The sequence below is a fragment of the Theropithecus gelada genome, chromosome 5, assembly GCF_003255815.1.
Source record: "Theropithecus gelada isolate Dixy chromosome 5, Tgel_1.0, whole genome shotgun sequence".
NCBI lineage: Eukaryota > Metazoa > Chordata > Mammalia > Primates > Cercopithecidae > Theropithecus > Theropithecus gelada.
In genome coordinates, this window is record NC_037672.1 from 23,849,805 (window position 1) to 23,977,237 (window position 127,433).

Below are 127,433 nucleotides of genomic sequence, written 5' to 3' on the forward strand. Positions count from 1 at the left end.
GCTTGGCTCAGTGCATAACATATAGCTTTGCACCACCACGTCCAGCTAATTTTTGTATTTTTAGTAGAGATGGGGTTTCACCACGTTGACCAGGATAGTCTCTATCTCTTGACCTCGTGATCCACCTGCCTTGGCCTCCCAAAGTACTGGGATTACAGATGTAAGTGCAGGAAAGTGCAGGTATAGCAATGAATACAGAGTCTGCCATAAACTCAACCTTTGTGTCACCTTCACAAGGTGCACAGCTCTCACTTTACCATTTCTACTGTGTAGAAAACAAGAGCTCCAAGGGGAGATGGAGGTGTTGAAATGGGCTAGCCCATCCCCGTTCAAGAAGCCACAGCCTCACAGGTCTCCTAGCTGTGCTTCTGTAAATCACAAGGTCATGGGCTTTTACCATCTTGATTACTTGAGACTCAGATGGTTCAAGCTGCAGATTCCAAAGTGGTACCATGTTCATCATCTTCCACTGTGAAAATAAAGCACACACAGGAAAGTGCTAGCTCTCCCTCCCTTAGGCAAGACACATCGTCTCTGGGCCTCCGCTTCCTACCTAGAACACAAGGAGGTTGAAGGGAGAGGCTCCAAAGGATTTCAGGCCCCCTGAACTATTCCCAGACTCAGGCCTGCCCTCTCCCCCGCCGCCCCCACCATGTTCTAAGCTCCAGAGAGGGTGGCTGGCTGGTGGCACACAAGAGGGCTCCACATCAGTGACTACTGGCTACTCATGGGTGACTGGGTGGTCAGCAGAAAAGGCTGGGCTTAGAGCCGGGCGCAGTGGCTCACACCCATAAACCCAGCACTTTGGGGGGCTGAGGCAGGTGGATTCCCTGAGGTCAGGAGTTTGAGACCAGTCTGGCCAACATAGTGAAACCCTATCTCTACTGGAAAAAAAAAAAAAAGCTGGGTGTGGTGGCGGGCACCTGTAGTCCTAGCTACTAGGGAGGCTGAGGCAGGAGAATCGCTTGAACTCAGGAGGCAGAGATTGCAGTGAACCAAGATCGTGCCATTGCACTCCAGCCTGGGCAACAAGAGCGAAACTCTGTCGCAAAAAAATAAAAAAAATAAAAAAGAAAGAAAAAAGAAAGAAATGAAAAGAAAAAGAAAAGGCTGGGCTTAGAGAGCCCTTCGTGAAGAATGGCCTATCCAGCTTCTCATACGACCCACGCAGCCAAATAGACCCCCTCACCCTTCTTGTGTTCCCTCACCCCTCACCCTACTGCCACATCTACATGCTCGCCTTAGAATGGGATTACAGAACAAAACATGGGCTCTGGAGTCAAACATATCTAGATCAGCACTTGGCACTTACAACGCTGAGGCTTTTTGCATATTTATGGATTAAAAATGGAGAGTAGCCCAATGGATAAGGGTACACCCTCTGGTGCCAGAGTGTCCTGGGTTTAAACCCAAGCTCCTCTTCTTGCTGGCTGTGTGACTCCAGACAAGTTCCTTAACTTCTCTGTGCCTCTGTTGATTCAGTTGTAAAATGGGGATAATGATTGGACCTGCCTCACAGAATTTGTGGGGACCAACTGAGATTATAGCTATAAAGCCTTTAGAATAGCACCTGGCACTGGGCTAGGGCTACGGAATTAGATATGATCATTGTTTTCTCCGTTTCAGGTCTTATTAGCTGTGCAAACTTGAGGGAGTTGCCTAACCACTCTGGGTCCTGTTTTCCTGGCTTTGCCACTCTTCAGCTGTGTGACCCGGGGAAGCTCTCAACCTCTCTGTGCCTCCATTTCCACATCTGTAAAATGGGGATATGACAGTGGCTGCTTTGTGAAGAGTCGTGAGAATAAATCAGTTAATGTATGTAACACTCTGCCGGGTGCCTGGCACTCTGCAAATGTCAACCAATCATTTAATCAGCATCCTTTTAGAAAATATTAATTGAGGCACACTTTGGGGCTAGGCGTGTTGGGAAAAGAGTGGTGACCCCCACAGACACAGCCTCTGGAATGAGAGCTTCCTCCTGCCTTGCCTCTCACCTTAATCCATGACTTTGATGGTCATAGAAAATTTCATGTTAATTTCACATTTTTAATTTTCTAATAGCTCAGCTAGCATTTGTTTGAAATCACTTATTTTTCCTTTACAAAATTTTTTCCATTCTCTGGGCCAGCATGACTATAAATCATTGTCTATGATTCCATGCTTAGAAAGAGCCAGGCTAGAACCTACCATTGGAGGGTTTTACTAGGTTATTTATTGCGACAGAAAATGCAAATGCATTGGCAGTAAACATAAGGAAGAAAAAGCTACTTCAGCAGTATGTGCAGAACGTAAATGCAGATGGAAATGGGGGGTGGAGTGTCATTTTTAGTAAGTAGAGCAGATACTCCACTTTGCTGAAAATATGAAATACCAGAAAATTCTCCTGACTTTCTATGTTAATGAAAGAAATGTAAAGTTGACCTGCTTCCTTTTTCAGGACCCCGGAATGACATTATATTTCACTATAGTTTGTGCTATCCAATGTGAAAAACTGATAAAATAGCAAATAAAAAACCTAAAAGGAAGTGTGCAGAGAGCAGAGCTTTGCTGAATGACATCAAGTCCTTTCTCATCACCTGCACTGCAGAAAGATCCTCCCTTGTGTTGCCAAATTTCCTTTCTCTGGTCTGTTTCATACCAGAAACATCTTTTCTAAGTGGTTAAAAATATATTCTCCTGGTCTCTGTGCATAACTTGCAAACAGAGTTGGGCACCAGGGAGCCCGAGCTCCCCAGATCCACTCAAGGATAAGAAGCATTGCCTTGTCCTGAGTAGTTGACATTAGAGAAAAGGCTTGATTCCTACTCCTCATGCTTCCTTCCCCATGGAGGGAGCCCAGGAGCACAGTACTCCTGGCACAAGTCTGCGGGCATCACTCTCCAGCACCAACGAGATGCAATAGGTGCAACGAGGTGAATTAGGACCAGCAACTGAACGCACTAAAACCAATCTCACCCTCTCCCTCTGGTCTGCCTGTCAAGCGCAAATGTTCATCCGCTCCTCCACACTACAAAGATGTGACCAGGTATGTCAAAATGTGTGTTTCAGAGGTCAGTGTAAGGAAACCCATCTACATGCAGATAACAAGCTGTGGTCTCCAATGTAACCCTTATCAGTCATAAAGGGCACTATTCTGGCATGTTCCCTACTTCCTAAGGGCTGCAGTACTCAGACAGTGAATTGGGGCTTGTGACAGGGCCATCCCAAACCCCAGGAGGTGACAGAGATGTCTCTGAGGTATCATGGATAGTCTTCAGAGCATCGTCATCTTCCTCGGGGTCAGCCACAACCCACCAAACGCAGCCTAGGAGACTTTATTGTCACTAAGAAGTCTTCTTGGCCATGGTTAAGGAAGTTAAGTGACTGCATTCCTCTTCAACATTCAATTCCCAGTCAAGACTCTGCTGAAATGCCTTCAAGAAATCTCCCTTGACTTTTTAGCTAAATGGATCATTTCCTCTTTTTAATTTCAATACAACTGTTTACTCACCTGGGTGCACAAATTATTTGTGAAAATGACTTCTCTCCCTTAAACAGTATGTGTTTTGTGGAAATGACATCTCTCTCTTAAACAGTGTTTGTGTGTGTGTGTGTGTGTGTGTGTGTGTGTGTGGTGACATATAGTGTGGTATGTGGATGTGTTGGTTCCTTCTCACATTAATAGACCCATTTGGCAGCAACCTCATTCCTATAAGCTAATAATGGTGATGTGTTAGTTACTCATTACTGCAAAACAAATTACTCCAAAACACAGCATCTTAAAATAAGCGCTTAGCATCTCACATAGTTTCTATGGATCAGGAATCCAGGTTTCTCAGGAAGTTGTAGTCAAGACATTGACCAGGTCTGCAATCATATGAAGGCTTGACTGGGGCCGACAGATCCACCTCCAAGTCGGTTCACTCCCATGGTGCAGACTGTTGGCAGAAGAACTCAATGCCTCCCACGTGGGCCTCTCAACAGGCTGCTTGAGTATGTTCACAGCATAGTGGCTGGCTTCCCTCCGAGTGAGCAGTCCAAGACCTATTCTGGGACGTCATACGCCAACACTTTTGCCACATTCTACTCCTTAGAAGCAAGTCCCTAAGCAAAGCTCACACTCCAGGGGAGGGAAACCAGGCTCCACCTCTTGAAGGGAGGGGCACCAAATAATTTGCAAGTATATTTCAAAACCACTGCAGGTCACATGGCGCAGAAAGAGAGAAGCAGAGCAGAAGAATATTAAAACCTATTGAATTCATAATAGCAAGAATAATACATGAATGTTGGAACATTTGGAACTCCTTTCTCTCTATTGTCTGCCCAGGAAAACTGATGTGGATAAATGTGGAAGAGAGCAGGCCAGTGGATGAAATGGTGATGTAAAGGTGAGCTTTGTGGAAGAGTGGAGAAAGAGATTGGCACTGAAGTGGGCAGTGAAAGAGCAAGAGGCTTGTGGGAGACTTGATTTCAGAGGCAGCGTTTGGATGGTTATGAACAGCCTTTCCTCTTCTTTCAGGGGCACCGTAAAGATCAGGATTAATAGTATGACTATTTGGTTTGGAGGCTGTTTCATTAAGTGTTACACTGTGGAGAGACTGGATCACATGGGTCATATTATTTATTCAGGTTACATTCATTCACACGCCCTGTGAATTCCCACCCTATGCAAACTGGCAAGAAAGCGCTATTTTAAAAGATTCTTGAACGCTTTTGTATCTTTCTTAAGACCTTTGTATACAGCACTGTTCACATAGTAGGTAGTCAAAATTAATGGGAAAGACTCAAGCAAAAAGTGTATTTGGATTTCCATATGATTTATAAGCCAAGATGCTATAATCCAAAGAGGCAGGAAAATGATGTAAACCAGAAATAAAAATATTTGTAAGTGACAATGTGTCCAGAATTCTTTGACAGTTTAAGAGAAACAAAAGCAGGAGACGAGGAGAGAGTTACACTACGGTGAGCAGAGAGTTAAGCCGGGGCCTGGGACAAGCATCGAGAGTGTCACTTCCTCTGAGGTCCCAACCCTACTTCCATAGGCTCTGCAGCCCACACTACCCTTGAAAGCAAACAGGGAGATGGCAGAACTGATGGGCTGGCAGCACCACCTCAAATCTCTTAGCTCCAAAACTGGAGGTATTCATCAGGGCCCTGCATCATTTCTGCAGGTGATGGATGGTGTGAGGTAAGGCACACAGATCTAGACTTGTTTCTCCTTCGGTAACAATTGTTTCTTGGAAGAGGAAGAAAACTTAGCTGGATTTTCTCTCTTTGTGTGGATTTCCAGGGTAGACACTTGGAGGTGTGTGCAGGAGCATGCTCTTTGGGGCCCACAGAGAGATTCCAGCAGGTGCTGGAGATTCTGGGGTAGCCTTTCCATGACTGCCGGCCTCTTTTCCCCTGTGTTGCTTTGGTTTGCTGTCTGGCTAAAGGCAGGAGTGGGAGAAACTCACATTTCGCAAGAGGCTGCCCAGAACAGAGGTCAAGAGGGTAAGGTTTGTCCAAGGCCTTCCCTCTCAGCTTTGCTACCAATTTGTCAGGAAAAAAAAAAATCGTTTGTGCCAATTAGACCCTGGTTAGGAAAGTGTTGTCCTGTTTGGGAGGCGGGTACAGAAGCCAATTGCAAGGACAGGAGATCAATGAAAGTGACACATTACTATGCCTCCAATTCTTCTCAGCCCTCAATTTACTCTCTGAGACACAGAGAAAATAAGTGTACTTGCCTTGCTAATGGGTACATGGTTGGCTCTCGGCAATTTATATAGAGCACTTTAGTTCCAAGATGAAATGCACTGGGATATTAGGATTAGTCTCTGCTTTAGTTAGTTTCTGACTTGCAGATTTGAAAAAATTTAGTTCTTTTCTGTACTTCTCCACAAACACAAAACAATGATTTAATGGTAAAACAGCAATGAAAAGAAACCAGGCCATTCTCTCCAACATAGTTAAAAGGGCACTTCTCTTGATCTGACATAACTGTTCCTCATATGAATTTATTATCTGTATTCACACTCATATTCCACCTGAATGCCTTGGGTCCAGGTGGGTGGTTGCTTATGGTTCATGTGTATTCTGAGCAGGTAGGCCTTCATACTGTTTGTTGACGCCTGTGGTGGACACACCTTAAAGTGACTTCTCACACCCCTGAGTCATATTCTTGTATAATCTCTTCTCTTTGAGGACACAAATTGTGACCTGCTTCAAACCAGTAGAATAGAGACAAGGTGATGAGATCTTTGGTGATTGCATCTAACTGCTTCATTTATTGCACAATTAGTCACACACTATTTTGTGATGCACAACATTTTTTTTTTAAGAGATAGGAGTCTCACTCTGTCACCCAGGTTGGAGTGCAGTGACTCAGAGTCACTCAGAGTGACTCAGAGCTCACTGCAGCCTCAAACTCCTGGGCTTAAGGGATCCTCCTGCCTCAGCCTCCCAAGTAGCTGGGACTAGAGGTGCATGCCACCACACCCAGTTCTTTTTTATTTTTTGTAGAGACGGAATATCACTTCGTGGCCCAAGCTGGTCTCCAACTCCTGGGCTCAAGCAATCCTACCATCTTGGCTTCTCAAATTGCTGGGATCACAAGTGTGAGCCACCGTGCCTGGACTGTGATGCAAAATTTTATCTAAACCTTTATTGTTGACTGTAGCATCATGCACTTATTATTTTCCCTCTTAACTAGATTTTAAGTCTCTTGAGGGCAAGAACTCTGTTCTTGAAGATTTTCAAAAGTCCCATAGCAATTGGAAGTACAGTAAGTACACAGTCATATGTAATTTGGGTTTCTGAGCCTTCATTTGTCCAACTAAACCAGATGGATCTTAGATGAAGATATACATGGCAAACACTGCATGCCTACTGTGGGCCAGGTTAGATCCCAGACATGCAGAGAACAAGACAAAAACTCTGTCCTCAGGGGTTCATGGTGGTTCAACTTAACCAATGAAGTCTTGCAATCTCACTTCCTCCTTACCTTGTAGAATCGGAAGATATCCAAAGATTCCTAGAGTTCTTTGTCAAGCTGTCAGAATTATAATTCCACAGATCAGGCATAGTGTAACCATGAAGCTCTTCAGTGAATTTTTAGTGACTTTTGGGTGATTTTTTAGTTTCCAAGTAGAAGAAGCAAAAGACCCTTGTGGTGGTTACCTTCCATCTAAACAGAGTGAGCTGCAAAGATACTGCTGTCCCTCGGTGGCCCATGGGTGTCCCCGCAAATTTGTGACTCAAGTGGCCATATTGATATTAAGCAGACCAGATATCAAGACCATATTAGGCATGAACCACTTTTTATTAATAGGCTTACTGAATATATTAAGAAGCATATAGTTTGTACGCCCTATTTACCAAAAAGAACTAAATATGTATACAGCCTAAAATACATCCACTGTAGTCTGCATACTGTAAAACTTGCTTCTTTACACATAGCAACTATTCTTATTTTACCTAGGTTATGCATTTAAAATACATACAAATGGTACCAAATAGCATATTGGCCTATTTTATCACAATTCTTATACGTTCCTGATAATCAAAGGGATTGATAGCGAATGCATAGTTTCCTACTAGAAAAAAAAGTAGATTTTGATACAAGCAATGGAATATAGTAAGGATAATAATGACTTGGTTTAGATCTCAGTAGCTTTACAATATACTTCTTATTTGAATGAGCATTATAGTTGGTTCTCTTCATTACTAATTGAGACGTTGTTAATTTTCCTGGTCATTCTATGCTCTGCTTGCCTGGCTGAGGCAAAGGAAGTCCTTATCCTTTTTTCTTTTCTTCCAGTTTGTTTTTACTTTCCCAAGTTTCCTCCGGAGCCATCTGCCCTACTTTGCCATTCCCCTTGCACTGCCACCCAAATCTGGACCACTTTCTCATTGCGTCATTGCATACAACTAGATTATTGTATTCCACTCCAGGAAGCTGTTGAACAGAATCTTTGGCCACTGCCTAATTAAAGAACTTCCTTCCGCAGCTGCAAAGGAGAGGCTGATACCTCTGCGGAAGAAGCGGGAAGCCAGCTTAAGAGATTTTCTTTAGGTGGCATGCAAATAGACTGCCGTCCTGCAGATCTTCATCTCCCCTTCATTATACCCCAGGCCGGAGAAATTTCCATCATGAGCACTCCTGGCCGCCAAACCTCCGGCATCCCACGCTGATTTCTTTCCTAAAAATACACAGACTCTCACTCCATGGGGAAGAAAAATGCAACTCTGCCATTTCCAGTGTGCTCCCTGAAGGCTGCTGATGGCCGAGAGCAATTCATCACCACTCGTGCGTTCAGGCTTTGAATTTTTCCTTCACAGATCGCTTCTTGTTTATCTGGTGGACAATGTGACAAGAACCAGATGTGTCTCAACCTCAACATCCCTCCCATAGCTATGCAGGGGGAGAAACAACCAGACCAGCTAGATATCCTCCTTAGAACGGCAGAAAACTATCCGAAATTTCTGAACCACTTTCAAGAGTGGGGCCTTGCATGTAAAAAGAGTAGGGCATGTAATTGCATGTTCATTGTTAAATGGATTAGTTGATTGAATCGTGTCTATTCAGTATGATTTTTCTTCTGGCTATGCATATTTTGTTGCACTTTTTACTTTATCTCAAGGTGCTGCCAAATTCAAAATCATGCTAGAAATGAAGGTCTTTCTTTGGGAGAGTATAGCAGGGTGTCTTAGAAAGAAAATACAATGTCTGCTGATCAGAGGGAGAGTTCTTGCTTTGCCAGTCCCCATTGGATAACCACGGCAGGCAATTTATATAGTTTTCATGTCTATTTCCTTCTCTCTGGAATTAGAATAATACCTACCCTGCAATAAACTTCAGAACTATTTATGAACAAATGAGGTGAATACTAATATGCATTGGAAAAATATAAAGCCTTGCTAAATGTAAGGTGGCCTTATCATCCACTGTCCAGTAACACAGTGCTCTTCATATCTAAGATTTATTTTTAGAGTCTTGGTAACAGACTCATTCCCGATCCTATGGAGTATGGGGACAAGTCCCCCTTTAAGGAAAGGCCTTAAAGCCACATGGCTGCACAGAGGGATCAGTCCAGGAGCCTAGCCACAGAGCTCATCAAGAAGAAACAAGCTGAGCAGACGACCACCCAATGGGTGATGGGAGGGAAAGTAGAAGAAAGATCTGCCCCCCGCTTCAAGCTGATCTCCACTGGGGACAGTCCACATATGTCTCTGCTTTGCATTTTTGCTGTTGCTTGGTTGGTTTTGTGTTTTACATTATTACTGGAAGAATGCTTCTTGCAGGAATTGTTTAAAACTTCAGGGATTCTTGGGATGAAGCAGTAAGATTAATGAAGCAAAGCGTTCGCCACCCTGTGCCAAGAACATCTATGCTCCTTTAGTAAGTTGGCCAGAATAAATATCTCCGTCCACAGCATAGGCGCTCTGTAGATTGCAGGCTTTAGTCTTGTATAAAATAAAATTATAAAAAAGGAAAACCCAATTGCAGTTGAGTGGGTCACCCACTTCTCACACCCCATCCATCACCTGTTTAGATCATTCTTTCACCCCCTAATTCCCCATCCGGACTCAACAGCTCTCCCCATCCTAAACCCGGCGTCCTGTGTTTCCTGGTTTCCCAGAATCTGGCAATGTGATCAGAATAGTGAGTGCAGGGGGCTCAGTCGCTAATTCACCCTCAGAGGTACAGCTGGGAACGTGATACCTCTCTGCAGTGGCAACACTGTGAAAAGATGCCACCTTGCCATCCCTACAGGTGGCTGGAATTGGGAACATTACTTTGATCTGGCATAGATGCTGGGACTGTCTAAATATCTCCTACAGTTTGCCAAATACCCATTTTTCTGCTCAGTTTGTCTGAGGGGTTCCATGCAACAGAAAGAATAGCTTGCCATCTTTAGGGCTGCAGGAACGGCAGAGCTCTTCCCCTTTCAGCCTCTAATGGGGGAACCTGGGCATTTGTAGCCTGTTCAAATAAACCAAGAAGGCAAAAAAAAAAAAAAAAAAAAAAAAAATGCAGAAGAAAAGTAATTTGCACTTGAAAATGAAAACAAACCACTTTTTTCCCGTTCGCTTGGTATTTGTAGAAGTTTCAAGTGACAACACTACTATGTGTGGGTGAGTTCGTTCACTAAAATCCGTGGTTTCTGAGGCTGGAAGCCTCAGCCTACAGTCCCAGAATGTTATCCAAGAGTGCTGATGTAACATCAATGCTTCATTCTCTGAGTGCTATTTATTGTCTCAGTCTTCATTGCTTAAAGTCAGGAAACAACAAACACATTCATATTTGTGGCAAAACATCTACCTACTCATGACATGGCAAATAATCATTTTACAATAACAATACAGTACAATATGATCGTGCTACTTTCATGGCTAGGAATGAAGTTGTTGGATTTCTCTCTCAGAGCTACCCCTAAAGGCATTCACTTTATATTCTCTGAAGAGAACCAGCTAACCAGGTGGAACATCCACTAAGAATCTTCCACATAACCGAACCCCAGGAGCTTCCCTATTGCCCATACCAGAGAGGCCCATTTGGAAATACACCATCTGGTTTCTTGAGCACAGACCTGGAGTGTGGGATTCAGCTTGGCTGGCTCCAAAGCTGGCCCCTACTGATCAGCCTGAGATCCCCAGCCTGCACAGGCTGATTCCACGGCCAACACGTGGGCCCTGTGAGCATGTGCGTCCCAGGGCGGGGCGGGAGGCGGGGTTCCTTTGGGAAAGTACTGGGAGAGGGAGTCTTCCTATCTGAGTATCTTGGGTTGTGATTTGGTGTGAGCTTCACTGGCAGCTGCAATAGCAGCAACTCAACAAAACGGGACTGTTACACAAGCGGGGCGGAAGGCAGGTGGGCCGGCAGGGAAGTTGGTATTCGATTACTTGAAATATTCAGTTGTCCAGAGGGCAAGGACACGCACCAATCAAAGGACCACCTCTAGGTTTCAAAGCACGTCAAGATCTGTGTAAAGTCCTCTTTGCCTTCGTAAAATCTCACTTCAAAAATTCTACCAAATGCTCATCAGACGGAAATAACTGTTTCATCCCTCTAAAGGACGAAATGAAAAGCACCATTCAGTGTTTGGCCTGTCTGCTGGTTACCCACAAACTCAACGGGTGGGTTCCGAGAAGCAGATGAGCCATGAAGAGCATCAAACAAGCATTACTGCTCTGGCCACCACAGGGTCAGCTTTGAACCATAAGAAAGAGGGAGAAACTCCTTTGAGTCGCTGCTGGGCCTGCCGCCTGTGCTGGGTCTAGACATGTGTCACCGGAATATTGTCTTTGTGGCAGAGGAAGCAATGTCAAACATTAAATTGCTAACGTATCCATGACAAGCATTCATATGAGCCAACAAAATCACCAAGGTTCTGCTATTAAGGAGGATTCAGGAAGACTGGGCATTACTTTTAGGAAACTGGGATGACTCAAAATAGCACTGCTGAGTGTTACAAGATTTTTAAACTAATAATCAGCAAATCTTTTCAGCTGACTTTTGGCTTTAAGAGTTCTTACCAAAAAGATTGCTAAAGTGGAATGAGAGGGGCTCAAAGTTTGTTTTTTTATTTCATTATAAGAGCTGTCCCATCTTATCCAATTTTCTTCTTCCTCATTAAAAAGGGGAAAAAAAAGGCATATTACATTTCTAGATGGTAAGAGTAAATGCTGTACTCTTTTCTCAGAAATTACAGGCTTTAAGATGCTCTTTAAAATGGTAGAAGGGGCATGTCATGCAGTTAGCCAATAAATGCAATCCCTGATTAAAATGTGAGTTCTAAAAGTTTGAAAACGTCTAACTATGTCAGTGCTTTTTAATTTCAGGGCTCTGAGCCTGGCTTTGATTTGTGTGTTGATTTTTCTTGGTCCTCTCTTGTGAGAGCTAATGCTACACATCTTTTGATTTCACCCACCACACCTTCACAAACTTAAGTCAACAATGATATGTTCAAAAATCTTTGTTTTCCCTTTGAAACTGGATGCAAAGAAGAAATCTCTCCTGTCGGTGGAGACAGCTGTGAAGGAACGAGGCGCCTGCACATAAATCTCCTTAAACTTTTTGAATAGCTGCTTCTCTTTATCCCACTGGTATATCTGAGAGAATGTATAGTCACTCCCCAGGGCCAGGTAGTGATTATCTTTAAAAGAAAAGGGCTGCAGGGTCATGGCCCCCCGGGATGGAAGAGCTTGGATCTCCACGAACTGCTTACTGTTCCACCTCATGACCCGGGAGTCCCCGATGAAGCGGGTGAGGGAAAGGTACAGGGTATTGTGCATTCGGAAGCTCTTCACAGCCAGTACGTCCTCCATGTTGGGGATGTCACCATGGGGGACAAACTTCTTAGAGCTTTTATTCCACTGGAGGATGATGGGGACCTGGGAGCGGCTGGACAGGATGAGATGCGATTTTCCATCGATATCAACAAACTCTGCATCCGTGTCTCTGAACCACTCATGCAGTGACTGGTAAGAATAGAATCCTTTGCTGTTCCATTTGTAAACTGTGGACAGACCAGCCTTCGAGCTGTCGGCGATGACAAAGAACGTCTCGTCGTCGATCTGAAACAGCTCGATGTCGTTGGGCTTGGAAATGCGAGAGACCTCTATGTCTTGGAATTTGACAAATTTGGTCCAGCTCTCGTCGTATTTGTAAATGTGAGAGCCGCCGAAGAGCTGGGCTACCACCACAAAGACCTGATCATCGATGAGAATGGCCTTACAGCCCACGATGGACTGACCTGTGCTCCAAAATAAAGGAGAGGAGATTAGTGCAACTACAGCTAAAAACACATCTCCACTTGTACTCTTGTACACTGCTGATGGGAGTGTGAAATGGCACAGTCACTATGGAAAACAGTAAACATGGACTTAACCTACGAGCCAGCAATTCCACTTCTTGGTATAAACCCAAAATAATTGAAAGCAGTGACTCAAAGAGATATCTGTACACCTAATGCTATAGACCAAATGTTTGTGCTCTCTCCAAATGCATATGATGAAACCTCACCTCCAATGTGATGGTATTTGGTGGTGGGGGCTTTGGGAGGTGATTAGTTCATGGGAACAGAGTCCTCAGGAATGGGGTTAGTGCCCTTCCAACTCCCTCTGCCCTTCCACCACATAAAGACACAGCAAAGAGGTGGTCAGCTATGCAGTGGGTTCTTGCCACATACCAAATCTGCCAGTGTCTTGATCTTGGACTTCCCAGCCCCAGAACTACGAGAAATAAATTTCTGTTGCTTATAAGCCACTCAGTCTATGGTATTCTGTTGCAGCAGCCCAAACAGACTAAGACACCTATAACATCATCCTTCACAATAGCCAAAAGGTGGAAGTAACTCAGGTTGCTTCAACGGATGAATAGACCAAGTGTGGCATATACATAAAATGGAATATTATTCAGCCTTAAAAAGGAAGAAAATTCTGACATATGCTACAACATGGATGGACTTTGAGGGCATTAAGCTAAGTGAAATAGCCAGTCACAAAAAGATAAATACTATATGATTCCAGTTATATGAGGTACCTAGAGCAGTCAGATGTATAGGGACAGAAAGGAAAGGAGTGGTTTTCAGGGGCTGTGGGATGGGGGAAATGAGGAGTTGTCATTTAATGGCAGAGTTTCAGTTTTTCAAGATGAAAAGCGTTTGGAGGTTAGTTATACAACAATGTGAATGTATCTAACACTACTGACCAGTATATTAAAACATGGTTAAGATAGTACATTTTGTGCTTTGTGTATTTTGCCGCAATTAAAACAATTTTTAAAAATTATCTAAAAATGTGCTTCCATAGAAATGGTCAAGTGAGGTCATCAGGGCCTCTGGAGTCCTCAGAGGCAGGCATACAATTCAGGAAACTCACTAATGCACCAAAGGAATTATCGTCATGCTTTTTAATAAAGCTACATTAAATAGCTTGATTTAGCCATTCCACAATCTATACATATTTCAAAACTACATTTTATACACAAACAAATAGACACAATTTTAATTTGTCAGTTAAAAAATGTGTATCCATGGAAGAAAAATAAAAAGTATTTCCTGACTCCATATGGCAGAAGTAGGCAGTTAAACAGGCTTCTCCTGGCGGTGGGGTTGGGTAAGGGATGGTAAAAAGGCAGGACTGAGGTCTCAGAGGCAGGAGAAAAAGATTTCTGAGTGTTCTTGAAGACATTTGGGCTCTTTTGATTTCCAGAGCCAAAGGAAGTCAAGTCGAGGCAGAAAGAGTAGGGTTAAACCTCATGACACAGACCAGAGGCCTAGGGTTCAAAGCCTAGCCCTGCACCTTGTAAGCTTTCTGACCCTGTGCCAGTTAACCCAACTCTGTGCTCAAGTTCTTCATTCATAAAATGAGATTGAAGATGCTGCCAGCACTGATCTTACAAGTGACTGTAAGGATGAAATGAGATCATTCATGGCAAGCGTTTCTAGCATGGAGCACTGGCACCTAGGGGGTGATTGATCATTAGTGGCTATCATTATTGGACAATTGAAGCAATTGTCACAGTAATCACAAGACCTTGCCCCTTAGTGCTTGCCCATAGGGGGCATGCATAAATATCTAAAGAAGGAGCGATAGTCTGAATGATCTCGTTCAGGCGTCATAAAACTAAGACTTTGCAGAGACAGGGGACCATTTTCCATGGTGACTCTCCTCTCTGGCTCACCTCCCACCATCCCTTCTCATCCTGCACCCAGATGCCCCCCAGACCTCCCCATTCCAGAAGACCAACCACTAAGCAAAGGACCACCCACAAGACCACTGATCCTCCATCTAGATCATTTGATTAAGGGTTTTTTCTTTCCTTTAATTTTCTATGTAATTTGGACCAAAGCGAAATTGGCCAGAATCCCAAATTCTAAGGATGATTCCATTTCTATCCTAAGGACTGGCTTTGGGGGCTGACACTGGGTGGTTTTCAGAGTGGCATTTACTTTTCTCTTTCACCATTCTGGCCTTCCTGCAAGGACCTAATCCCTTTTCCTTGTTTAAAACTAATTATTGCATTTTTTTTCCTGAGGATATGTGTGCTAAATGTTTACCAGAGCAAATTTTGAAAATACTAAGAGGTAAAACGTAAAAAGTGTGTAGGTGGGCCGGGCACGGTGGCTTATGCCTGTAATCCCAGCACTTTGGGAGGTCGAGGTGGGCGGATCACAAGGTCAGGAGATCAAGACCATCCTGGCTAACACGGTGAAACCCCGTCTCTACTAAAAATACAAAAAAAATTAGCCGGGCGTGGTGGTGGGCGCCTGTAGTCCCGGCTACTCGGGAGGCTGAGGCAGGAGAATGGCATGAACCCGGGAGGCGGAGGTTGCAGTGAGCCGAGATCGAGCCACTGCACTCCAGCCTGGGCGACAGAGCAAGACTCCATCTCAAAAAAAAATAAAAATAAAAAAATGTGTAGCTATGACCAGGCACTATTCTAAGTACTCTACATGCATTTACTTATTTAATCCTTATAACAACTGTATGAGGCATATACTATTCTTAGCAGCAGCATCATCCATTTTACAAAGGGTAAAACTGAGGCACAGAGAAGTTAAGTAATTTAGTAAAAGTCACACAGCTAGTATGTGGTAGAGACTGAGATTTAAATTCAGATAGTTTGGCCTCAGTCTACACTCTGCTACCAAAGAACCAAAAAGCACAAAGAAGAAAATACAAACCAGTTGTACTATAGATGTGAAATAACACCTAATATCTTGATTATATTATTTAATGTTTAATCTATGCACATATTCAAATATTCTTTTTTCAAAAACTGGTGTTTATATTATCCATAGATATTTTATAATCTACCTTTTTTCCACTTGGCGCCCATGCTGTGAACATTTCCTCATGCTGATGATTCTTCAACAACTTGATATTGTTTGACACTACACAGAATCTCATTGCATGGATGCACCATCTTGTATTTAATTAATGCTCTACTGTTGGACACTGCAGTTATTTCTAGGTTTTCCTTATTGTAAAATAACGTTTCCTTTGAAATATTGTTAAATAACATGTTTTGATACCATCTGGCAGTGTTCTCAAGTGTAAGAATTGCTGGGGCAAATGTTGTGCACATTTTTAAGCTTTTGGGTTTTAACTGCCAAACTGCTCTTCAAAAGTGGCATTGACTTCCACCCTGCCAACACTAATTGAGAGTGCAGGCTCCTCATCTCTTCTTGAGCACCTGGCTACGGAGGCCACCGCCCCCCAGAAGCATCCTAGAGGTCTGCCTGTCACAGCCAAAGGACCGCGTGAAACAGAAGGAATTCCTTTCCTGGAGATGCTCTGGAACACACTCTGTCCAGGTTAGCCGTGGAGTTGTCAGTAGCAGACAGATCATTGTGTGCGTGTGTGTGGCGCGTGGGGGTGGTGAATGTAGGAAGAGGGATTACAGGTCGGAACATACTTAGCCTGCAGAAATCAAAAGGCAAACAAAATAAACCAAAATTGAGAAAGCCGAGATGAGGTGTAGAGAGAACGAGGGGAAGCGAACCTCACGGTGAACATAACCATGGGTTTCTGTCTCTCCCCTGGGGGCACATGGACAGCTGGAGCCGTCCCTTTGGCAACATGGTCACCAGGCCGGCAAAGGAGGAAGTGCATGGATTGAGAAAATCCTGCCCCGCCCTTGTCAACTTGGTGACGACCCCACAGCCAAACAAGATGTCAAATGAGGTATGCACAGCACAGGGAGGGAGAATGATCCATTTACCTCCTTCTTCTTCTAGGCAAGCAGCACCCAGGGCAGCGTCCTTGCCTATCCACGTGTGCTGTAGGGCTTTCCCTCATGCCAGGCTCAATGCCAGCTACCGAGAGACAGCTCCACTCCTCCCTCCATGGAGCGATCCCCCTTCCTTCTGTAGCACCACCTTCTACCTCCCTCAGGGAAGTCTGCTGCTCTCTGCATTCCCAACGCTCATGCAAGTTGTGGAGCAGTTTTAATGGGAATCATAAAGGTAGAGCCTGTGGGGGGAAAAGGAGGGTTGCTCCTATTTTACCCCCATTAAATCCTTACAGTATTGGCCAGGCACGTTGTCTCATACCTGTAATCCTAACACTTTGGGAGGCGAAGGCAGGTAAATCACCTGAGGTCAGGAGTTCGAGAACAGCCTAGCCAACATGGTGAAACCCCGTCTCTACTAAAAATACAAAAATTATCCAGGCATGGTGGTGTGTGCCTGTAATCCCAGATACTCGCGAGGCTGAGGCCAGAAAATCGCTTGAATCTGGGAGGTGGAGGTTGTAGTTAGCCGAGATCACACCACTGCACTCCAGCCTGTGTGACAAGAATGAGACTCTATCTAAAAAAAAAAAAAAAAAAAAATTCCTTATAGTGTTTCCCTGAGTCCAATACTATGCTGATCTCATTTTACAGATAAAGTGGAAATTCCTAAAATCTCCACTTTACAGATGAAAGGGGCTCGTGCACATTAAACCACTTGGCCACGGCCACCAACCAGTAAGGGCTGGAGCCAGGATGATCAAAAGCCAGTCTGATGTTAGAACTCATTTCTCGGGCTTGGTGGTGAAAAGAGGAGCCAGATGGGCTTCATGTCATGGTCGCCGAGCTGTGGGATGATTCAGACTTGGAGACTGAGGGGCTGAGGAATCCTTGGAAACTAACAAGGTCCAGCAGGGCTTTGACCCCAGCCATACCCACTCGGATCACACTGACTTCCTCCCTACCAGCTCTGTGGCCTCCGTTCGGTCCAGGCCATGCTTGCTTGCCTGGGTTCCAGATTCTTTTCACAGCCTCTTAGCTGGCCACTGTGCTTCCACCTTTGTGCCCTCACTCCAAAAGTCTATATTGGACCTGGTAGCTGGACACAATCCAACCTCTTAGCTAGGTACCTGCATCCTCCTGCCTCTGCACAAAACCCTCCGTGGCTTTGCAGGACATTCAGAAGAAAAGCCAAGTCCTTCCTAGGATCTGTGAGACTCCATGATGAGCCTTTCTGACTTCGGACTCATCAACTGCAACTCCGCGCTGGCTCATTTTGCTCATGCCAAACCATCCCCCCGGATGTTCTTCAAACAGGAAAGATGCTCTCCTGCCTCCACCTATGCACTTGCTGCTCCCTTTGCCTGGAATGCTCTTCCCCCATCTCCATGGGAACCAATCCCACCGATCCCACAGGTCTTATTCAAGTAGCACCTTCTTGATGAGGCCTCTCCTGGACACTCTACCCAAGTCTTCAAATCCTCCCACACACAGTACTCCACATCTTCCTTCTTCACTTTATTTCCCCTCCTTAGCACATTTCTGTCTGATGTGTTTTTTGTTAATACTACAATTATTTTTACGATAATTATTACAATACGAATATTCTTTCTTACTGTCTCTTTCTCTCATTAGAATGGAAACTCCTGAGGGCAAAGGTTTTTACGTTTTGTTTTGTTTTTTTGAGATGGAGTCTTGCTCTGTCACCCAGGCTGGAGTGCAGCAGCATGATCTTGGCTCACTGTAACCTCTGCCTCCCGGGTTCAAGCAATTCTTCTGCCTGAGCCTCCCAAGTAGCTGGGATTACAGGCGCCCACCACCACGCCTGGCTAATTTTTGTATTTTTAGTAGAGACAAGGTTTCACCATATTGGCCAGGCTGGTCTCAAACTCCTGACCTCATGATCCACCCGCCTTGGCCTCCCAAAGTGCTGGGATTACAGGCATGAGCCATTATGCCCAGCCAGAATTTTATCTGGTTTATTCACTGCTGTGTCCCCAGCACCAAGAACATGCCTGGCTCAGAGTAAATGTTCAAGAAATCTTTGGAACAAATGAATAAATTTAAGAATGCCACCAGCTGCCGTATATCAGAAGGGCAGGAGTTTGAGATCAGCCTGGCCAACATAGCGAAACCCCATCTCTACTAAAAATAAAAAACATTAGCCGGGTGTGGTGGTGGGTGCCTACAGTCCCAGCTACTCAGAGGGCTGAGGCAGGAGAATCGCTTGAACCCAGGAGGTGGAGGTTGCGGTGAGCTGAGACTGTGCCACTGCACTCCAGCACGACGACAGAGTGAGACTCCATCTAAAATAGTAATAATAATAATAATAATAAAAAGAAAAAAGAAAGACAGGGCTGTCCTACCAAGGTCAACCTGGGAGAGAAATCCAGTGGGGTACAACCATGAGAAACCCCAGGCTCGGCCCTGAATAAACAGTGGGTGACTGGACACGCCTGAGCCTGGACCTCATCATTTATAAGGCTGTGAAAAGGATGGCGGCTTTGAGAAGTGCCTGCTCCGTGCACTCAGTCCTCACAGCATCCACATGAGGCACATCCACTCCCCATTTCCCAGATGAGAAAACCACGCCTCAAAGGCACAGGTACTTCCTAGTCCACGGCAGAGTTGGGAGTACAATCCGTGTGCATCAGTTTTCAAAAGCTGAGCTCTTTCTAGTATGTATGCCTCCTCTCTCTAAAGAAGAGAGCTTTTGTCCTCCAACCTATGGACAGATGTAACTCCAAGGACTGTTATGAGCTTCCAATGGGATAAACTAGGCCCTGGTGCCTCACAGGCTCACAGCCAAACATCGGCACTGGAACTTGTTCAAGAGCAAAGCTCAGCCAGGCACGGTGGCTCAAGCCTACAATCCCAGCACTTTGGGAGGCCAAGGCAGGAGGATCCCTTGAGCTCAAGAGTTTGAGACCAGCCTGGGCATCATAGTGAGACCCTGTCTCTACAAAAAATAAAAAATTAGCTGGGTGCAGTGGTGTGTGCTTGTAGTCCCAGCTACTCAGGAGGCTGGGGCAGGAGGATCCCTTGAGCTCAGGAGTTCCAAGTTGCAATGAGGCAAGATTGCATCACTGCACTCCAGCCTGGGTGACAGAGTAAGAGCCTGTCTCAAAACAAAAACAAAAACAAAAAACCCACAAAAAAACAAAGAACAAAAAACAGCAAAGCTTCATTCTGCTCCCATCTCCTACCCTAGAGATGGAGAGAAAAGGCAGAGAGGCCAGCTCATCCTCCCCTCCCCTATCTTCCATGTCAGGACGAAGAGGGAAGAACAAAACCACGTGGGTATGGACTCGCTTCCTCATATCCCTTGTTCTTGGCTTCCACAGCAGGTTCACCTGTGCCACTCTGTGCTGAGTCTGCACTTCCAAGAGCGCTGCTCTCCGGAAGGTGAGCTCAGCACTGGGAGGCCAGATGGCCCGACGGTGGCCAGCTCATCTGAAATGGCATCTTCGGAGCATCCGATGTACATCTCACACCGAGATACACTGTGAGATAAGGCTCATTAGCAGCTCTCCCCGCCTCCCCCCATCCCCGTACCTGCTGCGAAGCCACTTGGTGCTTGGGAGACTCTTAGGAGCCTCCCAATCTAGAAATTCTACCTGAATATGCTTCTTGCTGCAACAGTAAAACGCTGCTCTAAGGCCACATCAGGAGCCTCTAAGGGAAACCCTCTCCTGGGGTGATAATTAGACCTTTGTGGCACTGTTTACACAGTATTGTTATCAGATTGCACGTTGATAAATGAGAAGTCTTTCAAAGGTTATTTCAAAAGCAAGTAGACAGTCCACACTTAGTAAGGCTAAGGCACTGGGATCCCATGACAGCACTGAAAGAAGCGTTAACTAATTCATATCCCAAATGCCTAATTTAGGGATCTATTTATTCTTATTTTGTATGTACTTACTAAAAGAAAGCAGTGATCACTAGGACTTAGCAAAGGGCACTAGAAACAAGCTATAGGGTATGTGTGTGTGTTTGTTAGCATATTAGTTAACAACCAGCTTAACGCAAGTCAAAGCATAATTTAGTTGCTACAAAGTTGGTACAGACCTGGGTTCCGATACTGCTCAGAACAAGGGATTCTCAGTGTGACTTCTCACCCCTACTAAAAAATGCCTCCCACCACGTGCAACCTGCTAATGGTCATCAATAGTAAGCAGGATCACTACCTGAGGTTTCCACTCTCCCAGTAACGGACCACACCAAGACAAAAACTGGAGAGACCCAGAGGGTAGGCTGCGACGTACGTGCTCCCCAGCTCTAACCAGGTTAGACGGCCAAGCTCTCCCTCAATACAGAGGGCGTTCCTTCTCCCATGGGCTTGAGGAATGCTGAAATTAGTTCAACACATCTGATCAAAGCCACAACACACCTGTAATGTTGTCATAGCTCCGGAAATTCATTTCGATGTGGTCCCACTCCAGCACCATGCAGTTCTCCATGCTGGGCTGCGCGATGGCCACGTACACATCGTTCTTGGAGTTGAACGTATCCACTGAAACCGACTGGTAGGGTAAAGTCTGATGAACAACAAAATCTGGGAACGGGTGTTTAAAAAGAAAAGCGTTCATAAAACCTCCTGCAGGAATTGTCAACCACCATCACCTTTCCATCATCACATCAGCTCTGAAAAGGACTGGGGAGGAGGAGGAGGACAGGAGAGAAGCAACACAAACATCACAGCGTATTTTGCTCTGGGACATTCCAGAAAGAGTCCTGGCTTGTGCAGGACTATCAGACAGAATGCACAGCTTCTACTACAGCTTCCTGTGGAGAAACGGCTTCCCGAGTTTGACTAAAGGATCTGAGTTTTAAGCATATTTGGTGAGAATTGACTTTCAAAGTGCTAAGACAGACAGGACGTTGCACAGCAACATTCTCAAAACTGCCGTGCAAATCACGCTGTGACAAGGTGGGGGCTGCGGTCCAGTGAGTTTGGAAAATGCTGTACTTCCAGCTCTCTCAGAACAGCCCTTGTAGGGAAGAAGTCTGCTTTGTTTTGTTTGATGTGGTGCTTCTCAAACTTACCTGACCCTTTATCTCCAGTTATAACCCCTAGCTTGGGATTACCTGTCAGCAGACAACCCCACTGCACGTTCAGAATGAATAGTACACTCCCCAAATGGCACACTGAACACTGGAAACCAAACCAAACCCTCTGCTACAGTCTCAGGGGTATTATGGTTCCTACCCACTTAGCCTAGCACAAAGTGAGTGCTCAATACATGTTACCTTTTAGAGGTGCCCCTCCCTTCATTCTGGGGGCAGAGTAGGTGCTTACTGAATACTTGTTGGCTAAACCAGTGTGAGGGGACTGGCTTTGCTTCTCAGCCCACTCTAAAGACTACAGGGAAGGAGATGGAGGCTGAGTGGTACACGAAGATGTGGGTAGGAGGAGGAGAAAAGAAGAGGCTGCCTCTGCAGCCCAACAGGTAGGAGGTGACTGAGGGAGAGTGTGGACAAGTGGCTCCAGTGGACAGGGTACCTTCCCATCCCCAAGTTGAGAGCAGAACATTCTGGTGAAGGGCTGGGGCTCGAAGGTAAGACAAACTGGGCTTCCAATTCTTGCCCTGCCAATTTTAGCTGCCTGACCTTTGGCAAGACAATTGACCCTCAGGTTCTTTCTTCATCTGTAAAATGAGGGTGATGTCTATTTCATAAGGTTACTGTAAGACTAAATCCAAGAGTACATGTAAGTATATACTGCAGTGCTCTGGTGATCACTTAGTAGTTGATATACGCAACAATGATAGTATTCAGTTGCCTGCTTGAAGGCTTAGGGAAGAGTCATGGCTCCCCCTCATCCCGCCCCCCACCAAAATAATAATTGCTTGGTCAAAGATAAAAAAACAAACAAACAACAACAAAAAAGAAAAAAAACAGAAAAAAGTGAACCTCTGTTCACTCCTGTTGAGCACTGGCAGAATGAGTGTAGAAGCCAGAAAGCGCGTGTTGACTGCACAAGGCTTTGCTGGTTTCTGTGTTCACACGTAGACAGAGAAAGGGGAAATGGCAGCAGTCATCATATGCCCCCTTTTCTGGGGATATAAAAGGACTTGGAGAATACAGCTGCTTTCTTTTAATTACAACCAAGATGGCTATAAACTCCTCTCCTACATCTCTGGTTGCATTCGACTAATCCGAGTCTGCCAAAGGTTCTAGGCACTCCCGAGATGCCCGCCACTCACTCATCTCCTCCCTCCCATTAGCCTCCCTACTGCACTCTGAACTCACAGAAACATAAGTATTCGCTTTAAAAGGCAGGCTGTTTAAAGTGTAGACTAGAAAGTTTCTGGTTTTATTGAAGAATCCCAGGATGAAAAGGAGCTGTCACAGTGCAGAGCATTTTACAAATCTAGCCTTTCGTGGCCCTGTTTTAATCTATTTTCCCCACATAGTGGTTTCACAATATTTTCTATATACTATCTGGCATAACACAGATTGTTAAATCATTTGAATTACAAATCTAACTCTTGATAGAAGACACCCCCCCCCAAAAAAAAGGGAGGAGAAGGAGGAAGAAGAGGAAGAGAAGGAAAAAAGAAGAATGGGGCCAGGCAAGATACACAAGATGGCTTGTGCCTGTAATCCCGGCAGCTTGGGAGGCCAAGGCAGGTGGACTGCTTGAGGCCAGGAGTTTGAGACCAGCCTAGCTAACATAGCAAGACCTTCTCTTTACTGAAAATTTAAAAAATTAGGCCGGGCGCGGTGGCTCAAGCCTGTAATCCCAGCACTTTGGGCGGCCGAGATGGGCGGATCACGGGGTCAGGAGATCGAGACCATCCTGGCTAACACGGTGAAACCCCATCTCTACTAAAAAATACAAAAAAACTAGCCAGGCGTGGTGGCGGGTGCCTGTAGTCCCAGCTACTTGGGAAGCTGAGGCAGGAGAATGGTGTAAACCCGGGAGGCGGAGCTTGCAGTGAGCTGAGATCCGGTCACTGCACTCCAGCCTGGGCGACAGAGCGAGACTCCATCTCAAAAAAAAAAAAAAAAAAAAATTAGCCAGCGGTCATGGTGCATGCCTGTAGTCCCAGCCGCTCTGGAAGCTGAGGTGGAAGGATCAATTGAGCACAGGAGTCTGAGGTTGCAGTAAGCTATGATTGTGCCACTGCACTTTAGCCTGGATGATAGAGCAAGACCTTGCCTCAAAAAAAAAAAAGAGAGAGAATGAAAAGCAAATGGTTGATGCATATATGTTTGTGGATATCAGAGAGAGGACCAGAGGAATTTAAATATCTTCTCCCACCCCCAATTAAATTTACTTCTCACAAACAGCAAAAGCACATTCTTGTGGAAAGATCTTAGAAATACACATATTGATGTGACATCAATTTACTAGTGTTAAAATATTAATGGCACTCTGCAAAAAGAGCTGCCACTTCCATTCACACTGGATTAAGTTCATGATGTCAGTGGGACTCTTACAATTTAGGCCTTTCTCCCAGTGGAATCAACAGATTTTTACATGGCTATTTATAGCACTTGCAGAAAATAAATTATACATGACGCCGATCCTGCTGGGAGAGAAACTGCACATTAATGCATTATTTCTCTTTGCATTTTCATCAGCCCCGAAAAGGGGAAGCTAACAGGACAATTAGGATGCAAAATTCACTTCCTCTAAGGAATTTAGTGAATTACCCATCTAACACAGGGAATCATTGGTAGGTAACAGGGACTTTTGAGGTGGTTAAAAATAGACTTGAAGGGAAGGGTTCAAGAGCTGATTAAAGATCTGAAACAGCCCAATGTTGGCTTTGTGGTATGAGTTACACCCGTTGGCCAAGGAACAGAATGGGGACAGTACCTTCCTCTCTCTGGGAAAAAACAGTGAGACAGGAGAAAACTCACCCCTTTTCTGAAAATCTGAGTTGAAAAGGAAAACAACCGTACTTAGAAAATATGCTTCTTTCCAAACCTTTGGCAAGAATACGATCACTGTACCATGAACTCTCGAATTTGGCTTTGCATTTTCCATCCATCCTCATTTGCTGCCCCCACCCCACGCCCCTACTGCCCATCTAGCTTTTAGTGAAGCAACAGAGGCTGAGGTTTGATCTGAACGGAAGATAATGAACCCCGAACACTCACAATTTGTTGACCTAGTTCTTACACATCAGGGCCTATATTTGGGGGTGGGTCACAACTTGATTGCACCATTTTTTTCCCGATGGAAGAAACTGTCAGCAAGAGCCTCATCTCTGTTTGTGAGTCTTAAAGGGATAAAACCATAGCAAAGCCAGAATTATCATCTCCCTCTCACCAGAAAGCCTAGCGCTGACTTTTTAAAGTTTAGGAGGAAGCTTGTTCATGAAGACAAACACTGCATAAGACAGAGAAGCCTCTAAAATGTGTTAAGGCCTCTTGCTGCTCCATGTTGGGATGAGGACAGGTTACCTCAGTTCCAAGCTACCACCATTCCAATAACAATTCTCAGAGCCTGGGTCACTTTTACAACCATCCCCAGGGCCCCAAGTTCAGAAAATATGTTTTCTTATAGAAATTATTTCCTATTCCCACGGCCCTCCAGCCCATTACTTCCATCAGAGGTTAGCAGAGTCTCTCCACGCTATGGCCAGGTGTGAAGAGAACAATGGAAAATCTGCAAATTTCACCTTAGCATTTCGAGAACTCTCCAGAGAAAATGGAGAAAAGGTAGAGAGAAGTTCTCAGTGAGCTTTGGTTTAGCTTTGGCTTAATTTAATTTAGCATATAATGCCAAATAGTCTTGAATGCCACCTTTTGGTGCAAATGTTATCAACTACGACCGGTGATTTATTGCTCTGGCCCTAAAATACAATAAATTAACCTCCTAATGGCCTCAGCTGACTATGGAGCACCTGCCAATTACACAGCTGAAGAAGCCCCTATTCGATGATGAAAGAAAAAGTCATTTTTGTGAGATTTCAGGTTGTCTATCAGACAAGAATAGAACTTGCAGGGGTCCCTTATTTACCAACAAAGATACCTGGAAATGATTTTTACTTCGTGGGTTTTTGTTTATTTGTTGGACGGTGGTAGCAGGGACTGGCCTAAATGTGATATTTTGTTCTTGGAGTTTTGGTGTCTTTTGAGTTTCTGTAACTATTTTCTGTTTCTCATTCCTGCTGCTTCTCCTGACATGACTTGAGACTTTGTAGATAGCAGCTCTCAGCCTGAATGTTTATTTTTATAAATCAGGTAAGCAGGTTTTCATACAGTGGCCTGATCCTCTCTCTGACTTTAGAAGCTGTAGAAACCCCATGTAAGCCTTTCCAATGGAGATACTCACCAGTACCTTTGGCCTCATGTTGTGACAGTGGAAGCAGTTAGTATATATGTAAGTATAGTTTAATTTTATCTTATAACCTGAAAAATGTATAAACTGAAAGCTTGTGGCAGGCCCTGGAAAACAAAATCAAACTTTCTTTACATTTTTCCGTTAACATGAGTTGTTTCCTTTTGATAACTAGTCATTAACTCTTATTTTCTATTTTGCCATTGGTTATAATTTACCTAGTTATCTCTTCTTACATGGGACTCTGAAAGTCATCTGTGGGTTTAAAGCTCTGGTGTTTGGGCCAGGCACAGTGGCTCACACCTGTAATCCCAGCACTTTGGGAGGCCGAGGCGGGCGGATGATGAGGTCAGGAGATCCAGACCATCCTGGCCAACATGGTGAAACCCCGTCTCTACTAAAAGTACAAAAATTAGCTGGGTGTGGTGGTGCACACCTGTAATCTCAGCTGCTTAGGAGGCTGAGGCAGGAGAATCGCTTGAACTCAGGAGGTGGAGGTTGCAGTGAGTTGAGATCACACTGTTGCACTCCAGCCTGGGTGACAGAGTGAGACTCCACCTCAAAAAAAAAAAAAAGTCTGGTGTTTGTTAGTTAAATGTCCAGTGAACTTCATCTTCCTAAAGCAAGAGAACAGTCTCAACTGAGTAATTTAGGCCTCCCTGCACTGACCTTCTATGAAACCTAGACTGATGTGAAAACATTCTCTTGCCAAACCCACAAGTTTATACTTTGACTTAAGAAAATGAAACCCTTAGAGAAATTTGAATTTTGCAAAGAAGCAAAATTAAAGCCAGGGCAGTTAACAAAAATTCTCCCAAACTTTCGAGATGTTTTCCTTACCACATCAATTCATTTCTTTAGAATGTTTAAAATTTCTCTAGAACAATTTTGATAAACAGTTCTATATTCACCTTTCCCCACTCTCTGTTGACAGTCTAAAAGAAAGACAAAGAGATTATTCTAGATATCCATGTCTGATGAGATAGGCTCTGAATACCTGTAGTTGTGCATTCATAGTCAAAGCTGGTCACATCATTCAGCTTCTTTTCCTGATACTCTGGTGGACCACTACACAGCACGTCGGAAACAGTGGAATTTGTCATCTTCAACCACAGGTATAGCCACTTGGCTTTGCAGTCACATTCAAATTTATTACCCCTTAAATCTCTAAAAATCAAAATAAAGCACAAACACATAGACGTGTCTGACATGTTTTGGTAGTAACACGAAACTCCAGAATTATTAACATCCTGATATATTTAAAATCCCTTAAAATGGAGTTCAAAAAATTTTGTATATAATGCCTCCTGTTTCTTGTATCTATCACTGACTTTATTTAATACTCCTCAGCACCCGGGAATTTAATTGCATAACTATATAACGTCCAGAGAGCTCTCAGCGAGGACATATCATCTCTCTAGATGCTCTTGTCTCCACGGCATGCTGGAAATGGGAGACGTGTGATAGAAGAGCAGCCCCCAACAGAGGTTCTCATCAACATAAAGAGGATATTGTAGGAAGATAGTTTTCACAAACACAATTGAAACTTCAAGCTCTTGTTAAAACTACGTCCAGTAGGTTGGGCACGGTGGCTCATGCTTGTAATCATAGCACTTTGGGAAGCCAAGGTGGGCAGATCACCTGAGGTTAGGAGTTCGAGACTAGCCTGGCCAACATGGTAAAACCCTGTCTTTACTAAAAACAAAAATTAGCTGGGGGCAGTGGCATGTGCCTGTAGTCCCAGCTACTCAGGAGGCTGAGGCAGGAGAATCGCTTGAACCCGAGAGGCAGAGGTTGCAGTGAGCCGAGATCATGCCGCTTCACTCCAGCCTGGGCAACAGAGCGAGACTCCATCTAAAAAACAAAAACAAAACTATATCCAATAAGAAGCAATGCTAAAAGATAAAGCAGGTGAACGCGCCATCTCAAGGAGGGGACCTCCCACCCAGCAAGTGCATTTTACCATTGGCCTCATGGTGCTAAGTATAAAATGGCAAAATCCAACACAACACAAACTGTATGCTATTTCCCAGGATGCACTACTTTCTTATAGATTTTTAGGCACAGCATAAAAGAAATGCATAAAAGAAAGGTAAGAGGGGATTGAAAGACATGATTAACTGGGGCACAATGACAAGAACACATAAACTAAATTTCATTACTTACAGTTCAATCAGAGAGTCTAAATCACTGAAGACATCCCTTGGTAGTGCTTTTATGTGGTTATTGGCCAAAGAACTAGAACAAGAAAGTCACATTGCAATGCAGTTATTATCTCATACCCTGTCACTCTCAATTCCCTTCAGATAAAGCTATTGTCTTACAGCACAGCTTTGGTCATCAATACTGAGATAGAGCTTAGTTATGCAAAGATAACATAAGATATGCTGGATTATAATATAAATTTTCTTTTTTTTTTTTTTTTTTTTTACAAAAAGCACTTTTTAAGCTCTTTATGTATATTTGCTCAACCTCAGATGGCTTCCCATGCTTCTTAGAATCAAAGCCAAAGTTCCTTCGGTGGCATGCAAGACCCTTTATTGCCTGGCTACCTCCACTCTTGCTTACCTAGGAGACCCCATGTCATCGGTCTCCAACTACTCAATGGATCTCTGATCCAGCCACACTGGCCTCCTTGCTATGCCTCCAACAGGTGAGGCATGCTCCTACCCTCCAGGCCTCTGAACTTGGTCATCTGCCTGGAATGTTCTTTCCCCAGCTATCCATTTGGTATTCCATTGCCTCCTTTGGGTCTGTCCTCAAGTATCACCACCTTCTCAGGCCTCTGCCACCTCCCTTCCCTGCACCGCCATCATTTGGCACACTGCATATTTTAATTATCTATTTGTTTACTGGCTGTGTATTCTCCCTCTACATAAGCCACATGAGGAAAGAGATTATTATCTGTCTGTCCACTGCTGTATCCCCAGTTCCTAGAACAGTGCCTGGCACACAGCAGGTACTCAGTATATCCTTGCTGAATTAATGTATTAAGCACCAAAGTGAGAGTGATAAAAGAAGATTTACAGTCTTGTCCCAAGAAGTTCCCTAATGGTCAATCTGAGTGAATTCTATTACTTGTGACTCTAAGAAAGGACTCAGTAAATACTCCTTTACATAAAGACACTCAGCTCTAACCTTTAAGAATAAAGGTTAGAGCTGTAGGGAATGATTGACTATGATCAATTTCATTTTCACATTAATAAAGGTTGACCCAAAACCATTTTGCATTTGCTCGTGGGGTTAAAGATCATTCTAAGACGTCTTAGTCCACACCCCACCCCCAGGAAATAGACTAGAATGCACAGCATCAACTCTTTCTCCGATGATTCAGGATTTTGCAGTGCCCTGTCATCATCCTGTGAAGATGAATGTCCACGGTGCAGGGCTGTTGATGTAGAAAGATGCGGAGTGTTGAAATGATGTACACTGAGTTTGTGATTTCCCCAGGCACTGCACTCTAATGTGAGTCAGCCAAGAAACTGATGCCTACTTTTGTTTTCTTTTACACATATGAATGCAAACAGCCAAACATATAAATGACAAACATGTAAGCAATTCAGCCCCAACCTATTTAAGATATCTACGAAATGCATCTTCTGTATCATCATAATGACCCATCCCAGAAAGATGAATTAAAGAAATGAGTCTTCCCACCTAGAGTCGGTTAGCTGGGCACAGTAGAAAGCTTGGAGCCCAAACATTCTTGCTTCAAGGCACCAACTGAATATAGGGAGACCCATAGCTTCTGAATTATGCCCCTTTCCATCTGGGTAGCCACAAATGGATTTAAATAAAGTTTCATGTACTCTTTTGCCTTTCTTTTCTAAATGATGTATTTGTACATTTTTAACTGTGTTGGAAAATAGGCTGAATATGTAAACAGACTGAAGCTACTCTGAAAGAGCTTTTGGAAATTTTTAAAAGGGGGGGTGTTCATTTTGATTTTTTTTTTCTTGGTCGATGGTCACTTTTTCTGGAAAGTAAAGTACAACAATGTTTTAGCTAATTAACATTATTAGCTAAAAACTTCAACTAATTGAAAGTTATTGTATCGATATGATAAGTATACACAGAATGGTCAAAGCCAAAAAAAAAAAAAAAAAAAGCAGAGTGTTTAGCAACGTTCCAAATGTTCAATTTAGATTTCAGAAAGCACAATTATTTAGATGGGCTATTCACCCCACTCACACTAAGTGCTTAACACCTGCCTTTCCACTTCATTTTGCCTACAAATCATGGCACTTACTTTATTTCTAAAACTACTTAACAGCTCCCTGTCCCTTGGGCTTCATGGGACTGCTGGAAACAAATGTTCTAGATTTTAGTTACAGATTGGCACAGCTCCTTCAATGCTTTGAAACCTGATCTATGTCTCTTTTCCTATGCATGTGAGTCTGTAAGCATTGGAAAAGTTCATAAAAGATAAAAATCAGCTGCTTAACTTCAACAAGCAAATTCCAAATAGGAACTTCCATAAGCACGGGGGTGAACTTTAGAGACTTGGTATCTTCTCTTTGCTTAGAGGTTTTTAAAAGGGGAGGGAGGTGAATTGATTCATTCTTTAAACAATATATTAAATTATTGAATTACTAAATACATCTCCAGCCTAGAGGAGTCAACGTTAAAAGTCGCCTGGTCGGGCACGGTGGCTCACACCTGTAATCCTAGCACTTTGGGAGGCCGAGGCAGGCAGATCATGACGTCAGGAGATCGAGACCATCCCGCTAACATGGTGAAACTCCGTCTCTACTAAAAATATAAAAAATTAGCCGGGCGTGGTGACACGTGCCTCTAGTCCCAGCTACTTGGGAGGCTGAGGCAGGAGAATCGCTTGAACTCGGGAGGCAGAGGTTGCAGTGAGCTGAGATCACGCCACTGCACTCCAGCCCGGGTGACAGAGTGAGACTCCATCTCAAAAAAAAAAAAAAAAGAAAGCAATTCACCTGACTTGTCCAGAAGCAGAGCACATATGGGAAATCCAATTCCATTAAGAAGCCATCCATCGGCCGGACACGGTGGCTCAAGCCTGTAATCCCACCACTTTGGGAGGCCGAGACGGGTGGATCACGAGGTCAGGAGATCGAGACCATCGTGGCTAACACGGTGAAACCCCGTCTCTACTAAAAAAATACAAAAAAACTAGCCGGGCGAGATGGTGGGCACCTGTAGTCCCAGCTACTCGGGAGGCTGAGGCAGGAGAATGGCGTGAACACGGGAGGCGGAGCTTGCAGTGAGCTGAGATCCGGTCACTGCACTCCAGCCTGGGCGACAGAGTGAGACTCCGTCTCAAAAAAAAAAAAAAAAAAAAAAGAAGCCATCCATCAATTAGCAAATCAGAAAGTACGTCCTGCTGGGTTAGCCCCGCGCTAGACACTGGGGGAAGAACAGAGCTAAGGGCAGATCACTAAAAGTCCTGCCCTCCAGGAGCTTCCAATGTGCTGGGAGATAAAACGAACACCCAGGCAACAGCACCAACCAGTATGGTCATTGTAGACAGTAAAGTACCGGCTGCATGAAGCCAATGACAGGAGTGAAGAGGAAGATGGAGAATGGCTTAACTGGGGAGATAGAACTTAATTTGGACTTCGAATGAAAAGGCAGATGCCAAGAGACCAAGGGCGGAAGAAACAGCATCCCAGGCAAGGGAGAGGATATGAGGAAAAGCAGTGGGATGAGGTGGGGGAGCACTGAGAGCTTGATGTTCTGAAGACACTCAGAGAAATAAGGTTAGAGAGCTGAAGAGGGGCTTGACTTGTAGGCTTGACAGCAGGGTGGTCCTACTCACTGGGATGAGCTGGTTCTTCTCTAATGCATTCTGTGCTCTCTGGACCCAAGTGCAGGACTCCCTCGCTCCCTCTGTGTTTGTGTTCTCTGTACATACCACAGAAAAGGAGGTGCCTCTTGCACACATGTATGCATGATAACACATGAAACAAACGCATAAGCATGCACAGACGAACACAGTTATGTACACTCATGTATATAAGTCCATGCATCCAAGGATACTTTGTACACCTGCACAAAGATATGCAAATACCCGTGCATGATACCTGCTTGTTCACACCCTCCTGCTTATGGCCATCTGAGCAAATGAAAGTTGCCATCTGGACTAACTCAGCCCGTCACATGGGCTTTGGGTTTATAATCTGCCCAGAGCTTTTGCTCAAATACAAAGCCCTAATTCCTGACTTCTGGGAACCAGGCTCATCTGGCCACAGCTGTTCCTCTTCAGACACCCACAGCTGTCTCCTTAGCAGACTCTGTCTGGCCACCCAAACTGCCAAGGATACTTGAGGGGTCATGGAGGAAATTGGGACTTCTTAATGCGTGGAGGGAAGGAATGATGATGATGATGATGATGATGATGATGATGATGCCAACTATGCCTTGAGCATTTACCATGGGTAATGGGCTAGATGCTTTGCAAGCAAGCATTAACCCTTTATGTACAGCGATCCTATGAAATCAGTATAGTTATCCCTATTTTATGGAGGAGGAAATTGATCTCAGAAAGTTAAGCAATATTAATAAATCATGGCCTTGAGATTTAAACTCAAGCCTATATGACTCCAAGCCCACAACTGTAGCCTCTACAGGAATCTGGGGATTTCACACTTAGGTTGAATCTGAAAAACAATAAAGGCTTTTATAGGAAGAAATGAAGACCTAGGACATTCTCCAGTACCAACTATGCTGACACAGAAGTTTGGGCTTCCCACGTCTGCACCCTCATCTCCTTACCCCATAGGCTTTAACTTAAGCAGAGCCTCTACTTGTGGGCGTTCCATAATCAAGTGCTTGCTAGGCCTATTGACAAACCCCTTGGCCAATATCGGGGCTTGATGTGAATGGTTTCCTCATTAGATGACTATGTCCACACTGTACCAGTCAGGGTTACACACGCTGAAGGTACTACCATCCCTGCCCAACACTTCCAGTCAAAACCCTCCAGTTTTCCCGACTGTCTTTATGGCAGGCAGGCTGACTACAGAGATGAGACATGTTATCTTACTCAAACTCAAAATACCTATCATGCAAATGGGACCTGGTTCCTGGCTAACGAATTGCTCCTACCAAGACAACGAGTATTTTTACATTTTCATAAACACAGCCACTATTTTTTCTAGTTTTACAAATTTTATACATTTGCTAAGTGTGTGTACTTGCTTCATTTTCGTATGCCAATTTCAAATCAATTTCTTTAATTTTATCTCTAGAAAGCTCTTAAAGAACCAGAGAGCTTAGTTGAAACCACAGATTAATCCAACATAAAAGAAAAAGTGATTTGCATTCAAATGAGAGGAACCATGAAAATGTCTCTATTCCACTTTATCCTAATTCTGATTCAACATTCCACCTAGTCATCTAAGACTTGGTTCCAAAATCTGTAAAATGGGGACTCACAGATTATTATGAAAGATGAAGAAGAGAAGGCTCACTAAGCACCCAGCCCTGTGCCTGGTGCCAAGCAAGTATAAGACTCACAATAATTTCCTTCCCGGCTGGGCGCAGTGGCTCACGCCTGTAATCCCAGCACTCTGGGAGGCCTTGGCAGGTGGATCACTTGAGATCAGGAGTTCGAGACCAGCCTGGCCAACATAGCGAGGCCCGGTCTCTACTAAAAATACAAAAATTAGTCAGGTGTGGTGGTGTGTACCTGTAATCCCAGCTACTCGGGAGGCTGGGGCATGAGAATGGCTTGAACCCAGGAGGCGGAGGCTGCAGTGAGCTGAGATCACGCCACTGCACTCCAGCCTGGGCGACAGAGTGAGACTCTGCCTAAAAAAAAAAGAAATTTCTTCCCATCTCCTCCATCAAGCAACACAAGTCCCTCACACCCCAGGTTGCTCCTTAATTCCCACACAGTCTTGTGGTCTATAACTGCAATTCAGGTTGATAGAGATGATAATAAGACAAGTATGTGAGTACTCACAACGAGCCAGTATCTGACTGACAACATAGAAACCTCTTAAGTAATCTAGAAATTCGTTTCCTTCGGGGACTCTTACAGCCAAGAAACAGAGAGGCTCCAGGAAACGAATCTTACGCCACATATTAGAGGATTTACAATACTTTCCATAGGACTTACAGGTGAGTCAGGTCACGGAGGCCCCGAAAGGCATTTCTTGAAATGGTTTCTATTTTGTTCCCTTCGATGAACCTAAGAGGAAAATTGTATAATTAAAATGAATTTTCTCTCCTTAGTATCTCTAAAAAAACTATGTTGGTAAGATTTCAGAATAAAATCTGAAAGCATTCCTGAATTATAAGAATTGATCTCTGAAGACTAGGTCAGCTACACCAAATTACATGTGGTAGCAGTATGTATGCAAAAACACACGCATGTGAGTGTGTGGTCTGCACTCCTTCCAGAAGCGGCATGGAAGTCTTCGAAGAATTCTGAGCTGGCAGCATGGGTAAAAACATCTTGGGGAGAAATAAAGAAGAAAGCACTATACAAAGGCAAGAAATTCTCATATCTCTATAAGACTGGAGCACTTCCAGACATTTTCCCTACTCAATCCCACATTTCATGGTGCCTGGCCATTCATACTTCTGTTAATGTCACTGTCCCTTGAGGGGGTTCCCTTGTTTTACATCTCCATACTAAAGTTTTTTGCTGGGGGAGAATTCCGTCAAGCTTGGTTTTCAGCAACCTTGAGTCTATCGTGTCCTACACCATCTAATCACCAAGCAAATGGGTGACAAGGCAGGAAAAGCTCAAGCTCTCTAAGCCACTAGGAAGTAGGAAGTACAATGAAGTTGAGTAGGGACCAAACTTCTTTCTCTGTACCAAAACCCCACAGGGTTTTCTCATGGGATCTTGTAATATGACCACTGGCCATGCTTTAAGGTCTTTGTGGGAAAGAATTGATGTGAATTCACTATGACTATTCTCTAGGCCCAGGGAGAACTAAATTTTAGTTTATAGCATCATATTAAGTCAAATGTAAGAAGGTCTTTGATGAGATGCTCCACGGGTGGCGCTTTGTAACACAACATCATCAGTGAATTAGTTCTTGATTCTTGCACTGAAAACTCACTGATGGTTTTTAAAAGTGAGGTGTTTTTTCAGTAATACACTTCAGCATAAACTGATGAGCTGAGCCAACTTCCTCTCCAATAACCTTGATCATAAGATGAACTACCGTAAGAGAAAACTCATAGCTTTACAACTGCTACCTCCATTGGGTATGTATGTGCTTTGATAGACCCTAGTCAGATTTAGCATTGCAGTCCTGCTACACTTTCCATACTATGCATATGATGATATCAGAGTATTATGCGAATACACATATTATGTATACTCTGGAGAAAGAATTCCTCCAGGGACATCTTTCCTCAAGACACAAAGTCAGCAGAGAGATTTCTTATATCTGGGATGTGTCTAGAATTCCAATACCTACCTGTTGAACTCAGACAAGATAATGAGACAAGGCTTTAAAAATCCCTCTGAATGCTAAGTGAGGAAATCCCATCTGATAGCAGGATTAACATTATTACAAAGTTACCAAAGACAAGGATGAAAGAACTTAAAGGGGAAAAAAGACATGAAAGGAAGAAAAGGCAGAAATCAGAACAAGAGGAAAGCTCATTGTGAGGGGAAAAACCTGCACATCAAAAAAGGGGAAAAGGACCTTTTTTTAAGGAAAAAAATAAAATGAAATTAGACCCTCAGTAGCAATTCATAGGAGATACTGCAAAAGAGATGTAGGACAGTGAATGAACAACATGAAGTTGTACCCCCCAAATAGGGAGGCTTTCTTAAAAGTAAGTAACCCTCAGAACCCTGCAGCTCTATTTCTGGCTATCAGCAAATCCATGCTGATTTGCTCATTACTTATAAGAAGTAAAAATACCCAGTGCAACTTCCAATTGTGCTTCCTACATGACAAATTAAATGTCAGCAGAGAATGAATATCTCTCCTTCTTTGTTTTGTCGCTCCCTCTTTGTCTCCAGCCTCCTCCTTCCCCAGCATGTTTGTAAGCAAGTAAACTACAGAAGGTCAGTGCTGAAAAGAGAATGGGGTGTTCTCCATTTTCTCCACCCCTAAACCCTCACAGAGATGCTGTTCCAGCACAGAAACCAATCCAGAAATTCTACCAAGATACCAAATGTTCAGCACATAGACAAAGCACAAAACTTACAGGTATTCGAGATGGAAAAGTCCAGCGAAAGCGTCATCCCGGATGATCGTGAATGAGTTAGAATTCAGCAATCTGAAAGTAAGAGACAGATTCCAATGCAGAGATGTAAAACTCGAGTCACATAGTGAAGCCATTTCTATTTCCTTTGCTACATTTTGATCTGTGGGCAAACATGAGCTCTTCTTAGTCTAAGGAGAATCCATTTGGTTGTAAGAAACCTGATTTTCACAGCCTGCTCTTAGAGACGATGGCAAGTAGATTCCTTTTGACCAGATTTTCTTGTCATCTCCAGAACTCTACTCCTTTCGTCCCTGTGTCTCAGTAAATACGGACCTGATAGCTATTACTTTAAAACATTATAATGCTCAGCACGACTAAACAGTCAGTGAATGCTTTATGGTACACAAGCAATCCTAAAATTAGAGATCTAAAAAGATCTAATCCAAATCTATTTTTAGGAAAATATAAGCCCAGAGAAGCTAAGTGATTTGACCAAAGTCACACAGCTGGGACCAAGAAAAAACAAAAATCAAAAAAACTTTTTCTACTGTATTATACACTCCCATAAAAATAGTTTTTTAAAAAAAAAGTTTGCTTAAGAAACTTTCAGAAGACTGTCACTACGTAGTTTTCTATTTGAGTCATCACCCAAGTCTACTGGTAAAAGAATACCTAAAATTGTATTTCTATTATATGAAAAGTATATTTTAATAGCACTGCCATTTCTAAGAGGCCTCAGATTTTAAAATGTTAAGTATAATGTTAAAAGTAGGCATATAACATTTCAAGAACAAAAGTATCAAGAGTATGTTTATTTAGGATGAATTGTGATCTCCTATATTCCATTTACCCAAATTTTTCTAGATTGAAAAACAAGCACATTGCTTGTTTTAATTTCAATCTCATCTCAAATTTAAGAAACCAACATAGATCAAGAGAATGAGGTGTGTACTCATACTTTGCCTGTCACTGGTTTGCTGTTGAAAACTGCTTTTTGGACATTTCTTTTCATCAGCAAACATTACCCAGCCTGCGTTACAGGGCACAACACGAGCATCACCACAGTGACTTGAACATCGCTCACAGAGAGGAGCTGGGATGAGGAATAGTTACGAGTGTGGGCTTTTGGCCCTGGACTAGAATCCTGGCTGTGATTTGGGGCAAGTTAGTTAACTTCCCTGAGCCTCAGTTTCCTTATCTATCAAATGGGATCATAAGCATGCCTTCATCCTACGGATGATGTGATGATGAAATAAAATTATGCAGATAAGTTCACAGGATGCTGCCTGACTGGTTTAAGTTCTCAGCAAACTAAAAACACTCCTATTTCCAGAGTAACAGTAAGATTTTAAAATGAAGTTTTCTTTTAAACTGAGGTGTTTGGGAAACAGTGCATTTAGGTGACGCAGGTCATGAGTCAATGCAATTACCTCCCCATTTACTAGATGTGGGTGTTGGGATCTACAATAAAGTCTTTGAAGAAAACAAGTATCCAACTAAGGAAAGAAAGCTGAGCAGAGAGCCTCAGTGCTTTGCTGGGGACATCACAGGGTGAATTAACACCATGAGGCAGCCATGGTCTCTTCCCAGAGCTGGGGTACTTTAGGAAGGGCTGATACCAAAGGGGCAGAGGCAGCAGTTCAAGGATGGCACCGCAGAGCCCCCACTGTGCAGAGGGAACTTCCCATACTCACAGCAGCTGCAGGGAAGGCAGATGAGAAAACATTCGGTCCTTGATTTCTGAAAACGTCCCATTTACCAGGCTCCTATGGGCAAAAGATGAACAAAAGTAGGCCTAGGTTTCTTTCAGGAAGTGCCAGGCAGGGTGGGGGATCGACCTCTGCCTCCGCCTGTACTTCAAACCCTGACTATCAGGAGTGAGGCGTAGCACAGTTGCCCAGGATCTTCCCCGGGGTAGGAACGAGGAGACAAGCCACTTCCCAATGAATCAGATCAATATGAAAACTGGTCTGAATAACAGAAACCTTTCCCATCAGCTCCTTCCACAGACATTATCTCGGGCAGTTTAAATCAATCCCTTCACTTCCTTTTCTTAACTACAGGAGGCCCTTGCCTGAAAATGGATAATCGCTTCACCTCTGCCCATGATTCTGTTTGTGTAGACACAGCCTTACTGTTGGCCTACGAAACGCTGGGGTAGGATTAAGCATTCCTCTTGGGAGCCCATCTCTGAAGGACAGTCAGAGCACTTCTGATTAAATGCACCACGAAAGCCCTGGGGAAAAACTCACAGACACCTGAACTCCCCTGTGTGGGGAGAGACAGCGCCATCTGCCAAATAAAACGGTCAACCAGGGGGCAAGATGCTTGGCTTTATTTCTGCCCCCAGGCCCCCTATCCTTTCTGGCCACAGCAGGATCTGAATATATTATTTCAGAATTCCTTTCAGTTCGCATGCAGGTCAATTAAGCAGCTGCTGGTCTGAAGGATTTAATAAGGGGAACTCTAATTTCTGGAATCCTCCATGTCACCCGACTTGGCAATATTAAGAATCAAAAATGTCCTCTGTTCCCACCAGCCAAACTCTTCTGACTTTCTATAAGTGCAAACGGGAACCCCCTCACTCCTGGGTCCAGGCCCCTACAATTTGCCTTGGGTGGGAGGCTGGGGAGCGTTGGACACAAGAAAGTATCTTGGGCACAAGCAACGTCACCTCGGGGATTCCCTGCCTCCACCACCGAATGGGCACCCAGACATCTTGGCCTGGAACAAGAGAGTGGTCCTAGCAGTAAAGATAAAGCCCAACAGCCCCTTCCACCGCCCTTATGAGAGCTGGTCATTTGGCTTGAGTGGCCAGGTGAGGGCAGGGTGAAAGCACCTCGGCAGGTGGCTACGTCATGTGAAGCCCTTTCCTGTCAGTTCTTCCTGCTGAAAAATGCAGCCGACACAACTGTGTGATGGAGAAAGGGGACAAGAAGCCCTCCTGACCTCAGGGCAAGAAGAAAAGCTGATTTCAAAGCACTTGGTCACTGGGCTAGGCGCCCGACATGCCCCAAACCTCTGCCAAGCCTTCTGTGACCTCACTTCCAGGCCACGTGGGGCGGACCCTCGGGATCCCAGAGCCTGCATGCTTTGACCTCGGCCTTTTGTAACCTGCAACGTGGAGAAGTCGGGAGGAGGCCACGGGATGAACATTCGCCCCAGACCTGATGTGGGGCAGTAAGGCCTCACCCTTCCCAGTTTGCACTCAATCAGGTCGTGTTCAGCTGCTCCTATGCACGCCCCTGCACACACAACTTCAACCCGCAAACACACACACACATACACACACACCCTCTCAAACTTTAATGCACCCCTGAGTCTCCCGGGGACGTCAAACGCACACTCCAGGACTCCACTCCAAAGACTGCTTCAGAGCAGCGAGATTCTGCATTGGCACAAGCTTCCCCAGGTGAGTCTGATGCAGGTGGCCCGTGGGCCACACTCTGAGAAATACTGCCACTGGGACTTGTCTGGGTTTCCAGATTCTGGGGCTCAAGTTCTCACCATCCTCCCCGGGGCCAACACTCCACCCACGTCCCCCACCCAAAGGCAAACAAGGGGCCTGGGGAGTGGGTCAGGGTTGCGCTGCCCCGGCGCCAGAAGCAACTCCCTCGCGGCAGCGGACGCAGGGTCGGGCGGGGCGGGATGGGGGCTGGAGGGGTCCCACTCACAGGGAGCTGATGTCGCCCGGCACGATCCTGGGCACCCAGGAAGAGCCCACGCAGATGATGGACTCCTTGGTACAGCTGCAAGTGGCGGGGCAGCGCGCCAGCCGCCTCACCTGCGCGCTCCGCGGGATCAGGCACGCGGCGCCCAGCAGCAGCAGCAGCAGCCCGAGCGCCCCGCCGCCGCCTCTCCGCAGCGCCATGCCCAGTCCCGGCTCCCCGCCCGGGCCCCGACCCCCACCGTCGCGCAGCGCGCTCGGACCCGGCGCCGCTGCAGACGCGGGCGCCTCTAGCTGCTCTGCCGCCGCCGCTGCTGGTGAGGACGAGGGCGCCGCGGGTGTGGGAGGCCGAGCCGCAGCCGAGCAGCATGCTGGCCGCCACCCCCACTCGGCGCCCCCCCACCCGAGCCCGGGCTGCTGGGCGGCCGCCGCCGCTGCGCCCGCCGCACTCGCGCCTGCCTGACATCAGCACTCGCGCCTGCAGCCCGGCTCTGGCCAATGAATAATGCATGGCGGGGCCCGCCCCGCGGGGGAGGGGGTCAGCGCCGCCCCCATGGCGCCCCACCCGGCCACCACCTCGCCACCCCCTCCCGCCCCGGGCCGGGCGCGGGGACAGAGGGAAAAGTTGGGTGACCTTGGAGAAGGGGCCAAACCCGGCGGAGACCCCCGTCGGGGCCTGGCTGAGCGGTGGAGGATCCGATGCCTGCAATCCCTCCAGGGGTATAATCTGGGGAGGGCACTGGGTTCCCTTCAGGCAAATAATGAATAAAGTCGGAGCGGGGAGTGTGGAGAACCGGCTTGGTTACTGGGGAGGGAGGCAGCCCTAGGTGCTTTGAAGAGGAGAGACTTTTGAGCAGCCTTTAATAATTTTGAAGTGCATGCTGCTAGTGGGGTCAGCGGGGATGTCTTTGCTTGCCTTCTGCGGTGGGGCAGTGAGGTCTGGCTCTCGTTTCCACAGCACCAGGGGTTACTGAAGCCAGCCAGCCTTCCCCATAGGAGGAACGTGGGGAAGCAAAGTCGCTGCAGCCTGCACGCCCGGCGCTCTGGGCCCTGCCTGCTGCCTGCTAAAGAGCTGGAAAGCCCCGGAAAGTTTCCCCTTGCTCAGCTGCCCACAGGCCACCCCACCCACCCCAGTCAGAGGAGGGTTAGTAGAGATTGAGGGTGTGATACATCCTAGCCACTGTGATTTTAATCTCCTAACCCTTTGAGGCAGGTCCTGCTTATATCCTTAATTTACTGATGAGGCTGCTGACGTCCAGAAAGCATCCTGACTGGCTGGTGGTCCAGCAGCTCCTGGCTGGGCAGGATGGGGCTCGGAGCCTTGAAGGGCCACATTAACCGGGCCCTCCTGAGCCCCTCTTCATCTCCTTAAGTTTGAAGCAATGAGCTGAAATCTTAACACAGGTAGTGTGCGGCTGAGGAAATCAAAGAAAATGGCTAAAGCAGAAACAAAAGAATGTCTAATAGCCTGAACTGCTCGGAGAAGGGAATCACAGCACCACTGTCCAGCTGCAAACCAAAGAAAAGCATTGCGGATGCTAAAACCTACTCTGAAAAGGCAGTATCCAATGCAAAAATAGGAATCATACTATTGCTTCTTCAGCAATTACTGTTGGTGATCCGCTGACAAGATCCATGAGGACAGTATCAGGCTGGCTGCTGTGGGAGGGAACAAAGGAACAGCTCCTGTCCTCAGGGAGCTTAAAGTCTAGCTGGACAGACAAACCTAAAAGAGTAACTACACCGGCTACATGGGGGTCACAGAGTGACCAAAAGAGGTTCAGGAATTGAAAGCGAGCTTTGCGTAGGCAACTTCATGGAGGGAGTTAGACATTCCCTGCTGGTGGCCATGTATCCAGTACCTGGCATCAGTGCAAATCAGACTGCATTTATCATCATTTAATTCTTGCATCTGTCCCGAGAAATGGGTCCTCCCATTTTATGGATGGGAACATTGAGCTCAGAGGAGTTTTTATCTTGCCCAAGGTCACACAAGACATGGCCGGGGGGATCATACTCCACAACTGGCTGCTGTGTCTAACCCTCGCTGCTGTGTGGGCATGCATTTCACAAATACTTTACTCAGCAAGCCCCAGTGCTAGGTGCTGAGGACACAGACCACAGCCTGGGGAGGGCGACAGACATGCAGACCCATAATCATGGATGTGTGTGCTGCGCACCTGAAAGACGTTTGCCTTAAGAGGGACGGGCTACTGCTCTATAGAGCAGAGGACGGGAGGCTTCTCAAACACAGCACTCCCTGCTGACTCAGGAAAAGAAAATCTATTTCTCACCTGTGAGTGAGAGCTGGGGGTGACAGGGCGGCATAGCTAAATGCTGGCCCCAGGACTAGACCGGTTGGTTTGCATCCCAGCCTGCCACTTACTGCTGTGTAAATGTATAATCCCAGCCTGCCACTTACTGCTGTGCACGTTGTGATCTTTCTAAACCTCAATTTCCTCAGCTGTAAACAAGAGGTTGTTGTAACCATGTTTGGGGGTTAAATGAGATCGAGAAAGTAAAGCACTTAGTACCACAAAGGAGGCACTGGGCGTTTGAGCAGAGTTCTATGTGACTAGATTGTGGGGAAGTGACGGGGAGAGGACTATGGAGGGAGATGGGTTTTCCTGACTTCTGTGCTTCCATTGTAATCAAAGTCAGAGTCACCGTCTTGTATTGTGGTTCTCAATTGCAGATAATTCAGGGGACACTTGGCCATGTCTGGAGATATTTGGGGTGGGTGCCCCTGGCGTCTAATGTGTAGAGGTTGAGGACGCTACTAAATATCTTGCAGTACTCAGCAAGAACGATCCAGGCCAAAATGTTGCTAGAGCCAAGGTTGAGAGAGCCCGGCTTAGTGTTCTGGAAAGACCCTTGGCATGAGGAATTCCAGAGAAGCAGATGGTAAGCCAGGTTCATCAGTCACAAGCAAACCTTCTTGGTTATGTTAGTCCCATCTCTAGCTCCTATTTTTTTCATCTATAAAATGGGGATAAAGAGCCCTTCTGTACCTTTTCCTAAATAAATGTGACATATCATCATTGTTACTAACCTTAACTTCCCCAAGCTAGGGCTAGCTCCAGCCCACCCTCTCCAACCCAAAAATCTAAAAAGTTCCTGATAGGAGTGATGCAGAGGGTAGGCTGGAGTAGCATAGCTGGCAGAGTTAGTATTTGTTTCGGCTCTGCTAGAGACACTAAGTAAGTGAGTGCTTGTAAATTATAAGGCGCAGTTTATAAATTAAAATATAAAAATGGAAATGCAGATTACTTTGGTGGTGTTCCAAGTTCCTCAGCAGTTTAAATAAAAAAAACTTAATAGACAATCAGAGAGACACAATCTGTTTCAGGAAATAGCAAGAGTTTTTGAAAATGTAAAAATCCTTCTTCAGATGTACACTTACTCAAGCTATGTCTTTATGACATGAATAACACACGTTCCTACAGTGGCTGAAACGGTGCCGGCTGGAGTGGCCTTCTCTAAAGTCTCAAACAGGTTCTACTTTATATGATTGCATGTGTTGGCAGCTCAAAATGGCATTCATTCATGCATTCATGTACCCTCATGTTCAGTTACTTGTCAGTTCATTCTGTCAGTATTAACTGAGAACCTACTATGTGCTGTGCATCCATAATAAAACAATGGGCAAGACAGATATGATCCCCACCTTCATTGCAGACAGATATTAAATTAAAAGAATGCATAAATGAGTAAGCAATTGCAAATTTTGATAGAGCCTATGAAGGAAGAGAAGAGGGGAGACCTAATTTAGGTGTGTATTAGTCCATTTTCATGCTGCTGATAAAGACATACTGGCGACTGGGTAATTTATAAAGAAAAAGAATTTTGATGGACTCACAGTTCCACATGGCCTCACACGGAGGCCTCACAATCATGGCGGAAGGTGAAAGGCATGTCTTACATGGTGGCAGACAAGAGAAAATGAGAGCCAAGTAAAAGGGATTTCTCCTTATAAAATCATCAGATCTTGTGAGACTTATTCACTACCACAAGAACACTGTGGGTGAAACCGCCACACTGTTGATCCAATTATCTCCCACCAGGTCCCTCCCACAACATGTGTGAATTATGGGAGCTACAATTAAAGATGAGATTTGGGTGGGGACACAGCCAAACCACATCAGGATGATGAAAGCCCATCTGAGAACTTAGCTGAGTGCTTTGAGATGAGGAAGGGCAGGCAAGTGCAGGAGGGCAGTAAGCAGAGACTAAGGGAGGGGTGGAGCAGGCAGAAAGCACGGGATGTGTGAAGTCACTAGGACCAGAACATGCTGAGTTCATGTAAGGATCTGAATGCAGGCCAGTGTGGCCAGAGCATGGAGAGTGAGGGAGAGGAAGAGATGAAATGAGGTCTGAAAGGTAGAAAGAAACTAAATCATGCAGGACCTTGTAGGCCAAGGCAAAGAGCCTGCATGTTGTCAGAGGCCACTGAAGGACATCAGTCAGAGAAGCGGCATGCTATCCTTTATACTTCAGAGCAGTTATTTCTGACTGCTGAGTAGAGAATGGGAACTAGTTCCGTTGAACTAGTCCTGGTAAGAGATGATGGCAACTGGGACTTGACTGGTGGCAGAGAAGAGTGGATGTGGACTCAAGATGTATCTTAAAGGAAGGATCAGCAAGACTAGCTGCTGGTTTAATTTAGGAGGGAGGTGGAAAGAAATGGCAAAAATGCCTCCCAGGTTTTGCCTGAAGCCAGTGGGTGGATGGAGGTGCCATTTCTTAAGATAAGAAAGTCTAGAAGAGGAGAGGGTTTGGCTGGAAGAGAAATATTAAGAGATTGGTCTTGGGGATGTTGAGTTTTAGATGTCCATGAGGCATCCATGTGCAGATGTTGAGTTGGCAGCTAGAAGGCCAGTGAGGATAGGAAGGGGGAGATGGGTGGAGGTGGATGGGAAATCTTCAGACCAAAGGCTAATCCCTGATTCCCTCTTGGTAAGCCCTCAATGTAACATTGGTTGGTTGAATGAATGAATGACATTTCAGAAATACAGACATTAGAGGGACAATGTCTTTCAGGTGCAATCAGTAAGAAGCAACAGAAATCTTACAGAAGAATGTGACTGAGAATATCACAGTTTGGGGATTCCATTTTAAGACCAAAAATAGGCTTTAAACTCTACACCAAACTGTGAATCTTGTAAGAATCTCAGATACCACATCAGGCTGCTTATCCTCCCTCTCTTCTCCTACTCCCCATTTTCCAAGCTAACTTTATCCCCACCCCCTACCTGGTCTTCTTACCAGAGATAGAAACTTTGGAAAGCCTCGTCTAATACTTCTAACTCTGATGCTTGCTGTAACAACTAAAGCAAAATTATTCATCCAAATCTCAAGGGCATTTGGCTTGAATGGCTACAAATGAGATTCCTTGGGGTGAAAAAGAAAAAAGTTCTTGTCCGTTTTTTAAAAATCAGGGTATGTCAATCCCTTCTTGACCATATCACCCTAATGGGCTATTCTTGTGGTTGGCTGCTGACCAAATGTAGATCCTGTTTCTGGCTTCCCACCATTTGTTTTCTTCATAAACTCAGTGGGTGTCACAAGTCTGGAACTCATTTGGAATCTATCCCTGATTGGCCTCTTAGATTGCATCATGTTCTTGAAGAGCTGCCTGTGGATATCTTAGTTAGATTCCTAAATCAGCCCAAAGGCCCTCAGGACCCTGGCATTGGTTTCTGGTGACCTTTGTTACCTCCTCCCCATTACCAGTGTAATGTACCTGTGGGATTTTTGTTACCCTGCACCAGCTTCCCCTTCTCATGACAACAGGGCATGACTTTCCTTTGGAGAGAATCACTCCTCCTCAGGGTTCAGTCTGTGTGGCTCACTTGATGAATACCTTCATCTCCAAGAAGTATACATGTCATCTAGACTAGAGCATTCCAGAATATTCCATTCTCCCAGCCACACTGAGTGGTTTAGAGATAAACACACCACCCAACTGGAACAACCAGGGCTAACAAAACTCCTTAACAGGGCTTTTTCTCTCTCCAATTTCGTAACGTTCTTTCCATCCTCTTTGTTAAGGGGGTTTTGAAATTCTGCTCCTCTCCCCTTTATGTCATCTCTTTTTTTCTTGATCAATACCGTCAGAGTTTTGTCGATTTTATTAGTTTTCTCCAGGAATCAAGTTACGCCTTTGTTGCTTTTCTGTATTCTATCTTGGTTTTCTATTTCATTACTACATGCTTTTATCTTTCTCATTCTTTTCTTTTACTTATTCTGAAGTTCTGCACTGTGCAAAAAAGTTAATCAGAATCTTTTATTATGCTTTTTTATTTTACACTTTATTTATGTTTACAAGACAGAATGCCTTTATCTGTGTTCCTTGTTCTAGGAGAATGTGCCCAGTCTGTGAGGTCACAGAGAGTGAGTCTGTGAGTAAAGTCAACCCCCTAAGACAAGCACAGTTTTCTATATAACAAACTTTCAGTCTCAACTTTACAAGTAACATAATAACTTTATGAGAAATCTCTTTACTCTTCTTAGCAAACAGACTTAGCAGAAATTCTACTTTAGGCGAACGAGTTGTGGAATAAGCAGAGATTTAACTTAAATTTATAATAAGGGGTCTGTAAATATCCTCTAAGCTCTTCTGTTATCCACAAACCATGGTTAATCCAACGCTTTGCATTCTGAAAGGTCTTATATCCTCTCAAGATTTTTGCTATTCAAGACTGTGGCCTCTGGTCTCAACTTAATTTTAATCAAGGCTAAATTAAATATATTTGGGATTTATAATTTTTCTGTTCCTTAGCATCTGAGTTACTCTGTGGTCTGATGCCCTCTGTTCAACCTACCCTAGCTCACATCAAAATGTCTTCTGGGAAAAGTGTCCAAAATGCATCCACATTTAATCCCATGACTGCCTGCTTATTGGGTTAGACTTCCCAGGGATGTTTGTGTTTGAATATAGCTCTCAGACTTAAACTAATCACCCTGGAGGGAATTTCTGAATTCCTAAAATCAGAACGTGGACAAAGGATTCCACTGCTACCTACGGGACTGGCTGTGGGTCCCTCCTCTTCGCTTCACCTACATCTTATAGGAAGGATTGCTCAGAAGACAAGCAGGCATAGCTCATCTTCAGAACTCACCCCCATGCCTCCCTTTCCAAAGCTCACCAACTGAGAAGGTGGTGCAGTGAAGGAGCATGGCCTGTGTTGTCACAGGGTGTGATTTGAATCTCAGTTTCACCAGTTCTAAGGCCTTGATTTCTTCTTCTGCAAATGGGAGAGGACAATGGACATCAGCTTGGATTGCTTGAAGGATGAAGTCAGTTGAAAAATGTGAACATTCTTATAAGCAGCACAAATTAGTTAACTAAATGGTTAGCTAGTTGGTCTCTCCCTGTTTATTGAGAGCCACAAATCACTATAGATATAGATATGGATATGGATAAGATATGGATATGGACATGGATGGATGGACAGATAGATAGGTAGATGATAGATAGATAGATAGATAGATAGACAGACAGACAGTAGACAGACAGATAGATATAGCTAAATATATAGAGAGAGAAGATAAAGATATTCTCAAGAAGCTTAAAATGTACCAAGAAAATAAAACTCTTCTATGTCAAAACAGCCTCCTAGAGCCTCAGAAGTGTTTTAGTTTTTCTCCAACACTTTCCACAATCCCAAGAGACAGTATCCGTGAATTTCTCTGAAAGCTGGGGAGCTTAGTTTAATTGTTCAGCAAGTATTTCCTGAGCAGCTCCCATGGCCAGGCACTGTGCTAGACTGTGAGAGTCCACTGGTGAACAAGGCGACTCTTGCTGCCTTCAGCCTGCCCTGCACATGCAACAATTCCAGGTGTACCTCTTGCATTCTGGGATTAGCAGCCCCCAGGCCATTAGGCAGTGTCTTGGGAGCCCAGCCCAAGGACAAGATGTGGGAGACTCCAGCATACTCAATCACCACTGCCCTTCCACCAGGACAAGGCCAGACCCGCCACTGTGCTGAGATAAATCTCTATCCCTTAAACAAACCTCGTGACTCTTTGTTCTCGATTGTTACAAGGACATTGGAGCCTAGAATTTATGTGGCTCCTGAAGACTGCTAATTTGGTGGGAGAGTGGGTGATCTATCACTTGAGGAGGGTGTGTCTGTTGGCCCAAATGCTGACACGCAGGAGCAGTCATTTCAAGGAGAGGACAATTGTAAATCCCAAGTCTGTCACCAGTAGGCTGTCTTAGCTCATGTCAGACAAGGGCTCTCCCTCTGCTATACGTAAACTTCTGGGAGAGTTCCTATCTCCAGCATCCCTATGTTGCGGTATTCACCTTCCCTGGAAGGAGAAGTCGAGTAGCCCTTAAGGTTACAATAATATTATCTGATATTCATCTAGCGGTTTTCTAGGTTACAAGGTTTTTTCATCTCTATTATCTCTATTGCAGCTCACATAACCCTGGAACAGAAGTTTTCAGAGGAAGAAACTGAGGCTTGGACAGGTTATGTGATCAGGTAGCCAATGTCATCATGTCATCGACTATAGTGGATGGAGTTGTCCTATTCTATCAACAAAGCTGCTGGAGAATATTGAGGAGGAAAAAAGAGTATCAATGCTTTCCACAAAGTTCTAGACGGTAGAAGCCTTATCATTCCTTCCACCATCTAACCCCAAATTATTTGAAGGCATCTCTTTGATGTTGGAATATCATTCAAAAGCAATCTTAAATATGACCATTCTTCAGGCCCTCAGAGGGAGAGTCTTCATGACTTGCAGACACACATGAATTCCAAGATGAACCTGTCCAAATATCCCTTGAGGCACCAGCTGAGTGCAAAAGGGGGCATGGAGAATGGAAGCCCTCTGCAAATTCCTCCTTGATCCAAATGAGACCTGGCAAGAGACAAGCTTTCCCAAGAGCCAAGAGAGAATCACTGGATGTTGACACTGGCAGACAGTAGAAAAGTCACAGTCACCCCTGGACATCAGGGATAATCCTGGAGCCTCCAGACCAGCAAAAGGCCAGCTGGAAAAACTGCCCAGCCTCTTGCACATTCCTCCCCACTCTAGTATGAGCCACGGCAGCTTCCTGGGGAGTACAATCCAAGACAGCCCTATTTATTTTTATCTTTTATCCTCTGAGAAAAATAATAGGATTCATCAATAATGTCTTATGTTTAGACTCATTTGGGAAATCAAGAAGTTTGCCATGGGAACAGCATTTTCTTTGATCGATTTTGCTACAGTATCATATTTTGGACAATGTAATTACAGCTGGATTCCCCCAGCAAAACCAAAGGACTCTGGGTGTCCTTCTGGTATATAGGCAGCCCAGGCCACTGGACAAGGCTTCTGATGGCCATATGCCTGGTGCTGTCAGATCAGCTCAATATTCTATGTTTCTTCACCTGCTGTAAATGAGCACTGCTCCTGGAAAATGAGGTCAGTCTTCCTCCCGGCTCTTTCCAAGCTCCCTGGAGACACTAGTCTGCAGTGGTGTGCTTTTTGGGATTTTGGGGAAGGAGAGGCTGAGCTGGTATTGACAGTGCAAAAGCCTTATTAGGAAGTAACACCAATGAAAGAAAAATAGGAGAAGCACTGCAGACTGGATACAGTCCCTACCAGCCCAGCAGGGAGCTCCGAAGCAGAAATTGCTTTCGGGAGGAATCCCATATCCAGGGGAAGAGGCTGGGCCCTTGTACCACGGTCTTGCTTAGTTACAGGACCAGGGTTCCCTTGCTCCCTGCAAACTGAGGAAAATCCGGAGGAGTGAACAGCTGGAGATGGTGAGCTAAGCACACTCTCAGTCGCTGTGCAGCCAGTCTTTTCATGAAGACATCTGAGCTGCGATTCTCCAGGTCTGCTACAAATGGTGAGAACGATATTTGGGCTTGGCCAGAGGACATGAGCTCAGAAGATCTCAGTCAAAGCTGTTACAGATCTCCAGGCCTTTCTAGACCCAAAAGAATATTTACAGTGATTTCTCCCTAGAAATTCACTGCTTAACAGGAGTTCATAACTGCCTCTTATTGAATTTTATTCTTTCCTACTTCACTAGCTAATTCAATAAACATCTACTGAGCATTTTCAACCTATATCTATTGAACCCCTTGAAAATGGTAAACCCTGAGTGAAGGGTTGAAGCTACAAAGATTCCTGAGGCTTATGACCTCCTCTCTGAGGGCTTACTTCTGCAACAGATAAATATGATGTGCAAATAGCTGAAGAAATCCAAGAAAGTTTGGGACAATTGCTATTGAAAAGAAAGACATTTGGGCTTGATCAGTTGACAAAAACTGAAAGAAACTCACTAGAAGTTGTCACAGAAAATCTTCAGGTCTTTCTGGCTAGACCCAAGAGACTATTAGCAGTAATTTTTCCCTTTTTTCCTTCCTTCCTTCCTTCCTTCCTTCCTTCCTTCCTTCCTTCCTTCCTTCCTTCCTTCCTTCCTTCCTTCCTTTCTTTTTCTTTTTCCTTTCTTCCTTCCTTGTCCTCTTTCTTTCTTCCTTCCTTCCTTCCTTCCTCTCTGCTCTCTCTTTCTTCCTTTGTGTGTGTGTGTGTGTGTGTGTGTGTGTGTGTGTGTGAGATAGGGTCTTACTCTGTTGCCCAGGCTGGAGCACAGCAGCACAAGCATAGCTCACTGCAGCCTCGACCTCCTGGCCTCAAGCAAACTTCCTCCCTCAGCCTCCCAAAATGCTGGGATTACAGCAGTGAGCCATTGTGTCAGCCCATTTTGCTTATAAATTCACCGCCTCACAGGAGGTGATAACACAGAGGACTATACATGTACAGAAGAGGCAGTGATTGCTTTGCAAGGTCAGACTGGCTTTCCGAGACTGTTAATGTTAGAGCTGGGCAATGAAGAATGGGTAGGACCTAAGTAGACAGATACCAGGAGAGGGACATTTTGCATGGAATGGAATGAGCAAAGCCACTGATTAATGACAGCAAGAATAATAGCTAACACTTTTCTAGTGCCTATTATGTGCCACACACTTTATGTAAGTTTATCCTACCTAAGACTTGAAACAGTTCTGCCCAGGAGCTAATTGTATTAGTCCATTTTCACCCTGCTGATAAAGACATACCTGAGACCTGGCAATTTACAAAAGAAAGAGGTTTAATGGATTCACAGTTCAACATGGCTGGGGAGGCCTCACAATCATGGCAGAAGGTGAAAGGCACGTCTCACGTGGCGGTAGACAAGAGAAGAAAATGAGGGCCAAGTGAAAGGGGTTTTCCTCTATGAAACCATCAGATCTCATGAGACTTATTCACAACCTCAATAACAGTATGGGAGAAACCACCCCCATGATTCAATTATCTCGCATTGGGTCCCTCTTACAACATGAGGGAATTATGGGAGTTATAGTTTGAGATAAGATTTGGGTGGGGACAGTCAAACCATATCAGTATTAGTATTCCCAATATATAGGTAAAGGTTCTGAGGCTCAGAGGGAGGAAGTAATTTGCCTAAGGTTGCACAGGCAGTGGAAAATTCAGTTTTCAAAGTCAGATCATCTGACTTGAAAACGTATTCCCACCCCTACACAATTTGCTAACATGTGAAACTGACAATACCATTGGCCAGGGAGGGCACACAGCAGGATGAGGATGAAGAGAAGGAGACATTCTGGAGTGGAGAAGAAGAGTGGTCAGTCACCCCTGGGTGGTCTGTGGAACATTTAGGTGGACATGCCCAGAAGCCTGTCAGAAATTTGAATTTAAAATGCAGACAAGAGGTTGGAGTTAGAAAGGAGTTCTGGAGAGAGAGAGGGAGAGATCATTGCTAGTTTTAGAGGTGGAGACCTATTTATTCACTCAAAGAGAGCAGTGGGTCTGTTTGGAAAAATACCATGAGCATGAGATGTCAATGCTGTCTTGTAGCAGAAGAGCAGAATCTGTTTTGCTAGGGGTGCAAATGGGCTGGAGAAATAGGAAGAGAGAAGGCAGAGGTAAGATGGAGAGAGAGAAGGAAGGCTCTGCTAGCTATAAGTTCTTTCTCATGACTCCCCAGCCTTTGGAAAAACTACCAAAAGCACACATGATCTGAACGAATAATAATGTGTGTGTGTGTGTGTGTGTGTGTGTGTGTAAAAGTCAACAAAGCAGACTTCATTTCAGGCCCCACACTGGATGAAACAGAGACTGTGTACCTGGAACAGGGGCCCAGGCAGAGGTACCCTGAGAACTCAAGCATGGAAAATTTGCAGAAATCATGGGCAGGACTCTGGCCTTTCACAGACTGGTGATTTGAATCAAATCTGTTGAGTTTTCATGGAGCAAGTGCGCCCTGGCTGAGAAAGAACAGGCTGAGGATGGAACTTCCCTTACTTTGCACCACTTAAGAAGCTGCAGAGGAGACCAAATCCAGTGAAAGAGAAAGCAAAGGGTAGAATAGAGAGAGGATGGAGGTGCCCTTGAATAGAAGGAAGAGCCTGGGGCCTGGCTGTGCCCTGGACCATGTGCTGGGCTTTGGATACATCAACTGAACATCTCTGGGTCTCACGTCTCCATGTGGGAGCTCCAGACCTCATGATCCCAGAGCTTTGCATATTATAATGCTTGTGGGCTTTGGGGGAGAAGGGGCCAGAAGATGGAAGCTGAAAGAAGATGGGCACTGTCCTGATGCAAAGAGGGTAGTTACGCGGAAACAGCCTCCAGTGCTGTCATGTGCTGGGACTGAGAAGGTTGAGGACTTAGAGGGGCCCGCTGGGTTTGGTGAGGGCAGGTGCCTTTGGGAGAGTAAGTAGTAGTAGTAGAACCAGATCACTGTTCTCTGTGTAGGAAATTAGGTGTCCATGGTTCCTTTTATAATAAGGTGCTGAGCATAGGTGTGTTGAGTTGTCTCCAAGTGTTCCTGTACCAAAGTTGAGTGGACCAGCCCTGCGGCACATGCCTGGCAAGGCTGCCCACTTCAAGAGAGCAGCACATTCTGTCCTGGCAGCTGACCCATTTCCCAGTGCCAGGTGACAGGAATCCCACTGCTCAAACTCATGGCTCCAAGGATAATTAGGTTCTGATCATGCAGTTCTGGGAAATGACACTCCTCTCTCCTCTATGGATGAAGAACTCTCAGGAGGCAGGAGGGGTGCGATTTCGTGTGGCGAGCCTCCTATCTGTCACTCTGACTTTGACTATTCCAGCTGGCTCTCTACAGTCCCCTGGCTGCACTGCCGTCAGCAGAAGAGGACATTGAGCAACTTCAGACACAACATCATTAGGCCAGGGGGAGCAGACAGGGGGATGCCAGGAAGACCCCCACTCAGGTGCTGCAGGGACTGAGACCCCACAAGATTCTTCCATTGTCAATTTCGCCCTTGGGTGGAATAAGAGCCCATTATTCATCTTCACTCAGCAGCAGCTCACCCTGGCTTTATTCATATCTTTTCTTAAAGATCCCATTTTTAGCAAAGCCTTCCCTGCCCACCTCATCTAAAATGGGACCTCCATCACCTTCCATCTGTGCACACAGCTTTTTCTTTGTAAGCAGTTCCCACTACTCAACGTAGTATACATTGCTTGCTCACACATTTAATGTTTGTTTGCCTCATTAGAATGTGACCTCTACAGAGGCAGAGACCTTGCCTGTCTTGTTGTCTGCTCAATCCCAAAGGCCTAGAAAAGCTCCTACTGCAGAATGAGTGGATGAGTGGATGGCATTGAAACTGCATGTTCCTGAAGAAGCCCAAGGGCAGGGCCCATGATGCCTGGTTTACTGTTACGGTTTCCTGGCTCAGCCCAGTCCCTGGTGCAGAAGAGTCTCTCAAATATTCGTTAGATGAATAAATGAAAGAATAAAGAAAGGACCCGCGTTCATCCCCGCATCCCCACAGTGTAGAAGCTTCCTAGACAGCATTGGGTTTTGGAGCACCTGGGATAAGCATTAATGAAAAGGACAAGCTGTACAAAGAGAAACCAGGAAGGACCAAAAGGTCTCTAGGCCCCTGGAGTCATTCAGAAATCTGGCCTAGGTCAAGGTTGCTCCTGTCATAGTTTGAAGCTTGGCTTCTTAAATTCTGGTTCCTTAGCTGAGCACAGTGGAGCACACATGTAGTCCCAGCTAGCTGGGAGGTCGAGGCGAAAGGATTGCCTGAGCCTAGGAGTTCAAGACCAGACTGGGTAACATAGCAAGACCCTGTCTCTTACACAAAGAAAAAAATCCTGCTTTCACTATAGGGAATGAGGCTTCAGCCAAAAAAGATAGATTCTGTCACTAACTGTCCCTGTAACCTTAATCACTAACCTCTCCGGGCTCCACAAATGGGTTAATAAGTGAATAAATGAATGAATGAATGAAAACATCGTGCTATAGAGACTTCCTATGGTTCAAATTTTCAATGGAGCATGGGGGTAGAGAGGAATTAGATTGCATTCAAAAATAGATTGCCTCAAAGATGTTCTTCTAGTGCTAACCAACTACATTTCCATTTTTCAAAGTGTAGAGGAAATTTCCTTCCCAGTTAAGACACCAGATATATTTAAGGCAGCAGGGCTTAGCTTGGAAATGAATACACGAATCTCCTTCTCTCTGCCCTTGCTTTCATCCTGTCATCTTGAGCACAGCCTCATCCACGCTCTCAGCTCAGAGCATTGGGTTCACACCCTGTGTTAGGGTGGAGGGGGCATTCCTCTTCTTGGCACAAACATTGGAATCCTGTGGGTACTATGGTAAATTCTTGCAGGGTTGTTGGAGTTGTTGTCTCTGATAACCCAATAAAAACTGGTCCTATTGCCTAGCATGAAAAGGACACCCTGAAAGTCACAGCCACCACTGGCTAATGGGGGTAAACTGGAGATGTGTCGTTTGAGTGATGCCTAGGGAGTGTTTTCGTAACTTCAAATTGTTCAATTTGGTAATAGGCTCATCTTATCTTCCAAGTGTGCCTGAATTGTTTACAGGTGTAAATAATTAGATTATTTACGCTAAACTTTCAATTATACACGATGTTCCCCAGAAACTGTTGATTGTCTTTGAGTCTTCTTTACAACTGCATGCCGCGGTTTTGTGCTACAGCGCCTCTGAGCGGTCAGAGGTGGGATTGCAGGGAGTACTTAGCCCCCTAGCAGTTGAATGTCAACATTTGGCCAGCTATTGTGGGCAAAAAGGAGCTCAGGCAAGGGCCATGCTTTTTCCTGCCTGAGTGTTTGTACAAACCCTTTCCTCTGCCTGGGGCTCTCTGCCCTTCCACATCTCACTCACCTTATTCCATCACTTAAACCTTAATGAATCTCAAGATCTCCACCTAGGCCAGGCGCGGTGGCTCATGCCTGTAATCCCAGCACTTTGGGAGGCCGAGGAGGGTGGATTGCCTGAGGCCAGGAGTTCGAGGTCAGTCTGGCCAACATGGTGAAACCCCGTCTCTACTAAAAATACAAAATTATCCGGGTGTGGTGGCAGGCGCCTGTAATCCCAGCTACTCGGGAGTCTGAGGCAGGGCAATTGCTTGAACCAGGGAGGTGGAGGTTGCTGTGAGCTGAGATTGCACCACTGCCCTCCAGCCTGGGCAACAGAGCAAGACCCCATCTCACACACACACAAAAAAATTCTCCATCTAAACCTCATATCTTTGGGAGAAGATTTTCCCGAATCCCCTAAGTAGGCCAGGTCTGCTTGTCTTCGGTGCTTATAGTATCTGTACTTTTCCCCTAAAAAAGTGCTATTGTATAGAAATAAAGTGCAAGCTACATACAAAATTTTAAACCTATTAACTATATTTTTTAAAAGTAAAAAAGCAAAAGGTGAAATTCACTTTAACCCAAGTGCATTAGTTTACTAGGGCTGCCATAACAAAGTACCACCAACTAAGTGACTTAAACAAGAAAAAAAAAAGTATTCTCCTGCAGTTCTGGAGGCTGGAAGATCAAGATCCAAGTGGTGTTATTTCCTTCTGAGGGCTATGAGGGAGAATCTGTTTCATGCCTCTCCCTAGCTTCTGGCGGCTTGCTGGCAGCCTTCATCATTCTTTGGCTTGTAAATGGTGTTCTCCCTGTCTCCACATGGTCTCTGTCTGTATGTGTCTCTTTCTCTTCACTGGGCATTCTTTAAAAAGCACACCAATCCTATTGGATTAAGAACCCATCCTACTCCAGTAGGACTTTATCTGAATGAATTACTTCTGCAAAGACTATTTCTAAATACAGTCACATTTTGATGTAGTTGGGGTTAGGACTTCAACATACAAATTTTTGGAGGACACAATCATCGAAATATTCCAAATTTTATTATGTAATCAGTATAAAAATTATTGAAATAGTTCACTTTTCTTTGTACTAAGACTTTGAAATATAATGGTGAATTTTATACATATAGTATAATACATAGTGGTGCATTTCTTACTTATAATAGTTTATACTTATAACACTAAATTTTCATCAAAAATACTTTATCTGTATTTGCAGTTCATAAAATTTCCGTTTTCTCTGCAGCCTTGCTAGCATCTGTTGGTTTTTGACTTTTTTTTTTTTTTTTAAAGATAGGGTCTTCTTTGCCACCCAGCCCAAGCTGGAGTGCAGTAGTGCAATCATAGCTCACGGCTACCTTGAATTCCTGGGTTCAAGAGATCCTTCCATCTCAGCCTCCCAAGTAGCTGAGACTACAGGTGTGTGCCACGGCACCCAGCTAGTTTAAAAATTTGGTTTTTTCGTAGAAATGAGGTCTTGCCATCTTTCCCAGGTTGGTCTCAAACTCCTGGGTTCAAGTGATCCTCCAACCTCAGCTTACCAAAGTGCTGGGATTATAGGCATGAACCACCATACCCTGCTGACTTTTTAATAATAAACATTCTGACTTATGTGATATAGTATTTCATTATATTTCTCTAATAATTAGCGATGTGAAGCATTTTTTTAATGTTTGTTAACTGCTTGTATTTCTTCTTTTGAGGAGTGTCTGTTCATGCCTTTTGCCCATTTTTAATGGGGGGTTATTTATTTTGTGTTTATTCAATTGTTTCAGTTCCTTATAAATTCTGGATGTTGGACCTTTGTCAGATACTTTGCAAATATTTTCTCCCATTCTATAGGTTGTCTGTTTACTGTGTTGATAGTTTCTCCTGCTGCGCAGAAGCTCTTTAGTTTAATTAGGTCCCACTTGTTAATTTTTGGTTTTGTTGCAATTGCTTGTGAGGACTTAGTCATTCTTTCCCAAGGCCAATGTCTAGAATGATGTTTCCTATGTTTTCTTCTAGTATTGTTACAGTTTGGGGTTTTACATTTAACTCTTTAATCCATCTTGAGTTATTTTTTTTTATTTCAATAGTTTTTAGAGTATAGGTGGTTTTGGTTACATGAATAAGTTCATTAGTGGTGATTTCTGAGATTTTTGTGCATCCATAACACGAACAGTATACACTGTTCTCAATATGTAGTCTTTTATCCCTGACTGCCCTCCCACTCTTTCCCCCGAGTTCCCAGAGTCCATTATATCATTCTTATGCATTTGCATCTCATCTTGAATTAATTTTTGTATATGGTGAAAGGTAGGGGTGCAGTTTCATTCTTCTGCATATGGCTAACTTGCTATCCCACACCATTTATTGAATAGGGAGTCATTTTCCATTGCTTATTTTTGTCAACTTTTTCAAAGATCAGATGGCTGTAGGTGTATAGCTTTATTTCTGAGTTCTCCGTTTTGTTCCATCGGTCTACATGTCTGTTTTTGTACCAGTACCATGCTATTTTGGTTACTGTACCCTTAGAGTATATCTTGAAGTCAGGTAGCATGATGCCCTCGGCTTTGTTCTTTTTGTTTAGGATTGCTTTGGCTATTTGTGCTCTCTTTTGGTTTCACATGAATTTTAGAATAGATTTTTCTAGTTCTGTAGAAAATAACATTGGTAGTTTGATAGGAATAGCCTTGAATCTGTAGATTGCTTTGAGTTGTATGGCCATTTTAACAGTATTGATTCTTCCAAATCCATGAACATGGAATATTTTTCCATTTGTTTTTGTCACCTGTGATTTCTTTTAGCAGTGTTTTGTAGTTTTCCTCATAAAGATCTTTCACCTCTTTGGTTAAATGTATTCCTAGGTATTTTATGTTTTGTGGCCATTGTAAATAGAATTGCATTCTTGATTTAGTTCTCAGTTTAAATATTATTGGTGTATAGAAATGCTACTGGTTCGTACATTTATTTTTGTACCCTAAAACTTTACTAAAGCCATTTATCAGTTCCAGGAGCCTTTTGGCAGGATCTTTAGGGTTTTCCAGGTAAAGAATTATATCATCCATGAAGAAAGATAGTTTGACTTCTTCTTTTCCTATTTGGATGGCTTTCATTTCTTTATCTTGCCCAATTTCTCTGGCTATCACTTCCAATACTCTGTTGAATTGGAGTGGTGAGAGTTGGCATCCTTGTCTTGTTACAGTTCTCAAGGGGAATGCTTTCAGTTTTTGCTTGTTCAGTATGATGTTGACTGTGTTTTCATTATAGATGGCTCTTGTTATTTTGAATTACGTTCCATTGATGCCTACCTAGTTTCTTGAGGGTTTTAATCATGAAGGGATGTTGGATTTTATTGAAAGATTTCCATGTCTGTTGAGATAATCATATAGCTTTTAATCCTGTTTATGTAGTGAATTACATTTATTGATTTGCATACTTTGAACCAAACTTGCATCCTAGGAATGAAGTCTACTTGATTGTGGTAACTTTTTGATGTGCTGTTGGATTCAATTTGCTAATATTTTGTTGAGGATTTTTGTGACACTATTGCTGGGTCAAATGGTAGTTCTGTTTTAAGTTCTTTGATAAATCTCGAAACTGCTTTCCACAGTGGCTGAACTAATTTACAGTCCCAGCAATCACATTAATGGGGATATAGCTAAAAGAAAAAAAGTATCATTGTACCAAAAAGACACATGTACTTGCATGTTCATTGCAGCACTATTCACAATAGCAAAGACGTGGAATCAGCCTATGTGCCCATCAACAGTGGACTGTATACAGAAAGTATAGTACATACACACCATGGAAAACTATGCAGCCATAGAAAAGAATAAAATCATGTCCTTTGCCACAACATGGATGCAACCGGAGGCCCTCATCCTAAGTGAATTAATGCAAGAACACAAAACCAAATACCGCATGTTCTCACTCATAAGGAAGAACTAAACACTGGGTAATCATGGACATAAAAATTGAAACAACAGACACTGGGGACAACTAGATTGGGGAGGGAGGCAAAGGAGCAAGGGTTGAAAAATTACTTATTGGGTATACTATGCTCAGTACCTGGGTGATGGGATCACTCATATCCCAAACCTCAGCATCACATAATATACTCAGGTAACAAACCTGCACATGTACCTGAATCTAAAATAAAAGTTAAAAAAAAATTCCAGTTGAAAAAGTAGAATCGCATATCCACATTTTTCAAAACACACTTCAAATTTTTCCAATAACTGAATTAAGTACTAAAAGAACTATTTTTCCTTGATATTCACAGAGTGTGGACACATAGTGAATCTTCAGGCCCAAAGGAATATGTAATAAGTGGGAAAGCCTCACATAACCCAGGCCTGTCATGGCCCTCCTTTCTGTCCCACCTCATTTGTGAGGGGCGTCCTTTGCTAACTTTAGGGGCAAGCGGAGTTGTTACTGGGAAGTGGGGGTTCTCTGTTTTTGTCCTCTTGGAGGAATGAATTCAGCCAAGACACACATGCAGCAAGAGTTACACAGTAACAGAGTTTATTTAAAGGGACAGTACTCTGAAAGCTGGGTCAGAGCAGTCTGCACAAGAGAATAAGACAGCCCCAGTGGGCATGGAGAAGGCTTTCTTTATGTGGATCTTACATGATTATTCATGAAAGGGGTGTGAAGGGGTGTTACTAGTAAGCATGTTTAGAGTGGTCTTCTGGGTGTGCGTGCTCTGTGGTGTACATACTAGTATATACCCCATGTGTCTCGTGAGTATATTAAATCTCCACCCAGGGGCATGTTTTTTACTATTGCAATAAGGAAAGGTTACTTTAGGGGCAAGCAAAATCAAATAGCACAGGCTTGCTACTAGGGAAAGTCCCTACTAAACTATTTCCTGTTAGGGTCAGATAAGTCCTGGTGAAGGCCAGATAAGCCTAACAGTAAGTCCAGATGTGGCTGTTGTGTTTTTGGCTGATAGTGGAGCAAGGTTTCCAGGGCTGCCTTTCCTGCTCATGTCTATCTATCTGCCTACTCTAACAGAGTGACTGGCATCATACACCCCTGAATTATTTGTGCTTTGTAAGCTAATACTATTTTTTTGTGTCAATTTAAGCTGAGCTTTCTGCTACATGCTATCAAGAATGCCAACTATTACAGCAACCAAGATCTTATTTAATTCTCACATCGGGAATCACTGCTTCTGTTCCACAGATAAGAAAACCGAGGCTCAAAGAGTTTAAGTTTCCAAGTTCACCCAGCCAGGAAGGGGCAACAGTAGGATTCACCTCCATTTCCTTCTGACTCCACCAGGAGTGGGCATTTCTACCCATCCCCACTGCCTCCTAAGCATAGGGGACGTGAGAACCAAGCAAAGGGAGAGGTGAGAAAACAGTAAATCCAGTTGGTGAATGACATCATCAAAAACACTCAACGTGAGGAACAGAGAGTTTATTTCCTGTATATTAAAAAGTAGAACTTAATTATGTTCAAGTGTATGGGGTATAAATAACTAGGCTAAAAAGGGTAGCTGAAGAAAGGCTCTTAAGAGGAGTGTTTTAATGAGTGGGGAAGGATAATTAGAAATTATTGTGCCAATTGTATGTAAATAGAGGCTCTTAAAGTACTTATGAGTGTTGGAAACAGTGTAATGTTTGCATGATTTTATCATTCTCCCTGGATTTGTTCTTTACTCAACTAGTGGTTTTGTGGTCACCAATGGTCCTTTGTGTTTACACTGGGGCTCAGTGGGTTTTGTCCTCTCACTCAGTGAGTCATTGGGGATATACCAAACATTGGAATGAAATAGAATAACTCTTGTGGGAAAAACACACACACACACACACATTTATTTCAAAGTATGGCAGAACAGGCATGGAGATATTAGCATCTTCTCTAGCAGAGGCAGTGGGGGAGGCATTCTTATAGACTAAATATTAGCATCTTTTCTAGCAGAGGCGGGTGGGGGCATTCTTAGAGAATAAATATTAGCATCTTCTCTAGCAGAGGCTGGGGGGTCCATTCTTATAGACTACATATTAGCATCTTCTCTAGCAGAGGCTGGGTGGGGGGGCATTCTTATAGACTAGATATTAGCATCTTCTCTAACCAGAGGCTGGGGGTCCATTCTTATAGACCAGATATTAGCATCTTCTCTAGCAGAGGCTGGTGGGGATATTCTTATAAACTAGATATTAGCATCTTCTCTAGCAGAGGCTGGGGTCAGCCATTCTTATAGACTAGATATTAGCATCTTCTCTAATGGAGGCTGGGGGATTCATTCTTATAGACTAGATATTGGCATCTGCCCTAGCAGAGGCTGTTGGGGCATTCTTATAGACTAGATATTAGCATCTTCTCTAGTAGAGGCTGGTGGGAACATTCTTACAGACTAGATATTAGCATCTTCTCTAGCAGAGGCTGGGGGCAGCCATTCTTATAGACTAGATATTAGCATCTTCTCTAATGGAGGCTGGGGGAGTCATTCTTATAGACTAGATATTAGCTTCTGCCCTAGCAGAGGCTGTTGGCACATTCTTATAGACTGGTGATATAGTTTGGCTGTGTCCCCACCCCAAACTCAACTTGAATTGTGTATTCCAGAAATCCCATGTGTTATGGGAGGGACCCAGGGCGAGGTAATTGAATAATGAGGGCCATCTTTCCCATGCTATTCTCGTGATAGTGAATACGTCTCATGAGATCTGCTGGGTTTATCAGGGGTTTCTGCTTTTGCTTCTTCCTCATTGTCTCTTGCTGCCACGATGTAAGAAGAGTCCTTCACCTTCTGCCATGATTCTGAGGCCTCCCCAGCCTTGTGGAACTGTAAGTCCAATTAAGCCTCTTTTTCTTCCCAGTCTCAGGCATGTCTTTATCAGCAGCATGAAAACAGACTAATACAACTAGATATTAGCATCTTCTCTAGCAGAGGCTGGTGGGGACATTCTTACAGACTATCTCACTAGTTTTCATACCCTTCTCCCACACGAGGAAACTGAGACTCAGAGAGGTCAAGTAACTTGTCCAGGTCATGTAGTGCATTAGGACAGATCTGGGATTCATTATCCTTCATGGGCCCAGACACCTGTGTTAGGAAGGCTGATGGTTGCATTCTTCCATTTCTGTCTTGTTTTCCTTTCAATTTCCCCTCGGTGTTTTGTTATATCGGTCTAGTTCCTCTGGGACTCATCACCTCATGTCTTCATAGGAGGACACTTGAACGCTAATGACATAATGCGAGGTCTCAGATGTGTTTCCACTGGGGGGATCTGGGACCCCTGGGATGTTGGAAAGCCTCCTGACAGGAAGTTGGAAGGACACTCAGCTCCCAGTTTTGCTTAACGCTCTGTGAGCAAGGTATTCCAGCAGCAATGAGTGAACCTAAGCACCTACTAAGGTTTTTATGAAAAAAACCTTTTAGAACCACATGGTACTTTGGAGCTTACAGTCCCTGCTTCCGGACTTACAGATGGGTGAACTTGAGTGCATGCTTTTAATCTATCCAAGAATCAGTTTCCTCATCTATAAAGTGATCAAAATAGTCTTAACCTCTTAGGGGTTGTTGTTAGGTGAATTACAGGTATCACTTAGATATTTTTTTCCTAATCACCCCCTCCCATGAAATGCATATGGATATATGTGCTTTAGACATAAAACAATGTGACTTTTTTGCCACCCCAAAACCAGCTTTCACGTGGGAAATGCATGAGCTACCTCATCTTGTATTTTATTTTGTTTATTTATTTATTTATTTATTTATTTATTGGAGACAGGGTCTCATTCTGTTGCCCAGGCTGAAGTGCAGTGGTGCAATCACGGCTCACTGCAGCTTCCAATTCCTGGGCCCAAGTGATCTTCCCTCCTAAGCCTCCCAAGTAGCTGGGAGTAGAGACGCACACCACCATGCTCAGCTAATTTTTTTTATTTTGTAGAGATGAGATCTCACTATGTTGCCTAGGCTGGCCTTGAACTCCCGGACTCAAGCAATCCTCCCGCCTCAGCCTTCCAAAGTGCTGGTATTGCAGGTGTGAGCCGCCAAGCCTAATGTTTCTATATCAGCCACTGAGTCAGAGTTCCAGATCCATCTGTTTCCAAACCCGACAATCAGTGCTAAGAACCTACTGCAGAGCTTCATTTTCCCCCAAGTCATCTTCAGGTGTCCCATAAACACAAGGGCAGACTTGAAGCCACATCTTCATGCCTGTTGAATGTGACACACACTGTACGTTTTTATAAAGTTACAGACCCTGCCCTTTCTGGGTGAAGATTTCATCTCCCTGACATTCTTCCTGGTTTCGTCTAACTGCCTAGACTCTCCACAAGCAGTCCCAGGACTCAAGGATGTTTTTTCCCCACTGGCATGCTGGGAATATGGGGCATAAACAGGATGTCTTCTTGCTGCCCTGTCCAGTGCAGTTCACAGGTCCACTGGTCTGTGGGAGGGGGGAACAGTCATTAACTTTTAGCTTTTCGTTGTTGTTGATAAACAGTCATAGCTCACGCATGTACGATTAAACAATGAGATATGAATAATGTTACTGAACCATAAGAATATGTTTCCTCAGACCTCAAATTGGAAAAACCACTGTTGTGTAGGATTCATTCAGTAGATATTTATTGAGCACCTAATATGTGCCAGGCTCTACTCTGGGCCCCAGGGATGCAGAAGTGAATGATGCAGCCAATGTTCTTTTTGAAAAAAATTTTAATGGTTTTTAAATTTTCTTGAGATAGGGTCTTGCTCTGTCATCCAGGCTGGAGTGCAGTGGTGCCATTATAGTTCACTGAAGCCCTGAACTTCTAGGCTCAAGTGATCCTCCTGCTTCAGCCTCCTGAGTAGCCAGGACTACAGGTGCACACCACCATGCCCAGCTAATTTTTCTATCCTTTTGTAGAGATGGGGTTACGCTTTGTTGCCCAGGCTGGTCTCAAAATCCTGGCCTCAAGTGATCCTCTCATCTTGGCCTCCCAAAGTGGTGGGATTACAGGCATGAGCCTCTTTGCCTGACCCTGTTGTTCTTAAAGTTTCCCTTCCACGGTGGAAGATGACATTAAACAAGTAAATACATGGGGAGGAGTGTCATGAAGGAGATGCCACAGGATAAGGGTTTAGAGAGGAGGCAGGGAGCGCTGCCTTTGAGGAGATGAGGTGGCACATCACGGGAAGGTTGGGAAGGTCACTCTGCAGAGAGGAAACAGAAGGCAGAAAGGCCCTGGGGCAGGAAAGGGCTTGGTGTGTTCAAGGAGCAGAAAGGAGGCTGAGGTGGCCAGATCAGAGAGATCTAAGAGGAAATTGACAGGCTGGACATCAGAGAAGTCAGCAGGGGCCTCACAGAGCACGGTAAGAAGTTCGAGTTTCATTTTCACTGCAATGGAAAGCCACTGAAAGGCAAGATTGGCTACGCTGTTTCCAAAGGACATGCTGGCATAGAAGACAGACTCTAGCAAGCAAGAGGGGGAGCAAGAAGGTGAGGCTACAGAAGGAGCCTGATAAGACGTGACGGGGGCTTGGACTCGCCACGGTACTAGGAGGTTTGTGAGCTAGAATCTGTATATTAAATAGTTTCAAAAAGTATCCAGTCTCATCATCATATTATATTCACCAGTTTTGAAGGCACCTACAATATAGACAAGTAGATACGATGCACAAACATTAAACATGCAAGACAGTAATCGCAGAAGGGAATGCATTCAGACCAAAAGCATGGTAGAGATAGTGAAATACAGTTTAAATATTTATCAGGTGCTTATTCTGGACAGATCCTGAGTTAATCACTTTAAGTCACCTCATTTAAACTTTACCCTAACCCTCCAGAATATGTACTCATATTGTCCCCAAGTGAGCATGTATAGTAAATGAGGTCTAGCTAGTAAGTAACAGACCCAGGATTTGCTCTCAGGCTTATGGGACTCGTAAGTTCAACTGGTCAGCTGTAGCCTCTTTCACATGAGGATTCACTCCAAGGTTCCTTTCAGGACTAGGCTTTGTGAGTCTAGGGTATTCTTTAGGTTATCACAGTGGGCAGGGGTTCCTGGCACTATAGAGAGGCCATCAGACATCCCTAAGAGAAGTACTGTGTTTTCTATACCTGTGACTCCCACTGACCAGCGCAGTATTCGGCTCATGGTAAGTCCTCAGTGATGGTTGTTTAATGAGGACTGAATGAATGAATGAATGAATGAGCTCAAGCTATTCATTCCTTTCCAAACTACAAACTGTTTTGCCTCTTTGCAACACATTGCTTAGGCAAAGAATTAGCAGGGAACTTGCCTGGAGGTGTGCAGTGGATGAGTGAACAATTTTCATTCATTTATTCAGACGTGAGTGTGATAAATATTTAACAAATGCATACCATGTATAAATTAGGATTGATTTGAGGTGTTCTTTGGTATCCAAATGACAGAAAGCCAAGCTGGAAATAAAGGCAACCACAACAACAACTGAATGTGGCATTTAAAATATTAGCTTTAAGAGTGCCAGCTCGAATGCTTAGCACCTGGATAAACTTCACCTGCCAAGACTAAACTGCGTTAGCTGCAAAATATTGCTAATCTTGCCTCTTTCATTAGGTCGTGAGAACTAAATGAAAAGCGTATGCAAACTCACTCTCTTAACATAGATTCTATGTCATTAAATTACATTATTAGATTGTTATTATTAGCCTTTTATCATTTGGTGTGAAAGGAATCTGGCTCCTCTTTTTTTTTTTTTTTTTTTTATTTTGTCTTCTCTTTCTCTTTCTCTGCCCCTAGAATGGAGAAAGAAGAAAGTAATGTCGCTGCCATGGGGCTGTGCCATTAATTAGATTGTAAAAACCATTGCAAAAGCATGAGCTATTATTTTAGAAAATATCCTTTCCTACTTAATTTATCTGAATCAAGCCTGCTTCATTTAACGAAGACACTCAAGTAATAGCGTAAGACATTTTATAGCTTTAATAAATATCACCAAAGTAATGCTCTCCAAAGTAAAGCGATTACGCCTAAATGTTGAAAAAGGTCATTTGTCAGAGCCCAGTGTGATTACCTGTTGAATGCACAGATTGGATTAAACACCATTTTATAGGTGTAAATCAAACTTTTACACAAAATAATTGTAACGTCATTTACTACAAAATAGTATGGCTTGTAATTCTTCAGGGTGCATGAAATCACAGCCATTGTTTTCTTGGCCATATGACTTTACTGGGCACTCTACTGGTAAAGAGGTGCACTGGGGAATGAATGAACAGGAAAGGTGAGTGCGTGTGCACAGTGTGTCAGCTGGAGGGATAATAACATTGGATGTTTTCTCTTACTATTTGAAGTGGGAGCTATATTCATTTTTCTTTTTTTTTTTTTAATTGCTGCTATAAGAAATTACCACAAATTTACCGGCTCAAACCAACATAAATGTATTCTCTTATAGTTCTGGAGGCCAGAAGCCTGCAATCAGTGTCACTGGGCTACGGTGTCAGCAGGGTTGTGTCCCTTTCTAGGGGCTCTAGAGGAGCTTCCAAGTCCTTGCCTTTCCCAGCTTCTAGAGACTCCCCATGTTCCTGTGCTTCTGGCCCCATTCTCCATCTTCTGAGTGCCTCCCTCAATCTCCACTTCTGAGTCACCTGTCCTTTTCAATCTCTGGCCCTCCTACCTCCCTCTTGTAAGGCCCCTTGTGATGCCATTGGACCCACCCAGATAACCCAGGATAACCCCTCCATCTCAAAATCCTTCACTTAATCCCATTAGGAAAGTCCCTTTTGCCAACAAGAAAATACATTCACAGGTTCCATGGACAAGGACATGGTCATCTTCAGGCAGCCCTTACCCTGTCTGCCACAGAAAGGGAAATACAAAACATAGAGAAACACTGCCAAGTCTTCTGGGAGAGGAGGAGCATGCCATCCCACTGTCCAGAACAGCCTTTTCAGCATGTGTTCTCAGCAGAGGCTCTAGGTCCTGGGCAGACTGTCCTTGGTCCACTACTCGCCCTTCCTTTGCTCTGTCTCCTCAAGGCAGTTCCTCAGGAAGCTGCTGGCTGGGTTCAGCCAATGAGAGGGACTGGAGTGGGACAAGAGGGTGAGGAAGGGAGGGGCTGGAGTATTGCTCTTCCCTCTCTGCCTCAGATAGTGTACCCTTGGCTCCTGCTGCTTCCCACAGAAGCCCACCAAGGTCCCAGCTTCCTGTAGGGACCCTTGGGCACCTCCCTAGGGTGCTCATGGCTTCCTGGGGCTGCTAATCTCTGGGTTACCTCTCTGTTTCCCTTTGCCTTCTGTGAAATGAAAATAGATCTTGGGGCCTCAAAAAGTCCAGCTGGGAACTGCTTAGGTCAAACCTGCCTCCCGTTCTTTTCAGTCATCCCTCTGCTCACTGAGATAAATTCATATCTGATTGCCTCCTTTGGAAAGGCTAATCAGAAACTCAAAAGAATGCAACCTTGTGTCTCTTATCTACCTGCGACCTGGAAGCCCCCTTTCCACTTCGAGCTGTCCCACCTTCACCTCAGGTTATCCCACCTCTCCTGACTGAACCAACATGTACATCTTACACGTATTGATTGATGTCTCATGTCTCCCTAAAATGTATAAAGCCAAGCTGTGCTCCAACCACTTTGGCCACATGTTATCAGGACCTCCCAAGGTGGTATCAGCGGTGCATGTCCTCAACCTTGGCAAAATAAACTTTCTAAATTAACTGAGACCTGTCTTAAGATTTTTGGGGTTCACACTTCTCAGCTCCTTTATCACTGGTATGATAAATTCCTGCATTCAACTCTTTCCCTATAAATACCTGAAGTGGTTTCTATTTTCCTAGTTGGACCCTCATGGACTACGCGGGTGACAAATTACTTTAAGTAGACTTTGGAGGGAAATAGACACATTTCAATAACACTATCACTAAAATTAGTTCTGAAATTTTTTTCTCTTTGGGAATTATCTTAAAACCAAGTTTTCAAGACAGAAGAGAAAACCAATGTATTAACTTTATAGAAAATTTTTATTTATAGAAGAAAAATTTTCTGTGTTCTCTATATTCTGTTTATAGAAGAGCAATATTTTTCTATACCCCAAAATATATTCACATGGTGGCTTAAAATGACAGAAATTTACTCTCTCAGTTCTGGAGGCCAAAAGTCCAAAATCAAGGTGTCCACAAGGCCATGCTCCCTCTGAAGGCTCTGAGAGAGAACCTTTGGCTGCCTCTTCCAGCTTCTGGTGGTTCTACACATTCCTTGGCTTGTGGCTGCATCACTCCAATTGATATAGGCGTTAAGAAGAAATCACTTAGGCAGATAGTAAGGGTATGGGAGTCCTTGGTAAGGCTTTTCTTTTTAATGAAAAGCAGCCCCAAATCATTTTCTAACAAAGAGCAGCCTGTAAAGTCCAACTGCAGACATAGACAAGCAAGTTGGGATCCTGCGCAGGTGAATGCGGGCAGGAACTAGGGACCAGACATCTTCAAGATGGCGGCTTCATCTTCCCTTCTCTGCCAGCCACGTGTACTATAGGGAGCAGACAAGATGGCACTGATGAACTGGAAAGCCTATTTGCATGATAAGATTAGGGTGGGGCGATCAGCCTTCCCCTTGGGCTAAACATCATGCCAGATCAAACCAATCTGTGAACCCTATGTAAATCAAACACTGCCTCTCCAAACCTAACTATAAAATCCGGTGCATTCACTGCCCAGCCACTCTTTTTCTGCTCCAAGACCGCTTTCTCTATAGAGAGCAGTTTCTTTCTCTTCTCTCCTGCCTATTAAACCTCCGCTCCAAAACTCCTTGTGTGTCCGTGTCCGAAATTTTCCTGGCGTGCAACAACGAACCCCAGGGTATATACCCTAGACAACAACATAGCCACTTCATGATCTCTTCTTCTGTCTTCACACGACGTTTTCCTCTTTGCTGTCTCAAATCTCCCTCTGCCTTTCTCTTGTAAAGACCCTCGTCATTGGATTTAAGGCTCACCAGGCTAACCCAGGATGATCTCTTCTCAGGCTCTTTAACTTAAGTACATCTGCAAAGACTCTTTTTCCAAATAAGGTTGTTCCTGGACCAAACGGAGGGTCGGGCGGCTTATTCTTGTGACCCAATAATGAGATGCAGATGAGCTGGGAAAGGAGGGAGTTTTTATTTCTGTAACAGGTTACAGGGAGAAGGCCTGGAAAATATCACCAGACCAACTCAAAATTACAAAGTTTTCCAGAGCTTATATACCTTCTAAGCTATATGTCTATGTGTAAGTGTGCATTCATCTAAAGATGTAAGTGATTAACTTCTAATCTATAACTGAGATCTGAGTCCTGAAGACCTTCCTCTGGAGCCTCAGTAAATTTACTTACTCTAAATGGGTCCAGATGCTGGGGTGATTCCCTTATCTTTTCTCCTGCTAAATCATGGAGGTTTGGGGAGTTCCTTCAGACCCCCAATAAACTTATTTGTGGAGGCCAGGGGAGCTTCTTCAGACCCCCAATGAAACTTGTTTAATTCTAAACAGATTAAGAACTCCTGTTAAGAATTTCTTTATTATCTTGTCATGCTTCAAGTCCCAGGAAAGGCCTGGGCAAAACTCTTGGTGGGCTTTTGTTACCTTCCAGCCTTTGTATAAGGGCACTGGCTCGCTCAGCTTTAATATTTAACTTAACCACTCAATCAGTGCTGAAACAGTTGTTATGGAGGCCTGTGTTAGTGAGACCTGGCCTGCCACAAAGCTACATTCACAGATTCCACAGATAAAGACATAGATATATCTTTTTTGGGTGAGGGGAGAGGGTATCATTCAACCCACTATAATCAATTGGGAAAATTCTCTTTCTCATACCCACACACACGCACATGCACACACACACACACACACGCACACATACACACACACACATACACACAAACACACGCTCCACTACTCTACTTCATCACCAACTTCATTCACCCAGCTTAGCTCTCGATGTTTTTTCCTTTTTCCAAATGTTAAATCAACTGTTAAAAGACAAGAAATATGTTCCACAGCCAATAATAGAAAACCTTATCATAGTAGCATAAATAAAGAGGAAAAATATTTGCCAACATACACAAAAGTTAGTCAGTGGGAAAGGTCTGCTTTGAACTCTCTCACCATGGCGGACTCCCTCAACATCAGAAAAGGGATTCGGATGCCTTTACTTGGAAGGTGGCATCAGTCCATTCTATACTCTTTCTCTGCCCTAACTCAGCAATTGCTACTTCTGTTTTTAATCGGAATGTATGTTTTCTAGTTTATTCTTAGTACACATTAGTCTGCCAAGTTAAATGTGATTAAGACAGCTCTTGGGCCTGTGATATTTTTAAGGGTAAAGGGAGGTCCTTCATAGAGTCATAATTTTCCACAAAATCATCTGAAGGCTTAATTTATATCATTGCTCATGTCCTGGCTTAAGTCGATGAAGAGCAAACAGTGACGTAAATGAAGACTCCAGATGACTTTACTGAGATTATACCCCATACTCCCGTTACTGCTTGGGAGCAAATAGAATCTTTCACTGAAATATAACTGCGCTGACTAACGCTCACCAAGAATAAACTGGGAAGAGCATTAGATGCAGAAATAGAACATGTAATTGCCCTGAGTTAAAAAAATAAAATAAAAAGTGACGTGCTTTGTAGATGAGTCAAATTCCACATCATTTGCAATGTAAGGGTGAAGCAAAGGTCTACGTAGAATGTTTGCAGATTCTTTAGAAAATGGAGGAGTGAACGAAATTGAGCTTTAACAGCGCACCCTTGTGACGGGTTAGATGGTGCCTCCCTCCCTGGCTGTGCTGGTGGCTCACAGATATGAGCAAGAGGTTTCAGACAGAATTAATTAAAATGTAAAGAAGACAGAGCCCTCAAAATCTTCTCTCTCATTTCTTCTCTAAAATTGAGTAGCCAAATATATGACTGACCATGCAAGTATATGGATTATTCCAGCAAAACACTAATCTGACACATATTTTATGAAACGCATAATAGACTTTCTATCGATGAATTAAAGCTACAAGTCACTGTACTAAGGCCATTACATACGTCTCCAATATTTACAACAACCCTGCTCTTTTATAGATAAGGGAATTAGGACTTAGAAAGGCGAAGCATTTACCCGGGGCCACAAATAGTTTCCTTGATTCCCAAATGCCATTGATTGTTGTACTCACCATTGATTTCATAACTGCTTCACAGGGACCAACAAAAAATGCACTTCATTAAGTGTACGGCTCTGTTATAAGACGAATTTTGCTTTCAAATATATTAAAATTTGAAGGAGACAAAAGAGCATCTGAAATTCATAGAAATATGACAGACATCAGCCCTGAGAATGGACTGTGCATGTCAAGGTCTTCTGATGCCAGGATCTAGACTCTGTCCTCTGCAGAGCCTGCGTGTTCTCTGCTGCATGCACCAGGTGCCAACGATGGCAGGTCATGCTGAGAATGACAACCAGAACTCTGTGCAACAAAACCACAGTTTTAGTTCTGTTCTCCCCTTGTTAGCTTTTCTGTAACTGCATCAGTAAGGACTGTTTTGAAAATCAAGGTATCGATTCATCAACATCCCCTTCATCCATTTCCTTATTCTGCAAATATTGTGAATCAGAGCCTATGTCAGGTCCTGGAGGGACAGCAGAGGGCAAAACACAGCGTCCTCATGGAGTTTACACTTGAGTTGGAGGAAGTAGACAGAGGGGAGGCAGGGACATTATCAAATCATCATCCAAACCAATGGGAGGTAGAGCTGAGGCCTGTGTTGCACAGAAGTTCTTAGTGCTCTGAAAGCCTCTCTCAGGGCTTTGACTTACTTGAGGAGCTCATGGACAGCATCCCTGAACCAGTGTCTGAAAGTGAGAAGTTACTGTTGCTTAGAAAGGAAGGAAGAGCATGCTCAGTAGAGGACAGTGTGTGTGCAAAGGCCCTGTGGTGGGTAGGAGCAAGAAGGGTACAAGCAAGTACAAGCGGGCAAGGTCCTCAGTGCAGAAGTAAGGAAGCTGGCAAGGTGGTGGGGGAGCATGGCATGTTTCAGAGGCCACTGGCCAATTACAGAATGTCAGGTAAGAATGCAGACACTGAAGCCTCTCTCTCTGGGTTCAAGTCCCAGCTCCATCACTTAATAGCTAGGTTACTTAATTTTGCTTATATGAAATATTAGGTTATTCATGGGAGGATTACATTAATTAATACTGATGTGTGTAAAATTTTTCTAACAGTGCTTGGCACACAGTGCCATATATAGTTGCTATGATTTTAAGATCAATAGGGAGACAGTGCAGCTTAGTAGCAAGAAGGCCACATCATCAAGCTTGAATTTCGAAAAGATCACTCTAAGCTCTGTGTAGAAAATGGATGGTAGGGAGGCAAGAAGCTGTAGGTTGGCCAGTTAGAAATGCTGCAATAGTCCAAGCGAGATAGGAACAAGGATGGCAGAGTGGAGGTAGACAGAGCTGGACAAAATGAAGAGACAGAAGACAGAATCAACAGGACTTGAAGATGGAGAAGAAGGTCAAATTTGCCAGTCTTACCCCTTGACAGCTAAAGAAACTGTGAAAAGAGTCAAGGCAAAAGCAAGAAGTTCATTGGCAAAGAATTGGAAGGAAGCCAGAAAGTAAAAAACATGACAGGTATTTAAAAGGAAAAAAACCAATTCGACAAACCCTGCAAAATTACAAGGGTTGCCAACTTTCCCTTAGTCTGTTCATTGGTGAATGACGGCCATTTTCAGACAAGATTATCCTCTCAGCATCTTCAGAAACCAACCTTGCAGGAGTCGAGGATAAAGGTGTTTTGCTAGGTAATCAGCAACTGTCAGGAAATGCTCAAGGATTCATTTATTTGGGGTACTAGAAACAGAGTGATCCCATTTTTTTTATTTTGTTGTTGTGTTATCTCAGGATGCAAAGTGCTTCATATGGGTTCCATCTTTGGGGCATGCTGGGTACACATGGATTCATAGTGGAAGTGTGCAAAGCTTGCTTCCACACTCCCTCTGCCCACCAGCCCCATCTTCCTCCTCCAGTGCTCACGGGCCCTCTACTGTGGTATCCTTCTTCAACCTTTTCTGGGTCTTCCAACCACTGGGGAGGTCCTTGGGGAGCTCCCTGAACTCTTTCCTGGCTCTCGGTATCCTAAATGTAAGGCATTTTATGCAGTAGAAATTCAGGGCTGTGGTGGGAGGGCAGTTGAAAAACGGCTGGCTGTGGTTCAAAGTCTTGAAAAGATAGTGCAGTGGGTTCAGTAGTGCACAAATTCATGCCCCCCTCAACATGACGTTGTTTAGAAATAGGGTATTTGCAGGTGTAATTACTTAAGAATCTTGAGCTGAAATTATTCTGGATTTAAGATGGGTCCTAAAGCCAATGACAGCATCCTTAAAAGAAGGGAAGAGTACACAGAGAGACACAGAGGAGAAGACGATGTGAAGACAGATGCAGAGATTGGAGTAATGGGTCTATAAGCCAGCAAACACCATGAGTCACTACAAGCCAGAAGTGGCAAGGAAGCAATTTCCCCGAGATCTTTGGAGGAAGTGTGGCATTGTTGGCACTTTGATTTTGGACTTCTAGCCTCCAGAACTGTGAGAGAATAAATTTCTGTTGCTTTAAGTCACCATGTTTGAGGTAATGTCACGGCAGCCCTGGCAACTAACACAGATGCAGGGAATGGAGCAGAAGAATGGTAGAGGGATGGGAGATGTCAAGAAAGACAGACAGGAACCTCTCATGCCTTCCATTCCAACAGACTGACTTTCAGGGTCAGCCTCAGGCCAGAGTGTGACTTTAGAATCAGAGATAAGACTCTGTGGAAAATTAATACAATTTAGATGGTATGGCAAAACTTTCTGTCTACCAACACCTTTCCTCCCCTGATTCCTTAGTGACAGAACTGCGCCCACCAAATTTTAGCAAAGCACAGGGCTACCCAGCCAGAGCATACATTTCCCAATGTCCTTTGCAGAAGGTTGTGCCTATGTGACTGGATTCTCACCAGTATTAAGTCAGGAAAAGTAATGTACATTAATTTGGAGTCTTGACTCTAATGAGCCAGTTTTAACCATGAAAAGAAGAGCAACCCTCCAGGACTGTGCTGCCTAATATGGTCACCACTGGCCACAATTGGAACATGTGGCTCCCAAGCACTTAAAATGTGGTCCGCCCAAATTGAGGTACACTGTAAGTGTATAATACACAATGGATTTCAGAAACTCAGTACCAAAAAAAAAAAAAAGTAAAACATTTTTATATTGATCATGTGTCAAAATGATAAAAATGTCATATTAAAATTAATCTCACATGCTTCATTAGACTTTTTTAATGTGGCTAGTAGAAAATTTTAAATTATATGTGTGGTTTGCATTTTATATCCATTGAAGAGTGTGACTCTAGAGCAGGGCTCAGCAAACTACAGCTCGCAGATCAGATCCTGTCCACTACCTGCTACTTTTTGATTTTTTTTTAGGACCTCATGATGCAAAGCGTTTTGTTTGTTTGAGGCAAGGTCTTACTCTGTCGCCCAGGCTAGAGTGCAATGGTGCAATCACAGCTCACTGTAGCCTCTACCTCCCGGGCTCAAGCCATCCTCCCACCTCAGCCTCCCAAGTAGCTGGAACTACAGGTGTGCACCACCACACTAGGCTAATTTTCATATATTTTGTAGAGACAGGGTTTCACCACATTGCCCAGGCTGGTCTCGAACTCCTGGGCTCAAGTGGTACACCCACCTTAGCCTCCCGAAGTGCTGGGATTATAGAAATGAGCCACTGCACCCCACTGACCACCACCAACTGCTTTTGTAAATAAAGTTTTATTGGCACGTAGCTGTGTCTATTGGCTTCTGTATAGTCCCTGGCTGCTTTAGGCTACAAAGGTAGAGCTGAATAATCACAATAGAATCCAAGGGGCCCACAGAGCTGAAAATATTTGCTCTCTGGCCCTTTACAGAACATGTTTGCTAGAAGAGGGTCGACATCGGGGTAGAAGTGATCCAGTCCCCAGGTCTCAATAGACCAGACCACCCAACCTGGAGCATCCACCTACATCTGAAGTGTTCTGTGAGAGAGAAATAAATTTAAATCTTGTTTGAGGCTCTGCATTTTCTTGTATCATTACAATCATTTAGTATTTACTCTAAAAAATTACGGGGAGCCCACAGGAGGAAGCTGTAGTGAGTGGACCCAAAGATCGAGTATTTAAGGTGAGACAGTGGAGTACAGTGGGGGAAAGACGTTTCCCAAGCATTGCCTGTAATGTGAATTGTCACCACAGACCACGAGTCTATAATGTAGGGTCAAAACTTCATCTGGGGTTGGCACCTAATTTTGAAAAACACCAAGTGATAATAGGGGGCATGAAGGTTAATTGCCAGCTTTTGCTAAATGGTCACATGCTTGGCATTTTAAACCCCATTGTCACCAGGCTATCATTCATTTAAAGCCTTCAGTAATAATGACAGTGCTGTTTGGAAACAGGCTCCAAAATGTGCAACCAGCTCTCTTTGCCAGGCTTAACAGAGACTGAATAACTGGACTCCCCAGGCGACCGGGACAGTGTCCCCAAATGGAAATGTCCAAACACATAAGCTGGGTGGTCTTTCCCTTCCCTGTCTCCTAGGCCTTGAGCTCCCCTCCACACCCTGCTGCTGCCTGCCAACTTCAGAAGTGTCCCCTTCACACCACATTTGCAATGCAGTTATTTACCTGCATTCCCAATGACAGCAGTGCCATGGGTAATAAATTCTCCTCTCCGACATGCTTGAGAAGGCAGCCTCTTCAGCCGATGGGAGAATTAACCTATAAACCGAGGGCCTTATTACTGGACACAGCTTGCAGCCCTACGAGCCAACCCCCAACCCTCTCCTTTTTACTCGTTATTTAAATAACAATGTCACAGTAAAATATGGAATCTCCATGGGCATTCACATCAGTTTTGGCAAATGGTCACCCATTAAAGAAAGGCAAAAATGTATGCAGGGTGGGTAGGATAGAGTGCCATGTGTGTGCCTGCACAGCCAATTGTTAGTGTCTGCAATTGTCCATCGATTTAGGGGAGGGGCTATCGTAGGTACTCGCAGAAAACCCATACTTTGAGTTTGGCCACTGTATTAGCCCATTTTCATGCTGCTGATAAAGATATACCCGAGACTGGGTAATTTATAAAGCAAAAGAGGTTTAAGGCCGGGCGCGGTGGCTCAAGCCTGTAATCCCAGCACTTTGGGAGGCCGAGGCAGGTGGATCACGAGGTCAGGAGATCGAGACCATTCTGGCTAACACGGTGAAACCCTGTCTGTACTAAAAAATATAAAACACTAGCCGGGCGAGGTGGCGGGTGCCTGTAGTCCCAGCTACTCGGGAGACTGAGGCAGGAGAATGGCGTGAACCCGGGAGGAGGAGCTTGCAGTGAGCTGAGATCTGGCCACTGCACTCCAGCCTGGGCGGTAGAGGGATACTCTGTCTCAAAAAAAAAAAAAAAAAAAAAAAAAAGAGGTTTAATGGACTCACAGTTCCACGTGGCTGGGGAGGACTCACAATCATGATGGAAGGCGAAAGGCATGTCTTGCATGGCAGCAGGCAAAGAGAATGAGAGCTAAGCGAAAGGAGAAACCACTTACAAAATCATCAGATCTCATGAGACTGACTCACTACTGGAGAACAGTATGGGAGAACCACCCCCATGATTCAGTTATCTCCCACGGGGTCCCTCCTACAATATGTAGGAATTATGGGAGCTGTAATTCAAGATGAGATTTAGGTGGAGACACAGCCAAACCATAGCAGCCACCAGCTGGCCTCTATCATCTGTAGCAAATTCAATAGCAGCATTTCATGAACTTTCATTTCCCCCACTTCCACTATGGGGTGGGTTGGGGGAGGAAACTGAGAAAAAGTTGGAACCAGGAGATGCTAGAAACCGATGTGAACTATGTGCTAACCTACCTCCAGGTCCTCAGGAGTAGACTGTGCTTCCCGGATACCTCCCAGGGAAAATGAGTTTTGTTTTCACTGGATAAGGCTGACGGGAGATGTGAAGGTATTCTTCTGGAATTCCTACTGTTTGAGGTAATAACTTCCCTAATCCTATATTTACCACTTTTCTCCTTGGCACCGCTTGCATTCTTGATTGCATGTGGCAACTCTATTGTAATTATTTGTTCCCATTTGTCTCAAAAACTTGCACATCCAGGAATTATGTCTTTATTCTCATTGTGGCAGTCCTGCTAATAATACCTCTGTAATTCCTACCCAATCTGTGCCTTGGGCCAAATCTCAGCAAGTCTTGGCCGGTCTCTCACCAGAGTCTCTTACGTGTCCCCCTGCCTCCAGGATGCCTCACGTACCTCCCAAAGCAAAATGAACCTTCCCACAATTCTGCTTGCAAGCTCAAGTTGACTGCCTGGTATGGTTTGGCTGTGTCCCCACCCGTAGCTCCCATATGTTGTGTGAGGGACCCAGTGGGAGATAATTTAATGATGGGGGTGGTTTCCCCCATACTGTTCTCATGGCAGTGAATAAGTCTCACGAGATCTGATAGGAAACCTCTTACAAAACCCCTTTCACTTGGTTCTCATTCTGTTTTGTCTGTCACCATGTAAGACGTGCCTTCTGCCTTCCACCATGATTGTGAGGCCTCCCCAGCCACATGGAACTGTGACTCCATTAGACCTCTTTTTCCTTATAAACCACCCAGTTTCAGGTATGTCTTTATCAGCAGCATGAAAATGGACTAATACACTAGCTCTTGCCTAATTCTCAGGATGGCATCAAAATCCTTCTGAAACCCATTGACTTTCTTCTTTTACCTTCCCTCTCTCTCCCAACAGTATGATCTAAGTCAGCTCACGCCACACTAAACTTCTTATTGCTCCTTAAATCTACCTTTCAGCCCTGTTCATATGAACATATGTTCTTCTTTCTGCCTGCCCCTTTGTTTACCCTGCCTGGTAAACTCCTATTCATCTTTCAGGACCCAATTTAAATGTCACCCTCTCTGCTAGGACTTCCCTGCTACCTCCAGGCAGAATGATTCCTTTCTCATCTGGTTGTTCACATTCCTTTGCATTTGTTGCATTATAATTATCACATTATAATATTCTATTTACACGAGATATTGAGATTGTCTGTTACACAACAGAGCTGCCTAAGAAGATTGTGTTCAATCTTCCATTATGAGGAATACTGAGATGGTTGCATCTCCGCTTATTTACTTTGGATAGATCCTTAAAAGTGATATTCATAGAACTGAAAAAAGTCATAAACATTTTTAAGGTTATTGATACACATCACAAAATTGTTTTCCAGAAATGTAATAATTGATACTCCCACCAGCAATGATAAGGGCTCTCTTCTCACACCACGCTCCCCAGTGTGGAGTATTATTTAGAAAACAAAATACACTTTGCCAATTTGATTGGCAAAAAGTTTTACTTTTAAAAATTTGCATATCTCTAATTACTAGTTGGTTAAAATTTTTATGTATATATTTTATATGAATTGCATATTTTTGTCATTAGCTTATATTTTCCATTAGACTTATATTTGTTTATAAAAATTCTTTCTATATTAAGTATATAAATTCTTTGTCATATTTTTTGCAAACTTTTAATCCTAGTTTGTTTCCATTCTATTTTAATGTTGCTTATGGAGTTTAATATATAAAACTCTATTTTTTCTCTTTATAATATATTCCATGCTTTAGCATGTCCTTCTCCATCCCCAAATCCAATAAACTTTAATCTACAGTGTTTTCTAGAGTTTATAATTTACTGGGGGGAGGAATGAACTCTTCAATCAATAATTTTGGCAAAATCTATATTTTCCCCAGTAATTCAATAGTTGTCATAATACCATTTATTTGTAATATTTTCTTTACCTTTTATTATTTTTATTAAATAAAAATCTTATCCTAAGCTAATTCTAATTCCTAGGCTAATTCTTCTGCTCCATCTATCCATCTGCTTGGATGGATTTTAGAGACTGGGGTGTAAGTGTTATACTTTCTGGAATTAGGTTTCTCAAGCCTCGTAATTATCCATCTACTCCCTGCGTGATGGGGTTGTTCTCCTTAGCTGGCAGCCTTTACTCCACACCTTCCCATTTGAGAGTTGCCTCCTTAGAAGTTCCTTAACCTCCAGTCTGATGAGGGTCCCACACCAGAGATTGTCTAACAATGCCCTTTATTACGATCCACTGTGGAGAATACCTTCACTCTTCATTCTCTTGACTATGCCACTAGACGCCTAGTCAACTCCTTGAGGGAATTTCTTTTACTTCTTTATTTTGTATCCCTATTATCTAGTAGAGTGCGTTTCTCAAAGTAGGTGCTCAGTGAGCATCTATTAATTTGAATTGAGTTAAACTGAGTTGTTGAGTTGAATTAAGCCAAATCATACTGGATAGGATTGCTGATAGTTTTATAGACTGGGCTGCATCCCACATGTCTTTGCTTACCCTTAGCAAATTAGCTTCCCTTTCTGTATCCGTTAAACTCCAACCAGGTAAACAGAAACCACTCTAAGTATTTAAAACAGAAGGAATGTAACAAAGGGCCTTGTTTGCCCAGTTGATGAAAGAGCTAAGAAGCCAAATGGGAGACGGTGAGTCAGCTCTTAGGCTGGAGGGACAGAGGAGGAGGTGGTGTTACCAAAGCCCAGGGCCAGGGTCTCCCCGACAGGGCCAAGGTAGACCCTTAGAAGAAGATGCCACAGAGAACATGCAGCCACTGCTGGGCACGCTGGGGCCTGAAAGGGGTCAGACATATCCTGGCTTCTGCCTTCTTTCTACCCTTCTGGCTCCCACCTTGGCCTCCCACTGGCCAAACCCAGCCGGGTCAACCACACTGGAGCCTGGGAAATACAGCCTACAGGGTCAGCTACCTCCAATCTGGCACACAGCTAGACAGGAAATGAATTCAAGACCCATAGGATCTTTTTCTTTTTTAACTTGACTATATTATTTATTTCTAAATGGAGGAACTAGGGAAATTAGATAAGGAAATTCAACAAATAAAAAATCAACCCACAATGGAAGGTGGATTAACAGGACTTCAGCAACTCCTCGCAACGGGCTCCCATCTGCAGCGGCCCAGGAATCAATAGGGACACTAAGGGCTTCGGGAGCCAGGCTGGGAAGCAGGGAGGCCACGACAAGTCAAGCATCACTGCAATTTCATTAAAGACCTGGGGGTGACATCCAGCCATCGATTTTGTTTTTCACATTACTTTTCTCTGATTCGGTGCTTTGTGAAGATAGATGGCTGGAATACTGGGCAGAGAGAGGGCAGAAAGGAAGCCCAGGGACTCTGATGCACACACAGGCTAAGTGGTTTTTATCAGGATCCTCAGACGGAGCCCAATTTTCTCATTAAAGAGAAAATAGCAAATACGTAGAAAGGTGACCAAGGAATGCTGAGCTCTCACTTCACGGCTCCAAATAACAATGCAGAGGACTTAGGGAAGAGGCTTTGGGAGTTTAGCTTCGGGAATTGGAAAGGCCAAGTACAATGCTGAGCTGTTGCTAACTGGCTGTATGAAGTTGGGCGAATTACCCAACCTATTACTCAGTTTCCTCACTGGGAGAACAGGAAAATTACCACCTATTGTGAGGGTTAAATGACCTAATACCATGCCTTACCTTACAGTAAGCACTCAGGAAACACTGGCTACTGGTATTTTTGGTGGTTTTGTTTGTTTGTTTGTTTGTTTTTTGAGACAGAGTCTTGCTCTGTCACTCAGGCTGGTGTGCAGTGGTGCAATCTCAGCTCACTGCAACCTCTGCCTCCCGGGTTCAAGCAATCCTCCTGCCTCAGCCTCCTGAGTAGCTGGGACTACAGGCGTGTGCCACCATGGCCAGCTAATTTTTTGTATTTTTAGTAGAGACGGGGTTTCACCGTGCTAGCCAGGATGGTCTCGATCTCGTGATCTGCCCGCCTCGGCCTCCCAAACTGCTGGGATTACAGGCGTGAGCCACTGCATCCGGCAGGTGGTATTTTATTATTAGGTGGGTCTTATATAGGTGATGCATGCCTTTGCAGGTACTGTATTTTCTGCCTGAAATACTTCTCTCCTTTGTTTCTTCCCCTTCTTTAACACCCACTCCTCCTTCAAGACTGGAGTCAAATATCACCTCCTCCAGGAAGCCTTCCCTGCCCCCACAGGTCCTGGTTGGCCATCCCTACTCTGTGTCCCCACGGTGCCCTGTTCCGATACTCATCATAGCACCTGCCACATTGTACTTAACACATTTCTCAGTGGACCAGAGCAACTGCAAGGCTGGAACTGGATCTCACTCATCTACCTATCCAGTCTCCAGTACAGTGACAGGCATGTAATAGGTGCTCAAAACTTGTCTGCTGCATAGAAGAATTAAGATAGTATAATTTCAGGAGTCCTTGGAAATCTCTTGCTTTCAGAAATGCCTCTCCAAGTTCCTAAAATTCTATCATCAAAGCCTTTCCCTCTAGCCTAAGACTCTGATCCTGTTTAAATTTTAGATATGTCTCTCCCACCACCTGCTGTCCCATCGTATGTGGTACGTGCTCAACAAATATTTAAAGGATCAAATCGGGTTAGAAGCAGGGTCTTATAGAAAAGGAATTTCAGACACAGCAAATCCGCTGGGAACAGTGGCGCACACCTGAAATGCCAGGACTTTGAGACGCTGAGGTGGGAGGATCACCTGAGGTCAGGAGTTCGAGACCAGCCTCGGCAACATGGTGAACCCCTGTCTCTACTAAAAATACAAAAATTAGCCTGGTGTGGTGGTGGGTGCCTGTAATCCCAGCTACTTGGGAGGCTGAGGCAGGAGAATTGCTTGAACCCAGGCAGCCAAGGTTGCAGTGAGCCGAGATCGCATCACTGCACTTTGACCTGGGCGACAGAGCCAGACTCTGTCTCAAAAAAACAAACAAACAAAAAATGACACCAGCAAATCAGAAAGGAGGTGTGGCGAGAAGGGAGCTTCTCAGCGGGGACCTCTTACTAAAACAGAAATTCAGCTCCTCCCACACAGGTGAAGTGCAAGGAAAAGAGAAGGTTTCTTCTATTTCCCTTGCTTTTCTTTAGGGTGCCATATTCTCCTCTGGCTCTTCCAGGCCTTCCTTCTACTCCCTCTCCTCAGTGAGGCTCCAGGCACCTTGGGTCGCTTCAGGGCTCTAGAAGGACAGACTACAGAGCGGCAATGCTTAACCCACAGGAACGGTGATTTGAATTAAGTCATCCTATTGCATGCATTCACTAATGCTTCCAGAAATTCCAAGAGTAGATGGTATCAGCTCCTTTTTTACACATAAGGAGAGTAAAGCTCAGAGAGATTAACACCTTGCCCAGAGTCACAGAGGGACTCAGGTACGAAACAGACACAACACGGCACCAAACATGGAAGAGGCTCTAGGCGAATGCTGACAGGCTTGGTTCCCCTTGGCCGTCCACCAGCTTTTGTATGTTTATCGAACACTATGTACCAGGTACAGTGCACGGTCTTTACTTGCATCTCCCAGATGAGTCTCCCAATAGCCCTTTCACTATCCCCATTGTGGGGATGAGGAAACTGAGGCACAGAGAGGTTAAGTATTCTATCCAAGGTGGCCCAGCTGATAAGGGACAGAATCAGAGTTTGAGCCTGAGCCTGTGCCCTCTCTTAGCACTGCCAGACAAAATTCATGGTGCCCAGTTACATGTACATTTCAGATAAATAACAAATACCTTTTTTGTACAAACATACCCCAATATTGCATGAGACATACAAAAAAACGATTCACTGCTGATCTGAAATTCAAATGTAACTAGGCGTCTGGTATTTTAGTTGCTAAATCTGTCCACCCTACTCTATTTCAATGCTTGAGTAAAAAATATTTACCTCTCTGTTCTGTGAGGTTCATAATGTAGAAAGTTTTCTGACATTTTCTTTTCACTATCATTGCTACTCTACATCCAACTTTACTTTTCTAAGTTCCCGGATGTATGTTCTATCTCTGGGTCATTTTTCTACACTTTCCTCTTCAAAATTTTAAAAAGGTTATCAAGCTCTTGGCTTGTTGTGATGAAACGGATATTGATATAGAATAGAGAAGAAACTTCTGTTGAAACCCTTTTTTAAAAACAGGAGATAGTAGTGGGTGATGTGCTAAGAAGAAATGACATTATGTTTAGACCAAAGACTGGGAGAAGCAGCCTTGCTGGGTGACAGCCAGTCGAGACAGCCTTTCCTAATGGATAGTGCAAGCATTGTTTGGGGACATTTACTGCAGAATACGATGGGGTAAAGGCACCAAAGGTGAACAAAATATCATCCTTCATAGGCAGAAAACACAGGCTGTGACAGGAAATAAATTGCTGGTGAAGCATCTCTTGAAGAAGAATAGGTTTAAACGTCTGCCTGACTTGAGGACTAGAGGCTCCTGGGATTTTTATCAACTGGAGGAATGGAGCTCAGCAAAAGAAGCTTGTTTTATTTTTCTTTTGGGGATAGCAAGGTGTACAGAGGATAGTTTGGTGTGGAGAGAGGGACATATTAAAATGCTTAGCTTTTTGTACAGAAATAAGCAGTTTTTTAAGGCCATATATTTAACCTCAAATAGATAGTTTGAGAGCAATGTGGACAACACAATAGTAGCGGAGTGTAATGCCAAGGCTACCAAATTGGGTATCAGAGAGAACTGGGGTTGAATACTGACTCCAGTGGCTATTAGCTATAACAAGTGATATGGTTTGGCTGTGTCCCCACCCAAATCTCATCTTGAATTGTAACTCCCACAATTCCCATATATGTGGGAAGGACCCAGTGGGAGGTAATTGAATCATGGGGGTGGGTCTTTCCCATGCTATTCTCATGATAGTGAATAAGTCTCAGAACAGCTGATGGTTTTAGAAAGCAGTTTCCCTGAACAAGTTCTCTTCTCGTTTGTTACCATGTGAGACGTGCCTTTCACCTTCTGCCATGATTGAGTCTTCCCCAGCCACGTGGAACTGTGAGTCCATTAAACCTGTTTTTCTTTATAAATTACCCAGTCTCAGGTATGTCTTTATCAGCAGTGTGAAAATGAACTAATACAGTAAGTCACTGGGTCTCTCTATATTAGGGTAGGATAGGCTTTGCTGCAGTAATACATATGCACAATATCTCAATTTGATTTCTTGTTCATACCCAAGTTTAATGCAGGTTGGACACCAATTCTTGAGGGCTCTGTCCAAGCAGGGACTCAAGATTCAGACTCTTCTCATCTTTTAACACTGCCACCTTAAATATGTAGTTTCCTGTGGAAGGGTGAAAGAGTGTGGAAGATAGCACAGGGGGTTATGGCCAGGCCTGGAAATGATATTCATCACTTCTGCCTATTTTCTATTGGCTAGAACCTAGTAGTATGGCCCCTCCTACCCTGCATAGAAGCTAGAAAAGGTGATCTTCCAGAGTGAGCACATAGAATTGTCTCTGCCACACTGCATGGTCATCTGTTCAATGCAGGTTGCAATAGCACATACTGAGATAGTTGCTCTGTAATGAACTGCTTAATCAAGGGTAGTTATAGTTATTTGATTTTATTTGAGCTGTTATAGGAATAAACAATCTGTCATAAAATTAGGTCTGGGTTGCAGTCAGATTCAGAGACAGAAAGTAGAATGCTGATTGCCAGGGGCTAGAGGAGGGAGGAATGGGGAGTTATTGTTGAATGGGCACAGAGTCTCAGTTTTGCAAGATGAAAAGGTTCTGAAAATGAATAGTGGGTGTATTAGTTCATTTTCACCCTGCTATAAAGAAATACCCAAGACCAGGTAATTTATAAAGGAAAGAGGTTTAATTGACTCACAGTTCCGCATGGCTGGGGAGGCCTCAGGAAACTTACAATCGTGGCGGAAGGCGAACGGGATGCAAGCTTGGGCCTTCTCACATGGTGGCAGGAGACAGAAGAGTGAGCAAGAGCAGGAAAAACTGCCTTAGAAAACCATCAGATCTCACGAGAACTCACTGTCACGAGAACAGCATGGGGGAAACCGCCTCATGATCCAATCACCTCCCACCACGTCCCTCCCTCGAGGGACCATTTTCTTATCTATGTGGGGATTATGTGGATTACAATTTAAGAAGCAATTTGGGTGGGGACACAGAGTCAAACCGTATCAATTGGGATGGCTGCACAACAATGCGAATAGAGTTAATGCCACCAAGCTGTATAGGTAAAACGATTAAAGTGGTAAATTTTATGTTATGTACATTTTACCAGGATTTTAAAAATTAAAATATATATATATATGTTAAATCAGTTCTGGATTAACTCCAGGTCGGGGTTAACCTGGCCCAGGGACAGGATGATGGCTTTCTAGTGGTGTTTGTGTCAGACGGCAGTCTGGTTGGTTGTGGGCCTGAGCTACTGATGAAATTAAAGAAGTTTCAGATGGTTTGCTCTCTGTGCTTTATCTAGGGAAACGTGGTATTTAAAGTTCTTCAATTTTATCTTGAATGCAGAGTCACTTATCACTTAAAAGAAGGACGAAGAGAGAAAAATTGTGATTCTTGTCTTCCTTCTCCCAGGCTCCCTAGTGTCAGAGTCTTACTTCTGCCCAGGTCACCTCAGGACTTACTTTCAGCTCCAACCTATCCAGCCGTGGTTCACAGCCCTGACTGCACATCAGATTCACCTGGGGAGCTTTAGAAGCAAACTGATGCCCAGGCCGCAGCCCAGTTCAATTCAGTCAGGCTCTCCGGGAGGCGCCTGGGCCCAGTGCTTGTTTTAAAGGCTCCCCAGCTGATGTGAATGCGCATCCAGGGCTGAGAACCGCTGACTGCGTCTGTTCTGGCTTCTTCCTAGCTGCATCTCTGCAGAGCTGCTAAGAGCCGGGAGCTTCAGACAGATGCAGACTGAAGACCCACCTGAGCCGCCCCATCGCTGAGTGGTCTTGTGCACACTGCAGAACCTCTCTGTCTTCTCATCTGTACGATGAGGGCAATGAGAGTGGATAATTCGTGGGAAATGGTGCAGTTCCTGGCACGCAGATTAAGTACTTAGTACTCAATACTTGTTATTGTGAAGTTTTCTTGTTACTCTGACTTCCTAATGTGAAGACCAATTTGCCATTTTCCCACAGGAATGATATGATTTGTATTTTGTAGCCTGCTCCACTGAGATCCCTAACTGTCCAAAGTGAGGAAGGGGCTACCTCTTTCCCCTCTGTTGAAGTGTTCCCTTACCCCGCATCTGCCCGTCACCTCTCTTCTCTTGACACACTCCTTTCCTTCCCTCAGATCATTCTAAATCCTATCAAGCAAAACCAAAACTGAATATAAATAATCAAATACAGATCTCTGCCTAGCATGCACCTGCCATGAAGTGTGACAGGGTTGTTTTTACAGGAGGAAGTGGCTCTCTCCCCACGGCGGATTGTAGGAATTTGTTCAGGCTGGCTTGAAGCTTAAGACTGTGGGGTAATAACGAGTTGGAGCCAGCCTGAGTTAAGCCAAGTCTGGTTCTTAATCTCCTTAAACAAACCCAATTCAGACAGGCTGAGGCAAGAGGCCACTTGAACTGTTGGGGGCGTCAAGGCTGCTGGAGCAGCAGCTGGTGGAGGCTGGGATGGAGCTCCAAGGGCCCGCCCAGGGATGGCATGACCTAGAACTTGGTCAGAGTTGGAGGAAAGGCCCAGAAGCAAAATTGCCAGTATCCTGTGGCCCCAGACATTGTGTGAGTTTTATTCTGGCACAACATTTTGCTTTATTTATTATATGTAAAATTAAATGCGGGTCAAGTCACCACCCACCAGAGTCCTTTGCTTGGGAATAATCTTTTTCAGGGTTGAGTGGAGGGAGGCAGGAGTTTATAGGTAACACAGAGCATGTCCAAAGGGTCCTTTGGTGCCCGGCTCTCACTGGACAGGGCCGATGAGCCCACTGTCCGAGCCTTCTGCCAGGAGGAGCCTGGGGACCTCCTGTGCCGTGCCGCATGTGGGAGGCTCCCAGAGTCCATGCTCAGTGCATCCCCTCCTGGGAGCTCCCGGGCCAAAGGAGCCTTAGAACTGAGGTGCAGGCTGTGCCACCTCCTGCCACTCTCCCAAACCCGTAGACTTCCAGCCTTTGGAAACCTCCCTTGCAGTTCTTGCAACTTGGAGGTCACCCATTTAACCACTCAGTGCTTCCATTTTCTTATCTATAAAATGAAAACAATTGTGTCCCCCTTATAGGGTCATGAAAAACAAATGAGTTCATATCAAATCCTTGGCACAAGGCTCAGCACAAAGGAAGTGCTGAGTAAGTGTGATACTCTGTGGATATTGTGAACCCTCAGAGTGTCCCCAACCACTTCCCAGCCTCTCCCAACCCCTCCCAGTCTCCCCCAACCTTCCACCCCCCCCCCATCCCCCTCACCCTCCCCCCACCCCCCTCCCCCCCCCCCCCCCCCCCCCCAGTGTCCCCCACCCTCCTTCCAGCCCCTCCCAACCCCTCCCAGTCTCCCCCAGCCTCCTTCCAGCCCTTAGGCTCCTAAGTAAGCTTTCAGGAACAGGGACCTCTTCCTTCTGCCCCAAAGGTAACAAAATACATACTCTGAAGACTCCAAGTTTCCAAGTTCTGCTAGCCTCTTGAGGAGGAAAAGACAAAAAAACGCCTTCTGGCAGCTGCAAGGACAAAGACAAACTATGGCTCAATACCTTTTCCAGCAGCTGGGAGCGTAAGGTTCAGTTCCCTAAGAAGGAAAGCAGAGCCATTCATCATGCATTCACTTGTTCATCTTTTATTAAGCACCAACTGTGTACCAGTAAGGCAGCCCCCTGCCCTCAAGTACACCACAGCCTAGGACGGGGTTCTCAAGCCTGGCTGCCTATTAGGATTACCTGGAAGCTCTAAAAACCACCTGTGCATCCAGACACATTAAATCAGAATCTCTAAGGGTGGAAGCCAGGTAGCAATTTTGTTTGTTTGTTTGTTTGTTTGTTTTGTTGAGACGGAGCCTCGCTCTGTTGCCTGGGCTGGAGTGCAGTGGTCGGTTGCAGCTCAATGCAACCTCCGCCTCCCGGGTTCAAGTGATTCTCCTGCCTCAGCCTCCCAAAGTGCTAGGATTACAGGCATGAGCCACCATGCCCAGCCCAGGTGACAATTTTTTTAAAGTTCCCCAGATGAATCCAAAGTGTGGCATGGTGAGAAGCAGTAGGAATGGCATATATAAGATTATTCCAAGCCAGTGCTGGTAGAAATGACAGGTGATGTATGGTATGTATATATCTCAATAAAGCTGAAGAAAAAGAGAGAGAGAGGAAGGAAGAAAGGAAGGAAGGAAGGAAGGAAGGAAAGAAGGAAGGAAGGAAGGGAGGGAGGGAGGGAGGAAGGAAAGCAAGAAAAGGAAAGAAATTAGAAAAAAAAGGAAAAAAAATGAAGCTGTTGAAAATGCACGGGCAAGGGTAGGGGTTACAGAAACCCAGGGAGGGGAACCTGATTCAGGCTGTGGCTGGGGTTGCACTCAGCCAAGGCTCCCCAAAAGGAGGAGAGTATTCTCACTGCTTAGATATCGACAATCGTCAGACATGCTGAGATAATGAAAGGGAAAATGTGCATTTAATTCTCATTGCTAAAGCAACAGCCACCTATGGTATTGACAGTATAGGACACACTGCATAATTAAGTCTGTTAATGAGTATTAATAAAATTGGCACTTTTTTTTTTCATTGAGATGAACACTTCGCAAGCCTCAGGAATAGTTTTTGATGGTTCTGTGAGAACCGATTAGGAACTCTGGGAGAGGAAGTCTGATGTGTGAGCAAAAACAGCAAGTCCCGAAGCAGAACATCTCAGTGGCAGCTTTGACTCACCCCCATGTCTGAGCAGTCTGCAATCCTGATAGGTCTCTATGGTGGAAAGAATCCAGAGACAGCTTCCAATAATTTCTCCCCTCCCTAGGCTTTTGTGCCCTTCCTCAGTTCAAGAAATGGAGTCTGTGTGCCTTCCCCTGGGATCTGACTGGCCTATGGCTTGTTTTTCACCAGTAGAAGGTTGTGGAGGCTACTCTGTAGGACTTCCAAGCCTGGGCCTGAAGAGGACGGGCAGATGCTACTATCTCTCTGGAGCACAGGTGCCACGCTTTAAGGAAGTCCAGGCTAGATGACTCCGAGGTCAGAGGTTATGTGAAGAGAGGCCTTGGAGGAAGAGCAGTTTCAGATCTAGCCAAGCTCCTACGTGAATTCAGACACATGAGAAACGCAAGGAAGACCAACAGAAAATCACCCTGCTGAGCCCTGGTGTATTAGTCTGTTTTCATGCTGCTTATAAAGACATACCCTAGGCTAGGCAATTTAGAAAAGAAAGAGGATTAATTGGACTTACTATTCCACATGACAGGGGAAGCTTCACAATCATGGTGGAAGGCAAGGAGGAGCAAGTCACATCTTATTTGAATGGCAGCAGGCAAAGAGAGAATAAGCACCAAAGAGAAGCGTTTCCCCTTATCAAACCATCAGATCTTGTGAGACTTACTACCACGAGAAAGTCATGGGAGAAACCTCCCCCATGATTCAGTGATTTTCCACCTGGTCCCTCCCAAGACATGTGGGAATTCAAGATGAGATTTGGGTGGGGACACAGCCAAATTATATCACCTGGCCAGAGTCCTGACCTACAGAATCATGAGGAAATGTAAACCATTATTCTAAGCCACTAGGTTTTGGAGTTTTATTACAGCAATAATAATTGAAAAGTTTCTTGTTATGGTTCTATAATTGGACTGTAAATTCAATTGGTCCAATTATGGCATTGTATTATATTTTCATTGTATTTCCATTGTATTGCAGTGTGGCCTAAACCCATTTGGTCACACCCAATAATTAGCTGGACAGCTATTGGTAGCCTCCAATCAAGGGTTTTTATTCCAAGAATCATGAAATTCAAGAAAGTTGTGAACACAGATGGGGAAAAAGATAACATCTTTATTTTCATTAATGTTTAACTGAAATTTAGCATTGTCTTTCATTACAAATGAGACAAGAAACCACAGCAGTATAAAAATACTTGTGGCTTTGTCACAAGTGATTTCTATTGTCACTAATAGAAATCATAGATTTTTTTCATATCACATTACAATTGACTTCGTTGTTTAAGATACTAACAAGGAAGTACATATATAATTATATAATAAATTTGTTTTTAATAATTTGATAACTATAATAAAATTGGTTTCCTCTGTAGTAATAAGTACTTTATTTTATGCATTTGGAACCATTATTTTGCAAAGGGATCCAGAGGCATTACCAGACTCTTAAAGGGTCAGAGGCCCTAAAAAGGAATAAGAACATCTGAACCAGAGGCAGAGATGGGTCAAAGATCACTACTCCACAAACTTCTCACTCCGTTTTATTGAAAGCAAGTTTTATAGAGACTCCTGCCACCCACACAGACATTTATTAGCAAACTGACACTAAAACAGTTCCAGCCTACAACTTGTTCTGGAAGCAAAATCAAGTTCTGGCACCCTCTCTCTTTTTAGGAGTTCCAACAGCATCTCATATGAAAGGTTCATTCAGGGCAAATATTCCAGTGGCAGGTTTCAGCCAATTAGTTACAGAGGACTAGGAACATGAATTCTCCAAGATAGCGGCTAGACACCATAATCATGCCTTGGGAAATGTTCCAAAGATCAAAGTGAAAATAGTTTGATTAAGAATAACATAATAATGGCTAACACTTAATTGAGAACTTCCTGCTTGCCAGACACTATTCTAAGCACTCATCATGGAATAATTCATGAAATCCTCATGATCAGCAGATGGGGTTGGCATATTATCATACCCATCTTACAGATGAGGAGACAGGCCCAGAGAGGTTAAAGAACTTACTCAAGGTCACATAGCTCCTAAGAGACAGACTTAAGTGTGAGCTGTTGCAATGCTTCTCAAACTTTGCCATGCATTAGAATGACTGTGCAGCTTTAAAAATCCCAATTCCCGGCCGGGCACGGTGCTCATGCCTGTAATCCTAGCACTTTGGGAGGCCGAGGCAGGTGGATCACCAGGTCAGGAGATCAAGACCATCCTGGCTAACACGGTGAAACCCCATCTCTACTAAAAATAAAAAATAAAAAAAATTAGCCGGGCATGGTGGCAGGTGCCTGTAGTCCCAGCTACTTGGGAGGCTGAGGCAGGAGAATAGCGTTAACCTGGGAGGCAGAGCTTGCAGTGAGCCAAGATCACACCACTGCACTCCAGCCTGGGCAATACAGCGAGACCTTGTCTCAAAAAAAAAAAAAAAATCCCAATTCCCAGGGTGCACACCAGCAATACACCATTACATTGGCCCTTGCCAAGTCTGCCAGTTAAGTCAGTCTCTAGAAGCAGAGTCCAGACACTATATTGATATTTTTTAAAACTTCCCACCAGGTGATTACAATATGCAGCCAAGATTGGGCTCCTGGGATTCTTAAATTCAGTTCATCAAGAGCAGGGGTCCTGCTACAATATGTTAAGCCAATCTTGAATGCTCCTTATTTCACCAATAACAAAAATAACTTCTAGCACCTATTATGTTAGCTAACAAAGCCTCTGATATTGATCTGAAATTTAAAAATAGTAACTGCAATCTTGTGGTAGCCACCTCAGGTTAGACGTCTGGCTTGAAGTTATTAAATGCTAACCAACCACCCTTGCAGTGTTCTGATTAGAACACTTAAAATGTTAACTGTCTCTAGAGAATAGATTAAAGCAAACCCACACACACTAGATATTACACTATTTCTGTTAAAATATTTTAAGTGAAATTACAGACAGCATAACACATTGCCATCACATTAACTCTCTTCTTATGTTGAAAAGCCTAACAATGCTCCCACCTGCCCTGCAGTCACCAGATGAAGTTGCCTAAATCACCTAATTAGTAATTGATATGGTTTGGATATTTGTCTCCTCCAAGTTGCATGTTAAAATGTGATTCCTGATATTGGAGGTGGAGCCTGGTGGGAGGTGTATGGGCCATGGAGGTGGGTCCCTCATGAATAGATTGGTGCCCTCCTCTTGGTAATGAGTGAATTCTCACTCAGTTCACTTGAGATCTGGTTAAGAGTGTGGCACCTCCTCCCTCTCTCTCTTGCTCCCACCACAACTATGTGATGTGCCTGCTCCCCCTTCACCTTCTGCCATGACTGTAAGCTCCCTGAGGCCTCACCAGGAACAGATGCCAGCACCATGCTTCCTGTACAGCCTGCAGAACCTGAGCCAATTAAGCCTCTTTTATTTACAAATTTTTCAGTCCTGGATATTCCTTTATAGTGACACAAAAACAAACTAACATGATAATGTTACAGTTCTTTTTTACCTCCTAGATCTTCGACATGTGACTTTGAGGTCAGGTGGTGTTTCCTTCCCCCTTGAGATCAAAGTTAGATCACCTTAAGACACCTGTTCCCTGTCCATACTCTACCACCATCATTCTGTCAGGGTCTGGGAAGAGTCGGAAACATTCCCTAGTTGCAAGGTAATAAGTTAGCCTGGCCGAGTCCAGTGACTCACACCTATAATCCCAGCACTTTGAGAGGCTGAGGCAAGTGGATCACTTGAGGTCAGGAGTTTGGGACCAGCCTGGCCAACATGGTGAAACCCTGTTTCTACCAAAAAATACAAAAATTAGCTGGGTGTGGTGGCACACGCCTGTAGTCCCAGCTACTCAGGAGGCTGAGGCAGAAGAATCACTTGAACCTGGGAGGCAGAGATTGCAATGAGCCAAGATCACGCCACTGCACTGCAGCCTGGGTTATAGAGTGAGACTCCATCTAAAAAAAAAAAAAAAAAAAGCCTGCTACAGTTTCTTGGATGCTGGCAGAAGATATGAGACTCTTGGGTCAGAGACAAAGGAATTTTTATTAGTCACAGCAGAGCAAGTAGAGAGCATGATGTTAGCTTGGGTCTCCATGTCTCCCTAGTCCTATGGGGGTGAGAGAGGCAGGCCCAGGTAGATGCCACACATTACAGATTATTTCAGTCACACCCAAAGAACATTGATCCTGGGAAAGTGAGCAGTAAACAAACCTGCTCTTTGTCTGGTGGAAAACAAGATTACCTGTTGCAAACACAACCCTGAGAAATAGCCCAGGTAAAAGCAGGATGGTTTGGCATTCCTGGCATACCCAGCAATCAAGAGCAGGAAGGCTCAGAACTCACAGTGGATTGCTTCTTTCAACACCCGTTGACTTTGTTTTACATTCTTCTCAGCACTTAACTTCCTGATATTTTCTTATTAGTATGTCCTTATCTGTCTCTTTCTATGCAGTGGAAGTTCCAGGAGCTTAGGGTCATCTGTCCTTTCATTGTTATTTCCCCAGCACCAAGGAGAACAACAGGCCTGCAGAAGGCATTCAGTAAGTGTTTGTTGAATGAATGAGTGGGACTAACCTCAATTTCTACCATAGGCCACAAACTCTCCACTCCAATCAAACAGGATTCTTAACTGCCCCCAAACCTGCCTAACTTCATGGCTTTGGCCTGTAGAAACCTTGGCCACAAGTGGCCTACCTCTCCTGCACCACACAGTTCACCCCCTGCAAAGTCCACTCTGGTATCTTCTCTCAGTTTCCTTCTACCCATGAATCTCTGAACTTTTATAGCTGTCCTCTTTGGCCTCATGCATTATTAATATTTCCATCATTATATTCTTTTTTTCATAATTATTATGTAGTTGTTAAGGCCTATGAATCTTGTTAAAATGTAAATGTACCTGAGTTGGGAAAAGAAAGAAAGATGAGACCACAGCGGTGGTAAAGGGCAATGGTGACAGCCTCTAGACACCTATATTGCTACTTATTAGCTGTGTAACCTCAGGCAAGCAGTTAAACCTCTCTGAGCCTTAGTTTTCTCATCTGCACAATGGGGAAAATGACCATACCTACCTCCTAGGGTTATTCTGAGGATTCAGTGAGATATTTTGTGGAAAGGACTGAGAAAACTGCTTTTGGTTATTTGTGGTGCATCATGACATGCCATGCTGGATGCATTCCCTGGAGACCCCTCCAGAGTGCCTCACCCCGTTGGAGTGCCAGCCCCTTGAAAGACAAGATGCCTGGACTTCATTCTGCATCCACTGCAGTTCCTCACTCTGCCCCAGAACACAGGACTAGGAGGAGGGGAAGGGTATGAGGAGCACGTTGAGCAGATGTTCCCAGATGAAGTTAAATCTTTCACAGAAGTGGGAGTGTAGCAGAATGAAGAGCAGACAAAACCCCTCAGACACCGAGTTAAAGAAGGAAGGGCTTTATTCAGCCGGGAGCATTGGCAAGACTCACGTCTCAAAAACCGAGCTCCCTGAGTGAGCAATTCCTGTCCCTTTTAAGGGCTTACAACTCTAAGGGGGTCCACATGAGAGGGTTGTGATCGATTGAGCAAGAAGAGGGTACATGACTGGGGGCTGCATGCAGCAGTAATCAGAACAGAACAGAACAAGACAGGGATTTTCACGATGCTTTTCCATACAATGTCCGAAATCTATATATAACACAAGCAGTTAGATCAGGGGTTGATTTTTAACTACCAGGCCTAGGGCGCGGTGCTGGGCCATCTGCCTGTGAATTCCATTTCTGCCTTTTACTTTTTACTTCTTCTTTCCTTTTTGTGGAGAACGGGGTCTCGCTATATTACCCAGGCAGGTCTCGAACTCCTGGGCTCAAGCTATCCTCCCGCCTCTGCCTCCCTGAGAGCTGGGATTACAGGCGTGAGCCACCGCGCCCGGCCTTTTACTTCTTCTTTCTTTGGAGGCAGAAACTGGGCATAAGACAATATGAGGGGTGGTCTCCTCCCTTAGGAGGAGTGTTCAGTTGATACAGCCCTACATGAGAAAGGACTCTTCCATGACTTTGACTTTGATTCTGGTCAAAAAGAAGAGACTCGCTGAGTGAAATGGCTGGAGAGCAGTTACTTCACATTTCAGGTCTGGCAATGGAAACAAGAGTTATAGTGGGTAACCTTGGAGCTGAGTTTTCTGGGCTGCAGAAGGCAAGTATTTCTAACTGGTCCTGGGCTGGCCTGAAGCAGTCTTTCTCTTTGAGTACTATTTTATTCAACAATAAGAAGTTATACATTCATAGAACTTTGCAAAGCACTTGAACATGTATCATCCCCTTTGGCCTTCACAATCTTCAGAGGGAGGTAGGTATAGCAGCTTCATCATCCCCCATTTTACAGAAGAGAAAACTGAGGCACAGAGGCTACACATGATAGAGCTGGGATTCAAACTCTGCCTCAACCTTATAGTAAGTAGAGTAAGGCATTCCCAAAGATACCCATGTCCTAATCCCCAAAACTTATGAATAAGTTACCTTACATGACAAAAGGAACTCTGCAGATGTGATGAAGTCAAGCATCTTTTTTTTTTTTTTTTCAGATGGAGTCTCACTCTGTTGCCCAGGCTGGAGTGCAATGGCTCAATCTCAGCTCACTGCAACCTCCACCTCCTGGGTTCAAGCGATTCTCCTGCCTCAGCCTCCCAAGTAGCTGGGATTACAGGCACATGGCACCATGCCTGGCTAATTTTTGTATTTTTCAGTAGAGATGGGGTGTCACCATGTTGGCCAGACGGGTCTCGAACTCCTGACCTTGTGATCTGCCTGCCTCAGCCTACCAAAGTGCTGGGATTACAGGCACGAGCCATCGCGACCAACCCAAGTCAAGCATCTTGAGAGGGGAAGATGATCCTGAATTATTCACGTGAGCCTAATCACAAGGATCCTTACCAAGAAGAGGTCAGAGTCATAGACTAGAAGATGCTGCCAGCTTTGACAATGAAGAGGCTACAGCCAAGGAAAGCAGCCAGCCACTGGAAGCTGGAAAGGCAAAGGATGCATCTCCTCTAGTGCCTCCAGAAGGAATACAGCCCCGCCAATACCTTGATGTTAGCCTAATTAGATCCAGTTAGGACTTCTGACCTCCTGTACTGGAAGCTAAATCTGTTTTAAGCTACCAAGTTTGTGGCAATCTGTTACAGCAGCATCAGGAAATTAACACACCCCCCAAAACCTTCCAGGGCATCATGGTCATTTCAGGAAGCACGGTATTTTAAAATAAATTCATACTCGATGGGAACAGCACAGAAGGCATGCAGGATCCATAAAGGCCCTCCAGCTACCCTGTGCTGCTAGCTCCTGGAATTCTTCAGCAGGACGTCCACGGAGGCAGGACAGTGCATGGCTGGAAACACAGCTTCTGGAGCTGGCAGCCTGGGTTTATCACCCCAGCCCACTAGCTGAGACTATGAACAAGTTATTTAACCTCCCTGTGCCTTGGTTTCCTCATCTATGGAAGGAAGTGAAAATAGTACAGACTTCAAGGACCAGAAGAATTAACAGATGCTTAGGATAGTGCTGGGCACACGGCTGTTAGTTATTATTATTACTAAAGGGCTTAAAGGCCTTTTAGTGTTTTGTTTGTTTGTTTGTTTGTTTGTTTTTGATACAGGGTCTTGCTCTGTCGCCCAGGCTGGAGGGCAGTGGTGCGATCTGGGCTCACTGCAGCCTCCGCCTCCTGAGCTCAAGCAATCCTCCCACCTCAACCTCCTGAGCAGCAGGGACTACAGGCACGTGCCACCTTGCCTGGCTAGTTTTGGTACTCTTTTATAGAGATGGGGTTTCACTATGTTGCCCCGGCTGGTCTCAAACTCCTGGGCTCAAGCGATCCACCCACCTCAGCCCCACAAAGTGCTGGGATTACAGGCGTGAGCCACTGCACCCAACCTGAACTTTTAGTCTTTTAGAAGCTTGTTAACACTGAAGCACAGTGGAAGGGGTGGCACCTGGGAAAAGGAGAAAGGGACAAGGGAGTAATCACTTACTGAACCTCTATGGGTATCAGGCACCTTCTTGGGAACTGCAGAGGCACTATCTGATCTACTCCTCCCAGTAATCAAGAGGTGAAGCTCAGGAGGCTTAAATGCCCAGCGTTACACTGTTGGGGAGGAGAAGAGACCAAATTCAACCCAAATCTGTCAGATTCCAAAGTCCTGTCCAGAACCACACCTCAGCAATGGCAGACAGAAATTAAAGGGACTCCGTCGAGTTAATTTTCTGAGCCTGTTTTCCCATCAAGAGAGTGGGGATAAGGTGACTAATAAGCACTTCTCAGGACTACCGGAAGAACTGAAAGAGGATAACAGGCATGAGATTCTTTGCAAATGGAAACATGCTATTCAGATGAAAGGGGTGAGCAAAATTACTGGCAAGGAGTCATTCCGGCTGGAATGAAATTGAGGAGAGGCAGGGGTGGGGGGTGACCCAGATGCAGATGCAGCACTTTGGAGATGGGGAACAGGACCGGAGCCAAAGACCAGCCTGGTGCATTTCCACCAAGCAGTGTGTGTTTTGGAGGCTGGCTCTGGTCAGGGCACTGCGCAAGACAGTTGAACACTTAGCCCACGGGCCAGCCCTGCTCCTCAGGAGTGGCAGATTCCGACACACTTCCTCCTTCTTAGAGAAAAAAAGAAATGGAGGCCTTGAAGGAAGTATGTGAAGATTTCAAAGAGCCACTAATTCATTACCAGCAACCACAGCTGAAATGCTGAGTAGAGTAAGTTCTGGCTCGCAGTGCATCAGCTGATAGATTTCCCAGTAAGAAGTGGCCAGGCACTTTGGGGTGAGTTAGCAACCTGCTCCAAAAGCAGATGTTTTGCAGTGACTGGTAGGTCTCTGTGCTGCATGCTCCAGACAGGGTGGCCAACTATCCCGGTTTTCCGAGGATGCAGGGGTTTCCTGGGACACAGAACTTTCAGTGCTAAAACTGGGAATGTCTTGGCCAAACTAGGACAAGTTGGTCACCTTATTCCCAGGACTCTGTGCCTCCCTTCACCAAAATCCTCCTGGAAATGCTCCCCAGCTCACCCTGAAATAGCATGGCTTTCGTGCCTTTTCTTTTAGATTCCTTACGTAAAGCAGAGATTGGCAATATTTCCAAACCAATTCCAAACACTGTCCATTCACTGAGTGCTTTACAGTTTGCAAAGTGGTTTCCCATACATTAACATGTTTGGTCTTCAGAACAATCTCAAGGCCAAGGATAATACAGATGGCTGTACTAGAAATGCTTCAGAATGTAACAGACAGAAAATATAACTAGAATGACTTAAACAAATAGGTTGTTATTGTTTTCCAAAACAAAAAGTCTAGAAGTAGGCAGTTGCTGGGTTTGTGTCCTTAGCACAATATCAAGGCAAGTTGACTCCAACTCTTCCAGTCTTCCCTCATGGCTGCCACAGCACTAGATACCTGGTTTCATCCTAGGGAGGAAGAAGGCGGCTGGTGGAACACAGCCAGCAGAATTCTGCTTAGGTTTCTTTGGCCAGAGCAGTGTTACAGGGGCATTTCCAGCTGCATGGCCATTAGAGAAATGAAGTGTTTAGCTTTCTAGCTTCTGTAGTAGGGGAAGGTGAGGGATAAAAGGAATAGGAACAGTGTTGAATGAGTCACTTACAGGATGAACAGACGGCTGCTTACTACAGGGCAGACAAGGCTAGCGGGACTTGGGATCTCATGGAGCCCCGTGATTCTCAACACTTCATTGTACATTGTATCAAGCGGAGCCCTTTGAAAATAATGATGCCCTGGTCTACCCCAGACAAACGAAATCAGAATCTCTGAGAATAGGTCCTAGCATAATTATCTTTCAAATCTCCCTCGTTGCCTAAAGTGTGCAGGCGGCCTTCTAAAGCTGCACTGTTCAAGTGCTAGCCCCTAGCCACATGTGGTTATTGACACTGAAATTAAGTTAAATAGTTTCTCTGTCATAGTGGCCACATTTCAAACAGTCAGTAGCTGCATGTGTCTAGTGGCTACCCTTTGTACAGAGCAGATGCAAAACATTTCCACCATCATAGAGAGTGCTGTGACTGGACAGTGCTGTTCTAGGGGAACCTGAGAGTGACAGAGCCTGTTTGGAAGTTCAAGCGGGGCTGGGCTGAGTGAGGCAAGTCAGATAGCTCTGACCCGAATGTAGTACAGAAGAATGGTTAAGGGCGTGAACAGGGAGCCAGGTGGCCCCAGTTTCAATTGCAGACCCTCCACTTACCAGCTGGGCAACTTCAAACAAGTCGCTATCTTCTCTGGCCTCTCTTTCTCCACCTGCAGAATGTGGGTGATAACAGCATACCAGCTTTAGGGGTTGCAGTGAGGACTCTAAGCTGATCCTTGTAACATGCTCAGGACAGTGCCCTGGCACATGCTACCTGCTGCCTATGTCGGCTGTTGACGTTATCCAGGAGGCCTGATAGAGGGCCTCTTCCTGGGCACATCTGTGGTATTAACTCTCAACCCAAGACTTTCTCCCAGGCTTCCCAACTGAGACCCTGACACCGGCTTTTCCATGTCACCCCTTGCTCTGGGTCTGATTTCCTGGTACTCAGCCAGTCAGCTCACCCCAGGTCCAAGTATGTAGAAGGGAAAGAACGAATGAGTGCACAAACACCAAACTACAGCCCTGGAGTCATTCACTGAATAGAACCAGCCACTCGACTTGTAACTTGGCCCTGGTTCAGCAGGTGCAGAGGGCGTGGAGCAGGGAGTCAGTCTGTGTGGGCCTGGACAGGTCGCTGGGCCTCTCTGAGAATCCCTGATCTATAAACTCAGGGGTTCAGTCCAACACAGAGTACAGCCTCTCTGACAGGCATTAAATCACTGAAACACAGAATTTTCCTTCCTTGGGGAAAAATTACAGCTTCTTAACTAGGGTGCCTGTGCCCTGATCTTCCCAGGTTTCCGATCTCCCCAGGGTGCAATAGGAGTCCTCTGTCATCGCTCAGAGCTGCCACCCAGCCTTCCCTGTCCCCTCCATCTCTCCAGGCTGCGCTGTCTAGAAACGGGGGCCAGGGCGTGCATCAGGAAGAAGACATTCACTGCAGCAGAAATGAATAAGATGCCCCCTCCTTGCTCTATGAGGATTGTCAGAAAGTGGGGGGCGACGCCCCCTGATACAGGCCTGCTCAAACAGCCCCACCTCCCAGGGAAGGAAGGGCACTTTCAGAAGCAACAACCTTGAGCCTCAGCACATCTGCTCCTGGCGTGCGAATGCCACAGCGCGGCAGACACGCCGCGATGGGTCCCAGTCATTAACTGGCTGTCAGGTTCCTCAGATGATGGAGCTAAAAATAGCGCGCTATAGATAGAAGCTTCTCCCACGCAAGCAGGCGCCGGCTGCAAATGGAAGTGGGGAGCAGGGGTTGTGCGCGGCTCTCTCCCCTAAAGCGAGGTTCGTGCTCATCTCCAGCCCCCCGCCGCTCTCGTGGGCCACGTCCTGCTTCGCTCCGCAGCATCCCCGCTCAGGAACTGCAGATGCGCCCAAATGTTCCAAAACCGCGCGGGGCGGAGGCTCATTTGTATGCCGCACCCTGGATACAAGCGATAAGGCCCCAAACACTCCAAGGAGACCGCGCAGATGAAGCCCGGCGCTGCTCGCTCAGGAGGCGAGATATTTATAGAATCCAAATATCAGCATTTTCTACCCATTTACACAAAGCAATTTCAGCCTTTTCAGATGAGAAAAGAGCAGCCCCGGCCGTCATTCATTCGGGTGCCGGAATCACATTTGGGACCAGGAAGCCCTGATTTTATAGGAAACCTCGAGGCAGGCTCGGATTAAAGATCAATGGCGACATAAAATGTGGGCTGTCATATTTTCGCTCTGAACATGTCCTGGTAATAAAAAATGTTGTTTTAGTAAATAAACTCGGGGAGATGCATTGCCCGCTGTTTATTCTCTTCAGCTTTGGTGCTTGGAGCAAAGGATGACGAGAGAGAGAGAGACAGAGACAGAGAGAGAGACAGAGACAGAGACAGAGAGAGAGAGAGAGAATGAGAATGAATATCATCTTCGGAGTCCACAGCTGAGCCTACCAGCTGCAGGGGAAGCCTCTGACCCCCTCCACCTCGTGAGCCAGCGCAGCACACTGTGTATTTCTCTGCCGAGATGCTCATTTTGCTACTTCTTTAAGAAAAGTGTGAAATGTGTTTCCAAAAGATGATAAGGCTGGCAGCCGAACAGGCTGGCTGTCAGCGCAGACCCTGGAGAGAGATAGGCATGGGGTCAAGTCCTGGCCCTGCCGCATCCTGGCTGAATGGGTCTGGGGAAGTTACCTAATGCCGCTAAAGATCAGTTTTCTCGTCTGTTAAATGGGGATATGGTAGTTCCTCCCTCATTGGGACACAGTGAGGACTAAATGATAAAATGCGGGAAAAGTCCCTGGCAGGCCAGTCAATAGTAGATTTTATTATTGTGCCCAGGAATTGGAAGATGAATTCAGGGTATCAGTGGCTATCTCCCTAGACCATAAGTCTTCAAGATTTGCTGAGCAGCTCCCAATTCGCCTGAAGTTTGACCAGGAAAAACATCACTGGGGTTCCCCCATAATCCAGTTGTGTTAAATATAACAGGCAGCCAGGCGCTGGGGCTCACACCTGTAATCCCAGCACTTTGGGAGACTGAGGTGGGAGGATCACTTGAGCCCAAGAGTTAGAGACCAGACTGGACAGCATAGTGAGACCTCATTTCTACAAAAACTTAAAAAAATTAGCCGGGTGTGGCAGCTTGTGCCTGTAGTCCCAACTATTTGGGAGGCTAAGGCTGGAGGATCGCTTGAGCCCTGGAGTTAGAGGCTGTAGTGAGCTATGATTGCACCATTGCACTCCAGCCTGGATGACAGAGTGAGGACTTGTCTCAAATAATAATAATAATAATAATAATAACAGGCAAAATATGAGGGCAGAGATCTGGGCCTTTCTGGCTTTGCAGTCTGAGTGATCCTCAGGAGGAACTTAAGAGGTCTTCCCAACATGTCCCAAAGCCCTGTTGACAGTGGGCCAGTGGGTGGCTTTCTGGGTCCAGCATGCAGTCATGCCTCATCTGAGATCTCTTTGGGAAACTGGGCATAGATCCTTGTGTATTCAGACCAATCCCCTCCAAACCTCCTGCGCATTTCTGACACCACCCTCCTCCTTTGGGCACACTAGGCAGGGAGGGACCTGGCATAGGGCTATCTTGTCTCAGGATCTCATCTCATTCCTTGCTTCTCCCCAACTCACCTTTCTCCCTGATGTCTAGCTTAGTCGTTCTCAAATTTTAGTACCATCAATATCACCAGGATGGATCCCAGACTGCTTGAGCTCCACCCGCAGAGTTTAATTCAGTATCACTGGGATTAGGGCCCAGGAATTTACATTCCTAACAAGTTCCCAGATGATGCCAAGTGATGTTGATTTCCAGACCACATTTGGAGAACCGCTGGTCTAAAGAAATTCATACATAGGATGAGGGACTGGGAAGTTCTGCAATTACTCATCATGTCTCATAGGGTCTTGATGCATCAGTTCTTTTGGTTTTGTGGGCCTGGATCCTCTGAAATACAACAATAAATAATTATAAATGTAGATGAGTGTTCTGTAGGGAAACTCAGTGTGCCTTCAGAGAGCACACAGCGGGTCCTGATTGAGGGTCAGGAAGGACTGCTTTAAAGACACGACAATAGAAGCTGAGGATTAGGGTGCATAACATTAGTTAGATGAGGAGCCAGGGAACAGCATTCCAGGGAGCAGGACTGGATTATGTTTGGAGCCACATTGTCATGGGTTTGTTGCTCAAAGAAACAAACAACTGTGGTTTCATTGAGCCTCAATAATAAGAGATCAGGGCCAGGTGCCATGGGTGATGCTGTGGTTTCATTACGCCTCAATAATAAGAGGTCAGGGCCAGGTGCCATGGGTGATGCCTATAATCTCAGCATTTTGAGAGGTTGAGGTGGGAGGATCACTTGAGTCCAGGAGTTTGAGGCCAGGCTGGGCAACATACTGAGATCTCATTTCTACAAAAAAAAATTAAAAATAAGCCAGGTGTGATGGTGCATACCTATGGTCCCAGCTATCAGGAGGCTGAGGTGGGAGGATCACTTGAGCCTGGGAGTTTGAGGCTGCAGTGAGCTGTGATCGAAGCACTGTACTCCAGCCTGGGCAACAGAGAAGACCTGTCTCAAAAGTAATAGTCATAATTATAAAAGGTCAGAAGAGAGACCCAGGCCCTTCCTTCTCACCTATCCCTGCCCCTTCCTCCTCCCCTGTCTCCCCTCCTATCTGCCCTAGCACCATCAAGTCCTGTTGCTGGGTGCCCTGCTTTAGTTGACTCTTGTCTTCATTGTACATTGTTTCAGTTATCTATTATCACTGCATAACAAACTCTAACATTTAGTTCTCCCAATTCGTGGGGTTGGCTGGGTGGTTTGGCTGGTGGACTCACCTGGGCTCACTCATGCAGCTGCAGTCAGCTAGCAGCTGGTGAGGCAGCTGGGCTCTGGCTGTCTGGGCTGGGCATCTCTCTCCATATGGTCTTTCACTGCTCATTCTTCATGGCATGGCCATGTCAGGGCAATATTCCAAGATGGGCAGGAGGGAAGCACAAGGCCTTCCAAGGTCCAGGCTCCGGAACCTACCTACTTGTCAATTCTGCCACATTCTATTGGTTGACGGTGTTGGCCTTAAAGGAAGAGGCTGAAGCATGAAATATAATTTTAAAAGTTTGCTTAAGCCAAAGTGAGGACAGCTGCCCAGAAGACTCAGACCCAAGTAACCTAGGCTATGCACTTCATTCTGCCTTTCTTAAAAGCAGGTTTTTAAAGGCAAAGAAGGGGGCCAGGGAGGGAGAGGGCTGCTACAACACTGTCAGGAATCCTCACCGGTTTGCAGAAATAACATTGATTAGGGATTGGCTGTACATTGTGAAGCTATAGGGTATGGGTTATAGTGTCTGGTGTGGCATTACTGGGTTAATTTACAGTTCCTTGTGGTAATAGCAAGCAGTTTCAAGAGATGAATGCATAGCTCAAAGTGAAGAGTAAGATGTGAGTGCTGTCTCATTGTCTTGTCTCTCTGGGCTTGATCATTTAAAAGGACTTGCATTCCTCAGATAAAATTTCTTTTCTTTTTCTCAGGGGAAACCGCAAGGCAGAGGAGCAGAGAAAAGGAGCTTGTTTCCTCCTGTTTTCTTCCTGTTTCCATCTGCACAGCCTCAGCCGCAGTCTTCAGCCTTGCAGCAGTGGTTGGTTCCAGCTTTCTCCCACCCTTCCAGAGCCGGCCTGGATACCAGCTTTACAGGGCACCTCCTCCATCCCTCTAAGTCCTCATAACCCCGACCTCTTCTGATTCTCCAGTCTTAAGGATGGAAGCTGCTTCCTTTAGTCACTACCCCTTTGAGACCTCAGTGGTCCCACTTTGCCTTTTCAATACTCGGTTCAACTACTTCCTTGTATTAAACTATCTCTGTTAAAATAATAGATGTGGCCAGGCACAGTAGCTCATGCATGTAATCCCAGCACTTTGGGAGGCTGAGGTGCGTGGATCATTTGAGGTCAGGAGTTGGAGACCAGCCTGGCCAATATGGAGAAACCCCATCACTACTAAAAATACAAAATTTAGCCAGGCATGGTGGCATAAGTCTCTAATCCCAGCTACTCAGGAGGCTGAGGCAGAAGAATCACTTGAACCTTGGAGGTGCAGGCTGCAGTGAGCCAAGATCACACTACAGCATTCCAGCCTGGGCAACAGAGCAAAACTCTGTCTCAAAAAAAGGAAAAATAGATGTAGTTTCTGTTTTCCTGACTGAACCCTAATATTTAGTATATCAACAAAAATACACTCTGCTGCAAGTATCAGATACCCAACTATTGGTGAATTAAACCGTAAGGTAATTTACAATTTACTCAAGAAAAGGCCTGGAAGTTAACAGTCTGAAGTTCGGTTTAGTTTCTCAACAAAAGATCCAAGTTCTATCTTCCTACTCTGCCATCTATGAGTGGTTGTCTTTTCATCCTCATGCTTGTTACCTCATGGTAGCAAGATGACTACTATTGTTCCAGATATCATGACTACATTCAAAGGCAGAAAGCCAGAATCTCTTCTTCCTTGGCTCTCAGAACTTCTTCCTTGGCTTGCTCTTCCTCTCTTTCTCAAAATTTCCCCAACAGACTTTCCTTTACATCTCATTGGCCCAGCTAAAACAATGGTCACACCTAGCTGCAAGAGAGGCTGGTAAATTTAATACTTAGTAAAGGAGGATGGGATTACCATGATGGGCTGAGGTCAATCATCATTCTACCCCTGGGGCTCTACCTACTACTACCTGAAAGAAAAATCAGGGCTCTCTCCTCAGTGGAGAGTGGGAAAGGGGTATCAGGAGTGGGATTGCAGCTGAGAAAACATTTCTGCATCCACCTGCTGGCCTTGACTGCCTTCCTTGACCCTGGAAGATAGATGCACTGGCACTTAGCTTGCTTCCAAGTTTCCTTATCCATGGTTTGCTGGAACCTCTGGGTCCAACCTACACAGCTCAGGAAAGCAGACTGAGAAACAAACCCTGACACTCCTGTACTTCCACATGCAGGCCACTGGACAGACCTAAGCTCCAGAGCTTCTGGGCCTCTGCAGCTGGGCTTGGCTTCCACACTGCTGGTGGAAGGCTCACTTTCTCTTCCTCCAAGCTCTGTCTCTCCAAATGTACCCTGGGTTGTGAGACAGAAGAAAAACATAGGTCTTTAGAAAATTCACAGTCTAACCAGCAGCCTGTGTCCCTTTCTTCCTGTGACTGCCCATTTTCCGGCCTATGTTAAATAGTGAAATGAAGGAATTTAGAAAAAAGAGCAATTTCTCTCCCTTCAGGGCTTGGTTTTTTCAAAACAAAAGAGAGCAAGAAGCTGGAAAGCACCACCTCAGGCTTGTGTGGTGGCCGGCTCCCCCTCCCTCCTCTGCTTCATCATCGCTCCAGAGCCGAGTTGTGAACAGGCTGTGGGTTGGGTTCCCTTGGGGGCCTGTAGCCTCTCCTGAGCCCTGACTACCCAGTGGAAAAGGTGCAAGCTCTGCGTGCTCTATCACACTCATGCCTGTCTGGATATTCCTAGAGCTACCCACTCCAGCCATGGCTTCTGGGAATGGAAAAACAAAGACCCCAGTACATGACCTTTTCAATCTCTCTCTATTGCCATTTCTCTCCCACAACCACTGTCTCCCACCCCCTAGGGACAGACGGAAGGTGATACAGTGTTGACGTGTGTCCCTGCCCAAATCTCATGCTGAAATGGAATCCCCATTGTTGAAGGTGGGGCCTAGTGGGAGGTGATTGGATAACAGAGGTGGATTTCTTATGAATGGTTTAGCACCATTTTCTTGGTGCTGTCCTCATGATCGTGAGCTCTCTCGGGATCTGGTCATTTAAAAGTGTGTGGCACCTCCACCTGCTTACTCTTCCTTTCACCATGTGAGATGCCCACTCCCTCTTCTCCTTCCACCATGATTTTAAGTTTCCTGAGGCCTCCCAGAAGCCAAGCAGATGCTAGCATCATGCTTCCTGTACAGCCTGCAGAACTGTGACCCAATTAAATCCCTTTCTTTAGAAATTTCTTTAGAAAGTACCCAGTCTCAGGTATTTCTTTATAAAAATGTGAAAATGACCCAATACAGACAAGGGATTCCCATCCCCTTTATGTTATATTTTCTTTTTCTTAACCCTAGCTAAGCCACGGTGGTTTGTATTGGTCACTGCTCCATTCCCAGGGCCTGGCAGGGTCCTGGGCAAACAGTGGGCACTCACCAGCTGCTCTCTAGATAAGCGAAGGCCTCTGCCCCCTCCTCTCGCTCTGCCCCCATACCCTAGGATGCTCGTTCTTCCTGGCAAACCTTACTTGTCCTTCTGGGTCCAGCACACACTCCTGTTTTCCAGTAAGCCCTCTCTTCCTTTCTGGCAGTCAGGACTTGGGGAGCTCCTTCTTTCTTGGTGGGCCTCTCCCTGAGCCTCATCCCCTGACGGCTCTGCTTAGAAAGTATTTTATTTGACTTTATGTTAGAGCAAGTTGCACACATGGCCCACTCCCTTTCTGGGTGTTTGTCACACATTGACAGGAATGGGAGAACCATGCTTGGCACATAGTAGGTGGTTAGTATTTGTTAATCTAATCATAATTATTAATATTATGTATTATAAATTGTATATGTAGTATACCTGTATATAATACCTATTATATATTGCAAACATACAGATATACTAAATACATATACACAGATATACTATATATACCATGTACATATTTTATGTATATGTATATTTTAACATGTATATGTAACATGTGTATATAACATATGGATTATATATTACAATATATAATTGCACACATGCAGATATGCTAAATTGCATATATAGATAAATTATATATACAATGTACATATTTTATGTATATGTATATTATATATTATAATATGTGTATATGTAATATGTGTAATAACATATGGATTATATATTATGTATAATAATTCTGATAATGAGCCTTCCTTTGTTCCAGGCACAGGTCTACATTCCTTTTTCTTTTTTTTGAGACAGAGTCTCCCTGGGTCACCCAAGCTGGAGTGCAATGGCGCGATCTCGGTTCACCGCAACCTCTGCCTCCCGGGTTCAAGCAATTCTCCTGCCTCAGCCTCCTGAGTAGCTGGGATTACAGGCCTGCGCCATCATGCCTGGCTAATTTTTGTATTTTTAGTAGAGAGGGGGTTTCACCATGTTGGCCAGACTGGTCTGGAACTCCTGACATCTTGATCCGCCCGCCTCGGCCTCCCAAAGTGCTAGGATTACAGGCGTGAGCCACAGTGCCCAGCCAGGTCTACATTCTTTGCATATTACCTGGCTTCATCTCCCCAGCAGCCCGGAGAGTTGCCTAAGGCCACGCAGTCAGTGGGTGAAACAACAGAGATTCTGGTATTGGAAGCTTCCTGGTTTGAAAAGTGCATCCTAAGGAAAGGGCGGGTGGCCTTTTGCCCTTGGTAAATCCGGGAAGGCTTCTTAAAGGTGGGGGTGGGTTCGCTGGTTAAGGGAGAGGAAGAGTGTTTTCTTGGTGGGAGGTGGCAGAGAATAACCCGGAGGAGTGAGTGGTCCTGGGCACAGCCGCTTGCTCTTCGCCTGTCCTCCACTCATCTGGCCTTAAGTCAGCAACATCAAGAGCAACTGCTTTATCTGGTTCCAGGGAATGATGGTTCCAGCGCACATTACACCCATACGCTGACTGTACTAGCCCTGCGCCGCTGGAAATGCGCCGGTCTCAGCCTAACAGAGCTCTAGTGAGCGGTTCCGGCGGGTTATCAGGACGCATTACTTACCGCCTAAGCATTCAGTGAATGGCATTAATGCCATTCACTGTGGCTAAAGGGCTCCTGCTCCATCTGCATCATTTCCGAGACTGTCAGTCGGCGTGACATGTGTGCGCCGGGCCTCTCGCCACCATCTGGCAGCCTCTTGGAAATCACAGCTCCCTCTGCACCCCCCCACCCCGTGCTCCATCAGGAGCGGGGGCCTGAGCCAAGACCGTGGGTAAAGCAAGATCGGGACTTAGACGCGCCTGTATGGTGATAGCCAGGATTTAGCCGCCTCGATTGCTTTCTGACATGTCCATAGCTCTTCCGGGCTTTACCTCTGCAGCCGTTGAAGCCGCAGGAGGCAAGAAGCAGAAACTGCATTTTCCACAGTGCACGTTTTGGGGAGGCCCATTCTTCAGGTCTAGAGGCAACGACCTGGGAAGGTTCCAGCAGCTGCCACTGCTTCCAACGCCCTGCCCTGGCGAACTCCCCCGGGCGGGGGGGAAGTTGCCCGACCCAGGCAAGGGGACGGTCACTCGGATAGAGAGCAGCAAGAGCGTGCTCTCCTCTGCGGCCACCGAGTAGGCAAATGGAAGTCCTCCCCTGAGAATCCTGAAAAATCCCAAGAGAATTTCGCATTTCATGGACAACTTAGCCACAAAGATTCCCATGGCGGCTGGCGGACGGACACGTCAGCAGCCACGCTTAGCCAGTTCTCTAAATCCCGCAGACCAAAGACTGTTCTCCCACAGCGAGGTCACACAAGAACCAGGGAGAATGATTTCGCCTCCTGACACCAGAACAAAGGGGCTGACGTGAGGGTGTAAAGGGCAGGGAGGGTGCTAGATGAACGGGTTATTTGTTTTGAGGCAAACCCTAAATCCCCCTTCTCTATTTCACTCTAACATCTACCAGGTGGGTGTTGCCCCGAGCCATGGCTCCCAAGTTTCGCCACGTCAAGGAATTTCCTGCTGGAGGTGTCAGGACCTGCCCAATCGCAGGAGCTCCGAGACTGCTTTGTGGTGAAGACAGGAAAATTCACTTTTAATAAGTATTCGTTCAGGGTTCTCTTGCAGGTAGTTCTCAGCTGTAGGTTAAGAAACCGCAGCCACTACCCAGAGTCCCTTCCTCCTTCATGGACTCTCTCCCTGAGGGGTGAGGCTAGGATGCCAACCGCCAGTGCAGTGAGTGAGTGTCTGCCTCACTGAGGGAGGTCTCACTGCCCTGCGCTTCCTCCTTTCCACCTTAGACATCGTGTCGGCTCCCAGGACACGCCCTCTGTAACCTATCCGGTGGGGGACAGTCATTTTCCTGTGTTCTCCCTCCCACAGCATTGCTCGTTTCTTTCCAAAGGTGGGTGCCAACCATGTAAGATAACACATCAGGTCTCCATGTGGCCAGCAGCAGAATCAATGACATGTTTCTCTGCATGTTCTTGGGTGTCTAGGACAGTGACGAGTTTTACAGACATTCTTAAGCAACTGCATTACATATTTATTAAGTACTGCCCTTGCTTCAGGCTCTGTGCTAGCTGCTGGTAAAGAAAAGAAAGAAGGGAGACGAATAATTTTAACTCAGATTGATAAATGGAGCTTTAAGTATAAAGCATCAAACCTATTTGATTGGCAAAGATTGAAAAAAAGAAGACCCAGGCGCGGTGCAGCAAGGAGGAACTCCCACAACGTATGGAGGACCATAAGCGGGCAGGACTGTTCTGGAAGGCGAGTGGGCAATGTGTGACCAAAATTAAAATGTCTATTCCCTTTGTTTCCAAAATTCTAATTCTAGGTGCTTTTCCTAAGGAGATAACAGAACAAGGACATGAAGCTGTTTGCTCGAGTTATTCCTCAAACATCTACGGAGAACCTACCAGACACAAGGCAGGTGCTAGGTACTAGGCACAGAGTAGAAATGAAACAAGCAGGAGGATGTCCGAGAGTGGATGGGTGCAGAGAGGATCACTTTGGTGGGGTCTCTGAGAGCAAAAAAGTGGCAACAACCTAAGAGTCCATGCATGGGTGTCTGAGTCCATTCATTTTGATACAGCCATGTAACAGAATATTAAGCCATCATTTAAAATGTTGATGTGAGCCAGGCTTGGAGGTTCACGCCTATAATCCCAACACTTTGGGAGGCTGAGGTGACAGGATCACTTGAGGCCAGGAGTTCAAGACCAGCCTGGGCAACAGAGCAAGACCCTGTCTCTATAAAAATAATAAATAGGCCAGGTGTGGTGGCTCACGCCTGTAATCCCAGCACTTTGGGAGGCCGAGGTGGGTGGAGCACGAGGTCAGGAGCTCGAGACCAGCCTGGCCAAGATGGTGAAACCCTGTCTCTACTAAAAATACAAAAATTAGCTGGGGACGGTGGCAGGCACCTGTAATCCCAGATACTCGGGAGACTGAGGCAGGAGAATCACTTGAACCCGAGATCGTGCCACTGCACTCTAGCCTGGGCAACAGAGTAAGACTCTGTCTCAAAAAATATATAATAATAATAATAATAATAATAATTTTTTCCATGTTGAGGTGGGCCGGGCATGGTGGCTCATGCCTGTAATCTTAGCACTTTGGGAGGCTGAGGCAGGTGGATCACTTGAGGTCAGGAGTTCAAGACCAACCTGGCCAACATGGTGAAACCCCATCTCTACTAAAAATACAAAATTTAGCTGAGTGTGTTGGCACATGCCTGTAATCCCAGCTACTCGGGCGGCTGAGGCAAGAGAATTGCTTGATCCCGAGAGCCAGAGGTTGCAGTGAGCCAAGATCATACCACTGCACTCCAGCCTGGGAGACAGAGCAAGATTCTGTCTCAAAATAATAATAATAATTAATAATAATAATAAAATGTTGATGTGTATATCTACAGTTATTGTTGGAGGAAGCTCTCTATGACATTGTTGAGTAAAAAATGCAAATTAGGAAACCAAAAATTCTCGTTATGTAAAATTACATATAAATGTCTACATGAGTATATACATAGGAGAAAGGTGTGGAAGATATCATCTGTCAGATGTCAGATGTTCAAATAATTTGTTTCCAGCACATTCCTCTTTCTACCTTTCTGTTTTTGAATTTTCTACAACAGCATGGAGCCAGAATGCAAATATTATCTTTGCAAGAAGAATGAATTAATGAACAAAAGAAAGAAAAAAAGAAAGAAAGAAAGAAAGAAAGAAAAGAAAGAAAGAAAGAAAAGAAAGAAAGAAAGAAAGGAAGAAAGAAAGAAAGAAAGAAAGAAAGAAAGAAAGAAAGAAAGAAAGAAAGAAAGAAAGAAAGGAAGGAAGGAAGAAAGAAGAGAAAGTGAGAGGAAAGAAGGAAGGAAGGAAGGAGGGAGGGAGGGAGGGAAGGAAGGAGGGAGGGAGGGAGGGAGGGAAGGAAGGAAGGAAGGAAGGAAGGAAGGAAGGAAGGAAGGAAGGAAGGAAGGAAGGAAGGAAGGGAAGGAAAACAGCACCAAAACCCAACCAAGGTGCTAACAGCCTCAGAGGGTGAAGCAGCCTCTTGGTAAGCCTGGTACTCCTCACACTGCCTCGTGTGCTATTTGCCCTGCAGGATTTCAGTTCATGGAGGGTAGGAGTGGGGCTGGCACATGGTGGGGATCTGATAATCCTTTGTCCCTTTGTTGTGGCTGCTGTCCTCCTGCTGTGTTCTGAGATGAAACACTTGTACCCCAGAAAGACTCATGGGTCTCCTGTAACCTGACAAGTGCTCCATGACCTTCCTGGGCTTCTGTCTTCCAACTTGAGAATCTCAGAGGCCAGGACTGCCATCTGACAACACGTACAATCAACCCGGGCCCAACGCCAGGCTGGGATTTGGCCGGCTGCCCCCGGGCCTGGGTTGTTCTTTCTTATCTACTGAGGCTTCGTTGAACTGGCCAACTGACGAGGCACAGCTGAGGCAGTGAAAGCTTCCTGAGCGATACATGTGGCTGTCAGGATTATTCACAGCAGTTTGGGTCCCCTGTCCAAGACCCTTCTCCCCACAGACACCCTTCCAAACCCAGTTCATGACTAATAAACCCATACCCAAATTGATCTCACAGCTGTTCTTCAAACGTGGTGCCAGCCCACTCCTCGGAGCCAAGCTGTTTGGACTTGCAGTAAATTGGGGCAATTTCTCATCTGGGGCTTGTCACTGGTTTCAGAAACTGTTCTCATTCAGCACAGGCTTTTCAGCAGCAACAGTAACATGTCTTGGCAAAAACACTGAGTTTGAAGAACTGGTTTCCTCCTACCACCAGACGCACTAGCAAAAAGCCCCCCTCTAGCTGCTAATTCATTCAGTTCTTCAATGGATGTATGATTTGCTCATGAAAAAGAAAACAGTGAAGGCCCCTTCCTCATGGCTTTCTTCCAACAAACTGAGGCACGACTTCAAAGGGTGTGGCCCAGATAGGGGAGGGAGACAGGAAATTACACACCAGTTGACCAAGTCAGTATTAGGCAGCTGGAGAAAGAGGATGAGGTGGAGGTTACTTGGAATAAGGTGTCAGGTGATCCATGCGGGCAAGAGCTGCCAACCACTTGAAGGCCAGCAGTGGCCAAACTTCTAGAACCAGTAGTGGTGGGAGAAGTAACAATTGGAACCACAAACATCTATGTGAAGCTCTACCCTTTATAAAGCCTGTTTCCATACATAATCCCATCAACTGTAATTAAAAAAACAGGCTTTCCCTTAGATCCAGAGCACCCAAGGGCCATGCAGGATCCGTTTATTCATTTATTCATTCGTTCATTCACTTATGCACAAAGACTTACTTTTTGCCAGGCACTCCGCTAGGTAACTATATTCACCAACATTCTACAGAGAAACAGAACCAATAAGATGTGCGTATATAAAGGGGGAGGTTTATCTGAAGAATTCACTCACAAAATTATGGAGGCTGGCAAGGCCACATTTTGGAGGGTGGGCCAGGAGGCTAGAGAGCCAGGAAGAGCCAATTTGCAGTTAATTCAAAGGTCATTTGCTGTCAGAGTCCCTTCTTGCTCATAGGAGGTCAGTCTCTGTTTTATTCAGACCTTCAACTAATTGAATGAGGCACACCCACATTATGGAGGGCAGTTTGCTTTATTCAAAGTTCACTGATTTAAATGTTCATCTCATCTAAAAACACCCTCGCAGAAACATCCAGAAAAATATTTGGCCAAATAGTGGGGCATCATGGCCCAGCTAAGCTAATGGATAATCCTTTTTATTTGCTTATCATCCTTTTTATTTGTACAAATTGATGGGGTACATGTGCCATTTTGTTACACACATAAATTGCATAGTGGTCGAGTCAGGGATGTTAGGGTATCCGTCACCCAAATAATGTATATTGTAACCATTCATCAATTTCTCTTCATTCTCCCCACTTCCACCTCCTCACCCTTCCGAGCCTTCCAACCTTCATCCGATGGATAAAATTAACCATCACAGTAATGAAGGCACTGAGCTGAATAAACCTAGCCCTCTAGAAGGTCCTAGGCTAGTAGTGGAAGCAATGGTATGTGCTAGAATAATTGTACAAGATTGAAAGTGATGCATGCTATAAAATAGACATAGATGAAAGTGCTAGAAACCTGAATGCATTTCCTTTAGTCATGGGAGGAAGTGAAGGAGCAAGGGGCTTTCTGGAAAAGGAGGATTTGAGTGGGATCTTGAAGAGTAGGTAGGATTTGGATGGGTGCACATGCACATAGAGGGAGGAACATGACACCAGTTAGATGGACGAGCATGAACAAAGAGAGATTAGAATCTGTACAGGGAGCATCCAGGAGGTCATTGTACTTACAGGCAGAGGAAATACTGAAAGAAATAATAAGCAATATGGCAGCCAACAGAGTAGACACAGGCCATTGCACCCTGTTGGTGCATACCGGCTAGATATCAGCCTCAGCGGTAGCACAGGGTTTTGATCTTCTTTCCTGTCCCATTCCTGTAATAAGTGGTCTTGTTTCTTTGCACAGTTATAGCTAACAATGGGTGAGCCAGGTTGTAAGAGGCAAGCATTACAGTGTTTGCCCCAGCATCCACTAAACCCAACCATGGTTTCCCTCTCCAATGTCCAGCTCATACTCTTCAGTTTGTACTTCATCACTGGCTCTAGATGGGCCCTGTGATGCAGTCCTAAGCCAATCACAGCCTCACACCCTCACTGCCAGGGCGATTGGTCAAGAACAATGACATCACTGGAACCAATTATACACTGCAAGGCTACTGCTGTATTTTCACTCTTCTGCTCTCATCCTGAATACTAGAGGTGGTAGGAGTGGAGCCAACGTCCCATGTTCAGTTTGAGACTGAAGCCAAATACATTCATGGGCAGAGCAGAGAAACAGAGAGAAGATGGGTCCTGGTTACTTCAAATCCAGCCCACAGCACATGGAGGAGGCTGTGACACAGAAAGCATGAGTCCAAATCCACAAGCACCTGTCAGTGATTCAAAACCATGATAATAATCTTAACATCCAATGTTTATTAAGCACTTACCATGTATCAAGCACTAATATTGTATTTAATCCTTTCAACCTTCAAAGGTAGTTACTATGATCTCTCATTTTACAGCTGAGAAAACTGCCTCAAAAAAAAAAAAAATTTAAGAAACAAGAATCAAGGGCCCCCTCACAAGTCAGCAGTGAAATCAAGTTTCAAACCCAGGTCTCTCAGATGTTGAACTCCGAGCTCTTGCTGCCTAAGTGGTTCAGAAATACCTGGAAAGAGGCCGGGTGTGGTGACTTATGCCTGTAAATCGCAGCATTTTGGGAGGCCGAGGCGGGTGGATCACCTGAGGTCAGAAGTCAAGACCAGCCTGGGCAACATAGTGAAATCCCATCTCTACTAAAAACACAAAAATTAGCCAGGTGTGGTGGTGCGCATCTATAGCCCCAGCTACTGGGGAGGCTGAGGAGGCAGAATCGCTTGAATCCGGGAGGCGGAGGTTGCAGTGAGCTGAGATTGCGCCACTCCACTCCAGCCTGGGTGACAGAGAGACAGACTCTGCCTCAAAAAAAAAAAAAAAAAAAAAAAAAAAAAAAAAAAANGGGCCCAGACACCAGAATTTTTTCAGTGCTCCCAAAGTACTGCAAATGGGCAGCCAGGATCAACCGCCACTCGTCAGGGCATGTGGGATGAAGCTCGTATTTCTGTAAAGCAGTTTCAGGCATTTGCACAAAAACCATGTGACACCAACCTCCCAAACTCCCAGCAGCTCGGGGCAACCCCACGTTTCAGTAGACACCTCCCTTTAGATTACCTACGTAATCTCGGCCTGCTCCTGATGGATGAACTGAGATCTGATTTAAAGGGAGTGAGGGGTGAGGAATGGACTAGGTGAGAAGAAGAGAAGCTCTCTTTTTTATTCGGCCTGCCGTTTTTAGAAAACACACTTTATAGTACTATGAAAGAACAGAAAGCAGCTGCTTTGGGAAACACTGGGGAACATCGGCTCCTGGCTTGTCACAGCTATGATCCATGTTCTGTTCCACTCCACTTACAAGAACAAATTTCCCCGTGAAACGCCGGGTACAGTGTACACAGCTGGGCCCACCACACAGCGCAGCAAGGGCCAGGAAAGGGCCTGGCTGAGATCGGGCATGAGCCAGCCTTCCACATCCTGGGGCCAGCTGGTTTTGTAGTTGTTGGAGGAGAGGAAGGGAGTTATTTGGTTTTTTTTCCCAGAGGTTGGCTGAATATAATCATTCAGGAGTTCCTCTCTGAACATTCTTCCTTGCTTTAAAAAAAAAAAAAAAAAAAAAAAAGCCTGGACTGCAATTTTGTCTTTATGGCCTTTCCCAGGAGATCGGCTTTTATTTCAAAAGTAAAACCCCAGCACAAAGGGTAAGGAAGCTTGCAAACCTTTTGAGGATGGCTGTATAGCAAGAGCTTTCATTAAAATGCTTCTGCAAGTCCTATATTATCAGGAAAACGGCTTTTGCACTTGTTCTCAAAAATATCCAGGTTCCTTCTGATTTTATGATTCTGAGTCTCTTGGTTCTAACACAGTGCTGGGCACATAGTTGCTATTAAGCAGGAAAATGGTGGGGGGGTGGGGTGTGTGCGTGTGTGTGTGTGTGTGTGTGTGTGTGTGAAAACATGAGCAGAAAAGAACGCCTATTGACCAACTAGCTTCCTTCTTCATCACCAAGACTCAGGACTTCAGTATCCCCTGAAATGTGAAATGATTACCAAATGGTTTGAATTTTGATGATACATTTCACCATTGGAGTGAAATTTAAGGAAAAAAATGCAAAGACAAAATTATCCTATGTTTGTTGTTAGTATTTTAATGTGTTTCTACAAACAAACAAGAAAACGTCAAAACTATATTCAGAGGAGTGGGGAGGGAGAGGAGATTCAGTCCAGTGCTGAGAAGGATGTTATCCGTTTCTAAAAGGCAACAGGGAGACCTTCGAACTCAGGACTCAACTCTCAAGATCTTCCTTTCAAACTGTTTGTTACTCAACATCCTTTGCCTACAACCAAGAACAAATCGACCTACCTGTGCCAGATCACGCTTCTCCTTCCTGTCCAAAAGGATATTGTGAGGATCTCTGATAACATCTCACAAGATCAAGGTCCACCAGGTCTGGAGCATTTCGCAAATCCATATTAACCACATCCCAAAAGAGACAATGAGCCCATGAAAGTCCTGGGTGATTTTTACTCTTTTCTTCTACCAGTGTGCCAACCTGCCTAATAATTTTATAAGGGATTAACACCCTCCCGTCTGGAGTTTCTGGAATTTACCCTTTTTTCCTTAAAAAGGAACTAAAAAAGCTCTTTCCATCCCCGGCTCTCTCATGCCACTCCCATACCTCATGATTCCCCAGGGAATACTCACAGCAGTTCTGTGGCCATATCAGTAAGTTTTTCAGTGTCCTGGGGTGCAATTTAGCTGAGCTTTGGACGTGGATGGCACTAATTTAAAGGAGCTAGACATTTTTTCACTATCCTCCGGGTCCAAAGGATCAGTTTGCTTGTTCCCTAAATAGTTGCTTTAAAAGTAAGCTTCTCTGAAACATCTAAAAGCAGACTTAGTGTGGTTCTAGTCTGTTCTGGGCTTCAACACTTACACTCTAAATGCTAACAGAGCAGAGTGCGTCAGGCGCTGTGCTGAGAGCTCTGCTTATAGGACTCACAAGGAATCCTTGCAACAACTCTATGCAGTAGATACAGCTGTTTACCCTTTTGTGCAGATGAGAAAACTGAGGCACAAAGAGGGTAACTTTGCCAAGGTCACACAGCTGCTAAGTGGCAGAGCTGGCATGCAACCCCATCCTGAACCGCCATGCTACATTGATCTGTTCCTTGTCACTTTTTTTGAGCTTAGCTTGAAAAGTCCTTCATGATTGGCAGGCAGAATTATGGGAAATGATATTCTCTTTTCTGTTCAAGTGTTTTGCATCAAACGGTTGTTTTTAAAGCCCTTTGAGATAGCTCTAGCATCCCAACTGGCCCCAGCCTTCATGGAGCCCGAGCCTTCCTCTGCCAGCCCCTGGCCTCCCTGCCTCCTTCAGGCTCTCTCTGGTTGAGAGCATCAGTCACGGGACTACTGCCTTCTTCACTCTGCAGTGGCAAAGCCCACCCGGCTCCTTGTCTGCCTCCTGACTCATCCCCCATCAGTCCTTTCGGGAGCCACAGGCCCAATGGAGCTGGATGGTAAGGACTCTCCCCTGGAAACATGGTGACTCCAAGAAAAGACTTGATATTATGAGTTGAATTCTGTCCCCTCAAATTCATATGTTGAAACCCTAACTCCCAGCTCCTTAGAATGTGACCTTACTTAGAAATAGGGTCATTGCAGATGTAATTAATTAAGATGAGGTCATAGTGGAGTTGAGTGGGCCCAGTCCAATGAGACTGGTGTCCTTAGAGAAAGGGGAAATTTGAACACAGATCTACACACAGAGAACGCCATGGGAAGATGAAGGCAGAGATGGGGTGATGCTTCTACAAGCCAAGGAACACCAAAGACTGCCAGTAAACCACCAGGAGCTAGGGAGGGGCATGGAACAGACGCTGCCTCACAGCCTCAGAAGGAACCAGCTCAGCTGACACGTTGACCTGGGCTTCCAGCCTCCAGAATTAGGAGGTAATACACTTCTGTTGATTATACCACCCAGTTTGTGGTACTTAGTTACACAACCCTAGGACAGGAATATACTGAATATCACATGATAAAGAGGAAAAAAGAAAATTCCAGCTAACAAAATCCTCCAGCTCTCCTCTTAGATTCCCTTCTTTTGGCAAACCTTTCCAGAGCCCTTGTCCGTGGCCCTACAGAAGAGGGGACTGGCGGAAATTGCTGGCAGAAGAGAAGGCCAGGATGTGGCGTTGATATGGTGTTGCAGGGATAACATGCTAGTGTGTTTATTTGTGGTGCCTTTGATGGAAAGCTTGTGAGGCTAGGAGGAAAGAAAGGCACCTCCGAGGCCCCCATTAGGCTCCATCCTGCCCCGGGTCTGGGTAAGGTGCTCCTTCCACGTGTTTCCTTCTTTAGCTCCTTAGGCTTCCTCCGTCCTCCCTCCCATCACGTGGCCTGAAGATCGTCTCTTTCTTGGCTCCCCCACTAGACTCACCCTCAGGACCAGACTGAAGTCAGGACATGCCCACTGGCCCCCCATTGTATCTGCATGGCCAAGTGACATGCCGGGGCCACCGTACACATCTGTTAGGTGGATGGATGGATCATGTGTGTATAGGAGGAAAACAAGAGCCAAAGAGCTATGAAGATGAAGCCAGGTGTGGTGGCTCATGCCTGTAATTCCAACATTTTGGGAGGCCAAGGTGGAAGGCTATCTTGAGACCAGGTGTTCAAGACCAGCCTGTGCAACAAAGCAAGACCCCCGTCTGTGCAAAAAGTAAAAAAATAAGCCAGTTGTAGTGGCATGCATCTACAGTCTCAGCTACTTGGGAGGCTGAGAAGGGAGGATTGCTTGAGCCCAGGAGTTCAAGGTTACAGTGAGCTATGATTGCATCACTGCACCCCAGCCTGAGTGACACAGCAAGACTCTGTCTCAAAAAACAAACAACAGCAACCACAAAAACTACGAAGATGAAAAGCAGAGAGGGAACGTAAAGAAGCAGAATGTTTTAAAAATAAGAGGAGGAGTGAAAAGGGAGAGAAAAGAGAGAAAAAGGACAAAGAATGACAGAAGGACAAGAAGAATATGCATTTTTCTGATGTGGATTCACAATTCCTGGTCTGATCTTCTTGGGACCAGGTGTTTTCCATATTCAGAATCTGGGGATTTTTAAGGAGGGTACTGTGGGGCACAGTACCCACCTGGGGGCAGCCTCCTGTACACAAACACACATTGGCATTTCTGCAGCAAAAATGTATGTACATTCACACAATTGTGAGATAAAGACTAGAAAGAGCCTCGCATAGTTGGAGTAGGGTCAGATTTTCTTAAGCTTTAGGTTTGCAGAGGATTTTGGACTTAGGAGGATGTTCATGGAGCGTGGCTCTGTTATGGCGCCTCTGCAGCCCAAGCCAGGCTAACATGGAGTCTGCTCACACTTCTCGTTTCTAAGAAGGCAAAATGCCCAGGGCGGAGAGCCTTTCCCCTGCTGTTGTGTTCTCAGGTCTCATCCAAGGTGAGTTTTGGGCCATGGGTTCCCAAGAAAGCATTGAGGACAAACCATTTGTTCAACCTAGAAAAAGACAGGGCTTGGTTCACAATCAGAGCAAGATGAAGAATGAGAGGGAGAGAAGCCTTCATATGGAAAATCCAGTCCTTCTTTTATTTCCATACTCCTCCCTTTTCCCCACGAATAAGCCCCATTTTCCATTGTTCCTCTCTGGGAAATGGTTCCACAGTCATTTTCCCAGCGGCTGGGCCCCCCAACTGTCCCAGCTGCAGATGGTCTGGGCAGCGTCTGGTGGAACCCCCATGGGGCCTCCAAGCATTGAGAGTGCTCCCCTCCTACAAGATTTGTCCTGGAACCAGCTGAGCTTACTCTTGAATGACTGAGGCAGCCGCAGACATATTTCTGCTGTCACTCAAGGATCCTGGAGCGTGTCCACGCCCAACTCCCAGTGCTGTATCTAGAGGTGAGAGTTAGGATAGGGCAGAGAAAAGAAAGTAAGATTCATGGCCAGGCAGGTTTGGCTTTCAGGCTTGTCCCTGCCACTTGTCATGTGATCTTAGGCACATGACTTCATCTTTCTGAATTTCAGTCTCCTCCGCTGTAGAAGGTGAATAGTGATATTCTCTTGCAGAGCTGCTGTGAAGGTGAAAGGAGATAACGTAGGATACTACAGGAAAAGCCTCGGCCCTTACTGAATAGCAAGTGTTCCTGTGTTTGCTGTTCCATGAACCATCTGTTGACTCTTCTTGGAGGAGTGGTTTCCTGTTTCCTAGGTGGTGGTTGAGGTGATGGCTGTGGGAGAAATCGGAAGACTTTTGGAGCAAGTCCCTGAGTTTCTCCTGCCCTGGTCCATATTCCCCAGACCTCAGGCAATTCCACAACTTTTGGGACCTTCCAGAAAGCTGTTCCGCAATTGGGCCAGTTCCTATAAAGAGAAGTTGACTTCAAAACCTCCCTCTCTAAGATGTCAATGGTTAGAAGCAATCCACTGAGGATCCCACCAGCTCACTTGACCTGGCCTACCTAGGGGCCAGTGCAGCTCCAGGGCCGGCCCTGCCCCATGCAGACACCTCCACCTGCCTGGGCACATCTGCCCTGGACCAGCCCCTTGGTGCTTCCCAAGTCAGCTGCTGCAGTGGTCGGCAGCTCACAGAGCCCTCATAGACAGGGAGGAGACCCAGCCAGCACTGACCACTGCTATTGATGCCCAGAGAAACACAAGGCCTCCTCAGCTCCAAGCTCCTAGGACTCACACACATCAGGTTGAGATTCCACTCCCCGTGCATGGTCACTACTGTCTGTGCAGTGCTGTTGGCTCCTGGTGTCTGTCCGTGGAGTCCTCATGGTCCAAGATGGTTGCTTGGGCTCCAGCTACCACGTCTGTGTTCCAATTGCTTCCTAGGGGCCTCCCTACCCAGTGACCATCGCTGAGAACATGTCTGATTCATGTGATGGTTCTAAACAAATCTACACATTCTTTGAGAAAGGCGGGAGTCTGTATCCCCTCCTCCTGAGACTGGGTCAGCCTTTGTGACTTACCTGTTACCAATAAAAGGCAATGGAAGAAAGGCTGCGTGCCTCACCCCAGAAAGGTCATGCAGTTTCCAGCTAGTACTCTTGCCAGGCGTGCTCTTGGGGACAGCTACCACTAAGTCTCATGTCCCAGGATCATCATGGTCGAAAGGTCACACCTGAAGGGAATAGTGTTGTTATAAAGACTACTGGATAGGGTCAGGCACAGTGGCTCACGCTTGTAATCCCAGCACTTTGGGAGGCCAAGGCGGGCAGATCACTTGAGGTCAGGAGTTGGAGACCAGCCTGGCCAACGTGGTGAACCCCCTGTCTCTACTAAAAATACAAAAATTAGCCAGGCGTGGTGTCATGCATCTGTAGTCCCAGCTACTAGGGAGGCTGAGGCAGGAGAATCACGTGAACCTGGGAGGCGGAGGTTACAGTGAGCTGAGATTGTGCCACTTCTCTCTAGCCTGGGCAACAGAGCCAGACTCTGTCTCAAAAAAAAAAAAAAAAAGACTACTGGGTCAAAGTCAGTGGGTCCAGCGCTGGTTAGGCCATAGTTCCTGAGAAGTGGTTCCTTTCTCTACCCTGCTATGGAAGCAGTTGGGGGAGCTGCTAGGAGTGTGAGCTCTGAAGGTTGAGTGCTGGGAGTCACATGCTGCTTCCTCTGTTCATTGGCGTGTGTCCTTATGCACGCAATGTTACCCACCCCGCCGGGCCTCCTTTTTCCTCTGTAAAATGGGTATGATATCACCTCACAGAATTGATATGAAAATTAGATTAGTTAATACATGAGACAGTCTCAGAACTGTGTCTCACTCAGTATCACCTGTTTTCTTTATTCCATGCCACCGATTATTTCATAGAATTACTGTTTCCTCATATATAGCTTTCTCTCCACTAGAATGTGGCTGTACAGGGCAGGCACCATGGCCACTGTGCTGGGGACCATCCTATCCTCACTGCTGGGTCACCACAACCTCAAAGAGTGTCTGTCACACAGCACGGACTTGAATCAGTTTGGATCAGGTTTTTTTTGCTTTTTCTTTTATTTTCGGGTTTGGATCAGGTCTGACTATGTGTAACGGATCAACTCGAAACAACAGTGGCTTTAAAAGGGAGCAGTTTATCTGCCTCTCAGGAACCAGAGGTGTCTGGAGGTGTACACCCCAGGAAAAATTTTGTGAAACTGTCATCGTCAGAGGTCCGGACTCCTTCCACCTTGCTCCTGCAGCAGGTTTAGTGTGTCTACTTCATGGTCCATGATGGCTACTTAAGCTCCAGCCATCACATTTGAATTCTGTGTCAGGAACAAAAAGGCGCAAAAAGGCATACCACGTTTCTTTTAGGGAAAATTTCCAGCAGTTCTATACAATAATTCAGTTTACATCTCATTGGCCTAACCTTAATGCATGGTTACATCAGCTAGGAAGCTCATCCTACTGGGAAGGCCAGTGTTATTCCCCCTGGGAAGGGCAGCGTTATTCCCAGTTAAAGTTAGGGTTCTAAGGGACAGAAGGAAATATTGAGAAGAAATGAGCAGTCTCTGGCCAGTGCTCAGTAAATCTCAGACAGACAGATAAATGGTCCAGCCAGCCTCCACCTTTTCCACCCATGCCCTGGGGGTTCCCACTGCCCTGCAGACCAACTGACCTGTGATTTTTGCCAGCTTTGTCTCCAGAAGGCTGTGACTACTGCCTGAGAGGGAGTCAAAAGGCAGGAAGGAGGCTGGCTCAGGAGAGGGGGATAGTGCAAGGCAGAAGGAGCCACTCTTCCATCCTTGACCTACCCGTCCTTGACAATGACAGTCATCAGTCATCCCTTCCATGCCTAGGGCCTGCTGTGGCAGGGACTTTGGAGGCTTGCTCCAAGGGAGTGAGGATGGCTAAGGACAAGACCAATCTTCTTTATTTCCTAGGACTTCGTCACCCCAGGACTTCATCTGCTTGGTTACCAGATGGTTATCACCATCTACCCCCACAGGACACAAGCTGTCACCTTGTGGCCACTGTCAGTGGGAGTCAGCAGTCCTCTGGGCAGGTGTGAAGGTTCCAGCTGATGAATGGGAAACTTCAGGCTGGAGAGGGAGGGCAGGAGCCCTACTCAGCCTCTTGGGTCCCAAGAGCCCTGCATTCTCTTTGGCTCAAGGTGCAAAATCTTCTGAGACGGTTGGGCCGTAGTGGGTTCCAGAAACAGGTGCCAAGTCACAAGCTTCTGCTTCTGAAAGGGGAGAGCAGGGAGCCGGATTTGGGCAAATCTAGGCTAGGTTCACACATGCTGAGTGGACAGACTCTGGCTCCTACCTGGATCCTGCTCCTCTGCAGCTTGCTGTGCTCGCAGTCATTGTCCACCTTGCTCTATCCTGGCCTCTTCTGCTGACCACCAGAGCCCCACAGACCATGACCTCTGGCCTGGGCTGAGTCTTCTGGCTGCTAGGAGTGGAGGATGCACAAAGTTCACAGTCTCATTAGTCCTCAGGAATAGAAGGTTCTACTTGGCTACTAGATGATTCCTCACCGCCATTACCAACACAAAAGCCAAGATCAAGGGAAGACCATCACGGGTCTCTTGAGGACCTGAGCATGGAGGCGGGCACCAAGGACATGCAGAACACTGAGTTCTTCATCGGCCTTGGCAGGGTGCTTGTCCCATATGCTATGTGCTTTGCACCTAGCATCCTATTTCGTTTTCCCCTCAACCCTGTGCTGTCGAGACCATTGTTATTATCCCCATTTCACAGATGAGGAAACTGAGGTGTAGAGAGGTAGACTTGCCCAAGGACCTCACCTACAGGGAAGCCTCACTGACCCTGCGGGGAGGTAAAAAAGGACATCTAGAAAACGTGTGATCTCCCCTTGGTGGCAGGGGCCTTGTTAGCAATAGCAAGAGCATTGCAGACATGAATTCTGGATCTAGATATTTTGGTTATCACCTGGCATGACAGAGTGTTAGAGGGGGACTGACCTGGGGGAGGACCGAATCCAAAATTCTCATTTTTTCCTCCTCCACAGAGGAGGAAACTGAGGCCAGAGTAGGGAAGCACCTTGCCCTGGCTTCATGTCAGCAGTTCCAGTGTGCAGCCTGCTCTCATTTAGTCTGGGCATTTCTTGTCCTTGATAAGTTGTTATTTTTTAAAAAGGCTTTTCTTTAGTTTAAAAAAAAAAAAAGTATTTCTGTCCTGTTGGCATGGTTGGATTTTCCCTCAACTTCTCACTAGCAATAAGTGCAAAAAAGGCTGAGGTTGTTACACAGTGACAAGCCCCCCATCAGTATATTTCGGGAGGACAAACAACTTGAAGGGACTCAGCATCATCTTATCATGACACCTCCCACTCCCAAGAGCGATCTACGTAAGTATCATGCTAAACACTTCACAGTTATTCCATGGCATCCCCCAGTCCCTGACGGAGGAACTCCTCCTTCCTTTTCCCATCTTGTAGCTGAGGACACTGAGGTTTATGCAGGGAACCTATCCAAGATTACACACTTGATAAACAGCAGAACCAGCTCTAAAGGAGGGTTGGCAAACCACAGCCCACAAGTGAGATCCAACCAGCCGCCTATTTTTGCATGGCCCGTGAGCTGAGAATAGTTCTTACACTTTTAGGGGATTGGGGGAGAAAAAAAGCAACCAAAGAAGAATATTTCACGACTCATGAAAATTATATGAATTTCAAATGTCAGTGTCCATAAATAAAGTTTTATTGGGACACTGCTATGGCCATTCATTTACAGATTGTGGCTGCTTTCGAGTAGTTGCAACGGAAATGGTATGGCCAGCAAAGCCTAAAATATTTACTGCCTGGCCCTTTACAGAGAAAGTTTGCTGACCACTCCTGCTCTAAAGCAAAGGCTCCTACCCCATGTTTTAATGTTCCAAGAAAGCGCCAAGGCTGGCGTCAGAGCTGTGTCAGGGTTTCCAGACCTTACCCTCGGAATGACGCCAGACAAGACAAGCCATGGAAGTCACCAAACTTCTCTGGGGCTTAAGTGCAAAATAAGGATAATCATCACGCCCTGCCTGGCTCCTAAAACTGTCAGAAGATGAAAACAAAATAATGTACATGAAAGCATTTTGTAATCCAGAAAGCACTCTACAGAAATGGGAAGGATCACTGCATTATTTGATTGAGAGAAAGAGGGCTGGTATGAAGGAAAGAAGCCAACTGGAGGAGGTGGGGGCGGGTTTGCCTTGCTTTTGCAGGATTCATTAATAAAACAGACCAAGCCTGTTGGGAATGGCCTTTGTCATAAACCCTGTGCCCTTGCTCCCCCATGGAGCGTATTCTTTGACCCTGAAGCATGGATTCATCTCTTAAACATTTACATTTGGGGCCAGTGTCACTGTCCCAGAGAAATGACTTGCAGGGCATTCACAAGTTTGGGCTTCTTCCCAAGGTGTGGGCTTCCTCCACAAGGCAATTTTAAGGTACTAGGAAGACTTCCCTGTCCCCAGATTCACTCTGCTCTTTTCTGCTCACTGATTTGCAAAATTTCACAGAGATTCATTTCTCTGATTATTCCAAATCTGTTAAAACAAATATTTCTGGACTAGGCTATCATTAAACCCTGTTGGTTATTTCTAGAGTGTGAACAAATCGGTTGATCATTTGTTCAAGAAATATTTGCTAAGGTCCCACAAAATGTAGGAGACCAATGGGCATTCAAGGGACAGACGGGGAAGCTAGGAGGGTGAAACCGAATCAGGTGTTGTCACCCCTGTGTCCAACCAGCTCCATTTTTCGAGGTGTTTAAGAAAGAGAAGGGAGAAAGAAAAGAAGGTGTAGCAAGAGTTCCCGCAGGCACGGTTAGGGCTGGAATCCTACGATGGAGAAGGGTGAGAGGCAGCAGAGCCCCAGAGCTAAGTTTTGTGGAGGCACATTTTGACTGTGTGTGAAGGGATATTTGGAGCTGCTGCCTGGTAACTCCGGGGTGGAGTCCACTGCTGCCATGAACCCCCTCCCATTTACAGGGGAGCCTGCTGTTTTTGACTGTCAGCACAAAAGCCAATCTGAACTCGACAGCAGCCCAGCTCTCCTATCGCTCCCCACCCCCAGCCGCAGCCCCCCTGCTGGCACCATGGATGCCTGACACTCAGCTGATCTTTTAAAAGTGAGAAACAAACAAAACTGTGTGCAGAATTGGATGTTTATTTCCACCATCTGCGTGGCAATACAAGTTCAAGTTATAATGGCATCCGCTCTCCATCAGTATTAGGCAACCATTTAAACATCTACAGCCATTTACTGATTATAAACACACACTAAAAAAAAGGCGGCAAGTGGCATGTGGCCCCGCACCTGCTGCCTCTGTGTGCGTCAGTCAATTTCATGCCTAGGAAGCTCTGTGCTCCATGGGGATGGATCTATAAAGCAGTTTGGTTGGTTGTGGGTTTTACTTTTTTTTTCCCTGGGAACAGCATAAACCAAGTTGGCCCTAAAATACACTTATTGCAAATAGATAGTAATAAATGGAAAATAGACAATGATCATAAATGCAAACTCAAAAAATGCTGAATTTCCTAATGTTAAAAGGTCCATTTGCTTTTCATTAGAAGATAAAAACTGATGAGTGTTTTTACTGGCCTTCAAGAAAAGTTAGCAGGGATTACTGTTCAAAAGCTCCTGCCGGCCACCACCCCCACCTCTCCCACTCCAGGAAGGTCTGAGTCACCAGGCAAGGACAGAACAGCACATCAATTGGATGTGGTGAGAGAGGCACTGGAAACTGAAGAAATCGATGAATTTTCTAAGGAAACAAAAGAAAAGTTGATCCGAAAATGGGGAAAACGTTTTCTGGATCAACTTTTTGTCTTACAAAAGGTTTCTCTACCTCCTTTAGACCTGCCCCTGGCCGTCACGGGCCTGTGGTTGGCTGCAGCCTGAAACCTGCCTCAGTGCTGTCGTGAAGGGGCTGTGTGGCTTTGGTTTGTCATTCTTAGAATGTTTTATTACCTGGGAAAGCTAAAATGGGGAATTTCATTAGACCAATGGATTCCTAGGGACTCTGGATCTTACATTTCCAGGTTAACGTCTCCAAAGTGAGGTTTGGTTTGGTTTCTAACTAAAAGTACCTTCTGCCACTGTGGTGTGTAAAGGACCCACTTATTGCCCATGACCAAGTTTTTTGGAGGGAGGGTGGGAATAGAACTCTCTCAGCTTCGGATCTCGTCAGAAGCTCCAAGTTCTCCCAGAAAGCTCCTTCGTCTCTCTCATGTGATCCATGAAGCGCATCAGATGGACTCTTCCACCAGGAGCACCACAGTCAGCTCCTCTGCTCCACCCCGGGGGTGCCTCTCTGCCCCCGTTTGCTCTGAACGCTGGTTTTTTTTTCTTTTTTTTTTTTTTTTTAGACGGAGGCTC

The 127,433-nt window shown here is 45.1% G+C and overlaps 1 protein-coding gene across 1 annotated transcript; it reads right to left on the bottom strand.

Moving 5' to 3' along the window:
• Positions 1–7,260: 7,260 nt before the first annotated feature.
• Positions 7,261–40,114, bottom strand: LGI2 (leucine rich repeat LGI family member 2). The gene is made up of 8 exons (XM_025385826.1): positions 39,824–40,114; positions 37,844–37,915; positions 36,150–36,221; positions 34,090–34,161; positions 28,164–28,235; positions 26,995–27,164; positions 21,090–21,254; positions 7,261–12,716 (listed from the first exon to the last, which is right to left on the bottom strand). The coding sequence occupies exons 1-8, from the start codon at positions 40,018–40,020 to the stop codon at positions 11,899–11,901; spliced, it is 1,638 nt and encodes a 545-aa protein (XP_025241611.1). The 5' UTR covers positions 40,021–40,114; the 3' UTR covers positions 7,261–11,898.
• Between the last annotated feature and the right edge of the window lie 87,319 nt (positions 40,115–127,433).

Bases quoted from the DNA above. Each gene is read 5' to 3' on its own strand.
- LGI2 (XM_025385826.1), bottom strand. From the start codon at position 40,020: ATGGCGCTGCGGAGAGGCGGCGGCGGGGCGCTCGGGCTGCTGCTGCTG. The intron at 36,222-37,843 runs GTGAGTATGGGA...TCTTACTTTCAG, and splicing joins CTGCCTTCCCTGCAGCTGCT to ATTGCTGAATTCTAACTCAT. The intron at 34,162-36,149 runs GTAAGTTTTGTG...TTTTCCTCTTAG, and splicing joins CTTTTCCATCTCGAATACCT to GTTCATCGAAGGGAACAAAA.